This window comes from Camelus bactrianus, chromosome 16 (assembly GCF_048773025.1).
Source record: "Camelus bactrianus isolate YW-2024 breed Bactrian camel chromosome 16, ASM4877302v1, whole genome shotgun sequence".
Taxonomy (NCBI): domain Eukaryota; kingdom Metazoa; phylum Chordata; class Mammalia; order Artiodactyla; family Camelidae; genus Camelus; species Camelus bactrianus.
In genome coordinates, this window is record NC_133554.1 from 42,953,149 (window position 1) to 43,089,331 (window position 136,183).

At 41.5% G+C, this 136,183-nt stretch overlaps 4 protein-coding genes, 1 long non-coding RNA gene and 1 other non-coding gene across 15 annotated transcripts; 3 read left to right on the top strand and 3 right to left on the bottom strand.

Moving 5' to 3' along the window:
- Positions 1 to 4,310: 4,310 nt before the first annotated feature.
- GPATCH8 (G-patch domain containing 8) lies at positions 4,311 to 89,373 on the top strand. 7 transcript variants are annotated; one of them, XM_045520004.2, is made up of 11 exons: positions 4,400 to 4,464; positions 24,619 to 24,693; positions 25,671 to 25,705; positions 30,446 to 30,463; positions 32,713 to 32,785; positions 47,942 to 47,986; positions 50,065 to 50,132; positions 50,800 to 50,886; positions 67,564 to 67,707; positions 80,130 to 80,260; positions 83,195 to 89,373. In XM_045520004.2, exons 7-11 carry the CDS (start codon positions 50,106 to 50,108, stop codon positions 87,093 to 87,095), a joined length of 4,290 nt encoding a protein of 1,429 aa, XP_045375960.1. In that variant the 5' UTR covers positions 4,400 to 4,464; positions 24,619 to 24,693; positions 25,671 to 25,705; positions 30,446 to 30,463; positions 32,713 to 32,785; positions 47,942 to 47,986; positions 50,065 to 50,105; the 3' UTR covers positions 87,096 to 89,373. The 7 variants fall into 7 exon arrangements, with proteins under 7 accessions (XP_010957822.1, XP_045375960.1, XP_045375958.1 ...); XM_045520002.2 differs by lacking the exon at positions 47,942 to 47,986; XM_045520003.2 differs by lacking the exon at positions 25,671 to 25,705 and having other exon boundaries at positions 4,408 to 4,464.
- Positions 80,396 to 80,470, bottom strand: TRNAN-AUU (transfer RNA asparagine (anticodon AUU)). Its single transcript is given in 2 exon segments — positions 80,396 to 80,431; positions 80,435 to 80,470. It is a non-coding gene; the product is annotated as a tRNA-Asn (tRNA).
- A 3,852-nt stretch (positions 89,374 to 93,225) lies between the features above and the next one.
- Positions 93,226 to 106,475, top strand: ITGA2B (integrin subunit alpha 2b). The gene is made up of 30 exons (XM_074343307.1): positions 93,226 to 93,743; positions 95,275 to 95,396; positions 95,484 to 95,581; positions 95,690 to 95,855; positions 96,141 to 96,187; positions 96,269 to 96,314; positions 96,404 to 96,532; positions 96,916 to 96,963; positions 97,121 to 97,164; positions 97,289 to 97,342; positions 97,485 to 97,537; positions 97,732 to 97,943; positions 100,101 to 100,283; positions 100,551 to 100,596; positions 100,697 to 100,801; positions 100,889 to 100,944; positions 101,038 to 101,189; positions 101,345 to 101,470; positions 101,784 to 101,851; positions 101,989 to 102,136; positions 102,673 to 102,765; positions 103,048 to 103,127; positions 103,439 to 103,519; positions 103,644 to 103,740; positions 103,840 to 103,992; positions 104,113 to 104,238; positions 104,726 to 104,839; positions 105,046 to 105,147; positions 105,362 to 105,478; positions 106,233 to 106,475. The coding sequence occupies exons 1-30, from the start codon at positions 93,556 to 93,558 to the stop codon at positions 106,287 to 106,289; spliced, it is 3,111 nt and encodes a 1,036-aa protein (XP_074199408.1). The 5' UTR covers positions 93,226 to 93,555; the 3' UTR covers positions 106,290 to 106,475.
- On the bottom strand, positions 93,604 to 95,812 carry LOC123618199 (uncharacterized). The gene is made up of 4 exons (XR_012499585.1): positions 95,524 to 95,812; positions 95,258 to 95,403; positions 94,413 to 94,585; positions 93,604 to 93,918 (listed from the first exon to the last, which is right to left on the bottom strand). It is a non-coding gene; the product is annotated as an uncharacterized LOC123618199 (long non-coding RNA).
- A 2,979-nt stretch (positions 106,476 to 109,454) lies between the features above and the next one.
- Positions 109,455 to 119,809, top strand: FAM171A2 (family with sequence similarity 171 member A2). The gene is made up of 8 exons (XM_074343308.1): positions 109,455 to 109,737; positions 113,085 to 113,312; positions 113,538 to 113,630; positions 116,337 to 116,495; positions 116,576 to 116,755; positions 116,855 to 116,971; positions 117,093 to 117,219; positions 117,803 to 119,809. Exons 1-8 carry the CDS (start codon positions 109,620 to 109,622, stop codon positions 119,283 to 119,285), a joined length of 2,505 nt encoding a protein of 834 aa, XP_074199409.1. The 5' UTR covers positions 109,455 to 109,619; the 3' UTR covers positions 119,286 to 119,809.
- A 125-nt stretch (positions 119,810 to 119,934) lies between these two features.
- Positions 119,935 to 126,692, bottom strand: GRN (granulin precursor). Of its 4 annotated transcripts, none has more exons than XM_010959522.3 (13): positions 126,564 to 126,692; positions 123,785 to 123,929; positions 123,536 to 123,661; positions 123,335 to 123,419; positions 122,745 to 122,857; positions 122,513 to 122,648; positions 122,298 to 122,392; positions 121,937 to 122,060; positions 121,576 to 121,673; positions 121,238 to 121,483; positions 120,798 to 121,031; positions 120,472 to 120,702; positions 119,935 to 120,382 (listed from the first exon to the last, which is right to left on the bottom strand). In XM_010959522.3, the coding sequence occupies exons 2-13, from the start codon at positions 123,920 to 123,922 to the stop codon at positions 120,245 to 120,247; spliced, it is 1,764 nt and encodes a 587-aa protein (XP_010957824.2). In that variant the 5' UTR covers positions 123,923 to 123,929; positions 126,564 to 126,692; the 3' UTR covers positions 119,935 to 120,244. The 4 variants fall into 4 exon arrangements, with proteins under 4 accessions (XP_010957824.2, XP_074199410.1, XP_010957826.2 ...); XM_074343309.1 differs by lacking the exon at positions 120,798 to 121,031 and adding an exon at positions 126,151 to 126,272 and having other exon boundaries at positions 126,564 to 126,580; XM_010959524.3 differs by lacking the exon at positions 126,564 to 126,692 and adding an exon at positions 126,151 to 126,272.
- Between the last annotated feature and the right edge of the window lie 9,491 nt (positions 126,693 to 136,183).

The following is a 136,183-nucleotide window of genomic DNA, read 5'->3' on the forward strand; positions in this document are numbered from 1 at the left end:
AAGTTTGGGTGCTCCTGGGGGTCATGGGCCATTATCATTAATGTCCTAGCACAGGTCATTCATAGGTTAAATACTCAATAAGTCTCCCGAAGTGACTACTTTGTCACACAGCGTGAATACTCTGCAGAAGGAAGGTGGATGCCATGGCCCCTTGCCTCACAGAAACAGAGCAGTTGGCCTCAAATTTTCATGGTCATCAGGTTTTGAGGGATGAGGGTAGTTTTCTGATTTGGCAGAACTGGGGCAGAGCACTGTAATCTGCATTTTAAATAGCACTCCTATGTTATTCTAAACCCCATTTTGAGAATCTCCTCTAAACTCAAGATCCACATAGACAATTGATTTCTTTTCATCTCCATTTAAACTCTCAGAGACATCTCAGACTTAGCATATCCAAAATGCATCTCATGACACCCTCCAAATTTGTCTGCCATCCACACAACCTTCCCAATCTCAGCAAATGACTCCATATTCCACCTGGTTACTCACACCAGGAACCTGAAAGCCATTCTTGATTCTGTCTTTTTCTTACCCCCAGCATCTAATCAATTTTCTTCTTGCCAGTACTTCTTCAAAATTATCTTAAATTGCCTTCTCTCCATCTCTACTGCCACCATCTTAGTCTAGGCTGTCACCATCTATCATCTCTCATGGAATTTACTGCATATTTGTTCTCACTTCCATTCTTGTTCTCTTAAAATCCGTATTCCATACATGCAGTGATGGATCTCCTGAAAATGTAAATAGGGTCACATTGCCCCTCTTCTCCAAATCTGTCAAAGATTTCCCTCCTGTGTGGAATAAGCTCCAGCTCCTTGCCGTGACTTCAAGGTCCTCCCAGGTAAGATGGTCCCTGCCTCCCTTTCCACTTCACCTCTAAAACCTCTTCCCCCACTTCTTGCAGTACCTCCAACTGGGACTGGCTACATAACATGTAGGGCCCTGTGAAAAATGAAAATGTGGGCCTCTTGTTAAAAAATTATTAAGACTCTCAAGATGTGACAGCGGAGCATTAAACCAAGCATGGAGTCCTTCTGAATACAGATCTTTGTGCCACCGGCCCTGCCTCTGCCTGGAACTGTCTGCCCCAGTTTATAGAAGCCAACTCTCAGCTCAAATGTCACCTCATCCGAGGTATCATCTGATTGTCACTGAATTTAAAGTAGCCTCACCCAGTTCCTCTCTATGACAGCACTGGGTGTTATTATCTTCCCAGCACCTGGCCATATCTGAAATGATCTCAATTGTTTACTTGTGTATTGTCTGTCTCTCCCTGCCTTCTCCCCATGGCCTGAACATAAACTCAGTGAAGGACATTTCCTGCCATTCTCAGCTCCGTATCTCCAGCACCTAGGACAGGGCTGCTTTGGACTAGGCACAGGATAAATATTTGATGAATAAAGGAATGATTAGCCTAAAGCATTCCAGGAAGCTAGTCTAGCATTGGTCACTACCCTAGGGGAGTCCTATGGCCAGCAGTGTTGTCTTTTTTTCCTTTGAATTGCATTTGAATGCCTTTGGGTGTTGTGAATACCATAACCCCCTTTCCCCCACTGCCTTAATTCCATCCCAAGTCTCACACTTAAGTTTCTATCTTTCCTCTTGGTGGGCAGGGATGAGCAGCACATGTTTGCATCTTATTAGCTGTGTGACCAAGAACAAATGATTTGACCTCTCTGAGCCTTGCTTCTTCATCTACCCAAAGAAGATAATTATGCTATAAGCTATTTTGATGATGTTGAGATTCAATGTGTGAAAATTAAGAAAGAGAAACCTCACTAAAATGGAGTCTGGAGCCCAGAAAGGGTGCTCTCACTCGCATACCGCTCCACATGAACACAGATCCCAACAGGAAGAGATGAACCCTGTACCTCTGGCAGGAAGTGACACTACTACCACCAGCAGGAGGAAGATTTTCTCCTTGCCTGGCAACAGCACAGCCAATGAGAGACTGTCATAGCTCAGCCAGTGAAAAGTCACTATATTTTCAATTCCCAGTTTCCTTGGGTGGACTTTCTGTTTTTAACAGCCCCTCCCAACCTCTCCTCCTCCTCTACAAAAGGATTTCCTTTCCTTTGCTTTACAGGACTTGCATGGGGTTTGCTGTAGTTGCTTGTCCTGAATTACAATTCTTTCCTACTCCTGAATAAATTCATTTTGCTAGTTAAAAAAAAACTGGCTGTTTTATTATTTTAGATCAACAGGAAGATCTAAATCTATCAAGCTATCTCCCTTTTCCTTTCCCACATCCTCACAACATACTTTTACAAGACACTTTTGTTAGATTAATATTCAGTTATTATATTATTATGATTGTAAATATTGTTCACAGTTAAGCCACCTTATACAGTAGGATTACTGATTATATTGTTCCTTATTCAGATGTTGGATTGATCTTCACACTTTCTCATCTGTTCTTTCCTATGTCACCCATTCAACAAATCTTTATTTAATGCCTATTTAATGTGCCATTCATTATTCTAGGTGCTGTGGATACTGAAGGGAACAAAATTGAGAAAAATTCCTGCTCTCATTGAGTTTACATTACATATTAGAAAGTGATAAGTACTATGGAGAAAAGCAAAACGAGGGAAAGAGGCTAGGGAGTTCAGAATACAGGACTCCGTAATTTTAAATAGAGTGATCAAGGGAAGATCTTACTGAGAAACTAACACTTGAATAAAGACCAGAAGGTGAGGGGGCAAGCCACGTGGGTGGATATCTAGGAAAAAATGATAGGCAGAAAAAAAGCATATACATTAGCCCCTAAATGGGGCAGTCTGAGGCAGGAGAAAGCCCACAGGATTAAGGCTTAGCCAGGAGGTGTTTTCAGAGAGGAGGGAAGCAGAGGGCAGAGAGGAAAATGAGGTCTGAGAGGGGAGGTGACGATTGGTAGATTTTACTGTGAATGACAGGGAAAGCCACCGGAGAGTTGAAGCAGGGGACTGATGTGATCGGATTGACTTTTTAACAGGATCATCATAGTCTGAAGAGTGTAGGGGGTCAAGGTGAAAGCAGAACACTTAGCAGCTATTGCAATCATTAAGGAAAAAGCTCTTCTCATCCTTTTACCATCATCTCAGTGGGGATGGGAGAGGGAGAAAAGGTAAACTTGTCATGTGTATCCATGGGATTCAATCTGCCACGTTTACCCTCAAATCCCTTCACAACGTTTAAATTCTGTGTGTTCTGCCTTGCCTTAGACAGGGAGCTCACTTCACTGCTTAGAACTGTACTCTGCTTGGACTGGGGGTTGGGTGAAGCAGAGGATAACAAAGGAATAGAGAAGATACCCTTCCTCCAAAAAATTATACTCTATTTGACTCTCTCAGGGTAGGATAAGAGCCATTTTTTCCATCGTGTGATTTCTGTCAATTATTCTTTTCAAAAGCAGGGAAGTCCTACTACCTCTCCTATGTGTTTTATGTATTTTGGCTAAGGGAGCTGGGGGACTGGGTGGGGTGCTCAAAAAGGTCAAAGGATAGAAAAATCTTATTCATAATCCACACAAAGTCAGCGCTGGGCAGGGGCAGTAGAGATTACTAAATTCAATTTCCTTATTTTTAAAAAGGAAACTGAAGCACGAAGAGCTGCAGTTGATTTGGATCAACTTTGGTCTCTTGACAAGTATTTCTCTCAATGATCGCTTGAAAATGCCAGGTTATTAGCAGTCATTGACCCTTTGAGTCTAATGTTCCCTCTGCCCCAAGGCTGCCGGCCCCTTGCTGTTCCTTGGGTCAAAGGTCGTTTAAGAGGGCGTTCCTCTCACAACTGCACCCAGTTTTGGGTTTTTTTGCAGTACTCATTAATTTTTAAAATTACGTAATTATTTTATTGTTCATCTGATTTTCTCCACTGGAATCTAAGTCCTATGAGAGAAGGGATCTTTCCTGTCTTGTTCGCTGTTTAATCCTCAGGGTGAACCTGGATAAGAAATTAAGCAGTCTGGCTCCAAAAGCCGCGCTTTCAGCCACTATATTATGCTGCTATTTGGTGAATAAAGCGGAGGATAGCCTTCTGCATACTCAGAGAAGCAAGAAGGCAAAAAGGTATCTTACTGGGAGAAGTAAACAGGTGGAAAACATCCAGCTCCAGGCGAGCAGCGCCCTCTCGCGACCTTTCTCTCCGGAAGCGCTTGTAGCCCTTTGGCCCTAGTGCGCGTGCGCGGCCGCCGGGTTCTCTCTGGGTCGCGCGCGAAGTGGGGATGTGAGGGAAGGTTCCGCCTCTCGGGCAAAAAGGCGCCTGCGCCGGCAGGGCTCTGGTAGGGACGCGCATTCTCGCTTCCTCCCTCCCTCGCCTGCGCGCGCGGGTGGGCGTGGGAGGAGGCGGGGAACAGGGGAGGGGAGCGAGGGGGCGGGTGTCGCGGGAGGGAAGGAGCGAACCGGGGAGCGTCGTCCTGCGAGGAGTGAAGGCGGCAAAATGGCGGATCGCTTCTCCCGCTTCAACGAGGACCGAGACTTTCAGGTAAACACGGGCGTCGCCGAGGATCCGGGGAAGGCCCTGGCCGAACCGGAACCTCCTTATTCCCCGCTTCCAGCTCTCTTTCCCTCCGGGCTCTGCTCCGGCTTCCGAACCGACTGCCCTTTTTCCTGCCTCCAGTTCCTCAAGGGGCCTTTCAGCGTGAGGGGAGGCCGCATCTTCTCTCACCCCGTATTCTCTTACCTCTTTTAACTCAGTCCACCGGGTTTGCAGCTTCGGCCCGTTCGGCCTGCGGGTTTCGGAACCCCAGCCTGGCCGCTGAGTGTGGGGTGTGCTGCCTTCGGGTGTGCCCAGCGTGTACAGGCGCCGGGCTGGCTCCCAGGGGAAAGGGGGGTTGGGGTTGGGGTGGGGTGGGAGGGCTTGGGGCGAGTGTTGTTGAGACCAGGGCTTCCAAACCCCTGGATTTTGCTCGCACGGCTCTTGTTGGGGTCCTCTTCCCTCTTTCCTCACTGTAACAAGTAAATCCCTTTATTGTCTATTTTTCCATTTCCTCACCCGGAAAAGGGGGCTTTAATTATCAGACGCCTTCTTGGTAGTCAAGCATTGAGATTTCCCCGGGCGTAAATGTTGCTATTGTCATTAGGCCGTTAATTGGGCTTGGAAAACAGTAAGTTACAGGACTACCTATGGTCAATGTAAGCTTAGCCTCAAATCCTACCTCGAGAGATTTGTAAGAAGCGTCATGATAATGGACTTTACAAGCACGTGATGACTAGTACCAAAAGCTTAATTTTTCTTTCTTCAGTTTCAAATATTTAGTGGAAAAATGTCCTTGCCGTGACAAGCATTATTGGGGAAAAAATAAAGGCCAAATTAGAACAACACGTCTTTCAGCTGTTTCAAATACCTTCCTGTTGAGCATTGTTACCACAGAAGTCTCGGCGTCTAAAAGGGATTTTATAGAGATTGGCTATTTCTATGGTAAAATACATCCTCAGAGTGTCACAGAAACCACTGCATTACTACCGCATATCCTGGCAACAGTAGTTTGGGTCAGGGGATGAACATCAGAACTCAAGTTTTTATCCCGCTACAGATCTTTCTCAGAGTAACGTGGAAATACTATAGATAGGTTTCGGAAAGCAGTTTGAAGGGTTTGAATTCCCCGAGATGGTTGGGTGGGTAAATAAACAGGTAAAGCAGTTTAACCAACGTTGTTAACACTCTAGTGCATTGAACGCTTATGAGAAGTTTTGCGGCAGTAAGGGATCTGGAAGCTGTTGAAAAGCCTTGTGATCATGCGCCTGCTGTATAGCTGCAGCACAATACAGGATCTCAGCGTGTTTAAGGATATAACGCAGGTCTGGGGAACTTTGAAGCAGTTCATATTAGCCATTTGATCCCTCGGAAAGGTGTTTTTTTAGGGAGCACTGTAACACATGAGTAGTCTGCAAGATGTGTGGGTTTTATCGGTAGTTTTTTAAAGGATATGTTGATAACCCAAACCCTCAGGTGCTTGAAGGTCACTTAAAAAATTGAGAATAAGATAATATGGACAAGTTTTGAGGGAAACTGTCAGTCACAGGATTTCAGCAGTCTTAAACAAAAAGGATTTGCAGGGCCTTGAAAGATCTTTAAAACTGGATATCAGAGTATGAAAAAAATCACCTGAAAAATTTGAGAAAGCCTCTACTTTTTCAAGTAAGATGACTTTCTTTTCTTATGCTTTAGTTGGGTTTATGTAAGACCTGCTTTTGGTTGCTTGGTGGTCCTTTGAATATGCTACATATATTTTATTGGATTCCTTCTGTATTGGATTAGCCAGGTAAATGTTTTTTAAATTCAGATGTCCCAGCATTATGAGTAAATAGGGTATTGGTAATGAAAACCTTTTAGACAATTACCGGATATTAAAAGTTCAGTAAATTACTGTGCTAACATTTCTAAAACTCATTAATTTAAAAATACTTAAAAGTACTATTTTTTTCTGGATGTTTTAATAAAACGGGAAAAAGATTGAAAGTTATTGGAGAGAAAAATGTAATAGGATGCTGCTGCATGTAGTATATCTGAAACATTGTTCAAGGTCAGGTTATTCATAATTAACTGTGGCCTCCTTTTAAGGTTTTAAGTGATAAATGAGGTGAAGCTGCTGAGTACACTTGAAAACAAATCCAAAGTAGGTTTCCGAACAGTGCATAGATCCTGTTGCTTTAAACAGATCTTCTTATATAGCACTGGAAATTTTTGTGTGCACCTTTTCTGGTAAGTTCTAGATGACTGTAATTTTCTTTGCCTTTAATTTGGCAAGATAATTTAGAATTGTATTTCACTCTACCAATTTACTGTTAAGTGCAAATTTTAAGGAGTTTGAATATTGAACTTAAATTTTTTGCCTATTTTTTAGGGGGGAGACAATTAGATTTGTTTATTTATTTTATTTTTTTATTTTTGTTGGAGATACTGGGGATTGAACCCAGGACCTTGTGCATGCTAGACACACACACTACCACTGAGCTATACCCTACCCCTGAATGTTGAATTCTTGAACTTCATGTGGAGTCAGAGGTGGGTTCACTACTAGATTTTGTGAACTTAGAGTTTCAAAGGTGTTTTGAATAATACAGTGAGGAGCTTAACTAGTATGCTCCTTGAAGCACTTGTGAATATGAAGAGTAATCATTATCAGGGACGTACATTTAAAAACATTTGGTAACTTTATTTTAATAATAAACAGGTACTATTCTATGGGCTTTACATATATTATCTCATAATCTTTACAATAACTCTTTGAGGTAGATACTGTTACTCCCATTTTCAAATGAGGCAGCCAAGAAACAGATAATTAAATAACCTGCCAAGTATACACAGCTGGTAAATAGCAGAACCTGGATTCAGACTCTGGCTTTTTGACTTTTGAACCTGTGCTTGTGACCATTATCTCTACTGGCAGTTATATATTTTATATAACTAAGTCGTCATGGATGAAGGATAAACTTATAGGTCACAAAGAATAAATGAGCTTTTAGAAAGGTTAATACACTTACAATTTTTACTCTTCTGTTTTGTCCATATTGTTTCTTTTTGGTCTCCCAAGGGCTTCTAGGGAGGCTTCTGACAGTGATAAGTTACACTGTGTCATAGAGGATATATTGTTAACTGTTATTTTAATTCAGTTATTCTTTTGTGTACTCCTTTTAAGTGGAATTTTATCGTTGGAAGTCTTTGTGATTTAGGCTGATGTATTTATTTTTTTAAATGTTTTAGCTACTCCTTTAAGAATCTGACCTTAATTTCTGAATGAGACATGGCTTCTACCTCCATTTACCAAATTAAGGCATATTTGTTCACAGATTGAAATGTTACATAAACTAATGGAAAATAATCTAGTATAATTTACAATATAGACATATTCAACATTTTTGAATTACAGATTCAATAAAGAAAGTATTATTTGTACAGTGATGTACAACTATAAGGTGTTAAGATACACATTGCTTAGCATTTAGTGGTTGCGCAGCTAATAATGGTGATGCAGCTGAATGCTAGTGAGGAATGTTCTTCAGTTTGTGTACCTGCAGAGGACTGATGATTTAAAGTAGCCTCTTCTTGTTCTGAATGTATTCCCATTTCTAATGAACAGGAGCTACAAGAATAGACCAGTGAGTGGTAATGAGAAACACTATCTTAAAGGTCATAATAAAAATGTAAAGATTATCGGAGAACTTCTTACACCCTGTATAATAATTGTAATGGGACATAGCAGTAAGCAAGTCATATATTACTTTTAAATGGTATGTTTGTAGGATTCCTTTTTGTGTTTCATATATGATACCAGATGTGACCTTCAGATCACTTTTAATTAAAACCATTAAGGAAGGTTTACAGTTTTAAAATACTTAGGCCACAGAAGTATATTAGAATATTTTCTGTGTGGTACTGTATAATAGAGTTGGCATTCTAATGCAGGCATGCCAGAGATGACACATGGGCAAGTGTTCTAATCTCTGTTTCCTGGGTTTCTCTCCTGTCATCTGAGAGAGTTGTCACTAGCTGTGAAAATCAGTGTCAGCTTTGCATGGGATACTGAAACATGCAAAATCATTGTTTCCTTTCCCATACATATTATGATAGATAGAAAGAATTGGAAGCAAGGCTGTACAAATTTCAGAATACTGATGATGAATGAATATTAGATTTGCTAATATCTAATATCTGCACGATATTAGCAAATGCAGAATTATTGGTTAGTATATTCTCAATAGATCGAGAGTGACCAAATTAAGGTCAGCATAAAGGAAGTCTCCCTGGTGGTGATTTGAAGGGTAGAAAGTATATATTTAAGGCAAAAGGCACTTAAAAACATGAGACATATCAAGGAATAACATCATAGAGGAAGATAAGTTGCACTGAAGGGAGGATGGCGTTGGCAGGAACTGTGATGATCATAGGGCTTCGTGTGATGTTGTCCTTATTTATTTGTTTTTAGAGTAGGCATGGGAGACCAAGAAGAAACAGATCTAGACAAATATATCATTAGGCTGAGTACTATCAAAATTATGAGAAAACAGATGCCCCTGTTGTATTCTTTCTTTTTATTCTATAGATATTACAGAATTATTATTAAAATACTGCAGAGGAATTGTTTTATCCCATTTTCTCAGGCTTCTATAAGTTACATAACCAGAACTAAAATTTGTGACTTAAAAAAAATTTTAAACACATATATATAATTAGTTATCCTGATTGTACTACTTCATTGCTGAGATAATTTCCATATAAATTCAGTCTATTTGGGTACATGATAAAATGAAAAAAGGACAGTCTGTTGTCTTGATATGGTCAAGGTTATTATTTTCTGAAAAGGTGTAGCAGAAGTTCATGAGATCTTGAATTATAGATTTGAAACCTATGTAGAGGTTTCATCTTTGTTCTTGTTACTTAATAAGTCTAATACTTTATTAATGAAAATGGATTCCATCTTGAGGTAGACATCCAGTTCTTGAATTCTCTTAAAATTCCTTCCCTGAAGCAACTTACTACTTGCTTGTATGTCTGGCATTCTCTTTTCTTATTAGCATTGCCATTTAGTGTTAAGTGAAAGCTGACTCATGGCAATTACCAAAGGAATTACAAATGACCATCACAAATACTGAAAGAAGTCATTGATTGATATTGCAGTGAATACCAGAAGATGTTGTAATGATTTTCCAGTTATAAAAAGTGAATTGTCCATTTAACTGTGAAAGTCAAACCAAATGTGCATAATTGTATTAATCAGTGCATAGTTAAAAAATTAACTATACCCAGGCCAAAAGACAGAATATATTGTATTGTCACGCTTGTACAAAATGATTTCTTTGGAATTTAACATACGTTGAGTATTTTATACCTAATTTAGGAATGTATGGAAGAAAAAGTAGCTAAAGTTGCTTTGGCCTTGTACATAGTTTAGTAGCACATATTTTAATAAGCCCTATAGATAGTAAGAAGTTAAAGTTAGGGTCAAAAATGGGAGTTGCTTGTTATTTGCCTTAATTCTTCTTTTTACTGGCATTGTTAAGGTAAGATAAATCTTGTGTTGTGTGTTTCTCAAGCAACCGGAAAGTTATTTTTGTAATACTACATTTGCTCTCATCTCATGAGGTTCCAGTTATTTTTTTGTCATCCTTGCCACTCTGGCAATTACATTGATTTCAAAGAGGAATTTCAGTTTATCTCTGTTTTATAGGATCGAAATCAAAACAGCTGTCTAGGTTTAAAGTTGTAATAGAGAAAAGTCATTGATCATGTTTTGCTCTGACATTTTAAATAATGATTGTTGGAAAAGTCAGTACTCATATCTCATGGTTCATGTAACTATCCAGAGTTGAAGAGGGAAGAGCAGATTAATTTTTCACCCTTTTTATAGTCAGTACTGGAAAAATCAAGAAATTAATTTGATACTATAGGTCTTGACTATAGAAGAAACTAAAGCTGATGCTTGTGGATTATGTGCTGTAATGTCAGTAACTTCTCTTGTTGGTACAAGTAAAGCTATGAGTAAAATTATGAGGTATTTTTCAAGAAGGGGCAGAAGTGGTAGAAAATTTAATTGTTTTAATATTACTTTAGGATATCATCTGCACAAGAGATACCAAGGGATATATTTACTTTGAGCTCTTTTTAAGACTGTAAGCTAATTTATGAAAAGATTGTTAAATAAAACAAAATTTGAATAGTGGTTGTACTAAGAAGTATGTATGAGTATGTCTGTGGGGGAAGTTGGTGAAGAATGGTCTTTTTCGAAAAGCTATTCTAGCTGGAGAGATAACAAAAATAATATTTAATTTATTAAACATAGGACCAGCATGATTATCAGATGAATAGTATTATAGTCAATAAATGCAAAACCCCAAGGAAAGGTGAGAAACCTTAAGGTAGGATGATTAGGTGGACCTTTATGAAGAACTTAGCATTTAAACTGGATCTTGAAAGGTGGATTGCATCCTTGCAAAGGAAAAGAATGGGAGAAAATAGCCAGGGAAAAGTATAGAAGTGGAACTAACAGAATTGGGTCTTTTAGGACAATGAATTAGCCATTGGGAGTAGGGAGAAAGTGAAAGCTAGGGCTATAAAAGTAAGTTTTGTTTTAATGCTCTAAGTAGGCATGTACTAGCTATTTTAAGGCGTGTTAGCATGGGAGTAGAGATCTTCCAATTGATTTAGCTACAGTTGTGTTAGATATGCTATACATACAGTTAAAGCTTTGATAACCAGTCTCCACTAAACAGAATAAATGTGAGTGGTGGCAGAGGAGTAGGACACATACAAGGCAGTGATTGTATAATGGGCTATGTGATTTTTTAAGCTTGGTAGGGAGATAAGAGAACTTTTGGGGTGGGAGGTAGAGAGAAAAGTTGGATCAATGGATTGTAGGTTCTGATAGGGTTTAAGAGTTGTAGGAATGGAGGTAGTAGAGGGAATGAGCTGGAAAGACAGAAGGTTGTGGCTGGAGAGCACAATGTTTGAAGTAGAGATTATGGAAGGGTTGCAATAATTGGTAATGACCATGAAAGTGAAATGACTAAGGTAGGATGGAGGACAAGATCATTATAGGAAAGGAAGTTAGGGAATGGAGGTCCCAGGATGTTGTAAAATCATCTAACCTGGATGTTAGAATGGTAATATTGTGTAGTTGCATACTGTCATGATTTAATAAGTGCCATTGCGTACATTCTTGTCTAATTCTTCCAGTAACTCAGCAAGGTAAATAGAATAGGTAGTAACTCTTTTATAGATGAAGAAACTGAGGATAAATTAAGTATTTGAAAATACAGAGCTGAGTTTTAAACTTTAATCTTCTGATTTCTTTTGTAGCATTCTTTCTGCTGTGGTTTATAGATTGGCCTCTTTTTAAGGAGATGAGTGTTGGAATTGTCTTCATTATGCAAAGCGTTATTTCTCTTTTAATACATGGCAGCATTTTCTACCAGTTAACTAGTAGGAAATAGTTGGTATGTTTATCATTAAATTTTTTTCCCCAGAAATGTCTCAGTGTTACAAGCTTAATTGGTTGTTCATGACTTCTTTTTTGTTTTGTTTTGTTTTTTGTTTTTTTGTTTGTTTTTGTTTTAACATTTTTTAATTGAGTTATAGTGTTCATGACTTCTTGCTGGCCTTTTTGCTGTTTATAGGGCTACCAGAAATTTCATTCCATTTCCCAAACATTTGTTAAGTGCCTGTTTATTAGCATGGCATCATAAAAGAACAACAAAAAAATTTTTAAAAAGTCAGTCCACTTTGTTCATTTGTTCCAGTAAAAGAGTAGGTGGCAGAGGAGTGTTACTGCTACTGGATACTGTCAAATTAGGGTACCAAAAAGTTATCCTTGACCATTATAGCATCAAAAGTTGACTACTGTGATATCTTGTGATGGTACTGTCAGCTACCATTTGTTGAGTAGTATTGCTTAGCTCTGTGCCAAGGCATTTTGGAGATACTTATCTCATCCAAGTAAGCGTCCAAACTAGGTGGTAGTGTCCTTCAATTTGCAGAAGAGAAAGTTGAGAAGTTGAGGCTACGCAATTAGTAAACTCAGGTTTGAAACTTGATCTCTCCAGTCCTAAGATGTGACTTTTCCTTTCTTACCTGATTGTTTCGAGTGTAAGATCCAAACTCATTAACTTGGCTTATAAGATTCTGAAGCATCTGGTGCCATATTAACAGATGTATTTCTTTTCTTTCCCCTTCACTGTCCTGCTATCCTATAGTTTCTGTTGTTATCTGGACATGCTAGGCTCTTTCATTATTCTTGTTTTTGCATATGCTCTTACTTGTCTGGAATTCCTACTATTCATTCTTTAAGACTCAATTTGCTGTTATCTGATAACTTCGCTAGGCACAGTTACTTCCTTCATTTTTTTGCGCTCCCATAGCACTTTGGTCATATTTCAATTATAGCATTTTTATTAGTAATAGTAGTAGCTGGCAGTACAGAGTGTTTACTGTGTTAGGCATTGATGTATGCATTATTATATCATGTAATCCTCCAGTAAGGTAGGTTCTATTATTATCCCTACTTTACAAATGAAAAAGTTAAACCATTTCACACAGCTAGCAAGTTAAAGAGGTAACTTTCAGGTAGTTTGGACTAGTCTCAGCCTTTAATCGCTGTGCTGTTTTACCTCTCCTATTGTATACTTGTAATTTATCTCATCTCTCTAGACATGGAACTTCTTTAATGCAGAGTCTTTTCTTATTTTATTCATTTCTAGTACTGAGTCAGGGTCTGGCATCTAGAAGTTGCTCCAGTGTTTGAATTAATGGTAAAGTAGAGGCAAGTATGTAGTAAGGAAAGGCTTAGTAGTCTGAGGAGAATGTCCAGACTTGGGGACTCAGCTTCCTGCTATGCTGTGGATTATCTAGCTTGAACTATTAGTTCTGTGATATTTTATAAAACCAGCTGAAGGATATTTCAAGCATGGAGGTTGTGTTATGGAGAGTTAAAACCTTGCTTTATTATGTATTGTATATAATTACAGCAGTCTTTTAGCTATGACACATACACACACATTGTTTTTCTGTGGACTAGTGCAGAGTTTTTGTTAAATGTCTGAATAGATAGTTGTCATACCAGCCAGTGGTGAAACAAATAATAAGCATTACTATGGGTCCCAGAGGAATTCTTAACTATTGACTCCCTATCTCTTTGAATGCCTCAAGAATTGTTGGCTGATTTTTGTCTGCATTTCTGAAAAGGGTCGATTTCTCCTATGGGGTTTTAAAGTTATTCATTTTTCAGTGTAGTGTTGTGGGTTTTTGTTTTTGTTTTTTGGAAACCTGTCCTTTCTTGTTCTAGTCAAATTATCCAGAAAATTTGATATGTCAAACAGATATACATGTATTTGTAGATGAGTGTGTGATATGCTCATACCCTTGACTCAGTGTAATCTGTTTTCAGGTTCTTAGATATTTGCTGAGATTGCTTAGCCAATTATCTTTCCTTCCAATTTACAAATAGTTAAATTTCATGAGTGACTTTATTCTTCTGGGTTACTGACTGGCCTAAATAATGTTTTAAAATAATAATTCATTACTTTGTGCCTCTTTAAATCTCAAAACCTATGCAATAATACTATGGTGTCATCATCTCGACTTTACCATTGGGAAACAGGCCGAGGCCCAGAGAATGGTTTGGTAATCCGTCCAGCCTTATACAGCTGACAGATAGTAAAAATTTGATTTCTAGTGTCTTTGGTTTTATGATAATATACTGGAAGTCATTGGAATCAGATTATATGATTGTGAAAACAGCAGTGAAGAACTGGGGTTTTTGAGGAATTGACCACAGTGGTGTTTCTGTCTACTTTCTGAACTGAAATAAATTTATAAGTATACTAATAAAGTGACATCAGTAATCCCCCAGAGTGTCTGTTTCTTTTTGGATAGGTTTTTCATCCTGAGATTTTTTTCTTTCTGAATTAAGACAGTACTAGAAATTGTTTATTTGGAAATGAGTAGAAGAGAGGGAGACAGAGATGAATTCTCTTTTAATTGACAGAGGAGGACTGGTTTTGCTCATAGATGGAATATACAGTCATTTTATATGGCTCTATCTGCTAAACATACCATTCTGGTTCCATGGCAGGTGAAATCAGCATCATTATATGCTTTGAATTTAGAAAGTCCAAATTCATATCCACTTAGTGGCGTTAGACAGTCTCTAAGAAAATAATGGTACATACAGTATAAAAGATGAATTTTGGTTGGGGAGGTTTGGAGCAGAGACAGGAGTGTCTACAGTAAGCAGCTTAATAGCTAAAAGGGCTAGCATGAGTGGTGCAATAAACTGTCAAAGATAAAACTTTCAGACTTGGTTCATACCTAGTCTTGATGGGGAAAGTTAGGATTTAAATTTTTAGTCTGTATGATCCTCATGTTAATTGATTTGACTGTTCAGATCAGAAACTTTGGATCTGCTGACTTTGATGATGAGTGATATTTCTCATTAAATTTTTTTTTAGAAATTGTATTAAATTTTCATAGTCATAGGAAGATGAAAGAGACTATCACTGCTTTAGGGTCTTAAATATTGTCTTTTGCTATTTGAAATTATGGGCTGTTGGCTGTGATATTTTAAAGAATTGTCCCTCTAATTAACTAACTCTGATTTTCTAACTCTAATTTTCCCTGTTAATTACCACATAGTTAATCACTGGGAAAGGTACAGCTTTCGGATTATGTGACTGCCAAAATCAGCACTGGTTAGCAAATAAAATAGATTCCATTTATATGGATAAATTTAGGGCAGCCCCTGTCACTATTTATATTTGAATGATCACTACAGCTAAATTTGTAATAGAGAAGTTTCCACATTTGTCGTGTGTTTGGAAGCAGAATCCTTGACCTGTAAGGAACTAGAGCTACTGTGTGCTTTAATGACATGCAGGTCAGTCAAGTTCTATTCATTTGTAATTAGACCTACCACACGTTGATGCTTTTTTTTTTTTTTTTTTTTTTTTTTTGAGGGAATAGGCAGTTGAAAGAGAGTCAGCTGGATGTGTATGTGTACATGTGTGTGCATTTAAAAATCCTTGACACTTTTTTTTTTTAGAAACATGAGATTGCTTTTAGTCTGATCTTTTTGAACTTACATTTCTGATCAGCATAAATGAAAAGCTATATTACAACTGTGAAAGCAAGTAATATTTAGAAAGGAAGAGTTGATTTAGACAATGGAATAAGTGTTTAAAGCAGTCATCATTAAAACCAAATTTTAGAAATGTTTGTAATGTACAATCTGTGAATTTTCACTAGGATGACTGTATGTTTAGTTTATGCTTCTTGTCCTGGGATAATTAAGATTAGCTCTCCCTTTTGCTCTAAAAGTACCCTGGTTTATATGATATCATGCTAATTCTAATGGGATTTGAGAGATCTAAAACCAGGTTTTGAAAGCAGGGTAAAGTAGAAAAAAATACTTCTCTTCAAATCCCCGTTGAGGCATTTACATAATTAGACGCCATACTGACTATTTTTGGAAAGAATGATCTTAATAAGTTCATCAGAATGACTTGAAAAAAATTTTGTGTGGGAGAGAGGCAAGAAATAAAGTAGTATCATTATCGTCACCACTGCTACTACTACCATAGTTTGTAACCTAGGAGTTTGAAATCACACTTTATATTCTTTCCTTTTCTCTTCTTTTTGCTCTTCTAATAGAGCATTCAGAAGGGACAAAAGTATTCAAGGGTGAAAGTTAAACTACTTAACTTTCTCAAAACCAAGTGTTTCAGATTCACAGCAAGGTTGAGCTGAAGTTTCAGAGTTCCCGTATGTCCATTCCCCTCTTCACACACATGGGCAATCATCAACAACTCCCACCAGAGTGGTACATTTGTTACAAGAGGTGAACCAACATTGGCACATAATTATCAACCAAGGTCCGAGTTTACACTAAGGTTCACTCTTGGTATAGTTCTGTAGTTTTGACAAATGTAGTATAATGACATGTATCCACCAAAATACAGAATAATTTCACTGCCCTAAAAATTGATGGTAATTATGTTTTTGTAGTACCAAATTTTAAATGAGTCAGCCTTTTTTTCTATAGGGTAAATTTAATTCAGTTTAAATCTGCAAATTCATGGCATTTTAGACTAAGAAATGTGTCTACTTCAAGTTCTTCATTTTAAAGTGAGTACACAATGGATGAGAAATATAACATGATTTGTATGAGGTCAAACAGCAAATTTGCAATAAAAATAGGACTTAGAATTGGTAATAACTGGTTTAAAGAACTGAGGTGGAAGATGTATTGATAGTTTTTCTTGTATGAAAAGTACTTTATTGATAGTTGTTTCTTATTCTTTATGAATTGGTGTCATGGTTCCTAAAATTTAAGAGTAAGTTTTGAAACAGTAAAAAATATAAACACTTATACTTTTTAAATGTTGCAGCTAATTGTTTTATTATGGCAAATCAAACAGATACTCATAAATGTTGAGAAGTGACTTCTCTTAATTCCCTGAGTTAGTAACATATTACTATATAGTTTTAAAACTTTTGTGATGACTCCCTAATTGTTGCTTTAACAAAATAGTATTAAACGCTTCCCCTGTTGGACTTTAGTTTCTACTTTTAAAAATAGTATATTAGAAAATGTCACAGTGAATGTGATCTGCATTTTAAATTTGTAATAGCTATGGAAAATGTGATATTGTTCTCCTAGTGATCCCCCTCTTACCTCTTCCTCCTGGGAAAAAAGTCACAAAGTAGCATAACAGGAAGAAAGTGCATGAACTTAAAAGTTATAGAGGGTTTGGAATTTGGGCTTCTTTATTTACTATTTAAGTAACTTTTAGCAAGTTTCTTACACCCTCTGAATTCCACATCTGAAGATGGAAATAATCTATGACAACTACCTTGTTGGGTCTTTGAGGGGATTACCTGAGATATTGCCTGTGAACTACACAGTGCCTGATACTTACCTAAATATAGGTACTCAAAAGATAGCTGTTATAAATGTGGCAAGACCACATGAGTACATTGTTAAAATTGAGTTTCTCTCTGAGCTTTCTTTTCTGAACAATCTCTAATTTAGACTGAATCGGGGGAAAAAAAACCCAGCAGGATACTTCTACTTTTTAATGTGTAAATTTGTTGGTTTCACTGAAAAGTTCATTTGGTTAAAATTTACTTTATAGCGGTATTGATTAAAAAATATATGTAGTTTTCACTTTAAATAACCAGAGATAAACACAATATGATATGATTTCTGTTAGGGTATTTGAGTAATTAGGCTATATATTAAAATTCTAAAGAAAAAAAAACACAAGCAGTTAAAAACAGAGCCTCCCTCTCATCTTTTGTCTCTTAGGCATTCAGATCTGAGTTAACCTCTAGAAACAGCCTCTTAAGTATTCCAGAGCTGTCTGTGTATGTTTTTAGGTTTTTTTTTTTTTTTTTAAATTGGAGTATAGTCAGTTACAGTGTGTCAATTTCTGGTACAGCACAATGTCCCAGTCATGCATATATGTGCATATATTTGGAAGGCAGCTATGCTCACCACTATACCACCAACACCTTGTTTGAAGTTTGTTTTATTTTTAATTTTAAAATTTATACAGTAATATTTTTATTTTGACGTGTAGATTCATGTAACTACCAGTATAATGTGTTTGTAGAATAGAATTTAAACTTAAAATTTAAAAAAAATTTATTTATTTATTTTTGTTTGTTTGTTTGTTTTTTGGGGGGAGGTAATAAGTTATTTATTTAGTTAGTTACTTATTTAGGTATGTTTTAGAGGGGGAGGTAATTAGGTTTATTTACCTATTTTTTAATGGGGGTATCAGTGATTTAACCCAGGACCTCATGCATGGTAAGCATGTGCTCTATCACTGAGCTATACCCTCCTCTGGTTATTTATTTTTCAATTGAGGTACTGGGGATTCAACTCAGGACCTGGTGCTTGCTAAACATGCACTCTACCACTGAGCTATATCCTTTCCTCCGGATTTAAACTTTTTTTAATGCTTAAGGAATATTTTTAAGGGGGGAAATGTAGAAATATTGGCTTTTCCCACCTTTTTTATTTAAAAAATCAAAGTATAATTAAAATATAGTGAAACTAACCCATTTTAGTATATAGTTCGAGTTTTAGCAAACCGTCATAGTATAGCCACCATGTCAGTTTATAGGCCCTGGCAGTCACTGGTCAGTTTTCTTCTAGTTTTGCCTTTTCCAGAATGCCATATTAACAGAATGATACAGTAACTTCTTGAGTATGGCTTCTTTCACTTAGCATGCGTTGAAATTTATACATGTTAGTGCTTATGTGAGCAGTTTGTCGCTTTTTTATTGCTGAGTAATAGTCCATTGTATGTGTGTACCATAGCTTTTACTTTTTTATTTTTATTTTTTATTTATTTTTTAAACATTTTTTATTGATTTGTAATCATTTTACAATGTTGTGTCAAATTCCAGTGTAGAGCACAATTTTTCAGTTATACATGAACATATATATATTCATTGTCACATTTTTTTCTCTGTGAGCTACCATAAGATCTTGTGTATATTTCCCTGTGCTATACAGTATAATCTTGTTTCTCTATTCTACAATTTTGCAATCCCGTCTGTCCCTTCCCACCCTCCACCCCCTTGGCAACCACAAGTTTGTATTCTATGTCTATGAGTCTATTTCTGTTTTGTATTTATGCTTTTTTTTGTTGTTTTTTTTTTTTTTTAGATTCCACATATGAACGATCTCATATGGTATTTTTCTTTCTCTTTCTGGCTTACTTCACTTAAAATAACATTTTCCAGGAGCATCCATATTGCTGCAAATGGCGTTATGTTGTCCGTTTTTATGGCTGAGTAGTATTCCATCGTATAAATATACCACATCTTCTTTATCCAGTCATCCGTTGATGGACATTTAGGCTGTCTCCATGTCTTGGCTATTGTATATAGTGCTGCTGTGAACATCAGGGTGCAGGTGTCATCCTGAAGTAGGGTTCCTTCTGGATATATGCCCAGGAGCGGGATGACTGGGTCATGTGGTAAGTCTATTACCTAGTCTTTTGTGGAATCTCCATACTGTTTTCCACAGTGGCTGCACCAAACTGCATTCCTACCAGCAGCGTAGGAGGGTTCCCCTTTCTCCACAGCCTCTCCAGCATTTGTCATTTGTGGATTTTTGAATGATGGCCATTCTGACTGGTGTGAGGTGATACCTCATTGTAGTTTTGATTTGCATTTCTCTGATAATTAGTGATATTGAGCATTTTTTTCATGTGCCTATTGATCATTTGTATGTCTTCCTTGGAGAATTGCTTGTTCAGGTCTTTTGCCCATTTTTAGATTGGGTTGTTTGGTTGTTTCTTATTAAGTCATATGAGCTGCTTATATATTCTGGAGATCAAGCCTTTGTTGGTTTCATTTGCAAAAATTTTCTCCCATTCTGTAGGTTGTCTTTTTGTTTTATTTATGGTTTCCTTTGCTGTGCAGAAGCTTGTAAGTTTCATTAGGTCTCATTTGTTTATTCTTGCTTTTATTTCTATTGCTTGAGTAGACTGTTCTAGGAGAACATTTTTGAGATGTATGTCAGATAATGTTTTGCCTATATTTTCTTCTAGGAAGTTTATTGTATCTTGTCTTATGTTTAAGTCTTTGATCCATTTTGAGTTTATTTTTGTGTATGGTGTAAGGGAGTGTTCTAGCTTCATTGCTTTACATGCTGCTGTCCAGTTTTCCCAACACCATTTGCTGAAGAGACTGTCTTTATTCCATTGTATATTCTTGCCTCCTTTGTCGAAGATTAGTTTGTGGGTTCATTTCTGGGCTTCCTATTCTGTTCCATTGGTCTATATGTCTGTTTTTGTACCAATACCATGCTGTCTTGATGACCGTAGCTCTGTAGTATTGTCTGAAGTCTGGGAGAGTTATTCCTCCAGCCTCTTTCATTCTCTTCAGTAATGCTTTGGCAATTCTAGGTCTTTGATGGTTCCATATAAATTTTATTATGATTTGTTCTAGTTCTGTGAAATATGTCGTGGGTAATTTGATAGAGATTGCATTAAATCTGTAGATTGCCTTGGGCAGTGTGACCATTTTAACAATATTGATTCCTCCAATCCAAGAGCATGGGATATCTTTCCATTTTTTTAAAGTCTTCTTTAATTTCCTTCATCAATGGTTTATAGTTTTCTGTGTATAATTCTTTCACCTCCTTGGTTAGATTTATACCTAGGTATTTTATTACTTGGGTGCTATTTTAAAGGGGATTGTTTCTTTACTTTCTTTTTCTGTTGATTCATCGTTAGTGTAGAGAAATGCAACTGATTTTTGAACGTTAATCTTGTAACCTGCTACCTTGCTGAATTCTTCGATCAGCTCTATTAGTTTTTGTGTGGACCTTTTAGGGTTTTCTATATATAGTGGCATGTCATCGGCATATAGTGACACTTTTACCTCTTCTTTTCCAATTTGGATCCCTTTTATTTCTCTCTCTTGCCTGATTGCTGTGGCTAGGACTTCCAAGACTATGTTGAATAGGATTGGTGATAGTGGGCATCCTTGCCTTGTCCCAGATTTTATTGGGAAGCTTTTGAGTTTTTCACCATTGAGTACTATGCTGGCTGTAGGTTTGTCATATGTAGCTTTTATTATGTTGAGATATGTTCCCTCTATACACACTTTGGTGAGAGTTTTTATCATAAATGGGTGTTGAATTTTATCAAATGCTTTTTCTGTATCTATTGAGATGATCATGTGGTTTTTGTCCTTTCTCTTGTTGATGTGATGTATTACATTGATTTGTGTATGTTGAACCACCCTTGTGTCCCTGGGATGAACCCCATTTGGTCATGATGTATAATCTTTTTTATGTGTTGTTGGATTGTATTTGCTAATATTTTGAGGATCTTGACATCTATGTTCATCAGTGATATTGGCCTATAATTCTCTTTTTTGGTAGTGTCTTTGCCTGGTTTTGGTATCAGGGTGATGGTGGCTTCATAGAATGAGTTTGGGAGTATTCCCTCCTTTTCAGTCTTCTGGAATAGCTTGAGAAGGACTGGTATGAGTTCTTCTTTGTATGTTTGGTAGAATTCCCCAGTGAAGCCGTCCGGTCCTGGACTTTTATTTGTAGGGAGGTTTTTTATTGCTATTTCGATTTCATTTTTAGTGATTGGTTTGTTCAAGAGGTCAGTTTCTTCTTGATTCAGTCTTGGTGGACTGTATGTTTTCAGAAACTTGTCCATCTCCTCTAGGTTATCCAGTTTGATTCCGTATAGTTTTCATAATATTCTTGTATGATATTCTGTATTTCTATTTTATTTGTTGTAATTTCTCCATTTTCCTTTCTTATTTTGCTAATTTGTGCTGTCTCTTTTTTCTTCTTTGTGAGTTACCATAGCTTTTAACTTCATTTCCCAGTTAAGGGACATTTGATATTTTCCAAACATTCACAGACAGGTTTGGTGTGAACATAGGTTTTTCCTTTCACTTGTGTAAATACCTGGGGATAGTATTAATGGGTTATTTGGTAAGTGCATGTTTAAGTTTATAAGAAACTGCCAGACTGTTTTCTATTTTACATTCCCAGCAGCAATCTATCAGCGTTCCTGTGCAGTTTCATCAGTACTTGATATTGTTAGTTTATTTTAAAGCCATTTTGATAGGTGCGAAGTGGTATTAACCTTGTGATTTCAGTTTCTATTTCCCTAATGATTAATGATGTTGAGTACTTGTCATCTGTCTATATTCTTTGGTGACATGATCTGTTTAAATCTTTTGCCTACTTTTAAATTGGATTTTCTTATTATTGTGTTTTGAGAGTTCCTTATGTATTTTGGATATAAGTCTTTTATCAAGTAAAGGGATTTGTGAATGTTTTCTCTAGTACAGTTTTTCAATTTTTTTCTCTTGCAGATTGTGCTTTTGGGGTTGTATATTAAGAAATTTTTGTGAAGCCTGAGGTCACCAAAATTTTCTCCTATATATTTTCTTCTAGAAATTTTATAATTTTAGGTTTTGTATTTAGGTCTGTGATACATTTTGAGGGTTTTGTTTTGTTTTGTTTTGTTGCGTATGGATGCCTAGTTACAGCACCATTTATTGAAAATACTATTATTTCTCTATTGATTTGTCTTTTTACCTTTGGTGAAGATGAGTAATCATGAATGTATGGGTCTTTTTTGGGACTCAAACTATATTATTAATCCTGCTTTGTATTGTGTCTGTTAGATGCAGAATGATTTGAAAACTTAACTAGCCATGTTTAGAATCTGGTATTTATGGGTAGTAATTTGTAATCCACAGAAGGATTTTCTAAAATGATAAGTATGCAGATTAAAAGAAGATTTTGCTAGTGATTCATGACCTATTTGGAAAAACTTGAGTTATTTCTTGTGCAGTAAAGATGAGCTGGAATGGCTTTTCCAAGATGCCATTTTCTTTTTTGTAGAATTACTTGGTAGTTCTCTAATAATATCTGTAAGTATTTGTGCTTTTATTATATTATCTTTGATGGTGATAAATTTGGGGGCAGTTTTCTTTTAAAGTGTGGTTGTCCTAAGTTAAATATTATAAAGATTTAATTACTTTAAAAATAGTGCCCAGTTATTGTTGGTAGTTTGAGATTATTCTTTTATCATTTAATCATATAGTGCTATAAAGTGAAAGAGAAAATTACGAGATTTGGCTGGACATTGGTATTCTATAATACTGTGTGGTTTGAGTTAATCATTATCTGGATTTTATTATTTAGGGATTTAGAAGTACTTTGCAATTAACATCTTTTCAATAACTTAAATTTTTAAATGTCAGAATAGAAGTTAAAATGCCAAGAGGTAGGTGTTATTTTGAAGTGGTCATTGGACAAAATATTGGAGATTAATTTAGACAGACTTTCAGGATTGACAGCTATTTTTTCATTTTTTAGTATTTCTTGACAATTGGTTTTTCTCATTCTTGGAAGGAATACCTGCTTTTAAATCCTATTCAATTTTTAAGATTTGCTTTTTGTCTTTGGAAAACTCACTACTGTTCTGTTACTCCTTCTTTTGGATAAATTCAACAGCAAAATTAAAATTTTTTTATTGTGCTGGAATACACATAACAAAATTTGTCATTTTAACTGTTTTACAGTGTATGGTTCAGTGGCATTAAGTACGTTAATAGTGTTGTACGACCATTATCAACACACAACTGTCTAGTTGTAGAATTTTCAGCACTTCCACTTAATTTTAGCACTTAACTGTTCTCTAGTGTTTAGGTACCATATTAAGTTTTAGGATTGTAAGAGAAAAACAAGACTTCATTCTTGTCTGGTTAACATTCAAGTTATCATACCACTCCATGCCTGAATTAGATTTAGGCTAGACTGAAGTCTTTAGTCTTTCTGACTTAGGTCAATTCAGGACTCACAAATCTTCATGCCCTCTACTTTGTAAACAGAAGGGAACCAGACAATTGATATTCTGATTTAAAGCCAAATTATGGCCTCTTCCTTTTTCATGGAGCAGAGAAAACCATGATTAGAGAGAGCTTCCTAGTTGTCTGCCCCATCCTCAATTTTGACTGTTTTAACTTATTCTAGTTGCAATGACAGCTTGCTTGATTATGGTCAAATATGGTGTTATACAGGCATGCTTATCTCCCTTGGCAGATCATTTGAGAAATTGTGTATTGGGGATACTGTGTCAAGAGACTGTGTTTTTTGAATTCCTTGAAACTTTGGAGTTAGAACTTGATTTAAAGTTGAATATTTTAGTAGTTTTAATTAAAAACAATGTTATCAACATTTAGCAGTATTATACAGATTTTATTTGCATTCTTTGGTTAGGACTTATTTTCTGTAGCACAAAATTGTTTATGAAAAGTAAAGCACAGTACAGCCCTTTGATTTTGATTCTGCAGTCTTCCTAATATAGTCAGTCTAAGAGTTGATATCCCAAATGGTTGATAATGTTTTAGTTACCAGTTTCGATGCTTGTCAGAGGAAGAAGAGTTCATATTACTAGACCTAGACTTTTAATAAATTGTTTGTTTGTTTGTTTTTGTAGATTTAAGAAAGTCTGAATTTGTGGCAGAGTTTTGTTGCTTACTGAAAAAGAATGAAAAGTTTAAAATAACCCCTAGTTTGATTACTTTTACTAATAATTTTGGCATTTATTGCTTTGGGGAAAAATAACCCTAGTTTTGTTTTTTCAGGGTAATCACTTTGATCAGTATGAAGAAGGACATTTGGAAATTGAACAAGCATCACTTGACAAGCCTATAGAATCGGTAAGATCAGTGCTTAATTTTGGGTCATAGCTAGTTAGGTAGTGTTCGTGTGACACTTGATGTGAATGAAGTTAAACTTAGTAAAAACTTACATAGTACAGTTTAGAGTTGTTTTCTTGCATGCCCTACAGTAATCAGGTAGAGTTTAGATTGTAATCTAGTATTTAATATGTTGGGGAATCAGTGAAAAAATCTAGAAATAATTTAGAATTTTGATGGAAAAAAATACCATTTTGCCCCTTACTAATGCTGTTAAAGAAAGCAAGTTGAAGTTCAGTATTTTTGTAAATTGAGTAAAGGAGTAAAATGTATTTTGATCCTTTAGAAGCTTCATCTTTCCTGGGCAACACAATCATGTGTGAAATGTTCCATTAAGAACAGTTAAGGACTAATATGTTTTATTTACCAGACTCTTGTGAAACATGGTAATTTTGGTTTCTGTGGCTTAAGAGATGTCTGGTTTTTGTCAAAAGTTGATTCTTTCTGTCTCTTCACATGGCTTAGTTTTAAATATTGATATCATGCAACAGAGCAAGGAGATTTTCCTGACTCTTAATTTTTGAACATTACTTTCATTTTGAAAAGCCCATTATTTTCAGATTACGCAGTCCATTGTTAAGATGTCTAAACTTGTCAGTATTGTCAATATTTAATATTTGTGCTTTAGTATACATATTTAATAAGGGTTATAGGGAGTTATTGGTAAACTTGAGTGAAAAATCATCAGAGAGAGAATCTCTATAGCAGTCAAGACATCCCTCTTCTCCCTTTAAGAACACTAGCATCTCCCTCAGGTTAAGGCAATTTAGAGAGTATAGATATTTTAACTTAGCTTTTATTTTCATAACTATAACATAGTAAAGGATCAACATATATTTATGTTCCTAATTAGGTTGGTGTTGTGTGTGTTTGTGTGTGTGTTTAGATGTTTACAGAAATTTACACAACTTGGGGTGTTCGACATTTTTCTTCCACAGCAGTTGGCCCATATTAGCTAAGCAGCCATGATCTGGTTTGTATTGCACGGTCTGCCTTTTTTTAATTTCTTCTCTAGGGTTTCTTTCTCCCCCACTTCCCCTTCTTATTTCTGTTCTTCTGGTCCAGTGAACACTGCATATAGTACTTTCTGTCTAAATGTGCTGGCATGATGCTAGACTTAGGCATGGCAGTAATTGATGACGCATGTGATAATGCTGCAGAGGGAGAATTCACACCTGATGTTGTGCTGAAAGCCCAGTCTTGTTTTGACTTAAGGATAAAATGCCAAGCCCACTTTGCTAAGTTAAAAATCACCAGAGTTTTTGCCTTATTCTGTATCATCTTGGGAATTATCACAAGGTAGAATTTTACAATGAAGTCTGTAGGCTAGCTAAGTCAATATCTTGTACTTGAAAAATAATTTAATTTTTCCATTTTATTCAATTTGTTTTTTGAGTCAGAGTTTAAGAGCAGATAGCTATTGGAAGAAAGTCCCAAGTACCATATTCTACAAGGTACATATTTGGTTAATATTATACAAGCTATATAATTCTGTGGGTACTCTGACTCAACAGTAGCAGGAAATTTAGTTAGACCAAATTTGCTGCCTAGTATTCATTTTTTACTATACTCAACAAAGTTTTTTTAAAAGCACTAAATTAAATGATATTTAACATTTGTAAAGCCTTCTTTTAAGGCTACATTTAAAGGTTTTTGGAAAATTCATTCCTTTGGCATGTGAGACTGATGTTCTTTTTCCTCTCACACTGTCCAGGAATTTTTCCAGCATATGTCATAGGGAGAACACTATCAGAAGACAGTCTGCCTGAGTAATCTCAGTGAGTAGGAGTGGAATTGATACATGCCTTATTTATTAAATAGTGTTATCTTCCCCACTTAAAATAGCAAATGGTATATAGTACTCAGACTGGATAATTAATTTTTAATGAATAAGTGTATGTTCAGAGATGTATATTAATAACTTACACTTAAAATGAAAATTTACTCCCGAAACACATTAAGATAATGCAATATTTGTGATGTGGTAGTTAGGTAGTAGGAGGGAGGAGCTTCATAGCTTACATGGTGTTAGATAGGAGTGGGACAAACAAGATAGGGATTTTATTTCTCTTACCAAATCTTACCAAATCATTTGGGGATAAATTTAAAGTTTTTAAAATAAGCCCTAAAATGATTGGCATCAAAATAGGCAGTGTAGCAACCCCTCCTCCCCATCTCCCCCAGAAAGTACCCTCTCACCTTAGGAATGCCCACCAAATAAGTGTATGTTAGTTATAAGGCTGGCTGGCTGGCTATATTGAGCTATCTTGTTCTTATGGGAAAATGCGTTGCTTCTAACACACAGAAAGAGTCTGCTGAATTAAAATCTTTCTCTGCAGCAATATCTATTGAGAGGTGCTGACTGTTTTGCTACAGCATGCAACTCAAAAGTGGCTGGAAATATGCAGCTTTGGGAGTCTACAGATCATTGCAGGAGCTAAAGGTGTAGTCATTTTTTTTTTTTTAACAAAGGTCTTCTGCAGCAGCTGGTAACCGAGGAAGTCTCTGCACAGGTTTGTGCCAAGAATATGCCTGTGTGAAGGGTTATTGTGAGTATAGGATTAAGGTCTTTTTGTTTTGTAATAGGGTAAATTTGTTGCAAACCTGCAAGATGGGAAATGAGATACAAAGATGCAATAATGCATTATACTTTTGGTAAACTTCTGAAGTCTAGATTTGTTAGTGAGATGATCCAGGTATGTCGGTTTCAATCAGAAAATGTTGGAAACACATCAAAATCCAGATTTGTAAAAATGTATTTCATTATCTTTGTTATAAAGTTTTATTTTCCCTGTTTTATTTCAACCAACCGAATATCTTTCAATGAAATTTCTGGTCAAGAATAAATCGTATTCTAAGAAAATTATGAAAGAATTTCCAGACAACTTGATTATCTGAATTAAAGAGGAGGTAGAAAGTATTAACGTTTTACCCTTATTACAAAAAACTTTTTAGAACTTATATTTCAATTTATTGCTTTATGAGATTTTTAGGTCCCAGTTATTGTAATTATGACCTCCACATACTTTAAGATAAAATAATTAGAAAACAAAGAAAACTTAATCTAAAGCCATAAACCCAGCCTAGGATTCCACTATATATCCAAGTATTGGTTGTCATGATTTAGGATATATGGTCCTTTATGACCTTTACCATAGAAAGAACATGAGAAATCAGATGGGAGAGTGACTGTAAGCTATATAAAAGGCAAAATCCCTGCATTGTAGACTTAAAGTATGTTTTCATTATTGCAGTTAGAAGTAAAATTACCCATCAGTTAGTTGTCAGGTTGACTGAGCAGGTTTTAAAAAGTAATGTAAGTTTTCAAATTCCAGTTGCTGATGTTTACTTTGCTTACCTAGGGATTTAGAAGTATATGTATAATTGGGTTTTGTCATGTTGCATATCTGTTTAGATCTGTGGACTCCACTAGTTCCAAACTGTAACTCTATAAGACCTGCTGATTTGACATTTAGCAGTGACCATATGTGGACTGCACTATAAATAATGTGCTTCTTGGAGCTGAATGGTGTAGCATTACTATATGGCTTTTCTCTCTAGTCTTCATTGTGTCATCTGTAGTGAGCTATAGATTTTTTTGTTTTGGGAATTTTACTACTTGTTGTTTGCATGGGTTCACCTAGTAGCACTTGGTTTTTGCTTATAGAGTCTTTAATACACAATCAGCAAAGCTTACAATCCACTCAAGAGACTTGCCATTTTTGTCACTGTTGAAAATGGGCTAAATGGTATAAATTGAATGTGGCTGTCAGCTAGAAGAAAATTCAGTGTGGAATTGGTATTCATCTAGTCACTGACATAGTTGTAATATAGTTTTCTCTTGAGACATGATATTCTATTTCCTACTGTAGAAACTTGGAATCAGCCTCGTACAATGAAGTAAATTTTTATCTGTGTTTTGGTAGGCTCACATTATAGAGATTGATGGTGCTATTGACAAAATGACCATTGTTACTGTGATGGTATTCAGCTTCACAGAGCAAAGTTCCTGGGAAAGTTTTCTATTTGTTATTTAGTTAATAAAAATGTTGAGGAATGGCTGAAACAATAATGAGGTGTTTCTTTTGTTTTTGTTTTTGTTTTTGGCTGGTATTGTGTTTTCAGCATATTGGTAGTTGTTTATAATGCACATTCCTTATTATCAAAGATGTTGCCATTTAAAAATTATATCCTTCTTTCTCACACATAGATAAAGGGGCACAATAGATTAAAATGTAGTGTTTTAATTTACTTGTAAGTTTAGAAATGGGAAGAAAAGTGAAGATCAATTTAGGTAATCTAGGTGAAAAAAGTGAATTTTCAGCTCAGCTTCGTGGTTTAAATTAAGAAGAACATTATGCTTCTAACCAAAGAAAATGCCACACTGCCACCATTTTTGGAGTGTTAAAGCACCGGGAGTAACAAATAGGTTGTGGGAACTATTTATGAATTATGTGGAAAACGAGCCTTTTGCCTACCTCCCTTGGGCAAAGTTCAGTTGCTTTATTAATCTGCTTTCAATTAGTATTTCCCTGCATTTCTACATTGTGCATTTAAATTATAAACAACCTATCACTGTTCATTCCCCTTTGTTAGTCACAAACTAAGACTGTGTTAAAAAAAGAAAAATATTTATTTTTGGTTCATGAGATTATAACTAAACCTCAAATTATATATTTTATTTAAAAATAAAAAAATGAAAGTTTGATTAGTCATTATTATAATGGCTGAAATGGTAAACTATTACTATTTCAGAAGCTAAACAGTCCTCGTTGCTCTTGTTATATCTAGGTTACCTGTTTGAGAAAATCACTTCAGTTTACCATCATAAATAACATCCACGGAAATAATTGGCAGCCTAAACAGAGTAGATTGATTATTTTCACAGGCTGGCCATTCCTTGCTCTCTCACAGTGAAAGTTACATGAACATTTTGATCACTTCAGATTAGACAAGTCTGCTTTGTTACAAGGTATTTTGGCGTGCCTTTCTTGTGTTACCCATCATCCCTAAGCCTACTGGACTTTTGATGAGTGTTTATAAAGCTTTTTTCTTTTTTTGGTAGGAAAAGAGACCATACTGAATACTAGCCCTTTCTGCAGAGTCACAGAACTGCTTTTTTCCTCCAAAAGCAGGTAGTTTGGAATAATAGGAAAGGTTCAGATTTTCTGTATTAGTCGTTCACTAAGTCTAGGAGGTCGGTGAGGGGAAGACTTTCTGGGAGATATGTCTGTTATTTTTGTTGCCTTTGTTATAATTAAGGACATAGAATGGCATGCTAATTTTAATATAACCCCTGACATTTCATTTCCTATTCATACTTGGGGAGATAGAGTTACTTAAAGAACAGTTTTCCCCTAAAGTTTTAGAAGAGAAATGCCACTACCATTTTCTATCAGTAGCTTTTTCTGAGAAGGTGACAGCCATCTTGAGTGGTTTTGTAAAAGTGGTGCTAATGTGTATAACTCTAAATTTTTCTTTTTTCTCCCTCTCCCTTTAACATTTGCTTTTCCTTTCACTGTTGTCAGTCACAACACGCTGCTCTTGAATCTCTCAGCTGGTCTTGACTCGTGAATTTACTTATGCTTTCACTCTTCTTTAATAAATACATTAATTGCAAGCAGTGAATTGAAAACAAGACAAAAAAAAAAAACGACCATTAGTGATTGGACAGTTTCTTACTTTGTGTTACATTTAACTGTTCTTTTGACAGCCCAGTTTTTAAAGCCAGGTTCGTATGGAAATGCTTTCACTCCACTTGCACTGCTTTTGGAAATAGCATACTGCTTCATCTGTCTGTTTATTTTAGTGCATTCATAATATAACACAGTCAGCATAATGTCTCATCTCCACTTAGCCAAAAGATTTGAGTTTTTCAAAATTGAAAAAAGGGGGCAACAATTTTTGTCAGCATAGTTTAATACCCTAAATATCTGTGCCAAGTATAGTTACATCATTAGTCTGTTAAAAGATTAGACAATACTTTAATCAACTACATAATCTTAGAGTCATTCTGCTATCCTTGTCCTTTCCAGAGTTATTTAGTTGTAAGAGTTATATAAAACAAGGGTTTTATGTACAGGTAAGTTTATTTTCACAATAGTACTATAAAGGCTGTTTTATCTTCATTTTCTGCTAACATTACTTGTATTAAGACTTAGAAACTTTTTTTTAAGCAGTAAAGTTATTTGGAAATAGGCACTCAACACTGGTTAAGGGAATGCTTTTCCTGACAGTTCAGTTGGGAGGAGAGAAGGGAAGAAAAGGACGCACCAGTGTTGAACTAAGTTTTTGTGATATCTGATAATATGGAAGTTATTACCTGGGATTATCCATAACCATAGCACTTTCTCATTCTTCCAGTTGCTAGCAAAAAATAATCTCTAGTGACCTTTTGTGCACTGTAATGATTTTGTATATATATTATACAAATCATATATATATTTATATATACAAATTGTATATATATTATACAATCGTTTAAAACGATTGTATGTTTTGTTCTAGAAACAAGCTTTTCATTATCATTTGCCTCATTTTTTTTTTTAAAGTATCCTGATCTTTGTTGCCCCTGATCAATGAAATAATCAGCTCCTCAGCCCAGTTTTCTTCTGGTTGGCATGCTGTTATAAACTCATAGAAGGAAGTTGGCCCTTTTTTTTTCCTTAAACAGGACATGAGGGAGGCTTAATCTTCTTCTAACTTACTGTCAGAGAAGATAATAGCAAAATAATTTTTTTCTTTCCTCCAGAAAGCATTTTATCATTGAGTATGGAGCTGAAAGATAAAAAGCAGTTTAATATGAGATGTTTGATTTTAATTCAAAGATTATGGTTTTGTTCACTTTATAAACTGATTTCAGGAAATATGAGATTATTTTCAAATGGTGGTAACCCAGTTAATGCTATAAGCTACATTTTAATGCATACAGAACACTTTGTGTTTAAAATTTTTTAAGGTTTTCCTTTGAATGAGTAACATTTTATCTGATACAGTTAATAGTTACTTTAGCTTTGTCTCTGTACTTCATAGTATTTGTAAAAAGCAAAGAATTGGACAAAGGTCTGCAGAGGTTTCTGAGATCTTGAACCGTTACACAAAAAGCTGACATTTAATTGTTGTTTCTGATGTCTTTTCATACAGTATACGTTGAAGTACCTTTTCTAGTGTGCTCCCAGGAAGATGAGACATTATGTATATTGGTTTTTTTCCCCTACATGCACTAATGGTTCTTTACTGTTAACTTATTGCTAGGCCTGTTTCATTCTAACATTTTAGCATTTTTGTTAGATTACATGTTGAAATGCATCACTCAGTCTGTGCTTGAGCTCATTTTATTTTTCTGTTTAATCAGTTTAATTTCTTGTTTTACTAACCTCACTGTTTTTTCAGTTTAATATTGGCTGCATGCTAGTTAAATATTTATATTTTATATATATATTAAAAAACCAATCAAGTCTAGCCTGGATTTTGCTCTGATTGTGTTTTCATTTCTAGTGGTGGGGCAGTCTTACACTTACAACTTACTTTGTATCATGAAAGCCTGACACATAAGCAGAATAACTAAACACAATGTAGATTTTCTTTAAACAAATCTTAAAGTGGTGCTGTCTAGGTGGTGGATATGATTGTATAAGTACCTTGATTTTATGCTTTTTAATGTTAGTTTTAAACTTCATAAATGTATTCTTCCCCCTTTCCCCTTCCCTTTTTTCTCCTTTTAAAGTGTATGTACAAAGTTGCCCAGCACACCATCAGAAAGGACCTTTACCCTCTATGTTCTTCCCATGTAAAATACTACCCAGCATTTCTTTTTACATTAATGCCCCCTTTATTGGGCACATTTACCCTATTATTAGCACTTTTTTGCATGCATATATGTAGAATTATCTCTTGCTCATCACCTGTTTAAATATCACTAGGAAGGGAAGAATATATTATTGGAATATTTTTGGTTTGTCTCTCTGTTCTGTCTGTCAGGATAATATTGGACATCGCTTACTCCAGAAACATGGGTGGAAGCTGGGCCAGGGATTGGGAAAATCTCTTCAGGGTAAGTTTTTTAAACATACCAAAAAAAGAAAGAATAAGAAAATGTTTCTGATGCAGATCTTATGCCTGAATATATTTGTCGTCTTTCTTTAAAAAGTGTTTGGGCTTTTCCCCCCATGGCTTTTATGCCCTAGAATAGTGTATTTTTCCTGTATCTGTATTTTAAATCACCATTAAGCTAATTTGCAAGAGAAGCTTCTGGGTCATGAATACTTTCAGGTCAAACATACTGTGTATGACTCAACTTGTTTTAAATTTCTTTTGGTGGAGGTGATGGGTGGGTGGAGTACAAGAAATATATAGTATAGTGTGCTTTCTTTGTATCATTTAGTGATGGAGTATTGTGGCTTCAGTATTATAAAGAGAACTATTCAACAGCCGACTTTAATTTTTGCCCTCCCAAAATCTTCCTGAAGCTAGTGATTGCCCTGGCTCTTTTTCTCTGTAATCAGAATAAATGTAGTAGTAGAGAGAGAAATTAACCTATGTGAAACTTAAAATGAAAGCAGATGTTTTGTAGGGCTCTCTGAGCAGAGAGGCCATTTCTTAAGTTCGGATCAGTCTAAGTTCTTGTTAGTTGGAAACCAGTTGGCTCCATTCACTTTTTAGCTCCTTCATATTTGAGGGCTGTGGTTTATTCTTTGCAGATGTGAACACCACCTCAAAAATGATGGAAATTATTGCACTTCTACATTAGATCCTGAAGGGTCTCGTTACGCAAGAGGACCTTTGGGGAGGGGTGTACTACTGTTGACTAATTCTTTGAATTTTGGAAATGGATTTCCACAACTTGAATGCGAGGTCTAATCAATTCAAGTGTGTGTATTAAGGGGCACAAGAGGACAGGGCATGAAGCAGGATGTTTCAGTCTTTAAAACCTTTGCTTTTTAAATTATATGTCCACAAATTCTATTCAGTAGTGAACACAAAGGAAATGCTCAATAAATTTGTTTCAAATTAATAGTTATTACTAAGCGTTAACCTGTTCTTTTGGGGGAGATAGAAGGATTTAATACCATTAAACTTGTTTTCCCAGTGTCACAAGAACTCATTGCAAACAATACAAAGAATACTCTACAATTGAGAGCAATTTGTTTGGCATAGGCCATAGATTTTGTTAAGAGTCTAGAAGAGAGAAATGATAATCAGAACTACAATAGAAATGGCTTCTTGATAGGATTTGTCCCAGAGGTTTGCACAGTTACGTGTTGGGTTGAATTGAATGGAGGCAATAGCTCAGAATAAGGTCCTACTATTGGAAACATCTCTTTTTGTGCAGAGATTCCCAGAAACATTGTTGACTGTTACTCTCTGTGTTCAGGCACACAAGGGAATAGAATTTGGGGGCATTTCATGGGGGCTAACGAATCTGTTTGAACCCGAGAATTTTTCATTTTGAACATCAGAGACTAGAACCTGCAGAGAGGAAGAGAGTGAAAGAGAGACCAAGAGTTTAAGAAAGGAGAGATAAATGGATACTCACCTATTTTGGAGGGATGGAAAATTATTATTATTAAGAATACTTTTGAATTTTGGTTCTCTTTAAACTTTGAGCTTCTTGAAAAGAGACATTAGGTTTTATCCGTATTTCCCCTCCACATCTGGTGATAAGCATATAATAAGCACTCAATAACTCATAAATCTGTTATTTATTTAAAATACGAGGGAAATAGGAAGCCCATCTTTATTCTTTTTAATCGTAGTAAAAAAACACATAACATAAAATGCCATCTTAGCCATTTTTAAGCATACAGTTCAGTATTGTTCACTAAATTCACATTGCTGTGTAAAGCCCATCTGTTTTGAATGGCTAGTACAATCTGTACCCTTCAAAAAAAAAATGGGGCCTTATTCGATTGCCAACATTAAGGGCTGAATTTAATTGGCTTGTAAATAGCTCTTTATTTTTTGGTGTCAGATTCAACATTGTGCAGGCATTGTGCTGATTTCTCTTACATGGGTCTTTTCTGTAATATCCACATGATTTGACCTAGAATATAGCCGCATTTACGGCATATTGAGGTAATTCATGACAGATTTTGTTTTTCATTGTACCAGCCTTTGCTATAAATAACCATTGAAGAAAGCCCTGCTGCTCTACTGAAAATAATTAATGCCTTGCTAATATTGCATAAACTAGTTACTGCATATAATTTCTAGGTTCATGGCTTTGTAAGTTCTTCGTATTTACTAGTTTTTTGGTCAACTTTTAGTTCTTTTTATTTGATTTTAAGGCTCTAACATCTTTAACATGCTACCATCTACTAAAATTTAAAACTGATATTTTCAGGATTTTTTTTTTGTTAACGTTTAAAAATTATTTCCACTCATGCAAGATTTTTACAAAGGATACCAGTCCTTAGGGCTGGCTAAAGTGCAGATAACTTGTTACTGGATAGATTGAAGAATAGGGCATGCTGACTCTGAAATGAAATTATCTGTGGCATGACAGAAAATTGTACTTTGTAGTATGGGTTTATTTTTGTACTTGAATTTCCCTTATTATTCACCTTTTATTCTTCCCTAGTATTTATTAAAACATTTCAAAAGTTAAAAAAAATAAGAACTATCTTGTGTGGCACAAAAGTGATTGTTAGTGTTTTAAAAAAAACTTGTAGAAAAGATATGTTTACAAGATGTCTTTCTTTACAAACAAAGTCCTGTTGAGAAATATTATGGACAGTTTATTGTAGAGGATGTGTTCAATTTGGAATAAATCAACAGTAAATGACTGTTGTATTTTGTTACTGTTGAAATGGATTTGGTTCTTGAAATTGTTTGTTATAACAAACAGCAGCTTCAAAATGGAATGGAATGTAGCTCAAAAATCTTTATTTTGCTATGAAATAGGTACGTAGTTGTAGCCCAGAAGCTGTGCCTGAACTTCTTTGTTACATTGTCTAAGAGTTGTTTGAGGATATGGCTGATTTTTTGCTCACGGAGAAAAGTTCTGCCCCTTAGAAAAATGAGTAGGATCTAATATTATTTCATTATTTCAACCAGTAACAGACAGCCAACATTTACTGAGCTAATGATGTATTCTAGTTATACCAGCTGTAAATAGCATAAGCCATGGACAGAGTAGACATTGTTTATGCTCTTCAGGTTTATTTTCCAGTCCCCCAAGTCCTACTTTTTAAATTTACTGTAGATCTTTGAAAGTTTCTTGGCTAGGAATCATGTTTCATATTTTTTTGTACTCTTTCCATGTTTAGAATTAAGTTTGTGATCAATCTGAATATTTAATTGAAAAATTGCTTCCAGTTTCTTGAAAGTAGAGATTCTCTTTTTTGTTTGTTTGTTTATTTATTTATTTTTTGTGGGGATTTGATTGATTTTCGAGGAGGTACTGGGGATCGAATCCAGGGCCTCATGCGTGCTAAGCATGTGCTCTACCACTTGAGCAATACCCTCTCCCACTTCTCATTTATTTTTGTATAAAAGTACTTGATGTAGAGTATGAAAGCAGTGTGAGCAGCATTTGAAAACATAAGACCTAGGTTTGAGTTTGTCTTTGCCACTTACTTTAAGTAAAGGGACAAGTTACCATCACTGAATTATTTTTCTCAACAATAAATGGGGATTAAAATCTGTCTGTATTCTCACAGAGTGATTATGAGGATAAAGTAAGTTAATGTAAGTGAAGTTTTTATAAAAACTGTAAAACACTATATGAGTGCTGATTGTTATTAACATCTGTATTGTATAGTGTATAGTTAGATATTTTAACTGAATTTGAGATAGTCCATCTTTAGGACTTTATCAGAAACCTAAATGTCATAAAAATCATAAATAGAGAGGTCTCTGTCTTACTACTCTCTATTTCCCAGAATTTATAACAGTGGTACCTAATATGCTTAATGTGTGCTAGTTATCTGACTCCCAGATTTGTGCTTTTAATGCTGTATATGTTTTAAGGTCCCTAAGCCCCTAATTTTGGTGTTTGTTTCACTGTTTCTGAGCTCTTAGTTATCAGCACTTCTGAGCCTAACTTAAAACATCTAAAAAGAGCCTTAGTCACTGAGCAGTGATAACTAGGTAGCAACCCAGAAAAAAGAAGTTGGATCTCCACTGTCATACCTTACTTCAAAATATATTCCAGATGAATAAAATATTTAGATATAAAAAAATGAAATCACAAAATCATTAAGATGAACAGTGGGATAATTATTTTAAAAATAATCTTAGAATGAGGAAAATTTTTCTAAGTTCAACCTCAAACCCAGAAGCCATTAAAAAAAAGAATAAATTGACTATATTTCATCATAAATAAAGTTTAAAAAAGGAAAAGAACAACTGGGGGAAATACCTACAATATCATTATAGACAAAGGAAAAATTTCCTTTATCAGTATGTAAAAGACCTAAATAGAAAACCTAAATAGAAAAGGGGAACTGATATGAACACTGTTTACATAAAAGTAATGCATATGACCTTTAAGCGTATGAAAATATTCTTAATCCTTTTCATATTAGAGATAATGCATATTAAAACAATGCAATATCATTTTTCACTTGTTGGATTAGGAAAGGTTTTTTTTAAAAAAATTAGCCTAGTGACCCAGCAATCCAACTCCTGGACATATATCCAGAAGGAACCCTAATTCAAAAAGACACATACACCTCAGTGTTCATAGCAGCACTATTTACAATAGCCAAAACATGGAAACAACCTAAATGTCCATTGACAGATGACTGATAAAGAAGTTGTGGTATGTTTATACAATGGAATACTATTCGGCCATAAAAATGACAACATGACATTTGTAGCAACATGGATGTCCCTGGAGAATGTCATTCTAAGTGAAGTAAGCCAGAAAGAGAAAGAAAAATACCATATGATGTCACTAATATATGGAATCTAAAAAAAAAGATGACAAGTGAACTTAAATATAAAACAGAAACAGACTCACAGACATAGAATACAAACTTGGGGTTGCCAGGGGGGAGGGATGGACTGGGAGTTGGAGATTTGTAGATACTGACAGGTATATGTAGAATAGATAAACGATTTATACTGTATAGCACAGGAAAATATATTCAACGTCTTGTAGTAGCTCACGGTGAAAATATGAAAATGAATATATGTATATTCATGTATGACTGAAAAATTGTACTGTACACCACAAATTGACACAACATTGTAAACTGAGTATAACTCAATAAAAAAAAAATTAGCCTGGTCACATTTTGGGAAAGTAGGTACTTACGTCATAGCCAGTGCAACTATAAGCTAGTAAAGCCACTATAGAGAACAATTTGGATCATTTAAAAATTGAAATGCATGTTAAAATGCATTAAGATCCAGCAATTCTGTTTCTAGTTACCTGTCTTTAACTTATTATTAAATGCACAAATAATGCATGCTTGAGGTTATTCATTATATGATTGTGATAACAAAAGATTGTAATTAGTCCACTATATTTCATTGATTCTAAGACATTTTTTCACATTTAATAAATGTAAAATCAGATGCATCTTATTAATGACATTATAGTTATAATTGACAGCTTTTAAAATTAGTGGCACATAAAACTGTGTTTTATGGTTAATGGCATTTTAGATTGGAAGAAGTAGAATATTAAAATGATATAAAGGGAAACCATGCAGCTTTAAAAGGATTGAGTTAGTTTAGTATGTATTCAATCTATATAGAAAAATTTCCAAGATACATTAAAGAAGCAAGATGCAGAACAGTGTGTACTATATAGTTAACTACAATTTATGTTACATTATATAGATATACATCTATATATATATATGGACAGATACATACTTCTTGCTTTAAAAAACCACTATTTTAAACAAGTTTATACTGTATAGCACAGGGAAATATATACAAGATCTTGTGGTAGCTCACCGGGAAAAAGAATATGAAAATGAATATATGTATATTCATGTATGACTGAAAACTTGTGCTGTACGCCAGAAGTTGACACAGCATTGTAAACCAACTATAACTCAATCAAAAAATCACTATTTTGTTCCTGAAAATCAGACATTCTGTATGAAAATCCTTCTTAAGAACCTATTTACCATTATTTTAAATGGGTTACACATGAACTCAACCCCTAACAAAGTTCTAAAACATAGTTACCATTTATGAATTAAAAAATTAAGATATAAAATACTTAAACATTTCTTGCATGATTACCAGATAATTAACATGGTTGCTAACAGTTGCTTTCTATGCAATATGTTTATCCCTTTTGCAGCTTTCAAAGCCCTGCTAGTTGTATGTGGAATGTATCTCCAGATTTCTCACATATCTTTTTCTTAAAAATGTTGAATTAGATTTTTGAGATTGAAACATAAACATTTTACTTTATAAAATCATTGCCTGGAAAATGTTGTATCGAGAAAGATGAACTGAGGCATTTCACTGTGAAACATTAAAAGGGTACATTCTGTGAAATATGCCTATATAATTATTTATTTGCTTGACTATGCACAGGACAATCTTTGTAAAGGCAGACTCTGGAGGGAAAGTGAGTTACTTTTTACTGTATTCTTTTAAAATTTGACATGATATACTTGTATACTATTTAAAATATGGAAAATAATTATTTTGAAAAAGACAGTAGGCAGAATCAAAGCAGAGTAGAGTTGGACATGTTTCTTTGGTCCCCAGTCCCACTCTAGTTAACAATTAGCAAATAAATGGTTAATATAGTTGGGTAAGCCCTGCCTTAGCTAAGCCCTAACAGTGTTTATATTGTATTTTATAAATGAAGAAAAATTAGATTTGAATTCAATACAGTAGAATAGAAATATGTGTTACAGTTTAAACTTTATTGTAAAATTAGAATGTTGATCTTTAAAAAAGAAAAATCATTCTTTGGTTGAGGAAAAATAGCTTTCCTTTAATATTATGATATAAATTTTCTGGATAGGGTCTTTGTAAAAGCTGAGTTGTTGTCTTTCTATCTTAGTTTCCCTTTGAAATTTGTTTTCCTCTGGGAAAAGGAAATACCACTTACTCAGGATGTATTACATGCCAAATCTAGAATCTAAACATTTTGCATGTCCTACTTAATAAAATATGTATTGGTATACTCATCTTATAAGTGAAGAAACAGTTTTGGAAAGGTCGTACAGCTGTTGAGTCTCTGCCATTCAAATACAAGCCTGACTTGAAATCAGTGTTCTACATGTGTACCTTTTCCCTTCTCAGAAAAAGCTGATAACTGAAAATAAAAAGTAGGTTGGTGGGGACAGCAGACATGTAGTTCCCCCAAATCACAAGGGTATGGATTGTCAGAAAGGCTTAGTTGTTGCTGGTCTAGCTGAAGGAGCCTGTAGCTATAATGCCCTCTGTTCCCTGCTAATTAAATGAGCTGTGCAGTCTTTATACATTGACAATGGCAAGCATAATTTTAATAATTCATGTATCAAATTTAGTAAGATACAGATTCTATACATCCTCTGACCATCTTAATGGAATTCAGTTAATATAGACAAAAGAAATGAACAGCTAGTAAAATTAGTCAGAATTGGCAGCCTATAGAGGGTCTAGGTTTTACGGCAGTCTAGAAGGGGAAAAAGGGATTGGAGGAGAAGAGAAGAAATGGTGGACTTCGTTGCTGTATAGACTCCTTGTTTCTCAGTATAGAGATCGTCACATTTAAAGATAGACATTAAATATATGAATTCATGGCAGAATAACCAGAAAGGAAGTGGCAAATTTTTCAAATGAAGGTTTAGAACAGATATGTATAGTTTCCTTTTTTATTTTTTTTCTTTATATTTCTCTTCTGTAGCATTTTTAATATTCTACCTTGTATAATTTGTCTTTATGTGTCTCTTAAGTCTCATTAGATTATAAACTCCTAAATGATAATAATTGCTAGGCATTTATGTGTTCTCTGTTGCTTTTCATGTTTTTTTATTCTGCATATGGTTATTCTATCCTTAGAATGTGCCAGATGTACTAAATCTTAAGAGTTGAAGGATGAATAAGATACAGCCTCTGCCCTCCAGAGGCTCGTGTCTAATGTGGAGACAAATGTACAAATAAATGTAATGCAGTGGTGGGGGATATAGCTCAGTGGTAGAGCACAATGCTTACTTAGCATGCACAAGGTCCTGGGTTCAATCCCCAACACCTCCATTAAAAAAACAAAACAAAACAAAATTTTAAAAAAATTAAAACATGAATGTAAGGCAGTATAATTTCATAATTGTGAAGTTAAAGGTACAGTGGAAGATCAATAGAAAATTGAACAACCTAACTTAGAATTTCAATTTATTTCTTGAATGATTTAACAAGTGAAAAAATCTCAGATTGTGAGAATAAGGAAGCAAGCAACTATATCACATCTGCCCAACTATGCTTATTAGTTGATACGTGGAATCTCCACATTTCTTCTATAAGAAGCACTCGTATTTTAAAATAGGGCCAAATGTAAGCATGATAAGAACATAGAGTAAAAAGTTTTATGAGAATATAACTCAATACAGGAAAAAGCTAAAAAATAAAATATTCATTAAAAATGGCTACCAAAATTTGAAATAGTAGGATTGTACATTTAGAAAAGGGAACAAACAAAATAATATCTTTCATGTAGAAATATGGTTTATTAGTTTTATTTTAGTTTATTTTTTCTTGAAGAATAGTCGATTTACAATGTTGTATTACTCTCTGGTGTAACAGCATGGTGATTCAGTTATACACACACATATATATTCTTTTTCATATTCTTCATTGTAGGTCACTATGAGATATTGAATATAGTTCCCTATGCTATACAATAGGACCTTGTTGTTTATAGTTTTAAATTTAGTCTTTTCTCTCTCAGTGAGTCTCTCTAGCCCTGTGAAGTAGATAGTTACCAAGTGAAAGTTAAAGAGAAAATCCAGTGGGAGTTCAGAAGGAGGGAGCAAAGAATAGTCTTAGGAGTAGGAGCTGCAAGTCCCATGCCTGTTAGGGCCAAATAGTAACATACAGAATTGAAGCGCAGTGAGTGTGAGACAATAGGAAGTAATGTGGGCTGTGCCATGTCTGGAGTGGAATAACTCAGAATAACTGCCACTCAACCAGCTCGTGCTCATTATTATCATGTAGGAATATAGTCTCATGTGTTTCTAGACCCTCTGAACTTTTTGAAAGAAATCAGAAATCCAGATATTTTGATGAAACTTTCTAATTAATAAATTTTGGCTCAAAGTTTAATCTGGGATAAACAAAACATATGCAAGGCCTATATTTGATCCACTTTATGACCTCATTTGAAGTTCGACCTGGGTTTAAATTCAAGCTTTGCAACCAGTAAATGATATGACCTTGCAATAATCTCTGTATTCTCCATATTTTTAAAAGATTTGAGGGTTATTTGGGGAATTAAACATGTTGGTATATAAGTTTCATACCTGTATCCTATCTCATTTTCGTCTCCGGTATGTAGAATGGGAGATAATGCCACTTAACAGATTGAGAAGCTTAAGTGTTTATCCATGGTCAGACCGCTAAGGATAGGAGCTATGTTGATGGCATAAGTCTTCTGACTTCTACTCTGGTACTTTTTCCATTAGGCTTATGATTCTCAAGCTTTAGTGAGCAGCAGAATCACCTTGGGTGCTTGTTAAAAATGTAGATTCCCAACCAGCACAACTGAGCAGATCTGGGGTGGGGTTCAGGAAATTACATTTTAAACAAGCTCCCCAGATAATTTGCTTTGGACCATATGAATAAAAAAAGCTGCTAAGAAAGTTTCCTTTATATAGCATGTAGGGTAGACAGTTGGTTTTTTTTACTCCTCCAAAATACTCGTGATTTTTAGTCTGAATTAGTATAATGCTATTTATTTTTCTTTATAGCTTATCCACATTGTTTGCTACCTACTATTGACTTCTTGCCCTAGATTAATTTACATGATTAAAATGAAACTGGTTAGTGTGGAATTTGATTTCTTACTTAGGCAAGAAAATGGAGTGTCCAAGAAACTTTTTAAATGAGCAAAATGGAGTATATAGTGACAGTAATTTCATTGTGAGTAGAGTAGTCCAATCAGGTGGCAATAGTGGAAAATACAAAACTTCAATAGCTAACCAATATTTGATAAGTAGGAACTAAGAGGAGACAAAAATGCCTTCAAAGCTGTATGGAATCATAGACTTTAGAACTGGGAAAGTAGATTTCTATGGATAACCTAGGATCTCTGGGCTTTTTCGCAGAGACTTCAAAGGAAGTAAGGGAGATTTTTGAGTAATTTCAATCTACTTGACTTTCTGAATTTACTCTTACATTCTGCATGGACTGTACTCTATTACGAATTTGACATACTACGGATTAATAACTTGCTATTCAGTACACATGCATAGGTGCTATTATCTTCCTCTAGATGACAGTAATGGTAAAATAGTAAGCATTTTGATGTTTAATTTATTCTGTCTTGCTTAGGCTTAATTTATTTTCTTAGATGATTTGTTCTGTATGCTTAATTTGGAGAAGGTCTTGCTAATTATGCTTCATTCTTTTGCCTTGGATTTAATATTTGTATAACCTTGCTTTTCAACTCAGTGGTCACTGTTAGTGGAATGATAATATGGAAAGGATTTGGGGGTAGTACTTTGGTTATTGATCATGGATGATAATTTTCTCTATCTGTAAATAGAGTTGTTTCATTATCACCAAATTGTAGGTGAAACATTAGGATTTATCAACACTTCTTAGAATATCTTTAATTTTAAGGTACTTATTTTCAAAAATGCCAGATTTGGAATTGAAAGAACAAATTGAGTTTTTAATTTTCTGAGGCCTTCAGGAGATGAGAAGTTTGGAGTTTAGCAGTATTCTTTATAGTGACTTACGGTTTACAAAGTATCTTCTGTTTGTTATCTCTTTTGATCAGCATGCCAGTCCTGAAAGTGAAGATAGTATCTCCATTTTGCTGGAGAGGCTGCTGAGACTCATGCTGAGACTGTCAGAAGTCACACAAGTGTTTAGAAATTGTCTCTTAACTGAAGAACTGAGATTTTGTAGCCCAAGTTTTTTAGGGACTACCTAGGAAAATACAGAAAGAAAATAATTAATGAATTGAGGGGGTTGATGTGGAGAGTAAAGGAAGAGCAGTTTAGCTGGAAAGTCTTTTGGGTTATAGAGTGATCCTGGAATATTAAGAAATGCTCAGTGTAATTACAGAATTACTTAATCAATAGTAATGGGATTATTTAACCAATAATAAGAGAATACAACTCTAAGAAAGCATTGGATTATTATTACAGTACCATAGAACTGGCTACTATCTACATAACTTCCTCAAATATTTTCTAGTCTTCAAACTTAAAAATTGAAGTGAACCTTAGAGACCATTAAGTATTTCTGACTCCTTAAATATTTGGTGCCTGCTTCTTTTTGTCTGCTAATGAGTGATGGTAGAACAAATTGAACAAGCCTCTAATGAACAGTAATGCAAAGCCTCAGATGTTTCTTTATATTAGCGTACATATTTTTGAGATACGAAGACTTATATAAAATAGCTATATCTTCTGTTTGATAAAATAATTCCTTGATTACAAGACAATTAAGTCATTGTGATGTTAAACAGAAAGCATTGTGATGACTAAATATTTATACGTAAGCAAGGTGAGACCCACTGTGAACATGTTTATTCTCTTGAGTCAACAAATGCTTTTTAAATAAGTGCTAGTTTTTCAGGAAACAAACATAAGTAAAACTCAGGGCACAGAAGTGTTCCTCCATTTTTTTTAAACTAAGGACATAATATTGTTTTGCACTCTCCACCTAAGCCTCATGTTTTGGATTATTTTCTCTGGAATTTATTTATTACATTGGTTTTCTCATTTAAAAAATAAATAGACCTTATCTTAACACATGGTTAGCATGAGGCAGTATTTAGTGAGTTGATATAATTTTAACTAAATCTGGAATAAAAGTATGATTTCCTCTAGGTGATTCTTTTTTTTTTAATTGGAAGTACCTCATGCATTCCCTTATTTCCTCTCCTGAGGTCTTAAATATCTTATGTCATCCCTGATGAGTTAACTTTTCCAGACTTAACATTCTGATTCCAACACTTTGTTTAATTTATCATTTATTTTGCCCCTTCTTTGTCCCTGTTTATTAATATATTAGGTTATATAATTAAAATTGGACTATTTTGTCAGAAAGCCACCTCTGATACTTTGGAAAGATGGAAGAATCTTTAGGTCACAGTTAAAGTTCTGTGCCTTTAAGAAACATCGGTGTTTGAAAATAAAAATAACCTGGTTATTAACATAGATTACTAAACAGGCTGTGGCAGGACTAGAGTTAGTTTTTGTAGCACTGGAGAATTTGAATTCTATTTTGAGTAGAAAGTCTTTAAAAAAAAAAAAACCTTAGAAAGTCTCTAGGGAATAATTAATATGCTTGATTTTGCTTGATGTTTCCAAGGAGGTAGCATTTATCATGTTATTGCTACTAATTAAAATATCTAAATGATGCGGAAAGTAATCATTGTTTACATGCTACTGAAGACTATCATTTTCAGGAGAAAGTTGCAAAAGTGAAGCTTTGATTTGGAAATAGATGTACCACTTTTTACCCAGTAAGTGTTCCTGAAAGTTGTATGTAATCACTGTTCTAATAAATGAAATTATATTAAATGTATTAACATAGCTTAGTATAGAGTCTTATTTTGAATAGTTTTCCAAGTCAGAATAGTCACCATCTTAATTTTGTGTTATTCTTGATTTTTACACATGTATTTGACTTGCTTAAAGTAAGAAATAAATAGATTTAAAGATGTCAGGTCAGGTAGTTGGCCTTTAGGAGAAAGATTTTGTGACTTTTATTAGAGTCAGTCTTCAAAAATAATTTTAGACTTCTTTAAAAGACAACTTCAGACATTTTTAAAATTTTGAATCATCCATTGGCTCCACAAATGTTCTTTATCCCCCCTCATGCCAGAAGTTTAAATTGGCAATGTAATTTTGCCTAGTTATAGGTATTTTATGGGGTGTAGGGCTTTGTTTTGATCACTGCCTTATGCCCAGTGCCTTCCAACAGTTCTTGGTGTGTAGTAGCAACTCAATAAAATTTTGTTGTTGAATGAATCTCAGTAAGAGGAAGGGCAGCAGCGATAAATTGTGGTGTTCTTACATCTGTTGATTTCCCAGCCAGTGTTGTAAACATTTCAGAAGCTTCTTCATTTCTAATTTCTATGAAGAAGTCATGTGTCTTCTGTTTCTGAAGTGTGTTGATTACCAGATTATGGTTGTCATTTAACATTTTCTTCCTAGTTGTTACATTCCTGGTGTTAGTTTCCAAATGTTTGTTAAAAAAAAAAAGTATTTCTCTACAGTCCAGTTCTTTGGGCCAATTTTGTGGTTTATATATCCTTAGCTGTTTTTAAATCAAAACTGACTAATAAGAGATTGTTCTCAGAAACAGTTGTCTATAGGCAGTCAGTGGGTTTTTGTGTTTGACTTATTCTCTCTTCAGTTATGATAAGTCACAGTACTGTCACACTTTAGCAAGAGATCCATATATGAACATTTTAGCACTTTTGTCATTGTTTGAAATACAGAATGTACAATACTGGTTGGTTAAAGAAACATTTGAAGTTTTTTTTCTAAGAAAATTGAGATTCATTTGATATACAGTATTTTAGTTTTAGGTGTATAACATAATGATACAATATTTGTATATATATTTAAAGTTTTTACTTAGAAGATATGAATATTAATTTTTTTCTATCACATGAATACATTGGTACTGGCACATTCCATTTTATTTATTTATTTTTGATGGAGGTACTGCAAATTGAACCCAGGACCTCATGCATGCTGAGCATGCACTCTCTCACTCTGCGCTATAACCTCCCCACTCTGGCACATTCTAGATGTGGTATGTTTTTTTTTTTTTCCCTCTTGCCCAGTTGGCTAGAATCACAGTCATAGTTATCTATATATAGATCTTTGGCTGAGGTGGACGGTTTCTTTTAAGGAAAAGTGTTTAGTGTTCTGGTTGAAGTTGCCTCCTTTGAAATGAAATAAACAAAAAAGTTTTTATTTTAATGGGTTTTAAGAAATATTTGCCCCCATGAAAAGAAGCCAAGAAATAGGGAACCTGTATTTAGTTCAGTTTGTTTTCAAAAGAAGTTGAGTTTCTAGAGAATATTGTATTAGCTAACATTCTGTTACTATCTATCTGCCTTTTGAAAAGATATCCCTATAGATTGTTATTCAGATGTTCCACAGTGGTGTTCTTTATGATAGGATTTATCATTGATCACAAATGAATAAACTGAGGTTTTTTTTTTTTTTTTTTTTTTTTTTAGTGCTGCAACCTCTTCCTATTTGTATTGTTCAGTGTCTTCTCCCAGTGGGATTTTTCCTTGGTCTGGAGCCTCTAATAATGGACAGAAATTACTGCTTGGCCCAGGCAGTAATGTTATTTTCAGATTGTTTGTAAAGCCAGACTGTTTGTTGTCTGTGTTACCTGTCAGTGGGCATTACTAATTGTAAATATGACAGCCCTTTTGATGCCGCTTTGTCTGGAATTCCTGGTCTCCTTCAAAGTTTGGCTTAGTTGTGTGCAGAAAGAAAGATGTTGGCAGGCTTGGGAAGACTTCATTACAAGGAAACAAAGTTCTGAGGGAAGCTACTTGAAGAGTTTTATTCATTCATGGCAGAATTCAAATGCACATAAGTTTTCTGAAGAGCTAAGGTTATTTTCCTTTTACTTACTATAAATATTTAGTAAGGTCTTGATGATCCCCTCCCACCCCCAAATCCCCTTAGAGTTCTTTTAGTGAAGCAATGACTTGATCATCACTGTCCAGTTGATCTGTCTTTGGTGTTATTTCTTTAAGGAAAAGTCCCACTTTGGGCCCTGAATACTTTACTAGAGTGAGTAGTTATTAAATGAGAGATTGGAAGCTGGAGCTAGTTCTCCGCCCCCCCCCCCCAATTCTCTTGCATTATTTTAGAGGAGGCTGTTCGTGTTCTCAGGTAGCAGTAGAAAAATCTCACACCCTGATCCGACCAGAGTGAAAACATTTGCAGTAGCACAAAGTGTCCTTCCTGTGTCCCCAGTTGAAATTGGGGGAGGGACAAAGCCCAGTTGTTACTTTAACCCATCCTGTCTGCCTGCTAGAAGGCCTGTTTTCTACCCTAATGGTTTCTGCCTAACAAATGGTGTTTCTTTTTTACAGCATTATGATCCTGGACTTGTTGTGGTGATGGTAAACTTAGCAGTGGTAATTTTTAATTTTCAGACTGAATTACTCCTTTTGTCATCAGTGCACCAATATGTTAGGCTTACTTTCTCTGTTGTAGCCTTCATCCTTCTGCTTGGTCTTTTTCATTTTCCTTTCCTTTCCTTATGCAACTTGTCTGATCCTTGTTCATTAAAGGGTAATGTTAAGAAGGGATATATCTGTTTGTGTTAGAAGTGCCAAAAAAAAAAAAAATCAGTTAAAACATTAAATTCTAATACTGTAAAAAACTTGATTTCCCCACAATGTAATGGGCACTAGCACTTGCTACTGCAATTTATAAATAAATTAAAACAAACTTTGACTGCCTTAGAAGGCAAAAGTACTAATGCAGAGTTTATAAACAGGGGTTTACAGAGGTAATGAATTTGTGCCAAAATTTTCTTGATTCTTGCAAAACAAATTCTGACAGACCAAAAAAGATATCAAAACAAACAAACAAAAAAATAAATTCGTTTGACAGTTCTTTTCAATTCTTTCATCGGACCATTTGTTTTTACCAGTAAATCCCTGATTGAGACGTTATGAAAGTGATATTGCACCTAGGAAGTCATTTTTATAACCTGTCTTTAATTTGGTCCTTTTGCTAAAGATTGCAGTCACTGCTTATTTATTATACCATTGGGCATAAGGTAGTAATGCATTTTCATTTTGTTTAACTGGCAGTCTTTGATAGTATCTAAAAGAAGGCTGTGTTTTAGAACTTTTTTTCTCTTTTTTTTTCTGGCATGAGATGTTCTTTATTTACTTAGACTTTTTTTTTCCATTGTGATAATTACTTCTAATTATCTCCTTATTTATTGTTTAAAAGCAATAATGGTATACTGGTGATACGTAGTTAAACTTGTGAATTTGTTTTTCATTACTTTTTAAAGACAAAAATTAATCCCACAAATACAGAGCAACTGGATACAAGCGGTTGCCGGTTGCTTTGGAAAGTTTTTTTTCCTCTTGGACTGATCCTAGTCATGATAATGGTATTCACCATTTTTTGTTTGTTTTCAAATTTAGTTTTGGTAATATCTCAGATGTAGCCTGAAAAAACTCAACTGTTTAGCCCAAAGGTATAATATATATGTGTGTATAACAAAAAAACAAAAACAAAAAAACAATTGTTTACACCAGCCTGAGTGAAAAGATGAGGGAAGTAAACATTGTGTTTTTCACCAAAGGTATACAGCGGATAAGGTAAGTCCTCTTTTCAGTGGGCTTACATCACAATAAACAGCGCAAGTTGTGATGTAAAACAGCTGTGGTAGTAAAGTGCTTGTCTGCCCCATTTTGCTTTGTTTGGCTGGTTATGAGTGGATTAAATATACATTTTTTAAAAATCTCCAGCATAGATCAATTAGTTTAAAGTCAATTTTCTTCGCAACTAGTCCTTTTCACAGCTTACTGATTGCCACAGCCAGTGTTAAATCCACTCTGAAAAATGGGACCTCAGAGCACCAGTTTAAAAGTAAAACTATTCTTCATTCCTAAGGGCAACTAACTGTTGCTTTTTACTTAATTTTTGCACAACCTCATTTAATTGTAAAGCATCTTTTGAATACAAAAAAATATATAAAGCTTGCTGAGTTAAAATTATAGTTTTCTTGTATCATGTTGGAAACTGTGCTCTTTTGATTTAAGCATGTCAGCTGAGTTATTTATTATTAGTTTTAAAAGTGTGTGTGGGAAGAGGTCAGTGGACAGTAAGAGTGAGGTGATTCTTGATGTAAAGTTATTTGGGGGTCTTTTAAATATGGAATTTCTAACGTTTTTGATTTTAAACTTCCTGGTGCCATTGCTTAGAAGTGCTTTGCATTACTTATTTACTTAATTTTGCCATAGTAATCTGGAATCATCCCCAACTGGAAGGTCAACCAAGGTGGTTAGTTGGGCTTAAACTGGGAGAGGTAGGTTTGATTGTAAGCTGTGAGAATGGCTTGTGTTTGGTTCACTGTAGCTTTCTGGTCTCTGCACTCCAAGGCAAGATCTCTAACCACCCAAACCCAATGTGTAAAGAGAGTTGTTGACTTAGCTTTGCATCTTACCTTGATCATGTGTTCCTGTTGCAGGGAGAACAGATCCCATTCCAATTGTTGTCAAGTATGATGTCATGGGTATGGGTCGCATGGAAATGGAGGTAAATTGATCTCATTAGTTCACTTGTTTTATGGGGTATTTCAAATTATACCAACTCCAAATTCAGATGCCAATGCCAGAATACATTTTTTTAGATAGAATGTGGTTTTAATATTTTTGAGGGGAAATTTAAAAATATATTTTATGTTCTCATTTAGTGCTGCCTTTGAGGCAGGTAGGTGGCAAATAATGCCCCTCTTTTGGGGGCATAAAGAAGTTGAGAGGCTTCCCCAGGGTTGCGCCACAAGGCAAGATCAGACTTAAACCCTGACCCTGGTGCTCATTTTAGTAGGCAGTGCTGTTCAACTCTTAAAATATTTGCTATGGTAGAAGCTCTGTCCCTATAGAGCTATGTACAGCTGTCATCTGTGATACCTTCTTTTCATTGCCTAAAATATTTTTCTCCATTTACTCCTAATTCTTTGGCATTGAACATTGAAGTAAAGTCTGTTATCAACAAATGATGCCTGTTGGGAACAACCAGCAGGAAAGGATTAATGAACTATTTTTCATGCTATTTTCTCTGTGGGGTGACAAGAAAGCAAGAGGTAGTTGAGCAAAATATAAAGTTTCTTATTTTCATACAACATTGTAGTTCTGCAAATGACTTTTTTGTAGCTAATTGGGGATACTTTAGGAAATAAGACATTGCATCTGTTTTTCTTAAGCTTGATTATGCCGAAGATGCTACCGAACGGCGCCGTGTCCTAGAAGTGGAAAAAGAAGACACGGAAGAACTGAGACAGAAGTACAAGGTACTTAATTGAAGGCATTTCGTATATGTGGGGTGCTCACACTGAGATACTCATTTTGGTGGAAACAATCTTTGTTGACTACAACATTTGTTTGGCATTTGATGGTGATTAGTAGTTGACCTCAGGTTTCTGTTAACTTCCTTATTTATTGCTTCTGTAAAAACTATAGAGATAATAATACCCACTTTGTAAGTCTGTTAGAAGAGTGCATTAGTGTTTGAAAACACAGTGTCTGGTACACATTAGGTAGCAGTAGCAGTAGAAATTGGTAGTAGTCCTTTGAGAGCTTGATACCTATTGATAAGCCTTCTCTTTTTTTAATGAATGAGATGTTTTAAGAATAACAAACAATTGAGAACTTCAGCATCTAACCTTTTAAGCTGATAGTTTCAGAAATCTGCAGCTTAGAAAATGTTACAAGTTAGCTTTCAAAGACTGACCAGGAAACATGCCTTTCAGGATGTCATAGCATGCCCAGTTTCTACCATAAAATAGGTAATAAACAGGCTTACTTAAGACTACTGTATAGAAACTGATTTTGGTCATGAATACTTAAGGTAAGAAGAGAGAAAAGAAATTTTTTTTAATCTATTCTACCATAAAAATACATATAAAGCAAAACCTGACAGCTACAAAGAGAAATGTCTATAGCCACCACAGTAATGGGAGATTTTAATATACCTCTCTCAGTAATTGAGAGAAGTAAAGGGAAAAAATTGGCAAGGATGTTTGGAAGATTTGAACAAAATAATTAACAAAATGATTTACCAAATCATTTTCAAAATAACAAATTTCAAATAATTATGAAACATTTATTTAAACAAATTTTTTTTACCATATTCTGTGTCATAAACAAAATAACAAATTTCAAATAACTGAAATCAAGCTATCAAGCCATAAAAGCTGTCCAATTTAAAAAAAAAGGTAATAGAAAAACTTATGTTTCAAAATTAAAATACATATTTTTGCATAACCGATCAGTAAAAGAAGAAATAACAGTGGTAATTGGAAAATATTTTGGACTGAAAGATAAAAATACTACATATCAAAACTTGTAGGATAAGCTAAAGCAATATGATATTTGATAGCAAGTACAAGTCCTTAAATGCTTATCTTAGGAAAAAAGATAGGCAGGAAATAAATAAAGTAAATATTCCTTTCGGGAAGTTAGCAAACGAATAGCAAAATAAGCCCAAAGGATGGAAAAGAAAAGAAATAATGAAGATAAGATAAAGATAAGAAAAGAAAAGAATGAAACCGAAAACAAACATACAATAAATCCAAAAGTTAGTTTTTTGATGTGATATTAAGAGGGAAAAGAACCTTGAAAAACCAATATCAATAATGAAAAAAGAGGATATCGTTGCAGATTCAGCAGGCACTAAAAGATAAAACTATTGTGAATAACTTTATGCCACTGAATGCAAAGATAAGTTTAAATGGACAAATTCCTAAAAATAGACTTGAAGAGAAATAGGAAACTTCATGGTCCTATAATGTATATTATATAAATTGAATCTGTAGTGAAAATTCTTTCCATATAGCCCAGATAACTTCACTAGTGAGTTCTATCAAAATTCATAAAAGAAATAACTTCAGTTGTAACCAACAATTGCTGATCTTCCAGAGAATTGAAAATGAAGAAAAACTCTCAGCTCATTTAATGAGAAACTGGTACCACCTTGATGCTAAATTCTGAAAAGGACAGTATGAGAATAGTTATATGACACTCTGATTTATAAAACAGTGCAAATTTTAAAACACCAGAACTAATTTAGGATATATCATAACCAGATTATCCCAGCAATGCAAAATTGATTTAATGTTAGAAATCAATTTATATAGTCAATCACATTAAGTGATTAAAGTGAAAAAAATCATCTCAATAGATGCAGTATACAAACGAAAGCATTATATAAAATTCAGCATTCATACATGATGAACAGTCTTGTCTAACTCGATAAAGAAAGGACCTTTTTATTAAAAAAAAAAAAAAAAAGACCTTTTTAAACCAGATGGAATGCCTACAAAAAGGATGAGACATCATACTTACTATTGAAGAATTGAAATCTTTCCTTTTGAGATGGGGAAACCTAACAAGGATGCCTGCTGTCATTGTTTCTATTAAATATTGTGCTGGATGTCCTAAGCAGCACAATAAGGCAGACAGGCAGAAACAAATAAACAAAGATTTAAGAGATGAAGGGGAGAAACAAAACTCTTTTGTTTACATGTGTGATTATTTCATAGATATCCAAAGGAATTTACAGATGAATTACACAAATAACAGAGTTTAGCAGGATGCAATATCATGAATTTAAATCAGCATATCTCTATATCAACAACAAAGAGAAAATGGAAATAATAAAAATGTCACCAATTGTAATAGCAAAAAAAAAATGTACGAAGCATCTGGGAATAGATCTAATGAGTTACAAGAGACTTAAGGCAAAAATTCTAAGGCGTTATTTAGAAGTATTAAAGAACAATGAATAAAAAATGAGATTTTTTTTAATGATCATGAATTAGAAGACTCAGTATTGTAAAGATATCTATTTTCCCCCAACTTTCTATACATCCAAATCAAGCAGATCAAAACCCAACAAGATTTTGTATGAAATTTAATAGCTGATTCCAAAATTTATATGGAAGTGTGAAGGGCCAAGAATAGTCAAAGCAGTCCTTAAAATACAAGATTGAACATCATGGTACTTCAGACATGTGATATTGGCATGAGGATAGACCAATGGAACAGAAAAGAGAGCCCAGACACAAACTCTTACATTTTTGACCACTTGATAAGACAAAGATGGTATTGCAGTGAGGGGAGAATGAACTTTTCAGTAAAATGTTCTGAGAAAATTGGTTATCCATATGGAAAATAGATTTGAACTTTATACCCCAATACCATGCAATAATCAGTTGCAGTTGCAGATGTAATAAAGATTTAAATGTAAAAGGAAAAAACTAGAGAAGACAGTATAGGGGATCTTTTCTTCTAGCTTTACCTAACATCATTTACTTATTTTTTATTTCAGTGGTATAATGAAAATTATTGAGCATACAGAAAAATTGAAATAACTATATAATGAATACCCATATACCACCTGTGTTCTACAGTTAACATATATAAGTATTGTTTTATTATATGTCAGCTTTATCAAGAGTCAGTGCTTTTTTTTTTTAGTTCTTAAAATATCTCTGATTCTTTTTCCAAAAAATTACCATTTTTTGTTTTTTAATAATGCCCTAGTTTTGCCTTTTGGTTACTATTTCTGATTTTTTTTAAACATTCTTAATGTTCTTATTTTATCATTTCTTTGAAATCTTCTGTTATCTATAATACTTGTTAAGTGTTTTTATAGTTTGCTGCTTCTCCTGACTTTCTCACAGTGATTTGTTTCCTTGTGTTGTTTGCAGTTTTGATTGTCATCTCATCCTCTGTGGACATTTCTCATATCCTGGATTTTAGAGGAGTCCATATGTGCCTTTGCTAGAGCCTTGGGTCTTTAACTGAAGACCTCAGTTCATATGGACTAGTTTTAAAATGTTAATATGTAAAACTAAGGGTTCCTGCTATGAGTGACAGGTGTAAATTCTTTAGGTCCACCAATGACTCTGGTCCGAAATTTCAGCCTTCTATACATCACCTTTTTCCATTTATACTTCGGTAGATGGCGAGTTTCTTGATGCATTCAAAGGACAGCAGATGATGATACAGTGCAGTTTTTCTAGTCCTCGTTTCAAGGATGGGGACAACTGTTCATATCTCTGAGCTTTTCACAGAGAGAGCTTAGTTAGCATTCTACCATCAAGTTCCTCAGGCCTCACCTTCAGGTCCTTAGGGATTGCCCTGTCTTGTTGAGCTCAGCTGTATATTAAATTTTCTGTGTTTTATTTTATACAGAATTAAAATATGGTGAAATCTCTCTCTTCCTTCTCTTCCTTTTTTCTTTTTCTATTGTCTTTTCCCTACCCCTTTCTTTGTGTACTCTTCAACCCACTTTTTACTGAACCAGTTTATTTAAGGCTGCAGGACACCTTTATTTGCTAAATCCAATAGACCTTTTAAAATTCTTATTTTATTATTTTAAAAAATTTTTATCGATGTATAGTTGATTTACAGTATTATGTTAGTTTCTGGTATACAGCAAAGTGATTCAATTATATATGTGTATATTCATTTTCATAGTCTTTTCCATTATCATTTGTTACAGGATATTGAATATAGTTCCCTGTGCTATAAAGTAGGACTTCGTTGTTTATCTATTTTATATATAACAGTTTGTGTCTGCTAATTTATCCCAAACTCCTAATTTATTCTTCCGCCACCCCTTTTCCCTTTTGGTAACCATAAGTTTGATTTCTATGTCTGTCAGTCTATTTCAATTTTATAAATATGTTCATTTGTGTCATATTTTAGATTCAATGTATAAGTGATATCATATGGTATTTGTCTTCCTGATCTATAGTATGATAATCTCTAGGTCCATCCATGTTGCTGTAAATGGCATCATTTCATCTTTTTTATGGCTGAATAATACTCCATTGTAGATATATACCACATCTTCTTTATCCAGTCATCTGTTGATGCACATTTAGGTTGCTTACATGTTTTGGCTATTGTTAATAGTGCTGCTATGAACATTGGGATACAAGTATCTTTTTGAATTAAAGTTTTCTCCAGATATTTGCCTAGAAGTGGGATTGCTGGATCATAAAGCACTCTATATAACATCTTGTTTTATTCTGTATTTTGTTTCTTGGCATCATTCAATACAATTGACAACTCTTTTCTCTTTAAAACAATTTCTTTTCTCTTGCTTTTGAAGATATTATGCTTTCCTGGATTTCTCCCTTCTTACCTCTCTTGCTGCTTCTATATAGATTCTTTTGTTGACTCCTCTTCTGCTTGAACTTTAAATGCTAGAGTTCTTTGGTTTCAGACCTGTACCCTCTTTCTGTCTAAATAGTGTTCTTAAACATGGAATGGTCATGCCACTGTGATTAGAAATCTTTCACATTGTTGTGTTTTATCCTTTGGGTCTTAGCTTAAATATTGCCTCACTGGAAACCTTTTCTAACCACCTTATTTATCTGTTTAGTCATTTTACAGTGTTGTGTCAGTTTCTGGTGTACAGCATGTTTCAGCCAACCACCCAATTTAAATAAATCCTTCACTCTGCCTTATTCTCTTGCAGTTTTCTCTTTGATAATAAGAAAAAGGACACATTGTCTAATTCAAGGCTATGAAAAGTAACATGTTTCCTTCTAAGAATTTTATGGTTTTAGCTCTTGTATTTAGGTCTTTTGATATACTTTGAATTAATTTTTATATGTCATATTTGGTAGGGCGTTCAAATTCATTTTTTTAAATTGAAGTATAGTCAGTTTACAATGTTTTGTTAATTTCTGGTATACAGCATAGTGATACAGTTATATATATTTTTTTCTCATCTTCTTTTTCATTATAAGCTGTTATAAGTTACCCTGTGCTATACAGTTGGACCTTGTTGTTTATCCAAATTCATTCTTTTTGCATGTGGCTACCCAGTTGGCCCAGCACCATTTGTTGAAAAGACTGTTCTTCTCCATTGAATGGTATTGGCATCTCATCGAAAATAAATTGATCATATATATGGGTTTTTTTCTCTCAGTTGTAGTCCATTGATCTATATGTCTGCCCCTGTGCCAGTAACATACTGTCTTGATTACTGTTGCTTTGAAGCAAGTTTTGCAGTTGAGAAGTGTGAGCCCTTCTACATTATCCATTTTTGGGATTATTTTGGCTATTCTTAGTCCCTTGCAATTCTGTGTGAATTTTATTTTTTATTTTATTTTTTTTTATTTTAGAGGGGAGAGGTAATTGGGTTTATTTATTTTCGAAGGAGATACTGGGGATTGAACCCAGGACCTCATGTATGTTAAGCATGTGCTCTGCCATTTGAGCTATACCCTTCCCCCTCTGTGAATTTTAGAATCAGCTTGTCAGTTTTACAAAGAAGTCAGCTGGGATTCTGATAAGGACTATGTTGAATGTAGATCAGTTTGGGGTGTATTGCTGTCTTAACAATGTTAATAAGTTTTCCAGTCCATGAACATAGGATTTTTTTCCATTTATTTAGATCTTCTTAAATTTCTTTCAGTAATGTTTTTATTAAGTGCTGTTTCTTTTGTTAAATTTAATTCTAAGTATTCTTTTTTTTAATGCTACTGTGATTTTTGTGTATTAATCTTGTATACTGTGACTTTGCTGAACTCATTTAGCAGCTTGAATAGTTTTCTTGTGTATTCTTTAGGGTTTATTTCATGAATAAAGATTGTCTTCTTCCTTTCCCATTTGGGTCCCTTTTTTTTTTTTTTAACACATTTAATTGCCCTGCCTAGAACTTCCAGTATAATGTTGAGAAGTGACAAGAGAGCAGATATCTCTGTCTTAGGGGAGAAGACATCTCTGTTCTGATTTATTGGGGCAAGCTTTCAGTCTAACAACTTTTAGGTATAATGTTAGCTGGGGGTTTTCCGTAAATACTCTTATCAGATTGTGGAAGTTACCCTCTCTTAATAGTTTGTTGAGTATTTTTCTCATGAAAAGGTGTTACATTTTGTCAAGTGCTTTCTTTGCAACTATTGAAAAAAAATCATGTGAGGTTCCCTCCTATTAATGTGGTGTATTATATAGATTCATTTTTATATGTTGAACCAACTTTGCATTCCTGAGGTAAATCCTACTTGATCATGGTATATAATCCTTTTAATATGCTGCTGGATTTGGTTTGCTATCAATTTATTGAAGATTTCTGCGTCTATATTCGTAAGAGATGTTAGTCTGTAGTTTTCTTCTGATATCTTTGTATCAGGGTAATACTGATCTCATAGAATGAATTAGAAAGTGTTACTACCTTTAAAATTTCCCCTTCCTTTTAAAAATGCATTAAATGTGTTTCATATCCCTAAGCATGTATTGTTTAATGTTAACATGTTTTTGAATTTTGTATAAATGGAATAATATATTTCCTGGTATACGTATATAAGACATTATCCAGGATATGGTTTTTATTTGTTTTTTATTATCTTATTGTTTTAAAGTAAAATTAAACCTGTATGTTTTGCCTAAGCATTACTTCAGCTGTAGCCGTTATATATTAATACATAATGTTGTTATTATTTTCTCCCTAGAAATTCTAGTTTCAGATTTATAGAAAGACCTTTTAAAAATGTTAACTTCTAGTTTCATTGTACTGTGTTCATATATTGTTGCATACATTATTTCCTCTTTTTGGAATTTATTATGGTCTCCTCTATAGGGTCTTTTTGGCTGAATGTTTTATGACTACTTTTTAAAAAGGTATATGCCCTATTTTCAGGCACACCTTATCAGAATATCCTTAAGGTGTTCTGTTTCTTTGTTTATTTTTATCTCTTTGACCTATAATGAAATGAGAGATGATTTGAGTCTCCTTACTTTAGTATAGTATGTTCATCTATTTTCCTTTAATCTCCACTAATTTCTGCTTTATGAATGTTGCTGCTAGGTTGTGGTAGATATTAAAATTTTTGGATACCATGAGTTGCCCTCATTTACATTATAAGTACTTTTCTTTATCTATTATAAGTACCACTGACTTCTGGAATTGAATATAATACAGAAGAAGTCAAAGGCTGGGCTGATTTCTTTCTTTGATTGTTTTGCCTAACTGCTCTAAGGAGTCTTTACCTTTAAGAGTCAGTAACTTTACTACAGTACTGACTGTGACTACTGTTTTGGGACCATTTTCATTGGCACACAGTATGCCATTTCAACCTGTAGATCAAGGAATGTAATTCTTTTGGCCTGTATATATGAAGGGATTTGTATATTTGAAGTAATGTTTCCCTGTTGCTCTAGTCCAGGTTCTTCCCTCTGCTCCTTCTAGGTCTCAAAAGTTCTTGATGAGTGCAAGAGATGTAGGTATATCACTTCAAATGAGTCCTTTACTTGAAGTATGTTTTTGCTATCGTTTTCTGAAATCTGCTACCACTGACCTTTTTTCACTGCTCACTGGCCTTGTATGGCTTCTACAGCATTTCTCCTCACAAAGCTTCTGTAAGGAGTTTAATTTCTCTTATCCATTTTTTTTTCCTTCTCCACATCATGTCACCATTTTCCTTTTGTATCATATCCAAGAAGAAAAGATTTTTCATATGCTGCCACGTGCATACCAGAAATCCTAATGTTGTTTTTTGTTGTTGATATACAGAAATATTTTGGGTTTTTTTTTTTAATGTATCCAGCAACCTTTCATTACTAGTATTGATAAGAATTTATTATCTGAAGAATCTGTTGGATTTCCTATGTCTTTTCTGCAAATAAGGACATTTCAGTGTCATTCTTTCCAGTTCTTGTACCTTTCCTCCCTCTCTTTCTTCCTTCCTCCCTCTTCCTCCGTTCTCTCTCCCCTTCCCTCCTCTTTCCCTTCAGTATTATCATTTCAGCTACATCTCAGGAGTTGAGATGTGTCATTTTTATCTCTCAGTTTAAAATATTTTCTAGTTTATTATGATTTCGTCTTTTTTTGGCAGGGAGGTAAGTAGTTTTTTTTTTTGTAATTACTTAATTTATTTATTTATTTTAATGGAGGTAGTGGGGATTGTACCTAGGACCTTGTGCATTCTAAGCATGTACTCTACCACTCTTCCCTCTCCCCCCATGATTTCTTCTTTAACTATTAAGTTTTTTTAAAAGTGATTCTTGATTTCTAAACATGTGACTGTTTTTCCCCTAATGATTATATTACTGATTTCTAATTTAATTGTAATACAGCGAATAATATCAGTTGTTTGAAATAGAATAAGGTGGTCAGTCTTCTTAAATACTCTGTTTACTTGAGAAGAATATATATCCTTCAGTTGTTGGGTGCAGTTTTCCACGTATTCTGTTTGTTTGAGATTGTTAATTGTTTTGATTGAATCAACTATATTCTTACAAAATTCTTTTTGCTTGCTTAAACTCAGTTACTGAGAGGAATGTTAATCTTCCACTGATGTATTTTTCCATTTCTTCTTACAGTTTTGACATTTTTTAATCTATATTTTGAAGCTACATACAACTTTATAATTATTAGTAGATTGAGCCTGTAATTATGAAGTGATACTTTTGCCTTAAAGTTTCTTTTGTCTGATACTCAATTTTAATAGCTTTATTTTGGGTAGTGTATTTTCTTTTCTCTTCTTTCTTTCTTTTTTATTTTTGACATGAATTTTATTTTAAGTTAGTGTATTTTCTGATACATCCTTTTCCACCTTTTTTCTTTTCGTTTTTTATAATCAACATTTAATCAGATTGTTTGTGGGTGTTTTATCTAGTCTTCCAGTCTCTCTTTTCCCCAGACTCTCTTAATTGGAATATTTAATCTAAATATAGGTAATGTCATTTCCAATATATTTAGACATAAATCGGTTATCTTATTTTGTCCTTTTTGTCCCCCCTTCTTTATTTCTGCATTCTTTTGTATTGATTATTTTTATCCTTCTTTTTTCCTCTCCATTAAACTGGGAATAATACACTACTATTTTAGTAGTTACCCTAGAAATTACAGTGTACATACTTATTATATTTTACTTTACCTTCCTCATAGATAATATAACATCTTAGACTATTTTAATTCCATTTTAACTCTCTTCTGTCTTGCAGTAATAATAAGTCAATTAAAAAACTGATTATTCCCATTATATCTTCCACATATAACCAAACATAGAAGACAGAACAGATGGTGTAAATGGAATGAGTTCGTTTTGGAGCGTCTGAAATTTATGGTGCTTAATATGCATCCAGTAAAAATAACCAACAAAATAATTCACCTGTGGAATTTAAGGGGAAATTGCTCTGAGCAAGAAGTATAGGTTTGAGAGATGTCTAGCATATTGATGATTTTAAGATCACAGGAATGGATTCAGTCACCCAGAAAGAAAGGAAAAATACAATGTCAGAGATGAAGGATTCTTTCAGTGAGCCTGTCAACAGACTAGACACAGCGAAAGATAGAATCAGTGTATTTGAAGACAAGTTAATATAAATTATCCAAACAAATTGAAAGAAAAAGTAAAAAAAGAAACAGAACATTAATCCAAGATTAATGGGATATCAGACAGTTTAATACAATATATTAAAGTCCCAGTAGAAGGAGAGATAAATGAGGTGAATTCTAAGAGATAATGACTGAGCATTTTCCAAAATTAATTAAAATTCAGTTGTCAGAATTTTATTTCTATCTTTTTTTTCTTTTTTAGTGGGACATAAAATAATCAATGACATATTAAGAGTAAGTGAAATATATGGTAAAGTGGTCTCAGGCAAATAGTGCCCTTAGGAAGAAGCAAATTCAAACTTCTCTAGAGCAACTTAGGCTTCAGAGAACTCCTAGATAAAGTTCCCCAAAACAGGAGATCATAGTCATATCACAAATCCAACTGAGAAACTAAACACTATGGACTAGAGTTAGGAGAGGGGAAAAAAGAGCAAAATCAGACTCCTTAAGACTTAAGATATTGGAATTGTCAGCTCCAATTACAGCATATAAAACAAGCATATTTAATATGTTTAAGAATAAAGAGGGATTGAGATGCTGAGTAAAAGGCAAGAGACTATCTTAAAAACTCAGAGGATTTAATAGCATTTTACACAGAGTCAAACAGTGAATTGTAACACATCTGAACAAATATCAGAATGCAGTTAGAAGTAGAGAGAGGAAGGGCAAGAAAGAGAGAAACGCAAAATACATGAAAGAGTGTGGGGAGGGCTTTGTGCGAACTCTGTATTTCTGCTCAATTCTGCTGTGAACTTGAAACTGCTCTAAAAAGATAAAGTCTATTAATAAAGTAAAATAAAATCATAGGAAAAAATGTAAGAGAAAAAGAAAATACATGAAAGAGGTTAAGAGTTGAATGATAAAGAATGAGAAGCTCTAATATTTGTCTAGACAGAGTTCCAGAAAGAAAGAAAAAAAGAATAGGGTAGAGGCAATGTTCAAAGAAAAGATCCCAGAATTTGATGAAAGACATAATTCACAGGAAGCCTAATGAATCTCAAACAAGATTTAAAAAGAAACACCAGTTAGAATGGCCATCATTAAAAAGTCTACAAATAATAAATGCTGGAGATGATATGAAGAAAAAGGAACCCTCCTGCAGTGTTGGTGAGAATGTAAATTGGTGCAGCCACAATGGAGAATAGTAGAGAGTTTCCTTTAAAAACTAAAAATAGACTTATGTGATCCTGCAGTCCCACTGCTGGGTATATATATCCAGAGAAAACTCTAATTCAAAAGATCATGCACCTTAGTGTTCATAGCAGCACTATTTACAATAACCAAGACATGGAAGCAGCCTAAATGTCCATCAACAGATAAATGGATACAGAAGATGTGATATTTATCTACAATGGAATATTAGCCAAAAAAAGGAATGAAATAATGCCATTTGCAGTAACATGGATGGACCTAGAGATTATCATATTAAGTGAAGTAAATCAGACAAAGAAAAATATATAACACTTATATGTGGGATTTAAAATATAAAAAATGAACTTATTTATGAAACCCGAAACAGACTGACAGACATAGAAAACAAACTTAAGATTACCAAAGGGGAAAGGGGGGATGGGGGTGGGGGGGTGGATGGGCATAAGGTAGGAGTTTGGGATTAACATATACACTTTACTATATATGAAATAAACAACAAGGATCTCCTGTATAGCACAGGGAACTATATATTCAGTATCTTATAATAACCTATAATGGGAAAGAATCGGAAAAAGAATATATATGTGTGTAACTGAATCACTTTGCTGTACACCTGAAACTAATACAACATTGTAAATTAACTGTCTTCAGTTTTTTTAAATGGTTAGAAAAAGATTAAGAAGTCTATATGTAGATACATCATGGTAAAATTGTACCATGCCAAAGAAGAAGACAGTTTTTAAAGAACAGTTACAGTAACAAGGAAATTTGAATACAACGTGGATTCTGTTACAGTCTAATGGAATGTTGAATGTGCTTAGAGCAAACAACTGTTAACCTAGAATTGGACACCCAGCAAAAATATCTTTAAGAATAAAGATGAAAATAGATAAATTTTCAGATTAAAAAATTAGTTTGCCACCAAAAGACTCTTCTAAAAGAAATTTCAAAGAAAGTACTTCAGGAGAAAGGAACATGATTCCCATTGAAAGACTTGAGAAAACAATAAGGAATCTCTTACAATCAATACTTAATTGGATTGTGTTTTTTTCTTTAATCCACTCTTCTGGTATCTTTTTTTTAGAAGAGTTAATCTTCCAAATGTATATAAACATTTAAAAAATTACAGAATTAAACAAAAACCAAGATATAATTAAAATATGCTTCTACAGCCACCATTGCTAGAAGATGGGATTCCATTTGGCATCTACTTCTTTATACTGCTCACTTTTGAAAAGTTTCACGCAGATGAATTTGACAGGAAGAGCGTAGATCATATGTCTGCACCCTAGTTTTAAGAGGGATTGGGAAGGTGAGCTTTCTGACTTCTTTCTGGGAAACCGATACTGATAAGGGAGAATATCCACAAGTTGCTCAATAACCAGACAACATGAAATTGCCCAGGATGCTGAGAGAAAGCTGTTAAGAAGAATTGAATAGGGTAAAAATCATAATATGCTATATATTCACTTTTCAATTTTAACACATTTAACCACACTAGTTAAATACTGGCATTCCACAAAATAAAGCAACCTTTTCTTGCTTATTGATTAAGTAGTTCATGTGAGAAATATAGAGAGGTGATAGATGCTGCTTTGAAAATGTATCCAAAAAAATACAAAACTGAATAAAAGGCTGATTTTAGAGCCTTTGAAATGAGATTTATCTTTAAGTCTGTTAGATAGAAGGAGTTACTCATTATGAGAGTAATGCATCTACCCTGCTCTAAAAGGCTAGCAAACAGTCATTTATCATTTATCATTCTTTTCCCCTTCTTATTCTTCTTTGCTACCTTACAACAAATGAATATATTCAACTTCTTTGAGATGTCTTTTGATGTCTAGTTTTTAAGTGAAACTGCTGAGGCCAGTTGGACCACCTCTTTGGGTCAGTCCCACACTTTTGAAACAAAACCTCATTAAGACTAATGGGTAGTGACTGACAAAGGTTTAATTTCCAGAATATATAAACAACTCATACAACTTAATAACCAAAAAAAAAAAGACCCAAATCAAAAATTGGCAGAAGACCTAAACAAGCAATTCTCCATTGAAGACATAGAAAAGGCCAATAGGCACATGGAAAAAATGCTCAATATTGCTAATTATCAGAGAAATGCAAATCAAAACTACAATGAGGTATCACCTTACACCAGTCAGAATGGTCATCATTAAAAAGTCCACAAACGGTAAGTGCTGGAGAGGGTATGGAGAAAAGGGAACCCTCCTATACTGCTGGTGGGAATGTAGTTTGGTACAGCCAATATGGAAAACAGTATGGAGATTCCTCAAAAAACTAAAAATAGACTTAGCATATGATCCAGCAATCCCACTTTTGGGCATATATCCAGAGGGAACTCTAATTCAAAAAGATACATGCACCCCAATGTTCATAGCAACACTATTTACAATAGCCAAGACACGGAAGCAACCTAAATGTCCATCAACAGATGACTGGATAAAGAAGCTGTGGTATATTTATACAATGGAATACTACTCAGTCATAAAAAGAATAAAACAGTGCAGTTTGCAGCAACATGGATGGACCTACAGATCATCATTCTAAGTGAAGTAAGCCAGAAAGAAAAATACCATAGAATATCACTCATGTGGAATCCAAAAAAAAAAGAAAAATAGAAGACACTAATGAACTCATCTACAAAACAGAAACAGACTCACAGACATAGTAAACAATCTTATGGTTACTCGGGGAAAGTGAGTAAGAAGGGATAAATTTGGGAGTTTCAGATTTGCAAATGTTAGCTAATATATATAAAAATAGATTAAAATGTTTTCTGTATAGCACAGGGAACTATATTCAATATTTTGTAATAACCTTTAATTAAAAAGAATATGAAAATAAATATATATGTGTATATGCATACTGTATACCAGAAATTGACACATCATAACTGACTACTTCAATTTAAAAATAAGAACTAATGGATAACCAACATATCTGTGTTGGCTTTTCAAAATTAGCAGTGCAGCTTATTTGGAGAATAATCTTGTTTAATTCCGTAGCTGACCATAGTCTAAAGTAATGCTTTTTGCCATAAAGTCTAAGAAGTTGAATGTTCATAGTTATTCCAACTTCTTTTGGTTAGTATTTGCCTGGTATATCTTTTTCTATCCTTTAGGAGTATCTCAGACAGCATGTAATTGGATTTTGTTTTTCTGACAGTATTTTAGTACATTTACATTTATTGTGACTACTTATAAATCTGTTTTATACCATCTTTTTACTTTCTGTTTTCCTGACTTCTCTTTTATTGTCCTGTTTTACCTTTATAAAGTTGAAGTTTTCTTAGTTTTTCCCCCTTTACTACTTCTAGTCTAATAATAACTGTTGGAATTTTAGTAAAAAATTATGCTTAATTTAACAAAGTCTGAAGTTAACTCCGTCTCAATCGGTAGGATTCCTGTTATACATGGCTATGTCAGCTAACATTTTGTTTTTATCCCTTTTCCATTCTGCAAACTGGGTGCTGTTGTTACTGTTATTATTCATCTGTATATTTATTAATTTCATTGCTTACCATTTACTTTTGGAATTTCAGACCTTTTTTCTAGCATCATTTTCCTTCTTCCCTAAGGTACATCCTTAAAACAATGACTTTCAAGGCTGCAGTAAGAAATATGTTTAATATTACAGACACACAAACACAATTGAAACAAAAGTTTTACAAGACAATATTTACTCTTGTTATGTAAAATACTGTATTTTTCTATTCTTTTTTTCTTTTCTATGTCTGTTACAGTCTACTAAATCAGTATGATCCTAGTGGGTTGAAATGTATGAATTCAAAAATACTGCTTTAGGAAGGTCCTTTTTTAATTAATCTGTTAGTGGTAAATGCTCTTTTTATCTGGAAATGCCTTAATTCCATCATTTCTGAAAAATATTTTCATTTGGTATACAAGTAAAAATGTGTTTTCCCTCAGCACACTGAAGCACACTATCTTCTGTCTTTTGTTGTTGCTTTTGAATCTACTGTCAGTCTGATTGTGGATGATTTAATTTTTCTAAGTAGTTTTATGATTTCATTGTCTTTGGTCCCATAACTTATAATTTCATTAGAGTGTATCTAGGTACTTATTTTTATTTAGCCTATGTGGTATACTTTGTGCTTCCTGTTCCTGTGGAGTCATATCTTTCATCAGTTTGGAAAATTTCTCAGCCATTATGTCAACTGAGATGTAATTCACTAACCATAAAATTCACCCTTTTAAAGTGCACAGTTCAGTGGATTTTATTACATTCCACAAGGTCATGCAACCATTGTTACAATCTAATCCCAGAACATTTTCATTACCCTGCTACATCTTTTTTGAGCTGTATCTAGCCTGTTTTTAAACAATTCCCCAAGTAGTTGAGAAATACTTTTTTTTGTTTTTTACAGTTAGATTTTTCTTTGTAAAAATCTCATTTGATTCTTTCTGTAGTCTGCATAGGTTTTTGTTTTTGTTTCTTTAATAGTGTTTTATGTTTGTTCATTTTTTGTAATTCCATTTTGTATTTTAAACATTTTATAGTTACTTTATATTCTGTAGCAGACTATTCCAATATCAGATTGGGGGAGCCTAAGTCTGTTGCTTATTTTTTTACTCTCACTTGTGATAGATTTATTTCCTTTTGTGTATATAGCGGTCTTTGATTGTAACTCATATTTTGTTGATCCTAATCTAGGAAAAATTTAGGACCAAAATTGAGAATGCTTTCTGAGAATATTCTTTATTCCCTCTGCTGAGACTCAGAGATCCTGGGATCTCTCCAGCCCACTTCCAGGTTCTTTTCCTTTTTTAATGAGGTTTCTCAGGTTTAGCTCTCCCACCTTGCTGGAACCCCAAGCTCCAGTGTCACCCACATGTCCTGAGAAGGACCCTTGCCCATTGCAGCTTTGGTTTCAATTTCAGATCATAGCTGATTTTTTTGCTTTGTTTTCTTCTATTGTTCCTCTTGAGGATATAGTTTTATTTGTATGGTTTCTGCAATGCAGTAAAAATTATGTTTTATGTATCTGGTTGTTTGGGGTTTTTTTTAGCCAAGGATAAGAAGGTGTAGGAAATGCCACAGTATCTAGTCTACCATACTGCCAAAAGAGAAAGTAAAATTAAACTTTTTGAACATTTTGGCTATTTAGGGTCTTTTGTGTTGCTGTATAAATTTCAAAATTATCTGTTCCAGTTTTGTGAAAAATGCCATTGATAATCTGATAGAGATTGCATTGAATCTGTAAATTGCCTTGGGTAGTATGGTCATTTAAAAAATATTAATTTGAAGAATTGTTAGCATAACTTCACACTAAATACCCCACCAAATTGCTACTTGTGCTCTTCCTGGCACCGCTAAATGTTATGAAGAGACCTCTTCCTCTCTTCAGGTAAGGCTATTTTTTATAACATTCACTTAAAATTCTATAAAGTTCATTTTTTATTTTATTTTGTGGTTCTTACAGGATTATGTTGACAAAGAGAAGGCAATTGCCAAAGCGTTGGAAGACCTCAGAGCAAACTTTTACTGTGAACTCTGTGATAAGCAATATCAGAAACATCAGGAATTTGACAACCATATCAACTCCTATGATCATGCACACAAACAGGTGAGGAATAGTTAATTGCTAACAAGGAAAAAGATACTTTATTTGTTGTTATAACTATTGAATTTTATGAGTGTACCCACAAAAACTTGTTGACTGTGGTTTCTTATATCTGCCTGTCTTTATCTGAGGTCATCTGACTGACTTGATTTTGTTTCAGTGACAAGAAGTCCTGACATAGGCATCACCTTTCCAAGATTTTATGTAGAGTGAAGAATTGTGAGCTTCATAAATCTTGCATAAAGTTTTTGGCTTTGAGTGGTTTCTAAATTTGTGTTTAATTTGATAATTCAGCTGAGGATCACTGGGAGCTTTGTTTTCTTTCCTCCTTTCTGAACTTGTTAAGCTTTGAATGGTTATCTCATACTGTGGTCATTTCATCTTCTGTATCTAAAAGTTCATGCTTCATTGGCTGTATCCTGTCAGTAAGTCATTTTGTTATTCAGTATACTTTGGAAGGCAGATAAATCTTGAGAAGGGAAATAAAATTAGATGCTGTCTTTAACAAAAAAAACTCTGATGCTGCATGTTGAAGAGCTTGCTGAAAATGAATTATACCTTCTTTGCAGTCTTTTTTTCTTTCTTTCTTTCATTGATTTAGAAAAGAAACTTATACATAACTAGTTATGGCATAAAGAAGGTGGCAGTAATCATCTTGGGGGATTTTAGAAGGAGAAAGTGAAACTTGAAATCTATAGAACAATTCTGACTTATTAAAGAATTTTGAGCCATTTGATCTTGGGTGACTTTAGCAGAACTTGTTAGGTCTTTGGGGATACGATAGTCATATGTATTAAACTTATGAGATTGATGAGCATTGGTGGGATGCTGTTATAAGCTGGACCTTTTGAACCAACTTTTTTTTTTAACATTTGCCTCATCTCCTAACCAACCATAAGATTTCAGTGCACATAAAAGGCAGGCTCTGACTAAGTTTTACTCTTACTAGCACAGGAATAGTTTGTAAGCTGGTTGTGGTCTTACAGTTTTTTGCAACAATCTCTTTCACATTTAACCACACCTAACCAATTTAAGATGCTTCCAGTGATAAACTTGTATTGAAGACAGCTTTTTAACTTTGTATACAACTTTGGATATTGTTTTGATATATTGTCGGCTCTGCTCGATTTGAAGAAGAGAAATCTAGAGAGCATATAAATGGACAAGGTATATTGGCAATTACCTTACTGCTTCGAAGAATCATCTGTCATCTGAAAGATGAATGCAGCAGTGAATGTTGCTTATCCAGCAACTTTTCCAGCTTTTTGGTGTATATATAATCCAAATTTTGGGGTTATGATTTTTTGTGGAATTAACAAAGACATCTAAATATGTATTTTGGGGGCTCTTGAGAATTTTTTCAATTAAGAATTGTATATGATAAAAGACTCTAGAAGAAACTTTAGGCACCAAAAGGACATTTAGAAAGGTTACATTTTTAGTTGATGAGAAGTTTCTTGACTTGTCTTTCTTTCAATTAGAGAAAAATAAACCAAAAAATAAAAGGGAAAGTGTGATTCAAACTTGAATCATGCATAGACTTGCTTTTTAAGGGGGAAAAAACTCTCAGAGCAAAACAGATTTATAAATTAAATCTGAGCAAAAATACAGAACTAATAAAACTCACATTGACAACATTAATGTGATAGATGGTAATGTTTTGGTGATAATTCTCTCACCTTGAGAGTAGTAGAAATTGTTAGAGCTGTGGTTCATTTGAATTTGACATGTTTATTCTCCTGTGCACCTTATGTTGACTTGGTTCCCTTACCACTTTCTCAGTTGCAGTGGTTCTCCCCCTGGGGAGATTTTGTCCCACTGGGGGCACCTGGCAATGTCTGGAGACATTTTTGATTATCAAAGCTAGGGAGATGGTACTACTGACAGCTAGTGGGTAGAGACCAAAGGTGCTGTTAAACATCCTACAATTCACAGGAAAGCTTGCAACAAAGAATTGCCTGGCCTAAAATGTCAGTCAGTGGTGCAGAGGTTGAGAAACTATTCTCTTAGCACTACTGTAAAACTTCCAAATAGATATGGAATGATGGTATCATTTGGCCTTTGGTTGGTACAAACAAATCACTCATTTTAAGTCCCCAGTTATGTTGTAAACATTTCTAGTTTTTTCATCCAAATGATCCCACATATTCATTTATTACTCTTTTTTATATTATCATCAAAATGAAAATACAGAGTTAAGGATTTCTTATATTGAACTACTTTATCCCTTAATGTAGAATATATCTACGATCCCTGGTCTGGGAACAAATATTTAGCTGGTATGATTAATAAATGCATGTAAGCGTTATTTCTTCACCTTGATCAAAAAGCCCATCTTAGGTATTAAACAAAGAACAGATATAGTGAGTTTGTTATTTTGTTTGTTTTTTGGTGGAGTGTTCTTTATTTGGTTAAAATGCAGGCTTTTCATCTTTCTTTATGCTGCTCTCAATACATATGGTAGTCATGAAACAGAAGTCTATGAATATATAAACAAAAAAATGCACAGTACTGATTTTTTTTATAGTTCTACTTTTCCCTGCCCTTAGAATTTCTAAGGAGCCATTAAAGATCTTGGTATAACACAGCTAAATAACCCCTAAGAGGAGGTAGGTCCTATTTTTCATACCTCTTTGATGGACATGAACATACCATACAAATGGACCGACCATTTTTCAAATTCATGCTCTAAAATCATAAAGACACCCTGTCTTGTCTTCCAGGAAGGCACACAGGATTATTATGAATCTGAGATAATAGGTAAGTACATTCAACCCTATATTAGTAATCCCTAGTTTGCATCTTTCATCAAATTTTCACCATTAAAATTTTCCAGAGAAATCTATTGTGTTAGTGGTAAACTACTAGTATAGGCAGGATCCTGAACATGCCCTTATCTTTATTAAACACAAATAATCTCTCAAAAAGGAGCTATGTGGTCACCCTCATTTGTGGTGATTTGTTTTTAGTTTTTGGTATTATGTACCTCTCACTATTCACTAGTTTTTCTCACATTTTATAAGATATTTTATGAAGAGAGTCATTAATACACAATTAATAAGACCCAGCTTGATCTTCAAAGATGAAAAACCTAATTAGACATTCTGGCTCGTTTTAGCAGTCCAACCCTCTTTAAGAGTGATAATCTCATACATTTTGAGATCTCCAAGGGTAGGCCTTCCAGTCCTCAAGAGGTAATCCAATCTGTGATTCATTTTTATAAAGTTAGTTCTGATACACCTGAGTGCTCAGTAAACATTAGTTTTCACCTTCTACCTTTGTTGGCTTAGTTATAAATTAAAGTTGACTTTGAAACTAAACATTTTTCCATCTCTACCTCCTTGCCTCTTTAATTATTTTGCATATCTTTTAAAAAACATGTCTGCTAATGGATATGACAATGGTAAACCATTTTATTTAGCTTTTGAAGGTTTATATTTCAAACTCCAAAGAGTATTCTCTTTCTCAGAGTTAAATTTGTGCAACACAGTAATAGTCAATGCCTTATTTTAACACTGGTATGTTTTGCTTTTGCTTTTGCTTTTGCGGTGCCTTGTTACCTACTCAGGATTCTTCTAGTCTTAACTCTCTTTTGTTTGTGCCACTAAGGAGTGCTTCTCAGCAGCCTCTAGTACATAAACTAGAAATCACAGATTGTCCCAGAGATGTACATTTGACCCTTGAATAACACAGAGATTAGGGGTGCTGACCCTCCATAGAGTTGAAAATCTGCGTATAATTTATAGTTGGCCATCCGTATCTGAGGTCCCTCTCTATCCATGGTTCCGTGTCCATGGATTCAACCAACCCCAGATCATGTAGTACTGTAGTAGTTACTATTAGAAAAAATCCACATATCAGTGTATCTGCACAGTTCAAACCTGTGTTATTCAAGGGTCAGCTGTATTTTGTCTGGCCTTTGTGGTGTTAGTTTTTTCTCCTTTAATTTCAGTTGGTTCTCAATTTTGTTTAATGAAGAGATTTTATATAATTCAGGCTTTGGCTTATCTAGAAAAATTGAAATACGTGAAAACATTGGGCTTACATTTCAACATAACAATTGGCTAAAGCTGAATAGTTTCCGTCTCTTTAGAAAGGCGTGTGCTCGTTCTTCAATTGGATATGGCTTCAACTTCATCTTTCTCTTACATCAACCTGTGTGACTCATTACATTACCTGCCAAACCCCTCTAAACATTTGAGTTTGTGACCCAAGCCTATACCTTTCCCTCCTCTCCACTCAGGCTCCCACAGGCTCTGACTGACACTAGGGAAGTAACATACTGAAAAACTGCCGCCTTATTCTTCCTTAATGTTGAGTACAACTTCCTTGCAATTTCAAAACCATCTGTATTATATCCAGTTAACAAAATCTGGTACTGTAAAGCAGCTCTGACTTGTAGAGAGAATAAGTATCTCCATCAGCAGAAAGAATGCTTTCACACTACCTCTTCTTTCTGCTAAAACAGCTTCAGTATGAAAACTCCTGTACTTTTGTATTTTTTTTTTAAAGACTAAAGTCTCATTTAATACCAGGGTCTGTTTCAGCTGTAAAAACTGTGGTGTCCTGAACTTTACAAGTGACTGAAGTAAAACAAAGTAAGTTGCTACACAGCAATTAGTGACTTCTGTATTCTAAATTGTACAGGACAGAATCTGTAACTACGTGATTTAGTTAGCTTTGTCTGAACCGTTACTTTCTGACAGCGTTGCTTACTCTTAGTTGACTAGTTTAGTACCTGGTAATGTGTATTACCAAGGAATAGAAATGTTAGAGTTTTCCTCATTACTCAAAAATAAAATAGGTTCTGAATTGAAATATTTTCTGATTAATTCTTTGGTGATGGAAGGAATGATCATTTTTGGACTTCACATGGACTTCATTCAAGTTTATAGTAGTCTTGAAGTTTCAAGTAAAACGAAGTTTCACTATTTACTGATTGGATTATTGCCTCTCAAGATATTTTACTGCATTTGATTCTCTGTATGCTTGGCATGTATGGCATCAGGATAATAGTAAGCACATCAAAACCAGCTGAACCTCTGGCAAGCCACTGCAGATTTAAAGAAATGCAAATAGGTTCCTTTCTCAGTGCTACTTTGATATTGGTGGGGGTAAGAAAATAATAAAAAATGCAAAGTGTGAGGAGATTCTAGGGCTAAAATAAGAAGAAAATGACCCTTCTAAGAAGTGAAACCAATAAAATCAGATACCAATGAAGATATTCCATAGCTTCTGTATATTTGGAGTGTTTATAGAATGTTTATCCTTACAAAATCATAAATTGATAATTGTAAAGATGTGAAATAGGTTAGGAAAATCATAAAGTACTTATGAATCTCAAAGCTTAGTAAATGTTGGTTTAAAGAGCACAATTCATTTCTGAAGAGGTTATGCTTTGAGAAGCATAGCAAGTGTGAGAAGAGGAATGCATCTCAGAACTTAAACATATTGTAGTTTTATTTTAATAACCTGTAGTAGAGAGAAGAAAATTTTAGTTTCAGTGGTATTTTGTGCCACTATGGATACTGTTTTATTTGAGACTGTTTTACTTAATAACAATTGACATTATTTGGCCAGTCTTCCAAAAATTGAGCATGTTTTGAGTCTTTTCACCTATTAAATCCTATGTACCCACTACCTCTGCTTTTGTTGAGAATAGGCTCCTTCTTACAACCTAGTTAACCTTGGGAAACTCTGTGTCTGTTTAGGGAAGCTGTCTGCTTTTGTGAGCAGGGGTAACCTGAAACAGACCTTTTGGAAGCTAAGGTTGCTGGTAACCCTGTATTCTCTTGCTATGTATTTCTGACTCTGTTTTACATCTTGGCACACAATCCCAAAATGAATAAAAATGAATCTACCTTATTTGTGTTCTGTGGTTTTCAGCCCCTATACACATTATCACAATGATGGACTGTGGTGGAGATTCTGGGATGAGGCTGTATGTTCTGTTATAGTCTGAAGGATTAAAGCAACCTAAGGAATAATAAGTTTGAGTGACAGTACTGAAAAGAGAGCTCTGAACGAGGATGCTGCTGTGCCATTTGCTTTGGGCCTAGGCAGCTCTTATGAATTATGCTCCTTCAAATTTTACATAGAGGGCAAATCTTTGCCTCCAGATATGATCTAGAGGATTATGTAAATATACTTAAAACTCATTGTCCACAGAACCTTAGTGGTATACCATTAACATCTAATCAGATGGCTAAAATTAAAAAGACACAATAAGTATTGGAGAAGATATGGAGAAATGGGAACTCTCGTACATTGCTATTGGGGTTGTAAAATTGTGCAAGCCAGTCTGGAAAATAGTTTGACAGTTCCTCAAAATGTTATAGAGCTACCATATGACTAGTATATACTAGAGAAATGAAAATACATGTTCACACAAAAATTTGCATAAGATTGTTCATAGCAGCATTATTCATAATAGCTAAAAGGTGGAAACAACCCAAATAACCATCAGATGATGGATAAATAAACAAAATGTGGTATATTTGTACACTGTTATTCAATAAAATGGAATGACTTACTGATAATGATTTACAACATGCATGATTTAAACATGCATGAATCTTGAAAATATGCTGAGTGGAAGAAGCTAGTTACAAAAGACCCTCATGTGATTATAAAATCATATGTGATTTTATATGAAAACTCTAGAATAAACAAATCCATAGAGACTGTAGATTAGGTTTCCAGGGACTGGGAAGAAAGGGGTAATGAGGAGTAAATGCTAATGGGTATGGGTTTTCCTTTGAGGTTAATGGAAATGTTCTAAAATTAGATAGTGGTGATAGTTGCACAACTCTGAGAATATACTTAGCCCACTAAGTTTTACACTTTAAATAGGTGAATTTTATGGTTATATGAATTATATATCTCTAAAATTATTTTTAAAAACTTTATTATCGAATTTAAATTTTAGTGGTAGTGATGGTGACTGTGTATGTGTGTAAAAATTCCTTAAAGCAAGTATACACCTGATGCTATTAAGGCTTTTTGCTGAATATTTGAACACAAAACAAGTGTTACATAATGATTTTATGACAAATTAATTTGTTATTCACCAAATGATATTAAGTCATTGTGTTTCAAAATAATTGGGCACAAATGGTAAGTATTGTTATAAATGACTAATACTGTCACCTAGCCAAAAGAATGTATACTTCTCTTTTTCCCTCTGATTTTTTTCAGTATCTGTAATCAGCATTAGTATTTAGTTTTCTCTGTTACCAAACATTTGGTTTTCTCTGTTACTGAATAAAACTTATTTTCATCACTTACTGATATTCATGTGCTAACAGAATTTAACGTCTTATGTCCAGTAACTTGAATTTCCTTAACCATTCAACTATAATCATTTTTCCCTGAGTAAGCTTAATGCTGAAGCTTTTTGTGTTCTCTCTTGGTCTTTTCTCTCCTTCACCATGTGGTGATGTCTTGAATGGCCTTGAAGCATCGAACACTGAGATTAGAATTGGATAACCTGGCCCAACTACAGCATAACCACTCCAGTTTGGGAGCGGAGTGGAGATGCTAATTGATGTTATATCGTTGGAGAGAGGCAAGAAACAGTGGGGAGAAGAGGCCATGGATTTTGAGTATGCAGGATTGTTGACATAATGGAAAGGGAGTGGTTGAGAGTCAGAAAAGACTGGATTATGATTAGGCAAAAAAACAGATTGAGCTGCAAACAACCACTTTTTTTTTACTCACTATTTCCCATCCCTGTTCATAACCAAAAAATAATATATAAAAGATGTATATGCGTTCCCTCTCCCAACAACTCATTTTAAAACTGAAACCAGTTTGATAAATGTTTATTGAGCATCTGTTTTGTGCCATAGACAACAGTGTGTACATTGCAGGGTTAGTTATAAAGGAAGACTAAGAACAGTTTCTGTTCTGGGAGAGTGGGGTTGCTATCAGGTGAGTGAAAGAAATCATGGATAATCTTTTGACCCTGAGCAGACAGAATCAGGTTTCTCTTTAGAACTGAGTAAATATTAGAACATACGGTTTTTGGATTTTTAGTGGCACTAGGAAATACTCTCTACCTATTTTCTGATGCCTGAAACTCCCTTCACATGGGAGCAATGATTTTTATTGTTTAGATTGTAATAATAGATTTAAAATACTTGAGAAAGATAATGGATTTATTCATAGTAAACTATACTCAAACTTTTAGTATCAAATTTTGTTGTGATGCAAGAGAGAAGAGTAGCATCAAAAGATACAAAAAATATTATATTAGACTCAGATCATTATCTTTTGTTGTTAGGAAAAACTATATGCAGAAGTATCTGTCTCACTCATTTGCAAACACAATGCTGCTCCTTGCTACTGACACTCCCCATTATTGATAATGTGGGCATATTTATCACCCACATTAAAAACCTAGTAAGATTTACCAGATTTTTATTTCTCTGGTTTAATTTGTTCAGAGTTGGATAGTGGAGTAGGATTTTGTTGCTGGAGTAGACATTTTTCTGCCAACACAGTTCTGTTTAGCTAGTTTTAAGAACTAGAATGTCATTTACATTTGAAGTGAATGAAGTTTACTTTTACTTACTTTGAAGTTGTTAGCCCAAAAAGTCATAGTTCTTTGGATAGGTATTTCAAGTGATGGGTTATTTGTTAAGATCTTTTGGAAAATTTAATGGAAACCCCAGCTACCATGTGATTGAAAATCAGTCAGACATTATGTTCTCTGCCACAAATGTATACTTTTTGGGAAATATGGTTTTTCAGGAAAACAGGATCTTCAAACCCTTTCATTATAAATGGGGTTTCATCTCCTTTTCCTTGAATCTTGAATATTTTCCAGTTAAAAATGTGTTATGTGGCTTAAATTTACATTAATAATCATTAATAGTCCAATAAATAAGCAAATTCACTAGGAACTCTTCAGAAAGCATACTTTACAATTTTCAGAGATAAGGACATTTGGAGTCAGCTTAAATGATTAGTTACATCCATTCAGATAGACTAGTGTGCCAATTTAGAGTCTAACTTGAATTTGTGTGTATGGTATGAAATTTGCTCAGCCTTTGAAACAGTTTTTGGCTTGATGGCACATCTATACCTTTTGGTCTCCTTATCTGACAGGCAGATTCGTTGCTCCTCTATTCTTGCCTTGAAAAAAAGCTATCTAAAGTTGAGTTCCTCTTCAGAATTTAAGAAGAAAATAAAGGTACAGGTCACAGAGAATTTCTTATGGGTATTCAGCAGTGGCAAATGAGCCAACCTTGTTAGCCTTTTGGAATAAAATAGGCAACTTTGGGAAATCTGACTCTGAATTAGGGCTTTGTACCATTACTTTATCGACTGGAAATTGAGAAATTTCTGGTCTTTTTTTTTTTTTTTTTGCTATTGGCCCAATTCTGTTCAGAAGTAAGGGGCTTAAAATTTTAGGCTTTTTGAGTCTCTAAAGAATGAGACTTCTTTACTACATGACAGTAATAGCGAGGAAAACCATATTATATAAATTTAATACATCCCTGGTAGAGATAATGAAAATATTTCATATCAAATGTTCCTACAGATGGTAAAAAAAAAAAAAAAAATTGTCAAAAATCAAGGAAACAGTGTTTAAGCCTAGTTATTCACCAGCTGCTTACCAGACATCTTCTGTAGGCTTAGTGCTGCTCCTTACACAGTGTTGATTATAAAGGCAAGCCATAGTCCCTGCCCCAAGTAAAGGGGAAGGGCACTGTTGAACAGTTTGAATATACTAAGTGCTTTACATTTATTTTGATAGTCAGTCTTGTAAATCTCTTGCTAGGTGGCCCTGTTTTTCTAATGAGGGAATTGGAGCTCAGAGAGTTGAAACCACTTGGCTAGTATTTAATGGATTTGAACCCAAGTCTTTCTGACTCTGAAACTTTACACATACTGCCTTTCTAAAAGACAGGAAAAAGTATAATCAAACAAAATAAGATAGTTGCTAGATGAGTGCTCTAACAAAGAACTAAAACAGTTCAGAAAGAAAAATCCTATCATATGTGAGGGATCAGTAGAGTCTTTGTGAGGGGAAGTTAGTTTGACCTTAAGGGAGAAAGAGAGACTTCAAGTTAGGAATCCATTTTCATCATCAGAACCACCCTTATCTGAGAGAGACCTCAAATACACATTTTGGATTTGGGAGAATTGTCTCTAAGGTTTGGGTTAGGATTCTGGGGTTGCCAGTTCTATTTTTGAGACCCCAGACTTGACTATAAAGTTTGTATGGGTGATACAGGAGTGTTTGCTACGCCCTGTGTAGTACCAGGATTTGGATTTGTGTTCTTGACATACCATTTTCTTCCCTACCTACCTCCAGTTATATTGTGGTAGGAGTTTGAAATAGGGTGTCTTCAGGATGATGTGGACATAGCTCTGTCGCTTCAACTTCAGGGTCATACTAAGTGACTGCTGAATGATTGGAAATCATTGACTTAGCCTGCAGACACCAGACTTCGATAAAATGCTCATTCTTTTAGTCAGTGTCCTGTAATTTGGGAAATAACTCCTAAAAATATAAGAGAGAAGGGAGTGATTGAACTCATGGAGATTTTTCCAGGCTTTTGAGGGGGCCAGAGAAAAGACAGCAGAATTGAGGAAAACATATGTTCTATTTAAATCTTGGCCAGAGAGCCTGTTAAGTGTTTGAGGCAGAAAAAAACTAGGTTTGTGGCCTAAAATAATCACAGTAGTCCTGACAGGCTCTTTCTCTCTGCCCCATTCTCCTTGGAAGGAGAAAATTGGAATTCATATTTTATTTAAAATAGTTGATCCCCATTTTGAAGTGGTTTTTATAAAAATCTTAATTCTGGGCAGCCAGCCTCAGTAAAACAATTTTGCCAAATGTTGGTTACTTGAATGTCCCTAAAATAAAGGCAAATGAAAATAAGATTAACTGCTTTTAGACAGCAGTGGTCTTTCCTAAAGTTACATAATCAATTTTTCTGAAAGAATGGAGATAGTTCCATTTATATAGGAGGAATTATTCCTGTGTCAGTCTATGTGTATGTATACATACATGTGTTGTACAGGTACTTCCCTTCTCCCCAACCCTTTTAGAGTTGATGGCTTTGTCTCTGATTGTTCAGTATAATAGTTTGCAGATTCACTAAGAGAGCTTGTGTAGTAATGCTTGCTTTATTTTTTTTTTTCTCTTCCACTCTTGTTTTATTTTTTGCTTTTCTTTCTTTGTGATGTGACATTTTCAGCTGATGTATTGAAAGCAAATCCTTCTAATTTGGGAGCCCAGATCACAAGAGTGAGTTTTTCTACTAGTGTCTTTAGCTGTATATCTTTCTTTGTGTGTGTCTTTCCACCCTTTTCCTCTCCCAGTTCAAAAATATTCAAAACACATCTCATAAATATTAGATAAGAAAATTCCTCTGTCTGTTGAACATCATCCCTTTCCACAAAGCAATGTCCACTTTATATTGGGTCAAATTCCTTTTCCCAATGCTGTTGTAAAAGCATAGGCTAATGTACGTGTTTTGTTTTGGTTTGTTTGCTTTGTTTATTATCTAATATGTTGGAAATAATTTTAGTTCTGTCTTCATTGCAGATAGTTGTCTGGACTCTGTCACCAGTGTGTCATAACACTGTTACTTTTTGGTGGTTGTTTTGTTTTGTTTCAAGGAAAATTATATAGTAGCTTCTGAGAACAAAAGTCCCATTCTTTTATCAGGATTTTAAGTAATAAATTCTTTGACTTATGTCTGTTCTTCCTCCTCATTCCCTGGATATTCCTCTTGGGGCCATGACGGAATGAAAAGCCACACATATTACTCCCTAATTTCTGCAGGCTGACCATATGAAAGTGGTCAGACTGTTGAGCTCTGAACATGGCAAGCATTGGAAGACCCATTTGTTTGCTTAGTTACAGGAAAACTGTTGATGCTGAAAAGAATAGCACCTTTTTATGGTGAAATGAAAGTATGCTTTCTCTTTGTTAACTTTTGATTCAAATAACCTCCCCATGTAAGCTGTACATTGCTTTTTAAGATCTTACACCTGGGTAATTTTCTATACTAGCTTAACCCCTTTCTGTTCACTTTGGCTTGTGTTACTACAATTTAACTCATGTTCTGTTTGTCTAGTTTTGCATCCTTGGAAGAGCAGGTGATTAAATAGTCCCTTTTCTTTCCTCCTAGTGTTCTAAAATTTGCTTGTTGCTTCTGAAATTATTTTATTTTGCCCAATAAAGCAAATGGTATGCTGTCCTAATTAGGAATGCAAATACTCCAAGTGTTTCACCCAAAGTAATCAGCCATTGTGTTTTCAATTACCATAAAAGAGTGTAGCAATATATTCTATATTAGCACTGTAACCATTGATTAAGTGTAGATATTCTGAAGGCCTTGCTTTCAGGATCCCCAGGTTATTCTAAATCACCCACCCTCTTTTCCTTTCTTGTGTTACCCCAGAGATTGAAAGATCTTAAGCAGAGAGAGTTTGCTCGAAATGTATCTTCAAGATCCCGCAAGGATGAGAGGAAACAGGAGAAAGCCCTACGGCGGCTCCATGAGTTGGCAGAGCAAAGAAAACAAGCTGAATGGTGAGGGTGTTTTTTTCTCAGAGGGTTTATAATCTTAAGATTTAAGGTTATAATTTAAGATTCTAAGATTTAAGAATTAAAATTCTTTTTTTTTAATTGAGGTATAATTGACATACAATTTTATTTTTTTTTAAGTGAATATACTGGGGATTGAACCTAGGACCTCATGCATGCTAATAAGCATGTGCTCTACCACTGAGCTATACCTCCCCCCACTGACATTACAATTCTTAATTTTTTAATAGATCATTCTATTAAACAAAAAGGATGTCTATATTTGAAGTATAATATTACTAATTAAGAATATGTACTTCTGAGACCATATCCTATGATCTGTGTAACCTTAGTTATCTGAGCTCTATGCCTCAGTTTCCTCATCTGTAAGATGGAGATAATAATAACAGTTTGCTTCTGTAGTTATTGTGGGGAGTGATTAAATTATGTTAGAGTGCCTATAAAAGAGTGCCTAGCACATAGAAGATGCTCAGTGAATCAGTAAATTATGCAACTATCATTGTTCTCATTCTTCAACATTTTTCTCATGTAGAAAAGGATGTAAATTATACTACTGGGGCACAGATTCAAGTGTTGTAACTGCCTTTTAAGTACCATAGAATTGGTACTAAACACTGTAAAACCTAGGAAATTCTATCCATTTGTTTCTCTGCAGATTCTTGCCTTCTTAGTGTTTTTAGTGTTCCTTCATGGTTCTTGATGATAAATTTGGGGCTGGTATTTAGCCTTAGGTGGAATTTACCCCATCTAGGGCTGAATTTCCAAGCACTAGACTTTGGGGACCCAGTCTCAGCATCTAAGGATTCATGAGTTATGTGCCTCCATCCAAAGGACTTAGGCCGCCATGTTTGTTTTTTGTGGCTGGCCAGGAACAAAGGAGGAACTGGTTACGTGGAAAGAGAAACTATGATTGTGGTTTTTAAAAGTTTACAGCCAAGTTGGGGCAGAGTCTCTGGATCCTTTTTTACTTATTATCTTGTGTTTTGGAGGAAGAAGGAAGGGAGAGAACATGTATAGTGTAGGCATTTGAACAGAATTAACCTGTGATCTCTAATGGTGAGTTAAACTGCCTGTAAATGTTCTGAGTCCTTCATTGGCAGCTCTTTATTTAGTAAACACATTCCTTTTGGGCTTGTTGCCAGAGTGCCTCCTTAAAAAGTGTGTACCAGGCCACTCTCTACTCTCTAGTTCAGAACTTTTTTTTTTTTTTTAATTGAGTTATAGTCAGTTTACAATGTTGTGGCAATTTGCAGTGTAGAGCACAATTTTTCAGTTATACATGATCATACATATATTCATTGTTGTATTCTTGTTCGCTGTGAGCTACCACAAGATCTTGTATATATTTCCCTGTGCTATACAGGATAATCTTGTTTATCTCTTCTACATATGCCTGTCAGTATCTACAAATTTCGAACTCCAGAACATATTTTAATACATGTTTTTCTTTAGTAATGACTTTTAGTTATCAGTTTTTGAAATAAACAGTTAAAAACTGACCACATAATCTCTTGCAAGAATAAAAGAAGGTTTTGATCCATCATCAGGTATTTCATTGTCCTAGGAGTAATGCATGATCCTATAGTATTATTGAAGTAACATGGCAAAGACTGAAGCAAAAGATCAAAATAAATTCCCTTTTAGTCAATTTGAGGGTTTCTTTGCTGTGGGATAGGTTTTGTGACACCATTAGAGTATCTCTTGCTGTCTAAATCTGTTAGATTCCACCTTCCAATAATAAGAGTTCAGATAGCAAAGGATACCATATTATCCTAATATATTTGGTCCCTGAGGTTATGACAGCTAGTAGCTAGGGTTTAAATTAAAAGGGCTTCATCCAAATAGATATCTAATTCTCTTCAGTTCTTGAGTTTGGCTTGAGATGTACCTGTCTGTATAGTACACACACTGTAAAAATTTCAGACATGACAAGGGTTTAAAACACTTTGAGGCTCCTTGGTGTTCCTGTTGTTTCACAGCTGAAAAGGTACTTCATAGAATGATGATTATTATATGGAATGCCAAAAAGTATCACAAAACCAAAGCAAATGCTTGGGTGTGGTGCCAGGAGGTTAGTACAGACTCTTAAGTTTCTGTAACAGACATAGTAACCACAGACCATCATAGAGTAGTATGGTGGGGGATTCTGACTATGTTCAACTCAGAATATGCATATTTTAAAAGGAAATTTGAAAGCACAGAGGAAATTGGAATCTTTTTTTAGCTGAGTGAAATATAGTTGATCCTTGAGCAACGTGGAGGTTAGGGGTGCCAGTGACTCCCAGCACACAGACACAGACACATACACATAATACACACAGAGTCAGAAATCCTTGTGTAACTTTATAATTGAACCTCTATATCTGTGGTTCCATATCTATGGATTCAACCAACCACAGATTGTGAAACGTGTATTTATTAGGAAAAAAAAATCTGCATATAAGTGGGCCTGTGAAGTTCAAACCTGCAAACCCGTATTGTTCAAAGATCAACTGTGTAACCTTTGTGAATAGATGGTCAGCCATATATGTTTGATAGCATACTAATGGATAGGATGATACAGTGAAAAATGAGTCCAGATAGAGGACAAGTGGACTGTAGCAGATGGTAGTGATGAAGTATTTGAATTGTGAGATAAGCTTCAGTTTTGTATTTTAGACAGTCTAGGAAGAAATAGCAGTAACTGACTAGCCCTGGGAATGTCGCTTGGTAGGTTAACAGCATGAGACTGTGCCTAACCTCACTGAAGAAGTTTCCTTTATTAGCACAGGGCCAGGGAATGACCACTACTCAGTGTCTTTAAGACCCACCTCTAATGCATGGTAGAACATAAGAGATAAGTATTTTATTAAAAAGTATGAAGTGTACCCCTAAACCTGTTTCTTTGTTTGTTTTTCATTTTTCCAAACCATTGTGTAGTGCACCTGGAAGTGGTCCCATGTTCAGACCAACCACAGTGGCTGTAGATGAAGAAGGTGGAGATGATGATAAAGATGAATCAGCGACAAACAGTGGCACAACTGCTTCTGCTACTTGTAGCCTGGGATCTGAATTCTCCACAGACAAAGGAGGCCCTTTCACTGCAGTACAAATCACTAATACCACTGGACTGGCACAGGCTCCTGGGTTAGCCTCTCAAGGCATCAGCTTTGGAATTAAGAATAATCTGGGTACCCCACTGCAAAAACTGGGTGTGTCATTTTCCTTTGCCAAGAAGGCTCCTGTCAAACTTGAATCAATAGCATCAGTTTTCAAGGACCATGCGGAGGAAGGGACCTCTGAAGATGGAACAAAAGCTGATGAGAAGGGTTCTGACCAAGGACTTCAGAAGGTGGGAGACTCTGATGGTAGCAGTAATCTTGATGGTAAAAAAGAGGATGAAGACCCTCAGGATGGAGGATCCCTTGCCTCAACATTATCTAAGTTAAAAAAAATGAAGCGAGAAGAAGGAGCTGGGGCTACAGAGCCAGAATACTACCACTACATCCCCCCAGCACACTGCAAAGTAAAACCTAATTTTCCTTTCCTACTCTTTATGAGAGCCAGTGAACAAATGGAAGGTGATAATTGTACACACCCAAAGAATGCCCTAGAGAGCAAAAAAAGTGGTTCTCCCAAGCCTAAGGGCTGCATCAAGGTGGCAGCAAGCCAAGGAACAGAAGAGACAGTTAGTGAAGTCTCTGAGCGGCAGATGGAAACCAGTGTGGCTGAGCTCTCAGAGCCTAGAAGCAAAGCTGAGACAAAGAAGACCTCAGGAGGGGATGTAAGTGAACATAGTTTAGAGAGTCAGAGTCAGAAGGATTCAGCGATCCAAATGTGTGAATCTAACCCTTCTAAAGAAACCTCTCAGGCCCCTCCACCAGGGAAAGAAAGCCAGGAGGGACCTAAACATCCTACTGGTCCCTTCTTTCCAGTTTTGAGCAAAGATGAAAGCACTGCCCTCCAGTGGCCATCAGAACTATTAATTTTCACAAAGGCAGAACCCTCCATTTCATATAGTTGTAACCCTTTGTACTTTGACTTTAAGCTTTCAAGGAACAAAGATGCCAGAGCTAAAGGGACAGAAAAGCCAAAGGACGTGGGAGGCTCCTCAAAGGACCATCTCCAAGGCCTTGATCCTGGCGAGCCCAATAAAAGCAAGGAGGAGGGGGATAATGTAGAACATTCTTCAGGAGGCAGAATGGATGCACCTGCTTCAGGGTCTGCCTGTAGCAGCCTGAATAAGCAGGAACCTGGAGGCAGCCATGGGTCAGAGACAGAAGACACAGGGAGAAGCCTTCCTAGCAAGAAAGAACGATCTGGGAAGTCCCACCGACACAAAAAGAAAAAGAAGCACAAAAAATCCAGCAAACACAAACGGAAACACAAGGCTGACCCAGAAGAGAAAAGTTCTAAGGCGGAGTCTGGGGAGAAGTCTAAGAAGCGCAAGAAAAGAAAACGAAAGAAAAATAAGTCATCAGCCCCAGCAGATTCTGAGCGGGGACCCAAACCAGAACCCCCTGGGAGTGGTAGCCCTGCACCACCACGAAGACGGCGGCGAGCTCAAGATGATTCCCAGCGGAGATCTCTTCCAGCTGAAGAAGGAAACAGTGGCAAGAAGGATGAAGGTGGAGGCGGTGGCAGCTCCCAAGATCATGGTGGGAGGAAACACAAAGGTGAACCTCCAGCTTCATCCTGTCAGCGAAGAGCTAGCACCAAACGGAGCAGCCGCTCCAGCCATCGGAGTCGACCCAGTAGTGGAGATGAGGATAGTGATGATGCTTCATCACGCCGGCTGCACCAGAAGTCTCCATCCCAGTACAGTGAGGAAGAGGAGGAAGAGGAGGAGGAAGAGTCGGGCAGCGAGCATTCCCGTAGCCGCTCACGGTCTGGCCGGCACCATTCCTCACGCCGTTCCTCCCGGCGTTCTTACTCAAGTAGCTCAGATGCTTCTTCAGACCAGAGCTGCTATAGCAGACAGCGCAGTTACTCTGATGACAGCTACAGTGACTACAGTGACCGATCACGAAGGCACTCCAAGCGCTCCCATGACTCAGATGACTCAGACTACGCCAGTTCCAAGCACCGGTCCAAACGGCACAAATACTCATCTTCTGATGATGACTACAGTCTCAGCTGCAGCCAGTCCCGGAGCCGGTCTCGGAGTCACACGAGGGAGCGCTCAAGGTCCCGGGGCCGCAGCCGCAGCAGCAGTTGTAGTCGCAGCCGGAGCAAACGGAGAAGCCGCAGCACCACCGCCCACAGCTGGCAGCGGAGCCGTAGCTATAGCAGGGACCGCAGCCGCAGCACCCGGAGCCCTTCCCAAAGATCAGGCTCCAGGAAGGGATCATGGGGTCACGAGAGCCCTGAGGAGAGGCGATCTGGTCGTCGAGACTTCATTCGCTCTAAAATCTACCGCTCCCAGTCTCCCCACTATTTCCGATCAGGCCGGGGAGAATGTCCTGGGGAGAAGAAGAAAGAAGATGGCAGAGGGGATGATGGCAAAGGGATAGGCCCACCTTCCCAAAACAGCAACATTGGTGCAGGAAGAGGGTCAGAAGGTGACTGCAGCCCTGAAGACAAGAACTCTGTCACTGCCAAACTACTACTGGAGAAGATTCAGTCGAGGAAAGTGGAGAGGAAACCCAGTGTGAGTGAGGAGGTGCTGGCCACCCCTAATAAAGCTGGGCTCAAGCTCAAGGACCCTCCACAAGGTTACTTTGGGCCCAAGCTCCCACCTTCTCTTGGCAGTAAGCCTGTCCTTCCATTGATAGGGAAGCTCCCAGCTACCCGAAAGACCAACAGCAAGAAATGTGAAGAGTCTGGCTTAGAAAGGGGGGAAGAGCAAGAACAATCAGAAACAGAAGAAGGGCCTCCAGGGAATAGTGATGCCCCATTCGGACATCAGTTCCCCTCAGAGGAAACAGCTGGCCCCTTATCAGACCCACCCCCAGAAGAGCCAAAGTCTGAAGAAGCTACTGCTGATCACCCTGTGGCTCCGCTAGGCACCCCAGTGCACTCTGACTGCTATCCTGGGGACCCAACCATTACCCATAACTACCTCCCTGACCCCAGTGATGGGGACACCCTCGAGTCCTTGGATAGTGGCAGTCAGCCAGGCCCTGTGGAATCCAGCTTGCTGCCTATAGCGTCAGATCTTGAGCACTTCCCCAGTTATGCACCTCCCAGTGGGGAGCCTAGTATTGAGTCAGCTGATGGGCCCGAGGATGCTTCCCTAGCCCCACTGGAAAGCCAACCCATCACCTTCACTCCCGAGGAAATGGAGAAGTACAGCAAGCTCCAGCAGGCCGCACAGCAGCACATCCAGCAGCAGCTTCTGGCCAAGCAAGTAAAGGCCTTCCCAGCCTCCGCTGCCCTGGCCCCAGCCACTCCAGCCCTGCAGCCCATCCACATTCAGCAGCCAGCCACAGCCTCTGCCACCTCCATCACAACTGTTCAGCATGCCATCTTACAACATCATGCCGCAGCAGCTGCCGCCGCCATTGGCATCCACCCCCACCCTCATCCCCAGCCTCTTGCCCAAGTACATCATATTCCCCAGCCTCACCTGACCCCCATTTCCTTGTCCCACCTTACTCACTCAATCATCCCTGGCCACCCTGCCACCTTTCTTGCTAGCCATCCCATCCATATCATTCCCGCCTCAGCCATCCATCCTGGGCCTTTCACCTTCCACCCCGTTCCACATGCTGCCCTCTACCCAACCCTGCTTGCCCCACGGCCTGCCGCAGCAGCTGCCACTGCCCTCCACCTTCACCCTCTACTTCACCCCATCTTCTCAGGTCAGGACCTGCAACACCCCCCCAGCCATGGCACATGAGTTGGGGGATAGGAGCCCAGGTAGGGCCAGGGAAGGTGGCCCATAAATCTTCCCTTTGGGGGTGTTGAGCCATTAATACCAGCAAGTAGAAGCTGGGATGGGCAGTGTCTGACAGCCAAAGAATTGAATTTTGGCTTGCAGGGGTGGTTTTAGATTTGAGGTTTGCTTTGGGTTTACTATCAGGGATTTTTTTTTTTCCCTTTCCCCTTTCTGTTTGTCCCTCCCTCTCCTGTGTTTCTAAGCTATGGAACACCAGTAAGTGCTACCCACCCCTCTGCAGCAACATCTCCAAACTGTCAAGTTTAAATACTCCCCTCCTCTGTCTACTTTTTAATCCTCTGCACTTCCATCTATAAATTTTTAAACATTTTTCTCCTCTCTGGCCGGTGGGTTGTCCATCTTGTCCTGCCTTCTCAGTGTCTTTGACCTTGGTGACCTTATTTATCCAGGGTGAGGTGGAAAGAGGGGTCTGACCTGGAATTAGATGCCACTCAGGCTGTCATTTGATCCACTTCCCACACTAACAGTCACACATTTGGCGCTGTTGTCCTCATGTCCCTCATCCCAGAAGAGACATCTGCATATCCCAGAAAAGAAGATCCTGTCATGAATAGAAGCTCTGCAGAACACAGTCGCCCATGTGCTTCCCCAGAGAGGAGCTCATGTGTCTAAAGGGTGTATTTTCTTCTGTCATGTTGATGTTTCCTTCTTAATTTATAGGATTTTTTAATGTAAAAAATTGCACTGAACTCTATAAACGTAAATGCTGCTTTTTGTAGCTCATATAAAAAAGGTTCCATATTTGTAGTATACTGCAATAATATTTTTTACATCCAGCTCTTTAAGTGATCCTTGTTCTGGTGGCTTTGTGTAAATATGTTTGCCCTAGTTGAATTAAGAAACTTTAAAGGTTATAAACTGAAAACAAAAAAATAAAGTATTTGTTTTCTGCTAGATGCAAAAATGACTAAGCATGTATATTTTATCAAGCTCATGTATTTTTTGAAGTTAAGAACTATAAAAATGTTAAAACAACACAAAAAAACATTGTTTAACATTTTTTTGCTGAGACAAAATTTGCAGTAAGTGGTGCCCCCACCACTGGGATTTTTGAACTAATGGGCAGCAGTCACCTGGGGGTATCAGAGGGACGCTCAATTATGACAGTCTCTCTCATGTGCTTTGCTCTTTTATACAGAGAAACAGGTGGGCCCCACAGAGGAGGAGGGAGAGATTCGAGAGCTTTATTCTCTGGAAGGAATGAGATTCAAAGTGATTGTCCTGGGGGATTCCTGGTTTCCTGGGTGCCTGTCCCAGGCAGTCCATTTGCCTCCCTAGTATTTAGCCCTCTCTGACAAATTTTTTTAATGTGCCTTTTGGGTTGGCTAGAAACTGAAGTAGAAGTAGATTGGACGATGATAGAGTTGGGACAATTTTCTTCCTCCTCTTGTTGGGAGGTGAGCACGTTCATAGATACTATAAATTCTTTTGCTTCATAGTTTCCATGCCTTCTGCCCAGCTTAAGTTTAAGCAGTAAAGACTTTTTTTTTTTTTCTCTCCCATGACACCTACCAGAGGAATTACCACCTCAATTCCTCCTCTTCTTGACTTCTACCTGGCTCTCAGACTTAAATTAACACACTGATCCAAAGGTGTTTATATTGCAGGTCTCATTTTCTTCGGTGTAGTCAGCACTTCCCTGCTTGGCATTTCCCTGCCTATTCCTGTGGCTAGGTTGGTTGGGTGGTCACCTGACAGGAAAAACAAAATCTGCTTATGTGGGCCAAGGCTCTGTGTTCTGCCTTCTCCAGGTCCCAGAAGAGAAAGGTTTTGAGTTTATGAGAGCGAATGCTGGGCAAACAAGGCTTTTGATTGAGCCTTCTACCTGTTCAGTGCTCCTCATCTGATCAGAAGCATTACTTTTTTGATAACTAGCACTGGAAAAATGAAATCATCTGTTTGAAGTGAAGGGACTCATTTTTCTTTGCTTTCAGCCCATGTAAATATTTAAATAATACAGTATTAACATTTTTGTGCTGCTTCCCATTAGCTTGTAGATTGAGCCATACTCTGGCTGCCTCCTTCCTGGGGGCAGTTTTCTTTAACTTCCAGAATAGTGATTTTAAAACTTAAAAAAACAAAAACAAAAACAAAATAACCTGTCCTTACCTACAAGCATAACAGATTGTATTTAACTTTATCACATATGATAGAGATATATATGCTGTAAAATTAGGGAAAGGAACTTTCTAATAAACCAATGATTTGTGGAAACTTAGCAGAGTCTGTCGTGATTGTTGCCCCATCCACTCAAGTGGGGAAGGGATGGAGTTATGGGCCACAAATAACATCTTGTTTGATAAAGGAATAGATTCTTGAGAACCAGTTATTTATGATGTGTAGATTTTGCTTCTCAAAGCTCAGGCTGCCCAAGTAGAGGTAAAGCTTATGCTGTGGGAGGAAGTGTTAGTAGCTAAGTTTCTCTCAGTCTCATGTAGGGGTCTTGGAATGTGCACCTCCTTTCCACTCTTTCCCACATGACTTCTATTTCTACCCTTTTCTTCACTTTAGATGTATAATCTGTGTGTAGTAGAATGTATGGCATATAGGTGCTCACTAAATGTGTTTGCAATTTTTTTATTCTGGGGGGAGGAAATTAGGTTAATTCATTAATTTAAATGGAGGTACTGGGGATTGAACCCAGGACCCCATGCATGCTAAGCACTTGCTCTGCCACTGAGGTATACCCTCTCCCCCATGTGTTTGGAATTTCTGACTGATTTTTAGGATTTTGGATGGACTTACGGGCATTGAGACTGAGTCATCTGTCTGGCTTTTGCTAGACAGTACCAGTCTTCAATGATTCTCCTCAATCCTTTAATACCATTACAATGCTTGAGAGCTACCTGGTAAAAGGAAATACGTCCTAATTGTTAAAAGATAGATAAAAGCCTCTATCTACTCTTCTGTACTGAAAAATTACAAAAGGCAAGGAAAGTTGAGCATCAAAAGCTAACCATAGGTTTGTAGTGATAAATTAGTTTCCTCTCTTCCTCAGCCTTTCAGGAAGAAGTATTACAATGTCTTTATCTTTCCCACTCTCTTGGAAAGGTGTATTTCCCCCTTGACTGAAGAGAAGCTATTCAACTTGAACTTGAATCCATTGGGTTGGATGCTCAGATCTGCCTACTTTTCTAAAATAGCAAAATCCCTGCCCCAAAGTAAAAGATGTTAGAAAACGAAAAGTGATTTTTTGAGCAGGCAAAGTGTCAGCGAATGAGGCAGACTGGCCTGTTGAGAGCACACTGTGTGAAGGTATGTGCAGCTGCCTAATTCCGATAGGGTTCTACCTGCCTCAGCTACCTGGGCTTGCAGCATGGAAGTACTACTCCCTTTTCTACACCCTCGATGAATTCAGGCCTTGTCAACCATTTCCGTTCTTACTTGTCAGAGATAACTTCCCCTCTCCTTTATCAGTTCATGTCTGAATTACTGCAGCATTCCCAACATTGGCCTCCTTTATTACCTAATTCCCTGCTCCATGTAAGCATAGCTGGTCTTTCAGAATCACAATACAGTTCATTTTGTAAAACTAAGCTCTGAGAGGACACGGACTGTTATACTTCCTTTTTTTCTTAATCCCTTTGAGTATTTTACATAGAGTCAAATACATAGTAAAGATTTTGAATATGTGTTCAAGAAAGATATAAACAAAGTAACATACCATTGATAACAGGATTATGCATCAGGATTTAGCAAGGAAACATCAAAGATGAAGATTTTTCTCTATATCCTCCACATTTCCAAGCATAGAAGTACCAGGCACACAGAAGTTCAATAATTGACTTTTTAGCCTTAACATTCATTGAGGGGTTCTAGGACTCAGGCTGATGGGATGGGAAAGTGGGAGCAATGTGCCAACAGTCCTCTGCCTACGATCTCAGAAGGGAGATAACCCAGCTCTGACCCCAATGGAACATCCACAAGGAACAGAGTCCTTATTGAATAGCAAACTCTCCCTTTCCAAATCTGATCTTCCACCTGTTTTAGTTAATGTACTACTGTCTTACCAGCCACCCACCAAAGCTTTGAATTACTTTTGACACCTCCCTACCACATCCAGTTATGGATTGTGTGATCTCTGCTCTCTCCTTTGTTCCTGCCATCAGTACCCTGGTTCAAGTCTCATCACCTTTAACTGAGAGGATTGTAGTCACTATGCATCTGGTCTTCCCCCTAAGTCTTGCCTTTTCCAGTTCCTTCTATCCAACGGTAGCTAGTGTAATCCAGATTGGAGCACAATTGATAATGTATCTCTTATTTTCTGAATTAAAACTTTATGACTCTCTATCTCCTATGGATTAAAGTTCAAATTTCTTAAGACATTCAAGGACCAGTGATTGGACCCCAGCCTTCATTTCACCCTTGTTCCCAGTCCTCCCCAGTAGCCATCCTATGCTGGCTACTTGCCTTTCTCTTTAACTGACCTCTATGTTGTTCTGCATCTCTTTGGTTATGTTATTTCCTGTATCTAAAACCACCTTCATTCTCTGACAAAAGGCAACATAGTGCAAAGTTTAAGAACATGGACTCAGGCATGTATTTGAATCCTATTTTTGCGTTTATAAAATGGGCATAATAGTACCTATTTCATAGGGTTGATATGAGAGCAAATTATATAAAATAGCTCAGCTAGGCATCATCTCTCCCTTTTTCAAGGCATGCTTTACTATCCCTCAGCTGCAGTTACATGTGTTCATGTCTTAACTGCCTCTGCACCAAGTTTTTTAAAGATCCTTTACAATTATCTTTGTATCTCTTATCCTTCAGTGCCTTGAACAGAATAAGTATTAAAAACATTGTGAAATGTGAGTTAAATTTGGGCTATACAGTATACACCAGTAACACACCACCACTCAGCTGAGGACAGTGGGAGGGTGAAAGCTAAGCATAGGACCCAGATAAGTATTCATTCTAACAAATACGTTACATGCCTACCATGAGCCTGGCACTGGGAATTCAGCAGTAAAGAAGGCCCAGACTAAAGTTCAAGGAGCTTCTAACCTGGAAAAGGATAGGATTTTGAGCTGTGTGCTGAGGTGGTGAATTACAAGGGCAGCGGAGGACCTGAAGGGATTCCAGAATGGCACAGGGTAGTTGGGCAGGCTAAGATGACGGTTAAGTTTTATCAGAAAATGTAGAGCAAAAGGAAATGTGACCATGTTCCTTAACCCCTAGCAGATCTCTTGAGTTTTCTTTCTGTGAACCTGCTTTTTTGGGAAGCCATGCAGTGTCAATAAGACTTGGCACTCCTCTTCCTCTGAGTATCCATAGAAAATGACCTTGCCTTTCTGCTCAAAACTATTCCTTCTCTTTCCACATGTAACCCTGAGTTTGCATCTTCCATCCTCAGTGCCTGCTTCCATTCAGTCTGTCTGTCTGCAATACCTACTATATGCTGGGCTCTGGGCTAGGCCCAGGGGCTGCAGAAAGGAACCTTGCTCTCAAGGGATTCATGGACACAATCCAGTGAACAGACCATGACTAAATAGTGTGCTTGGTGCTGTGTGTTAACCCGAGTGCCAGCCTGAGGAGTTGAGGGAGGCATCTCCTAGGCAATGACTCCACTGGAATCAAATCTTAATGACTGGACAAGAGTTCTGTCACCCAAGAAGGAGTGAGGGCCTGCCTCTGATTGAACAGCTGGTACAAATCTCATAGCCTGTGAGCCAGAATACCCTGGAATGACTCCTCTTTATCCCCATCTCCTTTCCCCTTCAGCTGAGATCCATTTGCCACCTGACCCCCCACCCCAGCACTGGCTGCACTGTCGTGGCCACATTAAGACTTGGCCCCAAATGGAGGACAAGTCAGGAAGCTGCTGCACCAATATGGCTGACTGAAGCTGCCCAAGGCCCTGGAAGGAGGAAGTGGATAAGTGCCTTATCCAAAAGGATACAGCAGCCTCAGGCCTTATCAAGTGGCAGGAGCTTCCTCACCCCCTCCCCAACCCCTGACCAAGTCAAAATGTGCCACAGCTGATGTGTGTGAGGGGAGGAGGAGATGCAGAACTGTGGGCTGGAGTGGAGGTGTACAGACCAGTTGGTTCACGGTTGCACTACCCCAAGTAGAAAGCAAAGGTAGCTTAGACTAGCATGCTGGTAGTGGAAAAGGTGGGAAGATTCAAGAGACATAGTTGAAAGGCAGAGTCACCAGGACTTGACGATAAACTACTCTCAAGAAAAGGGAGGAGTTGGCTTTCAGCCATAAGTATCCACCCCCAGGGCGACCTCACCCCCTTCCTGGCAATCCTAGAAACCATGTGGATCCAGGACCTATATAGCCTTTTACTCTGCCCACTGCTCAGCAAGTAGGTTCCAGTTTGATAAGAAAAGACTTCCTGTGGTGGAACTGAAAGGAGCTAATCCATTCCTGCCTAGGACGTTGTGGGAGAAGGAAGATGGCCAGAGCTTTGTGTCCACTTCGTGCCCTCTGGCTTCTGGAGTGGGTGCAGCTGCTCTTGGGACCAGGTGCTGCCCCTCCAACCTGGGCCTTGAACCTGGACCCAGTGCAGCTCACCGTCTACACAGGCTCCAATGACAGCGACTTTGGGTTTTCGTTGGACTTCTTCAAGGACAGCCATGGGAGGTGAGCCCTGGAGGAACTCCCCCACCATCACTGCCTTTGTGGGTCTCAAGTTCCCCATTTGTGATAGAGGTTGAGCAAAGTGATTTCTAGGATCTATTCCTGCTGAGTTCTTGTTAGGAATACTGGGGAGGGATCAGCTCAGGTGAGGGTATCAGCGAGGGGCACCACTGGGGACCTGGGCACAGTGAGAAGAAAGAGAAGGCAAAAGTTGATACCTTATTTTTTCCCCAAGGGTCAGTGTTATGATCCACTCCACCCTCATCCCCTAGAAATACAGAGAGGAGAACATATCTTAAATTGACTTGCAAACCTTGCCTTTCAACTCCATTCCTTTCATCCCCATCAAAATTATAGATATTTGAGAAGAAGCAATAGAGCATTCATGGTTGGGACTGATCAGGCTGTGAAATCAGACTGCCAAGATCAGAGTCCTGGCTCTTCCTCTTTATAGGAACTACCCTGAGCTAGTTACTTATTGAGGTGGGTATTAATGTCCAGTTTCAGGGAGTGGCAATGGCAAATGGCCTTCAAGTATTAGCTCCTTGGGGAATTTCCTCTGCCGAAGAGAGCCACTCCCCCAAAGTTAAGTCCCCTTCCAAATGTGGCCTATGACCAATGACTGATGGAGTATGGAAGGAGGGAAGAAGTATAAGTGTCCAACTCTCTTACCTCAGGACAGTTCTGAAGGGTCCTTTTAGCTCCAGAGTTCCCAGGCCATTGGCCCGTGGCTGTCACTGGGCCTGAATCTCACCTTGACTCTCTCCTCTCTCCTCTCCCTGCTTCTTTCACCTCCTTTCCACAGATACTGGTTTTGGGAATGTCTTAATAAACATGCCGCATGCCTTAAAAAATAAAATAAAATAAATACATATATATATATATGTTGCATTTTTAAGCACTTGTTATGTATTATTTGGCTGGCACCATGCTGAATGTTCCTTATACATTTATTTCATTTACTTCTCCTGACAGCATTGATTGGTTGGTATTGTCCACATTTTATATATGGCAGAGCTGTGATTTGATCTACTAGAGCCCTCAGATGTCAGCACCCCACTACCCACTTTAGAGGTGCCCACTGCTTCCCTAATTCTTCACCATTAAAACTGGCTCTCAGGAAGGGATCTAATAACAGTCTAATAGTCTCCAGACAGATGTAACAGGGTGTATGTAAACCCCTGGTTCTTGGTTGGGCGAGTGGGGAATGTAGATTGTGTACAGAGCTTAGGAAGTCTCTTTCAGCAGGGATATCAAACCCTTCGTGTTCAAAAAAAAAAAAAAAATGGTTAAAGCCTCAGCTTTACCCTTAATTTCCCAGGTGACTGTGGGCATGTGATTTCTCTCACTGGGAGTCAGTTTCACTGGCCATAAAATAAAATATTGGCCTCGATGGTCGGTGAAGTCTCATCGAGGACAGATGATTCTGTGACCCCCAGGGCACCCTGCCCTTCCGGGTAGTGCTCCCACCACGAGCACTGGGACTAGGGGTACCCTGGAATCTGCACTGCGCTCACCCAGCTTTCTTACGCAGCGTGTCCATCGTGGTGGGTGCCCCAAGGGCCGAGGGCCGCAGCCAGGAGAAGACGGGCGGCGTTTTCCTGTGCCCCTGGAAGGCCGAGGGCGGCCAATGCAACCCGCTGGTCTTCGACCTCAGTGAGTCCTGGGCAAGGAGGGAAAGAGAGGGAGGAGGAAGCGTGGATAGCTGGGCTTCAGCGCCCCACCCCATGTCGTGCCCTCCAGATGATGAGACGAGAACCATTGGCACCCAAACTTTACAGACCTTCAAGGCCGGGCAAGGACTGGGGGCGTCGGTCGTTAGTTGGAGAGACAACATTGTGGTGGGTGTTATTACAGGACAGGGCTCAGGGAGCAGACCCGGGTAGGGACACGTGGAGGGGGGAACCCGGGTTCCGCCCTTTCCCCACTCTCCTGTGGCCCTGCTTCAGGCCTGCGCCCCCTGGCAGCATTGGAACGTCCTAGAAAACACCGAAGAAGCTGAGAAGACGCCGGTAGGTGGCTGCTTCGTGGCTCAGCTCCAGAACAGCGGTCGCGCGGAGTACTCGCCCTGCAGGGACAACACCATGAGCCAAGCTTACTCGAAAAGTCAGTTTGGTGAGCGCCGCTCTTGGTTTTGGCTACTCCCACTCGTGGCCATTTAGCCCCACACTTAATACGATCCTTACCCCCTGCCCCTACAGCTCCCGCATGCCCTGCTTTCAATCCGGCATCGCCCACTGGCCCAGCTCAGTCTGCGCCCGCCGCGCTAAGACCACGCCTCAGTATTACCCAGTGGCCCCGCCCCATATGACAATAACGCTACGCGACGCCCCGCCCCAGGCTCCAGAGCAGGCTTCTCGGTTTTCCCCTTCACTGACTCTTCCTCCTTTCCTCCTTTAGGAGACAAGCGCTATTGCGAAGCCGGCTTCAGCTCCGCAGTCACTCAGGCGAGTTAGGGAGCATAAGCGGCGTAGGGGCAGCTCCCAGAAAGGAACCCCTCTCACTCACTTCCAGGGCTTTACTTTCAGGCTGGGGAGTTGGTGCTTGGAGCTCCTGGCGGCTATTTTTTCTTAGGTACATGTCCATCCATTCACCTCCCTTCTCTCGACCTGGATAGACTCCAGGGGTCTGGGCCCCAACACCCGCTGTCCCTCGCGCCCTAGGTCTCCTGGCACGGGTTCCAATTGCCGATATCATCTCGAATTACCGCCAGGGCACCCTCTTGTGGCACGTGCCCACCCAGCAGCTCACCTTCGACGACAGCCGCCCAGAGTACTACGATGGCTACCGGGGTAACCCTGGCACTCCTTTCGGAGCTTCCCAACACTCTAAGTGTTGACCGCCGGTCAGATCCTGCCCTTGTGGGAACGCCCCCATGCTAACCCCGCCTGGCCAGCCCCAGCGCTAAGGCGCCTGCCTCCACCCTCTGCTCCCGCAGCTCCCCCCACCTCACAACCCGCAGACTGCCCGGCTCCCATATGCCTGCCCCACCTCACCTTACCGCCCTGGATTCGCTACGTGGCCTAGGGCAGATCTTGACCTCTCGATGGCCTCAATTTTCCCGTCTACATAATTGCAGGGTTTGGACTGGGTGGTCTCTGAGTCCCCTTTCCTCGCGCTCAGCCCCCTCCCTGCTTCGCCCTCCCGGAAAGACTAATTCGAGCTGTGTCTTCAGGGTACTCCGTGGCTGTGGGCGAGTTCGACGGGAATCTCAACACTACAGGCAAGAAATTCACCTAGTTAGGGGTGGGAGTTGGGGAGCCCGGCCTGGGAAGGAGCACCTCCCCCCTCCCGCCACGGTAATCTCTCCAGGATGCTGAATGTGGGCGGAAGGCGGGTAGGTTCCAAGGACCTCACTCGCTGGGTCTGGCTCTCCCCAGAGTATGTCTTCGGTGCCCCTACCTGGAGATGGACCCTGGGAGCGGTGAGTGTCCTCTGCCAGCCACCCAGTATCCTGAAGCCAGTCTTCAGCCTGACAATCCCCCTAAACCTCCTGTTCTTCTGCCCTGTGGTTAAAAGTGACACGCTCCTGTGTATTGTCCCCGCAGGTGGAAATTTTGGGCTCCTATTACCAGAGGCTGCACCAACTGCACGGAGAGCAGGTGGGGGCCAGGTCCTGGTGCGGGTGGCCGATGCTGGGGGGTTGAGACCCTAGAATGTTCCACGAGACATGGTAAGGGTGAAGTCTAAGAGAGGGTGACAAGTCCTGGAGCAGAAATTAAGGTGCACCCCGTCTTCCTGCAGATGGCTTCATATTTCGGGCACTCAGTGGCCGTCACTGATGTCAACGGGGACGGGTGAGGAGCCAGATGCCCCACCCCTACCCAGCTGGGTCCCCAGTTACCAGAGGCCTCGACTGCCCTTGGTCTTCTCCTTTCCTAACCCTCACTCCCACATGACCACCCAGGTGGGAGCGGGAGGGTGAGGATTTACTCCTGGTCTGCGACATATCTCTAGCCTACCCCCACATAACTGCCCGCTGGGCCTGCAGGAAGCATGACCTCTTGGTGGGTGCACCACTGTACATGGAGAACCGTGCTGACCGCAAGCTGGCCGAGGTGGGGCGCGTTTACTTGTTCCTGCAGTCTCGAGGCTCCCGTGTTCTGGGTGGTCCCAGCCTTCTGCTGACTGGCACACAGCTCTACGGGCGATTTGGCTCGGCTATCGCACCTCTGGGCGACCTCAACCGTGATGGCTACAATGGTAAGGGAAGAAAGGAGCCCCACTTGCTGCAGAGGGGTTAACAGCCACAAAAAAGACCATGGATTTGACCTTGAGGGCAGCAGGCACCAGGAAGGGTTTGCAGCAGGAGACAGTTAAAGGAGACCAATTAGGATTTGTTTGCTTTAGTCTAGGCAAGAGATGGTGACTACCTGGATGTAGATTTTGGCAGTGGAGTTGGAGATGACAGTGATTTCAAGATATTTATTACTTAGATTATTAAGATTTGATGGATGACTGGATGTAGGGCTAAGAGAAAGAGGAGTTAGATGGGTGATGGTTCCCTCCACTGCCTGGAGCTCAGGCCATGCAGCAGGTCTGGAAGGGGTGAGATGGGGTGGGGGAGATCAGCAGTTCAGCTCGGGGCCTGTGTGATATTAAAGGACTTAGGAGCATTAGGCAGACAAGTCCAGAGAACAGCTGTATGTAGCTTCCTTCCCCCACTTCCAGCAGAGGGATCTGAGTGGGAGACAGGGGCTTGGGGAGAGTGGATGAGGTCCTGGGAGCTTGTGAATTGTGAAGAGGCCCAGGACAGAGCCCTGGGGAGCAAGAGCATTTAGCGGACTTCCACAGAAAATGAGTCTGGAAAGGAGACAGAGGAATGTTCAGAGAGGTAGGAAGGAAACCGGGAGATCTGATGATCCAGAACTCAAAGGAAGAGTGCTTTAAGCAGGAAGAAGCTGGATCAGTGGCTCCAGATGCTGCTGAAAGTTAGTTAGATGGGTCTGGAGAAGCATCCGTGGGCTTTAGCAAGAAAGAGGTCATGGGTGACAGTGACAAGAACTGATTTAGGGCTGGGTAGGGACCAAAGCCAGAATGCCATGGGGCAAGGTATGAATGGAGGTGAGGAATTGATAACAGCCAGGGTAGACAGCTCTTCCAACCAGTCTGTGAAAGGAAAATGAGAAAAGATGATTTCTGAAAGGACATGAAGGTCAAGGGAAGATTATTTTAATTTCAAAGAATATGGAGTAGGTTGAATGTGGAGGAAAATTATCTTGTAGGGTAATGGGGCAGGGAGAGCAGAGTGAGCTGGAGGAGGGTCCCTGTAATGCCTGGAGGATGTGGAGATGGGATGCTCAGCCCAGTGGCAGGGTAGAGAAGGAACACCTAGTCCAGGGTCATGCGGAAAGGGGGAAAAAGTCGGTGTGGAGTTATAGTACAAGTGTTGGGCTGCTTCTCTTTGTGAAGGAAGTGGGGACCTGGGAACTTGACTGAATGGAGAAGGCTTGAAATAGATGCTGAGCAAGAAAACCCTGAGGGACTGCTGGGCAGCACCAAGGTCTCTGGTGAAAGCTGGAGGTCAGAAATTCGTAGTGTCCAATATGGTGGGGTCTGGCTAGGCTTGCTCAGGACTGGCAATGGGGGCAAGATGGCTGAGGATATGGCAAAAGTGATCCGATGGTCAGAAAATAAGTGAAGAGATGAGGAAGCCAAAGATCAGGAGCCAGTAGAGGCCCAGGGCCTGTGGACGAGACTGATCTGAGTGGTCTGTTTGGATGAATTCTATGTAACTCGATCAGAAACATCAATAAAGATTTTGAAAAGAAAAAACTGCACGGAAAACATACCGTAAAGTCAGAAAACAAAGGAAAGACAGTTACAAGATTGTATCAAAGATATTAATTCCTATCACATGCAAAGAATTCTTACAAATTAATAAGATTATGATGATTCATATATTTTCAAGAGGGATCTGAAAAGTTATTAGTGATGACAAGCCCTTGGTGTGGCTCTGGGTTTGCATGGTGGGAGTGGAATAGAGTGAAGACCCCAGGGGAAGAGGAGGCCAGTATTTAATAGGTCTTTGTTACTTAATCTTCTGGGATTCCATTTTCTCTTCTAAAATGAGAAGAATAATGCCTGATTTTCAGGATTAAATGAGATTATGTCAATCTATTTTCCTCAACAGATAGTGAGAGCTGTTACTGTTTTTCTAATAAGCTGACTTGATGAGTGTCCCTCCTACCCAATTGTAAACTCCTGGAGGCAGGGCCACTGCCTTCTTGACCCGGACTTTTGCATTCCTCTCCTGGTCTCCCTGGGGTCTGCCCAGGGAAGGAGCTCAGGAAAGTTTCACAGGACCATCTGGAGAGACTGGATAACAAGCAGCCACTCCCTTTCTGTTGCTCCTTCCAGATGTTGCAGTGGCTGCCCCCTATGGTGGTCCCAACGGTCGGGGCCAAGTGTTGGTGTTCCTGGGTCAGAGTGAAGGGCTTAACTCACACCCCTCCCAGGTCCTGGACAGCCCCTTTCCTACAGTCTCTGGCTTTGGCTTCTCCCTTCGAGGTGCCACAGACATCGATGACAATGGATACCCAGGTGCCCCTGGACTGCCTCCAGCTAGACAGGGAAGGCCCTTGGGTATTAGCTGAAGATGCTGAGAGACACAGCCAGGGGCCCGTGCCTGACCTGGTGCCCGACTGACAGCTCTGACTTGTCTGTGGGGCTGGGATGACAGGGGAGGCCAGATCAGACTTACAGTGGGGGAGGTAGGGTGGGGAACCCCTGGGAAAATGAGATGAGGACCCCAATGCCCTCGCTAATGAACAATTCTGACACCTCTTCCCTCCCCACCAATGTCTATAGACCTGCTGGTAGGAGCTTACGGGGCCAACAAGGTTGTTGTGTACAGGTGAGCCCTGGCTCCAGGGGCAGGGGAGGGGAGGACCCACACCATCAGAGGAGACTAGGCCAGGAAGGGTCACAGTGGCAAGCCTCCCTCATCCCACCAGAGCTCAGCCAGTTGTGAGAGTCGTTGTCCAGCTGCTGGTGCAAGATTCGCTGAATCCTGCTGTAAAGAATTGTGACCTGCCCCAGACCAAGACACGAGTGAGCTGGTGAGGAGATGGAGGGCATGTGCCAGGCAGGACTTGGGACCTCAGTTGAGGGGCCCTAGCCCCTCATCCCCTCTCACGTCTTTGCAGCTTTAACATCGATATATGTGTGGGAGCCACGGGGCACAACATTCCCAAGAAGCTGCGTGAGTAGCCTGATGGGGACAGGAGGGAGATGGGCCTGGCTCCCCCTGGGAGCTGGCCAAGGAGACCCTGGCCCTCCCTACTTGCCCTGCCAGGCCTAAATGCCGAGCTGCAGCTGGACCGGCAGAAGCCCCGCCAGGGCCGGCGGGTGCTACTACTGGCCTCTCAACAGGCGAGCACTATCCTGCATCTGGATCTGGGCGAGAGGAGCAGCACCATCTGCCAAAACATTACAGCCTTCCTCCGAGTACGCCCAGGCTGGGGATGGGCAGGGCAGGGCAGGGTGTGCAGAACCTGTTCATCCAGCCCTGGCTTAGGCTGGGCGCTGCAGGGGATGGCCAATGAGACACACATGGTAGGGTGCTTGGTAGCAAGATGGCCTGACTCTTGCCCCCTCCCTAGGATGAGGCTGACTTCCGGGACAAGCTGAGCCCCATCATGCTCAGCTTCAATATGTCCCTGCAGCCCGAGATGGATGGAATAGTGCCTGTTTCCGTGCTGCATGGAGACACCCACGTCCAGAAACAGGTACGGGTGGGTGGGTGCAGGCAAGAGAGGTGCAGGATCCCCTGCCAGAAAGTCAGAGTTAGGGATAGTGTCCAAATCATAATATGAACCCCAAAACCTAGATGTCACCTCCAATCTGATATTACTCTGAACCCTAATGAAACCTCCAAAATCTCAATATCCCCAAACCCTCATCTAAATCCCGAATATTGATGTCACCTCTAAACGTTGATATAAACCCTGATGCTTCTCCTTTTCCTTCCCAGACCTTCTAGTTCCCTAAGCCCTGAAGTAACCCCCAAACTTACCCACACACCTGATGTGCCCCCTCTAGACCCGCATCATCCTGGACTGTGGGGAAGATGACCTGTGTGTGCCACAGCTTCAGCTCACTGCCAATGTGTATGGAGACCTCCCACACTCCCCGACTCTGGCCCCATCTGCCCTGATGATACCCACTCCCCACCTGGGTCCTGATCCTCTGTCCTCAACCTGTCCCCTCCTCTCAGACCCTGGGGTTTACTCCTTTCTCCCAATAGGACGGGCTCCCCACTCCTAATCGGAGCCGATAATGTGCTGGAGCTGCAGATGGATGCAGCCAACAAGGGTGAGGGAGCCTACGAGGCTGAGCTGGCCGTGCACCTGCCCCCAGGTGCCCACTACATGCAGGCCCTCAGCAACAACAAGGTGAGTGTGCCACCCCCGGGGTGTTGTCGGGGGGCCTGGAAGGAGCAGGAGCCTTGATTCTCATCTCCCACCTGAGAGCTCCCACTTTTATGCTTTCCTTTAAAAGCTGTGATTTTTTTTTCCTTTTAATTTGGGAGAGCAGTACTTGCTAATGGCACAAAATTCAAGAACTCTGTTATAAACCCCAAACCAAGAATGGCTCAGGAAATGAATGTTAACATTCAGTGAACTTCCTTCCAGTCTTTTTTCTCAACATTGACTTTTACATAAGGATATGTTTATTTTATTGATGTAATTTAAAACAATGGGCTTATATTCCATGTAATGTTTTGTGGGTTTTATTTTTTTAAAAATCATTGAAAAGAATAAAGTGCTACAATAATACATAAAGAGGAATGTGACAGTCCTTTAAAATCCCTCACTGAGAAACTCCCCTCCTCTCCCTGGCATCCTCCCTTCCCTGACTTTCCAAGGGAGCTTAAATATATATGGGATGCTCTGTGACCACCTTCTTTCTTGGGACTGCCACCTCAAAGGACTTTGAGAGGCTCATCTGTAACCAGAAGAAGGAGAATGAGACCAAGGTGGTGCTTTGTGAGCTGGGCAACCCCATGAAGAGGAATGCCCAGGTGAGACCACCATGTCCTGGGTGCTGGGTCTCCTCTACCAGGGGTTCACAGGCAGCTATATTTTAGGGGTTAGGTTTGCAGTCAGATGGCTCTGGGCTGGACTCCTGGTCCTTCTACTCCCTAGATGTATGTTCTTGGGTGAGTAACTCCTTTGAATGGGCTTCTAAGCAAAATGGAGATGAATGAGGGTACCCTTGAAGGATGAGGACTGAAGGCCACATTCAGAGCAGGACCACCCACAGTGGGCATTTGGGCAGTGACTTTGGCCCTCCTGTCTCTCAGATAGGAATCACGATGTTGGTGAGTGTGGGGAACCTGGAAGAGGCTGGGGAGCAGGTGTCCTTCCGGCTGCAGATCAAGAGGTACTAGACTGGGGACCACTCCCCTCCCCTGTCCGATCCCAATGTAGAGACACTTCAGATGCCCTCCATACATAAGGGTCATCTGGGATGCCCACTCCTTAGACTGTCCTGTTCCTTTTCTTCCTCAGAAATTGTTTCTGAGTCTTGGAGCCCTAGAGGAAGTTCTTTTCCAGGTCTGACTTTAGTGTGGCTTGCTGCTTGTGGAGCTAGCTCTTCCTGAGCCCTCTGAAATTCTGGCCCTGCCCCAGAGAGTCCTGATGTTCACTGGGCTGGCATCCCTGACCTGTTTCTCCTCATCCATTCCCCTACAGCAAGAACAGCCAGAATCCAAACAGTGAGACTGTGGTGCTGGATGTGCCAGTCCGTGCAAAGGCTCATGTGGAGCTGAGAGGGTGAGAGGCCAGGGATGGATAAGGGAGATGGCAGGCAGAGCCTGAAGGTTCAGGGGATCCTGGGTGAACCCCCACAGGCAAGTCAAGGGATCCAGCTCACTCTGGGGTTCTCGGGCCCTGGCAGGAACTCCTTTCCAGCCTCCCTGGTGGTGGTAGCAGAAGAAAGCAACAAGGAGAACAGCTCAGACAGCTGGGGCCCCAAAGTGGAGCACACCTATGAGGTAGGGAGGAGCCTCCGGGCCTCAGGCTGGGGTGGGAGGGTCCCAGGAGTTAGTCTAGGTCCTGAGCCACCTAACTTTCTGCCACCACCACCCCACCAGCTCCACAACAATGGTCCTGGTACTGTAAGTGGCCTCCGCCTTCTCCTTGGCCTCCCTGGCCAGTCCCAGCCCTCTGACCTGCTCTACATCCTTGATATACAGCCCCAGGGAGGCCTTCAGTGCTCCCCAGAGCCTTCTCCCAATCCCCTCAAGGTGAGAGCCTGGGTGGAAGAAAGAGCTGTGGGTGAGTCCGCAGCCCATCAACCGGGACCCCTCGGGGAGGGCAGGGAGATGGACAGAGCTCAGGACCTGAAGGCCTCTTTTCCTCCCCAGCTGGACTGGGGGCTGCCCACCCCCAGCCCTTCCCCTCTTTACCCGGCCCATCATAAGCGGGATCGCAGACAGGCATTCCTGTCAGAGAAGAAGCAGCCCTCCAGGCTTCAGGATTCAATTCTGGTGGTGAGCAGTCTCTGTGGTCTCCAGCTGGGGCCTCCCTGGAGCCCAGAGACAGAGGGGATGAGGCAGAGGCAGGGAGGGAGAGGGGCAGCTGGTGTGATGTGGGCCTCAAGTGGGCCACCTTGGTCCCACAGAGTCCTCGACAAGAATATGAAGAATTGTGCTGGCCTTGTGTCTGGGGCGGGGGCCACTTGAATTTAAGATTTCCAGCGCATTAAAGAAAATGAGTAAATGCCAAAGCAGGGTTGTAAAAATTCTGGGTATTGAACGCTATATGATTCATTCACTTCTTCCTGCCTTCTCCCTGCATCTCGGGGACTGTGTGAGTAATCACATTTAGAGATAACGTCCAAAGCTTGAATCTGAGGCCCTTCCGGAGGGGGAAGCCAGGCCCCAGCTTCCTGACCCCCAGACGCCTCTGTCTTGGGTCCTGTGATGAGGGGGGGTGATGGGTCAGGAGGGGCTGGGGACTGATGACGCATCCCCTCAGAGCTGCGATTCGGCGCCCTGTACTGTGGTGCAGTGTGAGCTGCAGGAGATGACGCGTGGGCAGCGGGCCATGGTCACGGTGCTGGCCTTCCTGTGGTTACCCAGCCTGCGCCAGGTGGGCCTGGGTGCGGGTGGGCGGGGCCTCCTGAAGGCGGGGCCCAAGTGTGCTGGGGGCGGGGCTTCGGGGAGGGGGAAGAGAGTGAGGGAAAGATTTACTCTGGACTTTGGAGGGGACGGGATTAGGCGAGACGGGAGTCTGTGGCTGGGACTCTTGCAACCAATAGACCTCGTGTAAATGGCTTTCACCCCCACCCTATCCAGAGGCCCCTGGATCAGTTTGTGCTGCAGTCGCACGCTTGGTTCAACGTCTCCTCTCTTCCCTACGCCGTGCCCGCCCTCAGCCTGCCCAGTGGGGAAGCTCTGGTGAGTGTGGAAGGATGGTGGCAGAAATGAGTCCTGCAGGTCTCCCATTGGTCTACCTACGTGTTTGTGCCCAGCAGGATGGGGGCGGGGCCTCCCCAGGTCTGAGAGATGGGACAGGTAGGTGGCTTGGTTGGGGGTCACCAGCCCGCAAGTTTGAGTCTTTGGGAAAGGCAAGTGTCACCATGACCGAGGAGATGCGCGGGTCTCCCCTCAGGTGCAGACGCAGCTGCTTCAGGTCCTGGAGGAGAGGGACATTCCAATCTGGTGGGTGTTGGTAGGTGTGCTGGGCGGCCTGCTGCTGCTCACACTCCTGGTCCTGGCCATGTGGAAGGTGAGGAATGAAGGGAGGGTGGGGTCTGTGGGTGGGCAGTCTCACAGGGAGGCAGAAAGAGATGGTGACCCAAGTGGGTGACCTGTCTCTGATCTACATCTCCTATCAGAGTGTCATTCACCAGAGGACCTTTTCCGGGGCACAGTGCCTGGGAGAGGTGGCACCTGAAACTCTAAGGCCTTTAGACCCATTTCCCCCTGAGAGCAGGAGTACCAGGGAATGAGTCCTGCCTTTAGGAATTCAGTGGCCACTGAGAAGGACAAAGTTCACCTCCTCCCTGTTCTGTCCTTCCCCTGACTGAGGTGGGAGACCCAGATCTGATCCAGACCTTGCTTCCTGCTCCTTCTGAGGCCCTGGTGGGTCACTCCCAACTCAGCACCTGAAGAACATGTGGGCGGTTCTCAAACTCGCTCAGGTGTCCAGGCTCTGGGAAGCCATGGTGCTTTTAGGCAAAACCGCACATTAGACTTATAATAATCAAATACATACTACATGAGCTTGAGTCACATAAAGACATAATCATCAATATTTAAGAAAAATTCAGGGAAGAAAAAACAAAACACTAAAAAAGATTTTTGTTACAGGCATTATCTCTAAATGGGGAATGGTTTCCATTTGATGGTGGGGTTTGTATTCTCTGCTGGTCCAGGGCGAGGACCTTACCGCTGGCTGGTTTCTAGGATATATCCTCCACTGCTGCTCTGGGGTCTAAATATCATCTTTACACCCTGTTCATGTTCCTGTGCACCCCCAGCTCGGCTTCTTCAAACGGAATCGGCCACCTTTAGAAGAAGAAGATGAGGAGGAGTGATGGTGCAGCCCACGCATGCTCTGTCCTAAGCAGGAAGGCTGGGTGGTGCCTGCTTTGCCCCTTCTCCAGCGACTGCCTAGCTCTGGTCTCCCACGAGTTGGAGCTGTTCCATGAGGCCTCCCGATGTCCTCCCCCTCCCATCAGAGCTGGGTCACCTCCTTTCCTGCTGCCTAATAAAGAGGCTGAGCCCCACCCCCAGCATGCTGCCTCCTTTTGGGGTCAGAGGAGTGGAGGGGGCCAGAAGTGATGTTTGGAGTGGGGATCTAGGGCTGACAGAAGTATGAGCAGAGAGGGTCTCTGCCAGGGCAAAGAGTGCAAATTACTGTCTTTGGGGACTGTCAGGGAGTAGAGGGTGGGGGGTAGAACAAGGGAGAAAGGGTGGCAGAGCCTCCAAGTGAGACTGGAGGGGGATGAGTGTCTGAGGGTGGCTGAGTGGGATGGGGGTTGGGATCAGCAGAGAAAACAGGCTGGGACCCTGGTGCGCAGCTTTAAACAATATTTTTCCCTCGATTTTGGAGGGAATAAACCTTAGGATGATCTGAGACTTGGGAAAATAACATGCTGTCCCCATGCTCATAAAAGGAGGTGCTTACAGCTGTGTTCAGAGTAAGGAGGGGCAGAGGGAGGCTGACTAAGCCCTCAGCCTGAGGAAGGCAGTGTTACAGCAGGGAGAGAGGAGCAGGCACTGCTATCTGGCTCCCCTGCTGCCTGCTGTTCCTTCTTCCCCACCAAGGGGAAGGGTTTTCAGTTAGGAACTTGGGCCCTGGGCAGGGAGCTCACAGGAGGGCTAGGAGTGGAAGACAACAGTCCCACCCCCAAGACTGGAGTCAGCGGATAGAGGTGGGGGGTTCCACCTGGAGTCCTGAGAGGTTCATTAGTTCAATAAATATTTATTGAGCACCTACCATGTACCCAGCACTATTCCAGTGCTGGTTTGGAGCAGTGAAGAAAACAAAGTCTCTGTGCTCATGGAACTTATATTCAACCAAGGATAAAGAGTAAACAAATTAATATACGGTCAGGGGCAATCGGTGCTGGAAATACAAATAAAGGTAAGGAGATAGTGACCAGATTAAGTGGGTGTTGGGAGAGGGCTGACACTTTAGGGAGAGTGGGCAGGGAAGGCCTTTCTGACGAGGTGAGCAGAGAGATGAATGAATGAAGCAAATGGCTGCAGGGGAATAAAGTGTTCTGGACAGAAAGAGCAGCCAGTGAAAAGGCCTGAAGTGGGAGCAGGCTTGATGTGTAAAAGCAAGGAGGCTCATGGGCTGGAGGTGGGTGAGGGGTCCAGACGAGCTCAGGGGTTGGGGCAGGCAGACAGCACCTTGTGGCCATGGGGAGGAATTTGGACTTGATGCTAAGCATTGCAGGAAGCCATTGATGAACAGACACTTCACAAGAGCTGCTGGTATTTGATTTTACCCAAAGGAGTAACAGGTAGATTCTGAAAAGAAGGGAACAGTTTGACATCCATGCATGCAAGTTCCAGAACAGGTTTCTAGTTGGGTGACTGTGACCATTTAGGAAAAGATTAAGCTGTGATCCTTGAACACCAGCCAAACTCCCTCTTTCCTCTGCCATTGTAATTGGGTGGCCTCAGACAATTTATCTTGATCCAGCAAAGCATTTGGCATTTGTCCTTATAGACAAGACAGAAATGTGAACTGGATGGTAGAGACTCGGATTTAAAGCTGAACAATTTTGATAAAGCTGAAGGCAATCTCTATGGGGGTGTCCCAAAGCTCCATCCCTGGACTGCCTGATATTGTCAGGAGTCCCTTGAATGGAAGCAAGGAAGCTGCTCTTCATGGAGCAGATGGCTGCTGGCTGAGAGGGAGCTCCAATACAATGGGTGACTGATGCAGATTCAAGGCAGCCTTGACAGATTGGAAAGTTGGGTTGAAACCAACAAGATGAAATTCACCAGGAATGAGTGCTAGATCCTGTGTTGAGGTTGTGAAAAAATTGGTTTCATAAGAATAAGACTGGGAAATCTGATTAGATGGAAACTTATGAGAAACAAAGAAACAGAAAAAGGAGGGAGAGAGAGAATGCAACAAAGAGAAAGGAAGGAAGGAAGAGAAAGAAAGGAAGAAAGAGAAAGAGAGAGAAAGAGAGAAAGAGAAAGGAAAAAAGAAAGAGAGAAAGGAAAAAAGAAAGAAAGAAAAAAGAAAGGAAGGAAGGAAGGAAGGGAGTGACTTTGTTCACCAGCTCATAACAATGTGTCCTTAAGTCAGCAGATGCAACCAGGGGACCCAATGTGATAAAGAGGTGATAAGCCAGACAGATCCAGGAGAAGGTTACCAGACTAGATGAGGATTTGACCACCCAGAAGCTGAACGATGAGGACAACAAGAAACTTGAAAGAAAGAGCTTAGCTGGGGTCAGGGCAGGCTTCCAACTGGGGGTTCAAATGTGGGTTTCAATGGCTGAGGAAGAAGGAAAAGACTCCGTTAGTCATCCATTAACCAGAATCAGTGGGACTAACCCACGATTCTCAGTGGGAGAGAAACGCTGCTTCCATATCTAGAAGAATTTTCTAAGCATTGTGTTTGCCCAGCAATGGATCTTACTACCTGTGTGGCGGTGAGCCCCCACCTCACCCTGGGCCAACAATAGCACCATTTATTGCACCCCTGCTCTGGTCAGGCATGTGCTAAACCCTTTACATCATTATCTCTTTTAATCGTTACAATAACTCCACGAGGTAGAGATTATTACAACTCTCATTTTAAAGGAAGGCTGTGGACCAGAAGGGTAAGCAACTTGCTTATGGCTCAAGAAGAAACAAAGGCTAGACGAGAACCCGTTCTGAGTGATTCCTAAGAGGGCTGCGCTCTACCTCCCCAATACTGCTGGGGTGTTTGTGCGGGGAGAACTAGGCAGTTCTTAACACTTTTGGGGAACACTTGTGACCTCTTTAGTATATTATAAGCAATAGCCATTCTTTCTCCCAAAACTTTACACTAAATTTCAAGGGCTCTGGAACTCTGAGGACCCCGGTGATTGGATCCTATTCGCTACTCTTCCTTGAAGCTGGGGGTCTGGGCGCGCGGCAGGGGTTGCGGGGTGGGCTGCGGGTGGGCTGTGCGGGAGGACGGCGGGCGGAGCAGGGCGGCGAGGGGGCGGCACCCGGAGGCCCGCGAGGTGGGCGCCGACTGCAGGGGGCGCTGGCGGCTGCTCCGGGCGGAGACAATCGCGCTGAGCGGCCACCGCAGCCAGAGCGGGAGCCCGAGCAGCGCGGCGCGGCGTAGAGCTGTGGCTGAGCGGGGCCGGCCGAGCGGGGCCGGGCAGGAGCCATGGGCCGCTAGGGCCGGGCCGAGCCCTGCGATGCCGCCGTCGAGTGGCCCCAGCATCCTCGCGCGGCTACTGCCGCTGCTGGGGCTACTACTCGGAGGTGCCTCCCGGGCACCCGGCAAGTCGCCGCCGGAGTCCCCCAGCCCGCAGGGTAAGTCTCGGTCGGGAAAGGCAGCGATTGCGGGCCTGCAGCACCCACCCCGCCACCGCCCGCCACTGGGCCCCTGACTGCCAGCCCCCTCTTCGCGGCGCTCGTGAATTGGAGACTATTCTGTTTGGGTGGGGGGAGCTAGGCGACCTGGGTTTGGCGCTTACGGGAGAGAGGAGGGAGGGAGAGGGAGACTGGCGGGCAGGGGTCTAGGGGAGACACAATAGGAGGGCGGGGGTCCCCAGGCTCCGCGCCGCCGCCCCCTCCCGCCTTGTTTTTCTCCCTCCTGGTCCGCGAGGCGTTGCTGCCTGAGCCATTGTCTATCGAAGACACCCGCCCAGGGGCGGGCAGGGGCGGGCGCCTGCTCCGCAGCCCCCTGCGGGTTCCTCGCTCCCGACCTCGGCGGGGTGGGGGCGCAGGCAGCGGCTGCCACCCTGGGCCCGAACGGGGGCTGGGCGCCTAGAGCTGGGTTTGAAGGGGGGAGGGGAGAATGGGGAGTGAGTGAGGCGGTGGGCGGATTGACTGCTCGAATGGGGTTCTTCACCCTGGAGCCTGACAACCCCCAGCCAGCCCCCCAGGTTCAGAATCTGGGGTGTACCAAAGAGACACTGATCAGCCCATGACGAAGGAGGGGCTGCAGTTGGGGGAGTCTGGAAAAAGGGGTACGTTGTGATTCCCAGCTCAAGGCGCATGGCAGAGCTATGGTGGCGGAGCCATGCTGAGCTGGCTAACAGGCTGTGAGCAGTGTCGGCTGGGAGGGCAGGTGCCTGGGTCCCTGTCCAGCAGGACTCCAGCCACTCTTGTCCCTAGCCTGCCCCCAGGTCACCCCCTCCTCATCTCATCTCTCCATGGCAATGCAGGAGACCCTCCCACCGCCTCACCGCCCAGGTGGGTGTGTGAGGTGGGGGTGGGGTCTGTTCCTGCGGCAGAAGAGGATGGGAGAGCTAGACCATGACTCTTTACCCACCCTTGGATTCTCAGGGGCCCACCCACTCCAGCCCTGCGCCTGCCTTCCAGCCTCTGGCCCCAGCATCCCCGCTACTGTTCTCCCCACTCCTGTCTGAAATGGTGCTCTCCACTCTTCATCTCCCTACCAAGAAGCTGGCAGGAAAAGCAGGGTGGGAAGGGGTCTAGATGAGGGAAGTGGGGTCCGGATGAAGGGAGGGGGTCGGATTTCCTCTTGGAATGAGGCAGGGCTGAAACCAGGACAGGCGGATACTGTATGGAATGTCAGGCTTTGAGGAACAGGGATGGATCTCCCCGGCCTGTCTTCCCTGCTCCCTGCAGGAGGAGAGGAAGCTTTGATGTGTAGGAAGGTGCTCTGTGTTTTCAGGAAGCTTCTTACTCAAGTCCTGCATCCCAGAGGAGGGGGCCCAGGGAATTGGCTGGAATAGAGCCAGGAGAGGGGGTTCTGCCAGGCCGCTGGCTAGGGGCCCAGATTGAGGGGAAGGGGGAAGGGCCTCTGCCAGGCACCTGCCCTTCCCCTCCCCAGCTTAGCACTGATGCCTCCTCAGCCTTACCTGCCCACCCCTGTATTGTTCCCTGGGTCCTCTCCCCTTTTCTGAGGCTCTGCCCTTGAACCCAAGGCATTCCTTCAAATGACCATGTTCCAGACTCCTGAGTCCTCTTTTCCCAGCTGCTCCATCCAGCTGCTACTAGACTGGGGTAGGGGGTGGGGAGTCTGCCAGCCCCTCTAACTTCTCAGAATTCCTGCTGGGTAGTGGTAGAGCAGGGGGGAGCAGGGGCAGGGTGGGCGGGGAGGCTTTCAGTTCCTGGGAGAACCAGAGAGCAGGAAAGTGTGGAGTGTGTGCACCCTCTCGCCAAATTGGGCTCTGGCCTGGGAGGCGAGAGGGAGGTGGACTCAGGCGAACAGCTGGATAGGATGCCAGGGGCAGGCGTGGTGCTGGCCCTGAGGTTGGTTGAAAGCCTGAGATAAGACACCTGTCGCTGTTGAGTGTCAGGCTCCACTCATGAGGCCCCTGACCTCCCCGTGCCCTGCTGCCCTCAGCCCCCTGCTCTTCCTTCTGTACCTGGACTCCCCTAGGTTTGTGTCCAGCATGCACCCCATTCCCCACTTCCCTCCTGGGCCCCTGCACAGAGGCATCTGTACCTTTCCAGGCATGACACCTACTGCCATTTCTAGCAACAGGGTAGGGGTGAGGCATGTTCTTGAGGAGGGGGGAGGGGTAAATGGTGCTATGGATCAGAGCAGCTGCCTGCAGAATCCATGAGAACAACTGCAGGCCTGGTCCCTGCCCTGTCACCCCATCTGAGTTCAGGACACCTGCAGGCCCATCCCAGCCAGACCATCCTGGGGTCTGGGGCAGATGTGGCTGGAAGCAAAGACTTGGACTTCCCTTCCCAGCCCCCTCCACACTAGTTTCCCTTGGGCCTGTGTAACCCCCACCCCCAGATTGTCTTCCCCTTGCCAGGGCCTCAGCTCCCTGCCCATCTCCTGGGAGGAATGAGGGCGTTGCCATGGTGATTGACTGTAGCTGACCAGCTGAGAGGGGGCTGGCAGTTCATGTGAGGGGGAGGGGTCAGGAGGTACTTGTTTGAGCTTAGGGGTTTAGGATGAATCCCTAAATTTGAAGGGAAACAGGCTTGTGCGAAGGATTCTGGGAAGGGGATGAATGATGTGAATGGCCAACTCGCATAGTGTCCCCTTCTCAGTTTTTTCTTGAGAACCCAAATTTTGACCCAGTCTCCCTTTCTCCCTTCCAAATGGCTGAATCCTGACTGCTCTTCCCTCCACTTGCAGATCCCTGGTTCTGCAGTCATTCATCCTTTCTCAGCCGTCTTCCCTCTCCTCTCCCTGACACCAGCCCCATAGGGTCCAGTGGTAAGAATCTCGGTCTAGAGACAGACTCCCAGATTTGGATCTCAGATCTCCCACTTAACTGTAGTACAAGTATCTGAACTCTTTGAGCCTCGGTTTCTTTATCTGTAAAATGAGCTAAGAGCATATTTTATCAAATCATCATTGACTGTAAGATGCATCATTATTTATTTCATGTGCCAGTAAAAAAGGAAGAAGCTGCTGCTGATTATAATGATGACATCATCAATCATAGGTGTAGCCTGAGTTCAGAAGCGGTAAAATGTCAAAAAGTATATGTGTTAGAATTAATGAAATATGCTAATTGTACCCCCCACCTTACAGGCTGATGTGAGGTTTAAATGAGAGTTCTATAAATGCTGGCTTTTATAGTATCTTGTGTAGCTTGGGCTCCAAAGCCACTCCCAACCCACAGCCCCTTCCTCTGATCTCCTCTCTCCTCTGAGGCTCCTCCCAGTTCTCTTTTCTCCCCTCCCTCCTCCTCACTCTCCTCACCCCATCTTGCCCACAGAGATCCTGATCAAGGTGCAGGTGTATGTGAGTGGGGAGCTGGTGCCCTTGGCCCAGGCCTCAGTGGATGTGTTTGGGAACCGGATGCTGCTGGCCGCTGGCACCACGGACTCGGAGGGCGTGGCCACACTGCCCCTCAGCTACCGCCTGGGCACCTGGGTGCTGGTCACTGCTGCCCGCCCTGGCTTCCTCACCAACTCTGTCCCCTGGCGTGTTGACAAGCTGCCCTGTGAGTGCAGGGGCAGGTGGGGGGAAGCAGCAGCTGACCCCATCAGCCCCTTCCCAAAATAGTCCTTGGAGGGTGGAGGGAGCAGGCGTTCTAGCAGCTGCTGCCTGGGCTGGGGTACACAGAGGGGGCTGAGGGAGGATGAAGTCACTGGGATTCAGATGGTGGGAGTGCCTGGCCTGGGGGATAGGGGCTTCCTCTTGAGCTAACAGCCCACCCCTCCCGCAGTGTATGCCTCAGTCAGCCTCTACCTGCTTCCTGAGCGGCCGGCCACCCTCATCCTCTATGAGGACTTGGTGCACATCCTCTTGGGCTCTCCTGGTAAGGCTGCCCTCTTTCCACTCCCCCTGCCGCCCATGCCAGCTCCTCTTCCTTCTCCCTGACCTGGGTATAGAGAGCTCTGCTCTGCCACATATTAGCTGGGTGCCCTTGGACGAGTCACTTAATCTCTCTGAGCATTAGTTTGTTCATCTATAAGATGTGGATATTGATAGTATGTACATCATCAAATTGAGGTAAGGATTAAATATCATCAGGCATGCAAAAAACAGCATAGAAGGTGGTCAATAAATGTATATTGTTACTGGGGCCTCTCATGGTTTCTATTCTCCCTCTGCTCCTACCATTAGAATTCCAACTTCCTGCCACCTTATCTTCAGTGGGTCTACACATACTTCTTGTGCACCTATTGGGTGGCTGGCTATGTTAGAGGCCATGAGAGGGTCATTCCACAGGTATAGAACACCTATCAAGTGCAAGGCCTGGAGCAGTCCCGCAGTGGCCCTTGTCTACCCACAGGCTTTCGGTCTCACCCAACCAATACTGCCTGCAGCAGCCGGGCTGTGCCAGGCATTGTGTCTGGTGCTGGGGAGTAACGGTAAGGAAGAGCCGACCCGCTCCCCGCCTTGTGGAGTTCACAGACTGGTAGGAAGATAGACAAACAGAACATTGCAAACCCTGAAATAATTACAGAGCAGGCAGGGCAGTGGAGTGGAGGGCGGCTACATTCAATACCGAGAGGACCCTCCCGTGGGAGTATAGCAGGGCGAGAGGATTTGTTGAAGGAAGCTGTGGGACCCGTGGGCTCGGGAGTTGAAGGGAGAGCAGACGCACCCTCATGGCAGAGGAATCAAGATGCAGGGGCATAAGGGAGCCATGAGGTGCAGGGACTGCTCTGGTCTGGCTATGCAGGAGGGGTGCCTGGTGCAGCCTGGTTGCCCAGCCAGGCAGAGGGTGGACGCCATCTGGTTAGTACTAGGGAGCCACTGTGGGTGGAGGGGGAGCCTCCCCTCCTCAGTTTATATTCTTAATTAGAGCCCTTGTCCTCAAATTACTCTTTTTAAAACTTTATTCATTTATTTATTTTATTTATTTATTTATTTATTTTTGGGTGGGTAATTAAATTTTTTTCTTTCTTTCTTTCTTTCTTTCTTTCTTTCTTTCTTTCTTAATGGGAGTACTGGGAATTGAACCCAGGGCCTTGTGCATGCTAAGCATGTGCTCTATCACTCAGCTATACCCTCCCCCACCTCAAATTACTCTTCTTGTTTGCTCATCTTCCTCTCTCTGATCTTGAACCAGAGGCTTCTGAAATGTCTTTGGAGGTTTCTAAAACACCAAGTGAACCTGTTGTTGCCCCCTAGCTTAAAGCGTCCCCACGGCTCCCACTGCTTTCGTGCCCTCCAGAACCTGGCGTGTGGGCTGCTGCCTTGCCTGCCTCCCACTCCAGCCACCCGACCAGCAAGCTGCCTTGTGACCCTGCGCCTTTCTCTGTCAGTCCTCCAGGAAGTTCCTTTCCACTTTCTTTCCTGGCTGAGTCTTACTCATTCTGCAAGACTCCATGGGGCCTTCCTGAGCTGGGCAGGCCAAACTCCCCTCTCATCCTGCTATTTTAATAACAAGGCAGGATGAACTGGTGGGTGAGAGGATGGGCCCTGGCACCAGACTGTCTGGGCTTCAGCTGGGCTCCAGGATTGTGACCTTGGGCAAGTTACTGAATTTCTTCCACTTCCATGGTTGCAGCTATAAAATGGGCACGTACCTCAGGGGCTGTTGTGCTAATTGCCAGGGTTAGTATAGGTAACCTGCTTACAGCAGAGCCCAGCATATCTTAAAGCTTAGTAAATGTTAGCTATTACCATATTATATTGGAATTCTGTTTATACATCCCATCCACCCCAAGACAGACAGATACACACACACACACAGGACCAAAGCTGTTAAATGCAGTAGCCAAAAGCCACATGTGGCTATCTAAATTTGGATAAATTAAAAATTCACTACACTTTTTAGAGTTAAAAATAAATGCAGATCTTGGAAAAAAATAAATGCAGTTCTAGCACAGGGAACTATGCTCAATATCCTGTAATAACCTTTAATGGAAAACATATGAAAACAAATATATGTATGTATATGCAAGACTGGGACATTTTACTGTACACCAGAAATTGACACACTGCAAATTGTATTTCAATTTTATAAATAAATAAATAAATAAATAAATAAATAAATAAATAAATAAATGCAGTTCCCCAGTCATACTAGCTACATGTCAAGTCCATAATAGCCCCTGTGTGTCTAGTGGGTCCTGTAACAGGCAGCACAGATGTAGAACATTTCCATCCATAGCAGAAAGTTCCAATGGGTAGTGAACAGTGCCGCCCTAGACTATGAACTTGAAGGCAGGGAATTCAGCACCTAACACAGTGCCTGCCACACAGTAGACAATAATAATTGTTTAAGGAGCTGAACATCATCATTTTCTAAGTTAATATGGAAACAGTGTTTCAGAGAGAGCAAGTAACTCGTTCAGGGTCACACAGCCAGGGCTAGGAGACTTCAGGTCCATGTCCCTTCTAGGTCAACATTCTAAGACTGTCCAGTTCTCTCCCTAAATCTCCACCCTCCCTGGCCTTCCCAAGTGGCTTGAGCCATTGATCCCCCTTCTCCTTAGACTCTTGCTTTCTGCTCTGGTCCTTGGGGAGCCTTGTCACTGGCCAGGTTACTGCAGCTCCTCTCTCCATCCAGGTGCCCGCTCCCAGCCCTGGGTGCAGTTCCAGCGCCGGGCTGCCCGCCTGCCCGTCAGCTCTACCTACAGCCAGCTCTGGGCCTCGCTCACACCTGCCAGCACCCAGCAGGAAATGCGGGCTTTCCCTGCCTTCCTGGGCACAGAGGCCTCCAGCTCAGGTATGCCGGGTGCCAGTCATGGAAGGGATGTTCCCCCCATCAGAATTTAAGCCCTCAACTCTTGTGTCCCTTTCTCCCAGGCAATGGCTCCTGGCTGGAGCTGATGCCAGTGGCTGCTGTGAGCGTGCACCTGCTGGCAGGTAATGGGACCGAGGTGCCACTCTCGGGCCCCATTCATCTGTCCCTGCCTGTGCCCTCGGAGCCTCGTGCCCTTGCCGTGGGCACCAGCATTCCAGCCTGGAGGTTCGACCCCAAGAGTGGTGAGTGTCTCAGGGGGATGCAGGTGCTGGAGTCTGGGGAAAGAAAGTGGGACTTAAGTTTCAGGACACTGAGTTTGATGAAACCCCTGCCTCTCCCAGGGCTGTGGGTACGCAATGGCACTGGCGTGATCCGGAAGGAAGGCCGGCAGCTCTACTGGACCTTCATCTCCCCCCAGCTGGGGTACTGGGCGGCTGCCATGGCTTCCCCCACAGCTGGTGAGAGTGGGGGGACAGCAGGGACAGGGGACAGTGGTGGAGGGAGAGGCTGGGAGATTGGACTCCTGAATGGCAGGAGGGACATCCACACCTGGGAACGCTAAGCCCTTGCCTGGCACAGGGCTGGTCACCATCACGTCGGGCATCCAGGACATTGGCACCTACCACACCATCTTCCTGCTCACCATCCTGGCAGCCCTGGCCCTACTGGTGCTCATTCTGCTGTGTCTGCTCATCTACTACTGCCGGTGAGTGCCCCCCAATCCCCTCCTACTGCCTCCCAATCCCCCAGCCTTCTCTCATCCCAGGCACTGACTGAGGCCTGCTCCATGTCTGGTCTGCTGGGCACTCTGGCCCCAAAGATGCATAGAATACAATTTGGATCCTTAAGGCTCTGACAGGAAAGCATTGCATATGCACATGCAAAGACCCAGACTGGTGGCCTCAGAGAAGTGGGGGGAGAGAAGGCAGGAGCTGCAGACCAGGCCCCTCCCTGCAGCTACTCCTACCACACCAGATCTCACTGCCAGGGGCCCTCAGGCCAGATATGTGCCTGTTGGCTTAGGTGCTCCTCCCTGGCTCTCACTGCACCTGGTGTGTGCCAAGGAGTGCAGTTTACTGGACACATCTGCTGGCCGGACCTCCCACAGACACTCAAGCTCTTTCCACAAACCTCTCAGGACCCATCTAGGCTCCCCAACCTCTCTGCTGAGTCCCAGGCGTTGTTCTGAGCCCTCCAACCATATTCATCCCTCATCTTGCAACTGCGGGTTTAGAGAGCTGCTCTGGTCCCCACCCTTTTCTGAGGGTCCCCGTCTGCCTCCTCTCCAGGAGGCGCTGCCTGAAGCCGAGGCAACAGCACCGCAAGCTGCAGCTCTCCGGGCCCTCTGACGGTAACAAGCGAGACCAGGCCACCTCGATGTCCCAGCTCCACCTAATCTGTGGGGGACCACTGGAGCCTGCCCCGTCAGGGGACCCCGAGGCTCCACCTCCAGGTCCCCTCCACTCAGCCTTCTCCAGCTCCCGCGACTTGGCCACCTCCCGGGACGACTTCTTCCGTGCCAAGCCGCGCTCCACAGGCCGCCCGGCCGCCGAGCCGGCAAGTGCCCGCGGGGGCGAGGGTGCCGGGATGAAGGGCGCCCGCTCGGTAGAGGGTCCTGGCGGGTTAGAGCCAGGCCTGGAGGAGTACCGGCGGGTGCCCACGGGGCCCGCGGCCTTCCTGCAGGAGCCGCCCTCGCCGCCGCCGCCCTTCGAGCACTACCTGGGCCACAAGGGGGCGACCGAGAGCAAGACCCCCGACTTCCTGCTGTCGCAGTCCGTGGACCAGCTGGCGCGTCCGCCGTCTCTCAGTCAGGCCGGGCAGCTCATCTTCTGCGGCTCCATCGACCACCTTAAGGACAGTGTCTACCGCAACGTCATGCCCACGTTGGTGATCCCCGCACACTACGTGCGTCTCGGCGGCGAGGCAGGAGCAACGGGGGCGGGCGACGAGCCGGCGCCGCCAGAGGGCGCGACCCCCGGCCCGGTGCGCCCTTTTCCCCAGCCCGACCCCCAGCGCCCGCTGATGCCGGGCCACTCGGGCCCCGGGAGCGAGGGCGGTGGGGGTGGCAGCGGCGAGGGCTGGGGGAGCGGGCGCTCAGCGCCTGTCAGCGGCTCAGTCACCATCCCGGTGCTGTTCAACGAATCGACCATGGCGCAGCTCAACGGGGAGCTGCAGGCGCTGACCGAGAAGAAGCTGCTCGAACTGGGCGTGAAGCCTCACCCACGCGCCTGGTTCGTGTCCCTCGACGGGCGCTCCAACTCGCAAGTGCGCCACTCCTACATCGATCTGCAGGCGGGCGGCGGCGGCCGCAGCACGGATGCCAGCCTGGACTCGGGCGTCGACGTGCACGAGGCTCGGCCGGCGCGCCGGCGGCCCCTGCGGGAGGAACGGGAGCGACCCCCAGCCGCTGCCCCACCGCCGCCGCCGCCGCCGCCACCGCCTCCGCCCGCACCTCCCCGCCTGGCGCTCAGCGAGGACACGGAACCCAGCAGCAGCGAGAGCCGCACGGGCCTCTGCTCCCCGGAGGACAACTCGCTGACACCGCTGCTGGACGAGGTGGCCGCTCCCGAGGGCCGGGCGGCCACGGTACCCCGGGGTCGGGGCCGCAGCCGCGGGGACAGTTCCCGCAGCAGCGCCAGCGAGTTGCGGCGCGACTCGCTCACCAGCCCAGAGGACGAGCTCGGGGCAGAGGTTGGCGACGAGGCGGGAGACAAGAAGAGCCCGTGGCAGCGACGGGAAGAGCGGCCGCTCATGGTGTTCAACGTCAAGTAGCACCCATGCAGGGCCTGGCACCGCCTCCAGGCCGGCCCCCGCCCCCTCCGCCAGGGCCCGCCCCCAGGGTGCGCGCCCCCGGCAGCTGCGGGGGCCCTCGCCCTTAGCCCTCAGCCCTGGCCTGGAAAGGTGCCCGGGTGTCTGTGGAGCTGTCTGGTGGTATGTGCTGGGTAAAGTCTTGGGAGGGACCCTGGGTCTGCCTCCAAGAGGGAGGTGGGAAGGGTCCAGATCCCCGTTGGGAGGTGCTGGGGAGGAGGGCTGGGTGGGGGGAAGCAGTGCCTGTATAAACATGGCTGTATATAGAAAGCTCTATCGTGGGCAAGCAAGAGGGGCAACCGGGCCTCAGCTGCTAGTGTGAGGGCTGGGAAGGGAGGGGGAGTTCTAGCGGACCCCTGGGAGGGGAGGGGGTGCTGCTTGCTGACTAGTCCACCTCTGGGCTACGATGTCACAGGGCTGGATGCTGGGGCGGCTCTGGGGACTGGGGGATAATGTGATGGGATGGCAGTGGGCAATAGCAAATATAAAACTGGTGAGATTAACTTCTCTGTGTCTTTCTGTGGGGTGGGGGGAGTGTGGACACTGGATGGGGGCCGTTGCCCAGGGGTCTCCTGGGGAGGACAGGCAGGGTGGCCAAATCAGACAATGTTAAGAAAGTGTACAAACTTTACTGCAGCACTACATACACACACGCACACCTGTAGATAAGGAAGAGCACCTGGCCACAGGGTCCATGGAAATTGGGGGAGGGGATGGCAGCTTGAAATGTGGCTTTTGCCACAGCCCCCCTTCCCATGGGGAGGGCCTTAGATTGAGGTCCCATCTCCCATGGTGATGAGGGGACTCAGAAGGGAAGGTCTGGGAGAATTTGGCAGGGGGAGGTGCTGGGGAGGCCTGAGCAGTGGGCACCCTCTGAGCAGGGTCCCGAGGGCTGCAGAGTGTCTTCAGTCCTCAATCCCTCCTCACAGCAGCTGTCTGGGGGCCGCGTCCCTCAGAGGAGTGTCCCAGCGCAGGGCTTTCCTGCGCAAACACTTGGTGCCCTTGGCCCCACAGCGGAAGCCAGCGGGACAGCAGTGACGCTTGTCCAAACAACAGGTGCCCTGGATGGTCAGAGTGGGGAGCGAGAGTTAGACACAGCAGGACCTGGCCCATGCCCAGACCCAGCCCCAGGGCCAGGGATGGCACTGACCTGGCGATAGGGACAGCAGGCCCAGCCCCCTCGGCTGTCTGGGCAGCAGGTCTGGTTATCATGGCAGAAGTGTCCCGCCCCACACTCTACGTTCCCCACACCCACGTGAGGGCTGTGGGTCAGCTGGGCAGCAGGGTGGGCAGAATCTGCCTCCTTCTCACAGGATCGGGCCTTCACATTACAGGTGTAGCCAGCAGGGCAGCAGTGCTGGCGGTCCTCACAGCACACGGCCTGGGGGGATAGAGCAGCAGTACATTCTCACCCCCGCTACCCACCCAACCTGGGACCCAGCTCCCCCATCTGGGAGCAGGCAGGTGGGCACTCACGTGGGGCAGCTGGCAGCAGGCCCAGCCCCTGCTCAGGCTTGGGCAGCAGGTCTGCCCCACTGGGCAGCTGGTGTGCTGGTCACAGCCCATGTCTTTGGGGTGGGACAGCGAAGCCCGGTGGGCAGGCATCTTGGCCATCCCAGTAACAATCTTGTCCTCCCTCTTGCAGTGCCCCTCAGCCATACATGTGTAGCCCTGGGGGCAGCAGTGCTGGTGGTCCGAGCAGCAGACAGCCTGGGGAGGTGGCAGAAAAGGGGGGTCTAGGAAGCTACTCTGGGACAGAACACTGAGCCCCTACTACACCCACTCACAGCTCCTTTAACTGGGAATGACTCTGCCAGAGCTGGTGTGCCACCCGTGCGTGGGCAGAGGGTAGAGAACAAGGCAGTAGGAGCCTGGCCACCTGCCCAGGCCAACACACTGTCCCCTACCCCATGTACCTCTGGGACAGGGCAGCAGCCCCACTCCCCAGACATGAAGCGACAGCAGGTACTGGAGGAGGGACAGCTGGTGATGTTATCACAGGGGACATCACTCTCCACGGCTTGGGGGTCTGGCAGGCTGAGGTAGGCTGGGGACTTCTCCATCCAGGGCACCCGGTGGGCCCCCTGTTCGCAGGTACCCTTCTCTGTGTCACACCTAAACCCAGCCGGACAGCAGTGGACGTGGTCCTCACAGCACATGGCCTGGGGTGGATGGAGAGGGGACAGTGGGCATGGGGGGGCCTAGCTGGCTGCCACCGTCTGCTTGGCCCAGCCCACTTATCACTCCCAGGTACCTGGGCAAAAGGGCAGCAGCCCCAGGCCCCGGACTGCAGGCGGCAGCAGGTGTAGTCATCTGGGCAGCTCACCTCCATGTCACACTTCACCTCCTGCACTGTGAGGGAGGCAAGGAGTACAGGTCAGCAGTGGCACTAGGGACATTTAGGGGTGCCCACCCTTGGCCAGCTCCACCGCTAGAACCAGATGTGGAGGATGGAGGGTACCGTTCAGGCCACCCCTGGCAGTGATGCTAAGGCAAGGCCCAGTGTGGACCAAAGAGGGCTGTACCTGCTCTGGCCTCTCCAGGCAGCTGTCAGTCCCCACCCCCATATCTATTCATGCTTCATGGTGCAGGTGGAATGCGGCCTGCTCCGGTACCTGTATCTGCAGGCAGCTTGGTGAGGAGGTCTGTGGCATTCTCCTTGGAGAGGCACTTACTCTGGATCAGGTCGCACACAGTGCCTTGAGGGCAGCAGTGCAGGTGGTCGGCGCAGCAGATGGCCTGGGTAAGGGCAGGGTTGGGTCTCTGGGATTTCCAGTCTCCCAGGAGTTCAGGGAGCAGCCAGGCTGACAGCTGGCACTACCCCAATCCCCCGCTAGGGGGTGGCATGAGTCCTGAGCAGCCATGCTCCCAGCAACCAGCCCGCCAGCCCCACCCCCTGGAGTCCCTGCCAGGTAGGTAAGTGTCCAGGTCAGGTGGCGGTGGGCACAGCCCGACTGGCTACAGCCCCTCACTCACATTGGGCATCGGGCAGCAGCCATACTTTCCACTAGGAAGCTTGCAGCAGGTAGAACCGTCAGGGCACTGGGACTGTGCATCAGGGCACAAGACCACTGGGAGGGGAGAGAAGCATGAGGCGCAGCCAGGGTAGAGGGGAACCTTCCCCAGCCAGGAGCCAGATGAGGCTGCTCCTCACTCTCAACCCCCAACCAGATGCTCTCCCACCTCCTCACCTGCCCTTTTAGACTTTTGTGCAGGAATCTTCTTTGCCAGGGGGTGGGTCCCCGTGGTGGTGAGGCAGCGGGCATGAGCCAGGTCACAGGAGGTACCATGGGGGCAGCAGTGCACCTTGTCTTCACAGCAAGAAGCCTAAGAAGAATTGGCCCTGACTCTGTCTTTGCTCCCTCCAGCCGTTTCTCTGCCCCTACTGCCCTCCTCTTTCCCCTCCATCTTCCTAAACTTTACCTGGGGCATGGGGCAGCATCCCCAGGAGCCATCAGGCATAGTGCAGCACGTGGAGGAGTTGGGGCATTCATACCGTCTGTCGGGGCACTGGACGGCACCCAAGAGGTTGGTATCTGTGGATGGAATGACCCAGGATTCCACCCTGTCAGTGAAGGTCATTCCCCCCCTCACTCAAGGCGCTGCTGGCACCAGGGCCTGCAGGTCCAGCTACAGGAGAACTGCGGAGTCTGGCACTAGGGCTCAGGGCTCCCCCTGGCTCTCCTAACCCACTGTCTTCCAGGCCAGTCCTTGCCTCAGCAATATGGCACGGGATAGGGGCACGCATTGCCTGGGTGGTATTAAACCAGTCCAGCTGGCCTCTGCCCAGCCCCACAATGCTTGGCTCTGGGCCTGGAGTCTCACATTCTCTCCCACCCCCTCCTCGCCCCAGTGCTGCCCCTCTGGTCAGACCAGGGGGGTCTTAGTACAGATGCCACATGATGAGGGCACGAGGAATCAAAGAATCAAGGTCACACAGCTGGCTGGGCTCCTGGGTGCGCCAGGCTCTGCGAGCTGCCTGTCCTCCACCTCCACCTCCACCTCTGTCGCACCTGATCTCTGGAAGCAGGACCGCCCATCAGCACTGCAGTGGAAGCCCTGTGGGCAGCAATGGCGGCCATCTCCGCATGACACGGCCTGTGGGACACAGAGACACCTTCGTTGGCCAGGCCCTTTTCCCTGAGGGGTAGAAGAGTGCAGGAATAGTGGAAATGCAGATCTCAGCCTCTCCATCGACCTAAGGGCACCCTCACCTCTGGGAATGGGCAGCAGCTGGAGGTCCCCGAGACGGTGAGGATGCAGGAGTAGCCAGGAAGGCAGTGGGCATCAATCTGGCAGGGTGTGCCCAGACGCCTGCTCAGTGCTGCGGGCCACGTGTCCTGGGAAGCAAGAGGAGTGGATAAACAGGAAGACCCGAGCTTGGACCCCTCCCCTGGCCAATCTGAGATGACCCATGGGAAAATGTCAGGCTGCCGGCTCTTGCCCAGGCGAAGGGCACTCACCGGGATGGGATTGCAGCAGCTGTAGCTGGCTCCTCCCGGGTCCAGGCAACAGGCCACAGGGCAGAGCTGACCATCTGGGCACTGTGTTCCAGCCACCAGCCCTGTCACAAAGGCCACCCAGCTCACCAGGGTCCACATGGTCCACCTGCAGATTACCAAGAGGCATTTGGCAACTAGCTTAAGCCCATGGCACCCTCAATTCTGGGGCCAGTCACTACCCCCGCCGTAGACCCAGGCCCAGGATTACCTGAGCCTCCTGACAACGTCTTGTCCCGGCACGAAGAAAGATGTGGGGCCTGAGATTCAGCTACCAACCTGTGTCCTGCATGGGTGTCCCACATGCACCACGTGTAAACCCGTGAGCACAAATGCTGACATGAGTAACTGTGAAGCTGTGTCCCCAAATGGTGGTCTAACACCTGAGCCTCTGTGGCTGAGTGTGCAGAGATGTGGGCATGTGAGAGTCAGGAAGATGTGTGAGTTCTGTGGGTCTGACCTGGGGGGATGTGGGCCACCTCCAGGGGTTGGGGAGGCACCAGGAGCCATGGGAGGACAGGGCAGGGGGGCAAGGAGGGAGTCCCCCCCTTAAAGAAAAGTCAAGGTTCCACTTCCCCAGCCAGCCCCTCAAGACACCTCCTCGCCTGAAGTTGTGCTCACACCTGCACTCTGCTAAGTAAGGCCTGTTGGCAGGGGAGGGGAGCTCACATGATGACATGGGAAACCACGAGGTTGAGAAAGTTGTGAAAAGGGAAGTGTTGTGCTGGTAGAGCCTGGGCTGCCTTCCTCAGAGGCCAGCCACCACCCGCCCACTGATGGTCCCCTCCCCACCCAAGGAAGGGGACACGCAAGCTGGGTCAACCTTTGGGACACCTATGTTCTAAGGGCTCCCCAGTACCACCAGGCCCTTTCTGAATCCCCAAACATACCACCCTCCTGTCCCCCTGCCTCTCCCCACCCTGGAGCTGAAACCCAGCTGCATGTGGAGAGAGACCATGCATGCCCACCCAGCTGTTGATCTGAGTTAGCAGAAGGAACCAAGCCTCAGTCTCTGGAGGGGAGCAGCCTCTCACTTCCTAAACAGTTCTTTCCCCAAGCTCAGCCAGCCCTGTTTGTTCAATGGGGTGGGCGGGGGAGATGTTACCCTGACTAAAGAGGCAAAACCAGTCAACTCTGTTGAGCCTCTTAGGAGCCAGTTACAACACTACATTATTTTCTTCCTTCTTTACAACAACCATCCAAAGTAGTGATTACTACCTTTACTTTTCAAAGGGGGAAACTGAGGCTCAGAGGGATGTCAAGTAACCCATCCATGTCATATATCAAGACATGGAAATGGCTTGCTTTGATGGTTCCAGAGTATATTGGACCTGGGTTCATTTCACAAGTGGCACCATGGACAGTGCCTGGGAATGGACCCCAAACCCCAGAAAGGTAGAGGCCTGGGGTTCAAGTTGAGAAGGGGGACAGAAGTACTTCCTGGGCAGGTGGACCAGGCAGGACAGAAACTCGGAGTACAGGGGCTGCCTGGATACACCCACCAAGGTGGGTCCTAGTCCTAGAATTGCCACCACTGACAGTGAGAGCCTCAAAAGTTGCTCTCTGTCTCTTGGCCTCAGTTCCCTATGAGTCTGTGTGTAGACACTGCACATTATGTGTGGCAGGGAATTGCAGACCTCCAGTCACTCACATCCTGTCTCCCTCACCTGGCTTTTCTTAGTGCTCCCTCCCTAGCTCAAAGACCATCCCTTCCTGGCCAGGTAAGGCTGAAGAAGACTGGTCCTAGCCCATGGCTCCTTTCACCCTCTCCTCCACGCCCATAGCTCCCTGGCAAGACATCTCCAGCTGGCCCCGCCTGCTTCTTGGGAGTCCAACCTCGGCCCTCCGCAGGCTTGTCCCACTGCTCTGACTCAGGCCAGAAGGAGTGCCTGTTTGCACACATGTCAGACTACTCAGCACCCTAGTGATTTATTTACGTATATTTTCCTTCTTGGGTATCCTGAGGTTCGGGAGTAGAGTGTATACTTCTGTTGGATACACATGCAGGCACATGCGCGCGCGCGCACACACTCAGGACAAGGGATGGGGGACCTAATTCCTCTTAGTAAGGTTCCAAGTGATGGCCTCTCACCTCCACCCCACACTGCCACCAGAGAGCGAGGACAGGAGCCTATTCAAGCCCCGAGCTCCGTCATCTTCCACTAGGTGGCAGCCCCCAACTCCGAGTGAGAGGAGACAGATTCCCAAAAAGTGAGCCAACCCAGCGGTGAGAGAGCAGGGAAAAGTGGCAGGGAGAAGCGGAAGTTAGCTTGTTCCACCCCCCACGAGAGGAAGTAAAAGAGTCAGACACAACCCAGAGGTTCAATCACCTCTCCCAAGTCTCTACTGTCTTTGAGGAGGCCAGGGTCTCAAGCTCCACTTCCAGCCCTCTGAGCTCGGAGCAGGGGCGGGGACTACCCAGCACCACCAGCACCACCAGCACCACCAGCACCTGCCGACGGAAGCGGAGTCGGCTCAAGAACAAAGTGGTCCCTGCTTTGGGGGAAGAGGCTGCAGCTTCCGGGGATGCTGGAGAGGGAGAGAGCCCCTTCTAATGGAAGTCACTGCAATTACTGCTCACTCCCACCACCTATAAAACTCCTTCCAGTGCATCGGAGTTTCTCTAAGGGAGTCTTTCCTTGTTTCCCCGCTGAAACTCCAGAGGAGCCTCAAACCCCCACGTCCCCCTGGCTGGGCCCCTGGGGAGGAGCAAGCGAGAGATCTACGCAGCCACCCTCCTTACCTGAGTCGGAGTTCGAGCTCGCTGGGTAGCAGCTGCCGGGTAGCTCACGAGCTTGGGCCTCTTGGCTCGATGGCCCGCCCACCTCAGTTTCAATTGGCCAGGTGTCCGATCTCTCGCGCTCTCATTGGCTACTCGTCGATGTAAAGGCGGGGCCAACATGTAATCTGTGCTGCTTTCCTACTCAATTCACTCTCCTCCCTCCCTTCCTCTCTTCCCAACCCCCCATTTCTAGGGATCATGTGATTGGAGAATCATGTGACGCCCTGGCTCGATCGGTCAGGCTGCGGGTGCCCGCCTCGCTGCCTTCTGCTGCCCCATCCCGATATGGGGCAGCGCCTGTCCGGGGACATTAAGGCACAAATGCATTTAAGAGCATTCACAGGATGTCGGCTTCTGGATTCGGAACGTCTGGTCTTCCTGTTTCTATTCTGTTCAATCAACTCAAATTTAATGCTGGGCGGCCAGGCCCCAAAGGGAGGTGAAGGAGAGTTGTGCGGGCAAGGATAAACAGCCCTCAGGCTCTTTCCTCAAGGTGCTCACAGCAGTGGGTGGGGTGGGGGTTGGAGAAGGAGAGACAGACTCAGATTAAGTCTAAATTAAGGTACAAGGTCCTGTGCCAGGTGCTCTAGATGTGTGAAGGGAAAAGGTAGTAGGTTGGCTCTGGGCAGGGAAGCAGGGAAGAAGAGATTTAACTTCATCCTGAGGGCACATTTTTGAGCTGAGTTTGGGAGGATTTTAACTGGTAGGTGGAGAGAGGTTGGAGAAGTGGCTAGACATGGGAGTGGGTGGGGAGTGGGTTGGGAAGAGCATTAAGAAATCAGATAGGAAGGGCAGCCTTGGGCAGGGATTGAGTGTCAGGTTCAATGAAGTGGACGTGAGGAGCTGCTGAATGCGTGGCACAAGGCTGGGCTGGAGGTGAGTGCATTGTGGAAGTGGCTTCCTAGTTTCAGTCGGCCCTGCCCTCTGGGAACTGACATGCCAGTGAGGGGAGAAAATGTACTACATTTTCGCTGGCATTAGGAGTCAGACTGCTCAGTGCCAAGGGGCCTGGCCCAGGCAGAGGTGGGTGATGGGAGATGCACCAGGAGAGAGGAGAGGCCCATAGAAAGCCTGGTGCTGGGCCTTGGAGGAAGGGCAGTGTTTGGTTGTGCAGAGTGGACGGAGAGCACAGCAGTCTCCGCAAAGAGCTTGAGCTGAGGGTGAGGCTGGGGTTGGGGACGAACAGCCAAGCTCAGGGGTGGTGGGAGTCTGGGTAGGGAAGAAGTGGCAGGGTTGAAGGATTGTGTGACAGTGGTTCTCAGCTGGGGCTAGAGAGGGTCCAGAAGGTGGATAGGGCTTCTGATGAAAATTAGAACTATTCTGCACACTGGTGACATTGTGCATATTTATGCTTCTATTGACCAAGCGAGCACACATACACAATTTTCATAAAATGTTAGACATATCAATAAATTAACCTATAACCCCAACAATACAGAGCCAGAACAAAATACATGAAGAAAAACACCTAAAGTGACTGAAACGAATATCGCAAAATCCATAAAGGGGTGCTTTGCTTTCCAGGGACATTTGACAGCGTGTGGAGACATCCTGAGTTGTCACAGTTGCAGGGAGGTTTTACTGGCATCCAGTGGGCAGGGGCCAGGGAGGCTGCTGAACATCCTACAATGCACAGGACAAAGATGATTCTGCCCAAAATGTCAGTAGTGCTGAGGCTGAGAAACCCTCTCTGAAGGATCTAAACTTTCTCCATGAAAGAACTCAAAGTTTTCCTCACACAGAACCTCTTTTCTCTTATTTTATATACTTTTAATAAATGATGACTAATTAATTGATGCTGATTAAATCATCTGATGTCTCAGTAGCAGTAGATTATATAGATCAGGGGATTTGTGTGTTGAAGTTTTCAGAAGTTTAGCAGGGATTAAAAGCATTCAGTACAAAAAACTATGAAAAGCAGACTGAAGAACTTAGAAGCCCAACATCCTGGGGATGTTGAGTGTAGGGGCACACAGTCCCAACTCAATATACCTCATGGGCATCGCTTTTAAAGGACAGTAATTACTAGTTAAGGTATGAACCTAAGCATTCAAAAATTTTGAGTTATATGTGGTTACTCTGATTACTGTGGTAAAGAAATGTGAAATATATTCCTCAAGAAACACTCAAGTCCTTAAACTCCCCAAGTCAGGAATCTCTCTCCCTCCACTTTTTGCTTTTAAGGAGGAAGTATCATTTTGTGAACAGGGAGGACTGAAAAGAAGCAAATTTCCAGAGCCACAAAGAGATTTGATATCAAAAGTTCTACCCCTCATTGCCCCATTCCCTGAGCCCTCCCAGCCTCCTTGGGTCAGGCTTTGTGATTTTTAATTTTGATAGAATCAATTGACTGTAAATGTGAAGGTTTATTTCTGGATTCTCAGGTCTATTCCATTGATCTATCTGTCCATCCTTAAGGCCAGTACCACTCTGTCTTGATGACTATAGCAACTTTTGAAATCAGGAGAAGTGAGAATCCTCTACATTCTTTTTCAAGATTGTTTTGGCTATTCTGGTTCCCCTGAATTTCTATGTGAATTTTAGGATCTGTTTCTGCACAGAAGACAGCTGAGATTTTGATAGGGAATGCCCTGAATCTGTAGGTCAATTTAGGGTGTATTTTCATCTTAATAATTTTAAATCTTTCTATCCCTGAATGTGGGATATCTTTCCATTTATTTATCAGTTTCTGTTTGACAGTCACCAAGTATTCCACTATTACATAGTTTACTTAACCAGTCTCATTTAATGGACTTTAATGTGTTTCCAATTTTTTCAGGTACAGATAATTAATTCAATGAATATTTTTGAAAATGTTTCTGAATGCACATATGGGGATTATTTTTATGAAAGTTACACTGCTGGGTAAAGGGTATGCACATTTGAAATATTAATGCCAAATTACCTTAACATTTTTCCGTTTTACACTCCCAGTCACAGTATTTGGGGAAACTTATTTCCCATATACTTACCAACAATGGATATGTGAGTTAAAATTTTTTTTGCTAATCTAACGACAGAAGATATTTCATGGTTGTTTTATCTGCATTTCCCTGATCTCTAGGGAAGCTGAGCGTGTTTGTGTATGTTTATTCCGCATATGTACTTCTGTGAAGCCTGTTCTTATCTGTGTTAGTCAGGTTCTCCAGAGAAACAGGACCAACTGATGTGTGTATAGAGAAAGATTTATTAAAAGGAATTGGAGCCGCTCTGCCTTCTGAGTGAGATTAAACTCACTCTGTCTATGGAGTGTGTATCTCCCTGAACAAACTTACTTTCATTTCACTATGCCTTGCACTTGAATTCTTTCCTGTGCAGGATAAGAACCTGATCCCCAGCAACATCTTTGGCACAGCCAGCCAGGAGGATTCAACCGTTATTCTTGTACTCTGATGCTGTTGCAAGCGCTTCGTCTTCAAGAAGACTCATAGGAAGGCTATGGAAGCGGTTACAACACTTCCACATCAAGATGATGTCTATGCGAGGATTCTAGCCCGTACTGCCATCCTCTGACACAAAACAAGAAACTGTCTTGCCCCTGGGACCCCTAGATTAAGCATCCAGAGATTTTTTTACTCCTTGACAGGCTGAATCGATGTCCCTAATCAGCCCTGAAGCAGCTACAGAAGACAGATCGTCACCCTCTTCTCCTCATAAAATTATGGAAATAAAATCTCTGAGAGGGGAAGGGAATGAGACAGGAAGGAAGGCTACTGAGCACAACCATCAAAAGAGTGACATAGCCATTGAGGACACGACAAAAACTGGCTAGAACCCACTGAGCCCAAGAGGGTGGAAGATTTGACTTCCAAAGACTTTGAGCCTCATGGCACACCCACAGGCACCATGACAGTTCCCAGGCTGACCTTAAAAGGCCAAAAAGTGGGCAAGGGCCCAATTCCTGGAAATCTCCGCTCCTTCCCCAACATAGTTGGAATAATTCTCCCACTCTTTAACATGTGAAATTACCTGGCCCATAAAAACTAACAACCCCACACCTCCTGTCCGCTCTCCCTTCTGAGTGTGACAGACTGTACTCTGACTATAGAATGTGTATCTCCCTGAATAAATTTACTTTAACTTAAAAAAATTTTTTAAAGGAATCATCTCACATAATTATGGAAGCTAGTAAGCCCAAAATCTGCAGTGTGGGCCAGCAGGCTGGAGAGTCAAGAGAGTTGATGGTGCAGATGAAGTCCAAAGGCAGTCACTGGAGGATTTCCTCTTGCTTGGAGAGGCTAGTCTTTTTGTTCAATTCAGGCCTTCAACTGTTAGATGAGGCCCACCTACATTATGGGCAATTTGCTTTAGCCAAAATTCAGTGATTTTAGATGCTAATCTCAACCAAAAACACCCACCAAATTGATACATAGAACTAACCATCACACAACAGACTCACAGATATAGAGAACAAACTAGTGTTTATCAGTGGGGAGAAGAAAGAGAGAGGGGCAATATAGGGGTAGGGGATTAAGATGTACAAACTACTATGTATAAAATAAGGTACAAGGATATATTGTATAACACAGGGAATATAGCCAATATTTTATAATATCTATAAGTGAATTATAACCTTTAACAGTTGTATATCATTGTATTGTACACGTGTAACTCATACTTCAATAAAAAACAAAAACAAAAAGCCTAACCATCACATTATCCATGGTTCATTTTTCTTCTGTGTTTATCCTTTTCTTGTTGAAATGTGGGAGATCTTTATATAATCTGGATTTTTATATACGTTGCAGAAATTTCCTCCCAATCTGTCATTTGTCTTTTATCTTTGTCTATGGCATCTTTTGTGGTCAGAGGCTGTGTTATTATGTCATCTGAAATCTAGCCATCAATCTTTTCCTTTGTGGCTTCTGCCTTTTTTCCCCCTTCACGCTTAAATGGTTATAAATATGTTCTTCGTGGTCTGTGATGATTCCTGCTGCAGCTGACCCTCAGAAGCCAGAACTGCCCTGGACTGAGGCACCACAGTGAAAGGAGGTTCCCCTGATGTGAAGAGAACCCTGGATGTGTCTCTAGAGGAGGTGGTCTGGATACAGGGTTGGACAGCTGCCCCCCATCCCTGCCCTGGTTTCTACTTCTCTCAGCTTCTCTCCAATTCTTCCGATCGTCCCCTCAGGGTTTTCTTCATTCAGAGTTACTGTTCTGCCCCCAGAGAAGAGTCCCAGCTGCCCCAGGGCAGGGGCCTTTCCCCCAAAGATCTTGAGTTGCTGGATAAAACACAGGCTGCCCAGTTCCATTTGAGTTTCAGATTACAGACAAATTTTTTTAGCATCAGTTATGTCCTATGCAATAGTTGAGCCATTCTTACACTTAAAAATTATTCCTTACGTATCTGAAATTCAAATGGAACTGAGCGTTTTGTATTTTTATTTGCGAAGTCTGGCAGCCCTGAACACTAAGCTCTGGAGTGAGGGCACAGAAACAGCCCTGCCACACACACCTACTCCTTCCTTCCCTTTCCTGCCTGAGTCACCTTAGGGTGAGCAATTGTTGCCCCAGTTCCTGGGGCGCCTGCCCTTGTCACCAGGCACCTGACTGGTGCCTGTGGGGCTCCGCTAGGCCCTCCAGGTTGTCTGGGTAGGTGTGGGGGAGGGGCGGCCGGAACAGGCCTGTGCCAGGCTGGAGGCTGTGGCGGGATATTTGGCAACTGAGGTCCCAGACCTAGGTTCCTGCCCCAGCATAGGTCGTGAACTTGCCCAGTGCCGGTGGGCAGGCCACTTCCCTTGTTGTTGCTTTCAATCGGTGACTATTTTTAACAAAGTGTAACATGCAAATAAATTTTAATCAAATTACAACACAAAGTAGCACTCTCATCCTCTCTCTTTCAAACTCTTTCACAGTTTCTTCTGTGAGTTTACCTTGTGTACATATGTGAATTCTAAATTCGCCTTTGGCCTCAGTGTGTTCATCTGGGTAGTGGGTGAGCACTGCCCTGCTTCTTGTCAGCTGGGAGGTTCTACAGTGAGCTGCCGCTGTTCCACCTGGCCCTGGGGGCAAGACCACAGCTTTGTGTGGGTAGAGTAATGCCAGATGTTACCTTTAATCCAGCTGTGGGGATGGAGGTGGAGGGAAGGGAGGGGAAAATGGGGAGAGTAAGGCAGGTAGGGGAAGAGGATTACTTGGCTTTGCAGAGGCCCTGGCTGGAGGGGCCTTCAGGGATCCTCTGGATGGGGGCTCTCAGCCCCAGAAGCCTGTTGGTCTTACCTGGGGAGCTCCTGTTGCTGCAGAAGGCCTCATGTGCAGGGATGTGCAGGTCTGAGGGCCCGTCATCCAGCTGAACCTTCTTTTTTAAATTTAGTTTTATTTTATTTTGGGGGGGGGTAGTTAGGCTTATTTATTTATCTTTTAGAGGAGGAACTGGGAACTGATTCCAGAACCTTATGCATGCTGAGCATGTGCTCTACTATTTGAGCTGTGCCCTTCCCCCTGAACCCCTTTTTAATACAACGAGGAACCTAGTGTTCAGGGAGGAAACTCCTCTCCAGCCCCTTTCCTCTTGCAAACTATGTGACTTGACTTAACGTCTCTGCCTTAGCATCCTGGTCTGTACATCGAGGACACTGACAACAAGACATTCCCTCAGGAATGTGGTAATGCCCACGGTGCCTTCAGCACAGGGCCTGAGCCAAGTACATGCTCAATTAACAAAGCTGCCACCACTGTGGTGACTCCTCCCCTTGGGCCTTCCTCAGCCCCCACCTCCCCACCACACATACATCTTAGCCTGGGAGATTGCCCACCCACCCCTCAGCCCACCTCACCTTCTCCTCCCTAGCCCTGGCCCACATATCTCTCCTCCCCAAAATCCACCTGGACCGTCCCCCGACGCGGCTGCACCTCATCACATCTTCCTGGCCCAGGGCCCAGAGCTCTGTCCAGCAGGGACTATTTGCACCCAGCCCATTTTGGACTCCTGTGAAAGGCACCCCTCAAGCTGAAACCAACAGGATCCCTCAGCCAGATCAGGGGAAGGGAAGGGGCAGAGGAAGACTCAATCCCTCAGGGATGGGGTCGGGGCTGGGAGACATAGGGTAGGGTGAGCTGGGTTGACTTCTCTTCTCCAGATACGGAGTCAGCATCCACCTTTTCTAGAAGAGGAAGGGCGCATTCCCAGGTAAAGTTTCAGTTTCTTATATCATGAAAGCAGTGGGGAGATCCAGAGACCTTCCTGGTGGAGGCAAGGACTGACCCCAGCAAGTCTCTAGGAAGCCTCTGGGAGTGGCAGGTGGTAGGTGCCAGAGGTTGGGAGTCAGTTCTTTTCCTGGAAAGCTGGGTAGGGGACTGGGATCAGGCAGTGGGATCTCGTGTTTGCCTGCTGATGTCAAATCCCAGCCTGGCCCCTTACCAACTGGGTGACTTTGGCTTATTTCTTTGAACTTAAAAGCCTTCATCTGTGAAATGGAGTAATTGTAATAACTGCCAGGGCTTCAGGAGGCCGGAATGTGCTCACATCTATGTAAAGTTCCAAGCACACATTGTTCCTCACAAAGTCACCTCCTTCTCCACCACCCCTATGACTGAGAGAATTTTCACAACCAAAGTACATTTATTCAGGACTAAGGAATTCATTTGCCTATTAAAATTTATAAAAGCAATGATGGAAAATCTAATGCCACTCAAGTGAAAAAGAAAAAAATCCAGCCAAACCCAAGACTGGGGCTCAGGTCCTCCAAACCCTTCTCAAGCTCCCTCAGAGCCTGCGCCCTCATCTAAGAACACCCTGTCCCTCCTGGGGAAGGTGTGGGAGGGCCTGGGGCCCAATGGCAGTCTAGACAGTGTCATGCCTCCCTGTGGATACAGGGAATAGCTTTCCCCACTCTGTGCCTTTTTCTGAACTTGAAAATGCCCTGGGGGCAAAGCGGTTGCTGCATTGCCTGTGGACTCCAAGAGTTGGAGCTTAGCGTTGTCAAGGGCAGCAAGTGGACAGGTTGGGTTGTGGAAATGGAAGGACAGCTTGAGTTGTGGGCACTGTTGACCCACTGACTGTTAGAGCTGGGATGTTAATGAACTTGGCAAGGGCGAGGAGTGGAGAGAAGAATCAGGACCATATTTTGCATGCCTCATCTGTATCGCAACATGAGTCCTTCTAACAACTGGGGTGCATACACTCCATCTTGCAGATGTCTGAGACGCTAAGGATCTTGTCCCGGGTCACCCAGCTACTAGTGATGGTGGAGGTATCTGAGTCCAAGTTGATGAGACCTCAGGGCTTTTGCCGGCATCTCCAGGCTCCACTGGATGCTGACACTAGCTCAGCCTGGTCCTCCCTCCCATCCCTTCCAGCCCACCTGAGCTCTCCTGGCTCTTCTCCAGGCAGACCCCCTAGGGGTCAGGAGACACCTGCTCCAAGTCACTTGGACAGGTCACTTAACTCCCCTGAGATTGTTTCCTCGTCTGTAAAATGGGAACACAATAACCTCCACGTGCCCTATTACACAGTCATGTGCGGTTCAAATGGGGTGATGGATATAAAGAAACCTTGTAAAATGGCACATAAAATGGGAGGAATTCCTTCTAGGACATCAAAGAGGTTCTTCTTATTAATCTGATGATCTGTCTCTGAAGCACTGGGCCAGGACCTCGATGAGAAACTGCCCTCTCCAGACAACTCAGAGGTCAGGGCAGAGTCAGCTCCAGGAGCCCAAGGAGGTGCAGAGAGGAGGCAGCTCTAGGGAGGGAAAGGAGGAAACTTCCCCCCCCGGGGCACCCTTTCCGGGTCACAAACCTGCTTCATGCATCTCCTCTGTCATCTTAAACCTCTCAGCAGTCTTAGGAGGGAAGCAGGGCCAAGAGTATTATTCTTTCCATTTTGAAAATGAAGAAACCAACGCCCAGAAAAGAGTCACGATCCCCCAACCAGTTAGCAGAGAAATCTGTCCTCAAATGCACATCAGGGGACTTGGATTCAATTGCTTATATTAGGATGGTCACTGGTATACCTGATTTCAGTGTTTTTAAGAAGTAGGTCTGGCTGATATTTGCTGAGACTTACATTGTGCCAGGTTCTGTGTTAAGTTTTCCTTTAATCTTTAACACAGCCTTGTGAGGTAGAGACAATTATTGCCCCCATCTTACAGTGAAAGAAGGAAGACTCAGAGAGGTTAAGCAAGTTTACTGAGATCACAGAGTCCACCTCTGTGGGGTGGAGCCCAAAATTGAGTCCAGGTCTGGTGCAGAGCCTGTGTTTGCAATCGTCAAAGTTACTGTGACATCCTGGCTCCTCATCTGAGCCCTTCCTTTCATCCCAGCCTGCTCAGTCCTCCCTTGGCCTTCACCTTGAGTTTATCTCCATCACTGTTCCCTGACGGCCCTAGACCATCTTGGGCCTCTGTATCACGTGACCTGTCTTAGTGCCCTCACAGATGTCCTTCCTGTCTGCAGCTGTCTTATTTATTCACTAATTTGTGTGTGTCTCCTGCACCAGAAAGTGTGAGCAGGGACCTGATGTGTCCTGTTCCCTGCTCTATCCTGGTGCCTACAACAGTATTTAGCACACAACATATGCTCAAAATTTTTGAAGAAGGAAAAAAGAGAAAGAAACACTCAGTAAATCAAAAAGAGAGAGA

Coding starts and splice junctions, on each gene's coding strand:
- FAM171A2 (XM_074343308.1), top strand. CDS start 109,620: ATGCCGCCGTCGAGTGGCCCCAGCATCCTCGCGCGGCTACTGCCGCTG. Junction 116,496..116,575: donor CACAGAGGCCTCCAGCTCAG/GTATGCCGGGTG, acceptor CCTTTCTCCCAG/GCAATGGCTCCTGGCTGGAG. Junction 116,972..117,092: donor CATGGCTTCCCCCACAGCTG/GTGAGAGTGGGG, acceptor TGCCTGGCACAG/GGCTGGTCACCATCACGTCG.
- GRN (XM_010959522.3), bottom strand. CDS start 123,922: ATGTGGACCCTGGTGAGCTGGGTGGCCTTTGTGACAGGGCTGGTGGCT. Junction 121,674..121,936: donor CAAGCTGCCTGCAGATACAG/GTACCGGAGCAG, acceptor CCTCCCTCACAG/TGCAGGAGGTGAAGTGTGAC. Junction 121,032..121,237: donor GCTGCTGCCCTGTCCCAGAG/GTACATGGGGTA, acceptor CCACCTCCCCAG/GCTGTCTGCTGCTCGGACCA.
- ITGA2B (XM_074343307.1), top strand. CDS start 93,556: ATGGCCAGAGCTTTGTGTCCACTTCGTGCCCTCTGGCTTCTGGAGTGG. Junction 97,944..100,100: donor CAACCGTGATGGCTACAATG/GTAAGGGAAGAA, acceptor TGCTCCTTCCAG/ATGTTGCAGTGGCTGCCCCC. Junction 105,148..105,361: donor TGCCCAGTGGGGAAGCTCTG/GTGAGTGTGGAA, acceptor GTCTCCCCTCAG/GTGCAGACGCAGCTGCTTCA.
- GPATCH8 (XM_010959520.3), top strand. CDS start 4,420: ATGGCGGATCGCTTCTCCCGCTTCAACGAGGACCGAGACTTTCAG. Junction 24,694..32,712: donor TTGACAAGCCTATAGAATCG/GTAAGATCAGTG, acceptor TCTGTCTGTCAG/GATAATATTGGACATCGCTT. Junction 50,887..67,563: donor AACTGAGACAGAAGTACAAG/GTACTTAATTGA, acceptor TGGTTCTTACAG/GATTATGTTGACAAAGAGAA.